General features: G+C 41.9%; 2 protein-coding genes and 1 long non-coding RNA gene across 3 annotated transcripts in view; 1 reads left to right on the top strand and 2 right to left on the bottom strand.

Moving 5' to 3' along the window:
• Positions 1 to 57,227: 57,227 nt before the first annotated feature.
• LOC309793253 lies at positions 57,228 to 65,252 on the top strand. The gene is made up of 3 exons (XR_014291898.1): positions 57,228 to 57,407; positions 61,912 to 62,027; positions 64,191 to 65,252. It is a non-coding gene; the product is annotated as an uncharacterized lncRNA (long non-coding RNA).
• Positions 65,253 to 76,144: 10,892 nt separating this feature from the next.
• LOC309815250 (placenta-specific gene 8 protein) lies at positions 76,145 to 111,018 on the bottom strand. The gene is made up of 5 exons (XM_082641933.1): positions 110,922 to 111,018; positions 96,913 to 97,054; positions 94,585 to 94,709; positions 89,210 to 89,324; positions 76,145 to 76,468 (listed from the first exon to the last, which is right to left on the bottom strand). The coding sequence occupies exons 2-4, from the start codon at positions 97,022 to 97,024 to the stop codon at positions 89,220 to 89,222; spliced, it is 342 nt and encodes a 113-aa protein (XP_082498059.1). The 5' UTR covers positions 97,025 to 97,054; positions 110,922 to 111,018; the 3' UTR covers positions 76,145 to 76,468; positions 89,210 to 89,219.
• A 17,912-nt stretch (positions 111,019 to 128,930) lies between these two features.
• The window catches only part of LOC309793818 (placenta-specific gene 8 protein-like), an 18,970-nt gene continuing 3,721 nt past the window's right edge, over positions 128,931 to 144,179 (bottom strand). Inside the window, exons 2-5 of the mRNA XM_082604600.1 lie at positions 138,492 to 138,620; positions 136,807 to 136,931; positions 131,326 to 131,440; positions 128,931 to 128,998 (exon numbers count right to left, since the gene is read on the bottom strand). Of these exons, the coding sequence (XP_082460726.1) occupies positions 131,336 to 131,440; positions 136,807 to 136,931; positions 138,492 to 138,591 (330 nt within the window). The 5' untranslated portion in view covers positions 138,592 to 138,620 and the 3' untranslated portion in view covers positions 128,931 to 128,998; positions 131,326 to 131,335. The remainder of the gene's footprint in view (positions 128,999 to 131,325; positions 131,441 to 136,806; positions 136,932 to 138,491; positions 138,621 to 144,179) is intronic.

The following is a 144,179-nucleotide window of genomic DNA, read 5'->3' as shown; positions in this document are numbered from 1 at the left end:
CTGTCAGCCTAAGAGGAAAAAAGCGTTGAGTACAATTCACAAAACAGGCGGAGCACAAAGCTGGTAATGATGGTCTGGACTTACTTCTTCCTTAGTCATTTCAAACGGCGCTTCCTCCAGGGTTCCATCGGTCAAGGAGATAATCATAGAGGGAACCTTGTTTTCTGCAGAAGCAGAAGGGAGTGGCCTGGTCAGCAAGGCACCTGGAGTGACCTGCCTCAGGCTGCCAGGCCCACAGCACTGCTCCCACACCTCCTCCTCCTGCAGAGAGGCCACCCTGACCTGAGTACCCACCACCCAGAGCACCTGGAGGGAGAAGGGGTCTCAGCCCAGAACCCACTTGACAGACGAGGAGCCTGAGACCGGATCAGAGCCCTTCTAGTGGACCTTCACTATGGGCAGGTGGCACAGCCTTTGCCCTGAAAGGCAACTGCAGCTACTTCACTGGACGAGGACAAGCCTCTCAGGTGAGCACAGGGAGGAGCAGCTGACTGACTGCACAAGACATCCCCCTGGGTCTGGGGGAAAGTGGGCTCTGTCTTGGGCGGCGCCGGCAGGCACTCCTGCTGGCTCTGTGGGTCCTGCTATTCAGAACTCGAGGTCAAGGTGCTTGGACAGCAGCCCCCGCCCAGCTCCCCGCCTTTCCCCAGCAGCCCATGCATCCTTCCTGACAAGGGCTGCAACCCTACAGTCTCGATGCAGCTGGTCTGGGCCAAGTACAGCCATTTCCACAGTCGGAGGCACAGTCAAAGGATGAGAGTCAACCAGAGGAAAGAGGCTCAAGGGAAAGGAGGAAGAGCCAGAGCTGTGGTGGACAAAGTGTGGGCAGCCAGGGGGACACCAACGTCTCTGTTCCCTAAACTGAACCCCGTCTGCTCGCCATCCCTGGAAGTTCTCTTTTCTTTTTCATGCAGCCCAACCATAGGACAAGCACTTGATATCTAGTAAGAACCAGGAATATAATGCATGATCCCATGTGGTTCTCGGAAGCATCCCTGGGGGTGGTTTTCCTCCTCACTGTGCAGAGGAGGAACCTGCAGCCCAGAGAGGACAAGGGACTCGCTCCAAGGTCAGCGCTAGGAATTGGCCGAGGGGGGTCTGCACCAGCCCTCGCTGAGGCCCGCGCCCGGCTCTGTCCCACCTGAGCACAGTGACATTAGCAGGCAGCTTACCTCCTGAGTTAGCTTGTTGAATCTGCTCATTTGCCTGCAAGAAAATGAAGGAAATTGGTGGAGGGCAGTGAGATGACCCAAAAATACTCTAAGAACTTGATAAAGCAGAAGAAAGTCTCAGAGCTGTAGGATCCGTACCTTTTTAAATCCTTCCTGCATGTGTTTGGTTCCTGTAGGTACTATATTCTGAAGTCTGCTGAGACCATCACGAATTTCATTTCTGAAAAAAAACAGTAAAGGGGGTTGAGGAGGAATGAGGGTTGACCGTTACAAAACAGACCACTTGACCTGGTGCCATTCTGCCCTGTGGAGACCTGCCTGGACCAGAGAGGACACAAGTGGCCCTGTGGTGACCTCTCTGCCTGTGTCTTTGACACTGACAGGCCTTGGTCAACGCTTCTCTGTCCCCCATTCAGCGGGTGTGGAGGATGCTGCTTTGCTGGTCCCATGGGTAGGGCCTGGCTTTCAATGTGCTCATCCCTGTCTCAGGCATGCAGACCTCAGGGGACTCAGCAAGGGCCCTGCCTTGACCATCCATGGTGAGGGAGGAGCACCCATGGATACACACGTGTGAAATCAGCACCCCCAGTGTGACTGGCGGTACTGCTGGCACCTAAAGGGTCCCTGGTGAGAGCACATCACCTTCCAACAGGCAAGGCTGAGTGTGGAAAGGTCACTGTGCTGATACCCCTGCCCTGTCTCCTCCTCCCCTACCACAGACCCCTGAGGTGGACTTGGACCCTCCAAGCCACTTCCCCCTCTGGATCCGTACTAAAGCAAGTAGTCAAGCTGCTGCATTAGAGTGTAGGGCTCCTGGGCTTCATGTGCTCCTGAAGAAAGAGATCATAAGCTGGAAAAGAGGCCTGAGGTATGTCCACGCAGGCGGAAGAGCAGTGACCCCAGGCTGCCATGGGGATGGGCCGTCGGCCTCTGTTAAAGCAGATAGCAGGGGATGGGACTGGGACCCATCAGGGGTGGGGCTTAGGTTCAGCCTAATGCAGTGTGATGGGCTGAGCTGTCACAGCAAGTCTAAGGAGAACGTGGTTCTGAAGGCTGGCTCTTGCCTTGCGCAGAAGGGATTCTGCTGTGAGGTGCAATCTGAGAGCCCCAGGTCCTGCCCTGCCTGACCCAGCCAAGGAGCTGAGGAAGTTGTGACCCAGGTCCAGTGGAGGCCACACCAGGCCCTGCCCACCCCAGCACAAACACCCTCCCCTCTTCCTGACACTTTTGGGAAGATTTCTGTTTTGTTGTCAGCACCCCCAAATATGCTGGAGCTCTCACCTCTCCACAGCCTTTGACCTGGGACTGAGCTTGGCCAGGCTTCACTCCTGCCTGAGCGGGCCTTTTTCTTGGGCAGCCCTCCACCCCATCCTTACTCCCAGCTCTGTGCACTAGGCTGCTTATGCCCTCATCAGGCCCTTCGCTTCTTAAGATTCCAGCCCGTTTTTCACTCCCCTGAGCCCACTCCCACTTCTGACACCTTCCCTTGAGGAAGACATCGTCACCTCCACTTTCCAGAGAGGACCCCGGAGACCCTCAAGAGCCTCCCCACAGCTCCCTTGGTTCAGGCTCTGAACCCCTGCTTGGAGGAGGCAGTGGTCCTCCTGTCCCCCACGGGCAGCTCCTCCCCCAGAGGCCCCCGCCCAGCCCCGCCTCTCTTTCTGCCCCCTGTGACAGCCCCCCACTGACTTGCTGTCTTCCACCTCAACCTCACTCAGGTCTCTCTGAAATGCAGAAGACAGGGACACACAGAACCACGCCGAACCACGCCTTCCCCTAGCTCACCTAACAGGAAGCACAGCCCCTGCTTCTCCTGGGAGCCAGGCATGGGGAGTGCTGTGTCCACGCACTGGCACCAACACACTCCCTGGGTTCTGATCATCCGCATCATGAGCATCGGAACCTCCCGGCTACTCAGGAGCTCCATATCTTCCCACCTCCAGGGCTTTGGGCACATCGCTGGGCCCTCCTAACGGCCCACCTAGGATGCTGGTGTGTCATGCTTCCCTCCCGCATCCCAGCCCACACTCATGGGCTCCCTTGTCTCAGACCCACCAAGGGACCAAGCTCCCCTCCACTGAAGCTCCAGCACTTCCGCACTGCCCACCCCTCCCTCCTGGCTCTGACTGTGCCTCCCCTCTTCCCCCACTGGCCCAGAGCAGAGAGTGACACACAGAGCAGGTGCCCAACACAGGCCAGTGTTCACAAAGGGCCCACACGTCTGCTCCACCAGGTCCCGGGCGTCCTTGCACTGAGCCAGTTCTCAGAAAAGGGAAGAGCGCTGAGAGGACACAGGACAGGCAGAGGGCGGGGCTTAGAGGGGGTGGAGATGGTCTAGGAGCACGGGGTCTGCCAGGGTCAGCACAGCCAGGTGTCAGTGGGAGCCATGGAGCCGGGGATGGGGGTCACAGTGGACCCTGAAGGGAGCCCAGGACGGCCCAGCCTGCACCCAGTGGGAACTGTCAGCTCCCTGGGCTCTCAATGGATCCCATCCACTAGGCCTGCCTGGGGGATTAAAGCAGCACTTACCTGTCTGAGGTGAGCTTCATGAGGGTGTGACCCACTGTGGAGTAGGTGATGAAGGACATTCTCAGGTTAGGGCTGGGGAGGAAGCACAGGCTCATGAGAAGGTCTACGTGACACAGGCTCCAAATGAAGCCAATGAGCAGCCAGAAAGAAGGTGCATCCCAATTTCTCTGTTCCTCACCCCAACTCTTCTGCTTTGGGGTCCATTTCCCAAACCCTGGAAGCTCCTATATGTATAGTGAAGGATTTTAGGAATCTTGGTGAAGGAGGCCTGTGGAGATGTGGTGCCTTCTTGGAAGAAAGTGCCAGGATGGCATCCTGCTCCAACCCTATGCTCCCAACACCCCCACCCCCCCCAAGTGTCTTTCTCTCAAACACACACACACACACACACACACACACTCATGCACACACGCACACAGGTGCACATGCACACACCAGGAGATAGACACCTATGCCTCTGGCATGAGGGCCTCCCAACTGGCTTCTCCTCTTCTATAAAATTCTTTGTACCTTCACTCCTCTTCCCTCCTTTATAGCCCTCCCTGCCTTATCTCCTCTCATCTAGAAAAATCATTCTCTCTCTTGGCAGCTATTCATATACATCCCTCCCTTTCCTCTCCCTGGCCACTGCCTTTTGGTCCATTGACCCTCGTTTAGCTAAATTGCTACAAGATGTTCATGGATAAGCTCCCTACTGCTTCTCGTTCTTGTTCCAAAACATTTTACCCACAATATCAGACTTTCCTTCCCGGGACACAACCTTGATCATCTTGACCAAGATCAACCTTGACCAAGAATCATCTATAGCTCCCTATTGTTCACAGCAGGAAACACAAGGCCCTTCGCATGGCATTATAAGCCCTGATGACCTTGGTCCAAATCTGTCCTGTCCAGCCTCATCCCCTAGCCTTCTCCTGAGTTAACCCTACTCTCCTGCTGAACAGACCACTCGCTGCACAAGAAGTCTCCTTGATGCTTCCTGTTACCCTGTCTTTCCCCATTCTTCAAGACCTAGTTCAGAATTCCACATCCTCTGAGAAACGATCCTTGACTTTTTCCTAAGAATTCTTGCTTTTTCCTTTTAATTTGCCTTCTAAGTCCTTCGCCCTTTTCTTTTGGCCCTTGGCACCATTTAACCTGGTGTTTAGTTATCATGTTACTGGTTCTCCTGTTTCCTCATCTATGAGGTCCTCAAGGGCAGACTGTGTCCCCTACAATATGGCCCGACTTCCAGGTAGGAGCTAAGAAAGCTGCTGACACCTGATGGAACCAGCGTGATCTCTTCTGCTTCAGAACACCCCCCTGGGCTCTATGCTCCTGACCCGAGGGGCTCCCATGGCCACTGAGTCTAAACAGCTGTGTACTCTGCCTGGCAGGGGTGAACACCCTGCAACTTGAAGAAGTCGTACTTGCTATACTTCTTGACCAAATCCTCCACAAATGTGTAAATGTCCATCCAGTTATTGTTCACACTGCGTGACCTGAAAATGAAGAAGACCTGAGTCAGACAGACGAGGTGCATCTATTGTGCAGGCAGAATTTCTGTCTCCTCAGCTTCCAGCAGACACTTTAGCATCCCCCCCCACCCCCCACCGCCCACCAATGTAGCTGAAGGCTGCCATGCTCCCTCGGAGACCTCAGTGGGTCACCGTGGTGATGACTTCATCAGTGTGAGAGTGGGAAGGGTGACCAACCAGACCTGTGCGCTTGGGACTCAGGAACTTTTCGGGATGAGGGACTTCTGGTGGCAAACTAGGATGGTTGGGCAGGCTTGGTGGAGCTGTTCCACAGGCAATGATGTAGGATGCATTGCTTGGAAAAGCCTCCAGTGATTCTGATATGACTCTTTTTTTGTCCCTCAATTCCCCTTGGGAATAAACAATTCTTAGCTGTCTACTCCTCTCCTGCCCCTTGAAATAGTGTGGGGGTGGGCAGGGGTCAGGGCTCTTTGGCACACCATTCCCACAGAAGTCTCTTAGTTGGTCCTATCATTCATTCTGTGTTCTCTAGGCTGAATCTAAATCTCTCAACAGGGCTTCCCTGGTGGCGCAGTGGTTGAGAGTCTGCCTGCCGATGCAGGCGACATGGGTTCGTGCCCTGGTCCGGGAAGATCCCACATGCCGCGGAGCGGCTGGGCCCGTGAGCCATGGCCACTGAGCCTGCACGTGCGGAGCCTGTGCTCGGCAACAGGAGAGGCCACAACAGAGAGAGGCCTGCGTACCGCAAAAAAAATAAATAAATAAATCTCTCAACAAATAGTGATGAAACTAAGAATAGATTCTTTTAACATTATCAAGATTATCATTCATTGAGATGTATGTACCAGGCATTTTACATACATGATTTCCAATTCCAGCACAACCCCATGATATCAGCATTATTTTCATTTTCGTTATTTTCATTTTCATAAGAAAGTTGAGGCTCTCAGAAGTCATGGAATTTTCCACGATTTCCATAGGTAACATGGATCTGAATCCAGATCTCGCCTCAAAACCCATGCTCTACCCATTGCACTGGGCAGACGTGTGTGACATGGCTATGTCCAACAATTGGTGGGTAGCAAACACTAGACTCTGACAACTCCCACAATATAAACTTTCTATCAGAAGCTTCCATGCTAAAGTGCAAGACAACTTTTTAAACTAATGGTAACACCTGAAACTAATATAATATTTTAAGTCAACTATACTTCAATTAAAAAATAGAACTATGTATTCAACTCAAAAAAAGAGAACACATCAAAATAATTAGACACCATGTCCTAATGAGATTTATCCTTGGAATGTGAGCATGGTTCAACACATGCAAGTTAAAAAGTGGGATACACTACATTAATAGAACGAAAGATAACAATCCAGAGGATCATCGCAATAGATGCATAAAAAGCATTTGACAAATGACAACACTTCATGCTAAAAACTTCAAACAGATTGGGTACAGAAGGAACATACTGCAACATAATTAAGGCCATATACAACAAACCCACAGTTAACATTACACTCGATGGTGGAAAGTTGAAAGCTCTGCTTCTAAGATCAGGTACAAGACAAAGATTCCCACTCTTCCCACTCTTATTCAACATAGTACTGGAAGTCCTAACTGGAGCTAATGGGCATAACAAAGAAACAAAAAGCATTCAAACTGGAAATGAAGAAGTAAGCTTGTCATTATTTGCAGATGATTTGATTTTGTATGTAGAGAATCCCAAAGACTCAACCAAAGACCTGTTGGAACTAAACAATGAATTCTGTAAAGCGGTAGGATATAAAATCAACATACAGAAATCGGGGGTGTGGGGCATGGAGGAACGGAAGAGAATGCAGCCAGCGCTTTCCCTGTCCACTTAGGCACCAGGGAACCTGTTGGGCCCCATGGCCTAATCCTCTGCCCTCGGAGCCTCCCATCTACCGTGCAGAGCCCAAGCCCTGCCCCTACACCTACCCAGGGTCCTACATCTGTATTTGGAGACCCCCTCTCAGACCCCCTCCAACTCTGCTGGGCCTAAACCCCGCCCACACACCCTCACCCAGGGCCTTACCTCCAAACCCCAGAACTTCACACTCCAGAGGCCCCCCATTTGGACGAACTGCCTCTCCGCTACTGGGCAGGTCTTAAGCAGAAGCCCCGCCCCACGCTTGAAAGTCGCCCTGCCTAGGGCCCGCCCCAAGGCCTCTTACAGCTGCAGTTGCGTGGGTCCTGAGACTAGGCCCCACCCCACACTCAAACATCACCCCCTCCTGCCTACATCCCACCCCACCATAAAACCTGACCCTGCCTATGTTCCACCTTTGCCTAAACTCCGCCCAAACTCCTCTCCCCCACAGCCAAGGCCTTTTTTGTTTTGTTTTTCCTTTTTTTGGCTTTTATTTATTTATTTGAATTTTTAGAATTTTATTTATTTTTTTATACAGCAGGTTCTTACTAGTTATCCATTTTATACATATTAGTGTCTATATGTCAATCCCAATCCCTTTTTTCCAGTTTTAGATTGGGGTTCTGTTTTACCTTCTTGTTGATTCATTGTTGTTGATTCATTTATATTTTTATTTTTTCTAATAAATCTTTTATTTTTCTAATTTTATTTTATTCTTTATACTTTGTTATTGTTTTGCTCCTTTTGGGTTGTTCCCCACACCCCACCCCCCTTATTTTTTTCTGTTGTGGTTTTGTTTTACCTTGTTGCAGTTGTTTCAATTATATTTTTATTTTTCCTAACATATTTTTATCTTTCTAATTTTCTTTTGTTTTTTCTTCTTTGTTATTGTACTGCTGCTTTTTTTCTTTTCTTTTCTTTTTTGTTTTTTTGCCTCACCACGCAGCTTGCAGGATCTTGGTTCCCAGCCCAGAGTTCAGGCCCAAGCTCCTGTGGTGACAGCTCTGAGTCCAAACCACTGGATTAGCAGAGAACCGCAGACCCCAGGGAATATTGATCAGAGTGAGGCCTTCTGGAGGTCCTCATCTCTACACCAAGACCAGGCTCTATCCAGCTGTCTGCAAACTCCAGTGTTGGACGTCTCAAGCCAAACAACCAGTAAGACTCCTGTCCACAGCTCCACCCATCAAAAAAAAAAAAAAAAAGAAACGACAAAAAAATATGTGACAGATGAAGGAGCAAGGTAAAAACCTATAATACCAAATAAATGAAGACAAAATAGGCAACCTACCCAAAAAAGAATTCAAAGTAATGATAGAAAGATGATCTAAAATCTCAGAGAGTGGAGAAAATACAAGAAACATTGAACAAAGATCTAGAAGAACTAAAGAGCAAACAAACAGTGATGAACAACACAGTAAGTGAAATTAAAAATACTCTAGAAGGAATCAATAGCAGAATAACTGAGGAAGAAGAACGGATAAGAGAGCTGGAAGATAAAATGGTGGAAACAAACTGCCAGGGAGCAGAAAAAGAAAAAAGAATGAAAAGAATTAAGGACCGTCTCAGAGACCCCTGGGACAACATTAAATTATGTACCAACAATGTACCAACATTCGAATTATGGGTGTCCCAGAAGAAGGAGAGAAAAAGAAAGGGTCTGAGAAAATTTTTGAAGAGATTATAGTCAAAAATTTGCCTAACATGGGAAAGGAAATAGTCCATCAAGTCCAGGAAGCGCAGAGAGTCCCAGACAGGATAACTCCAAGGAGAAACATGCCAAGACACATGTTAATCCAACTATCAAAAAGTAAATGCAAAGAAAAAATATTAAAAGCAGCAAGGGAAAAGCAATAAATAACATACAAGGGAATCCCCATAAGGTTAACAGCTGACCTTTCAGCAGAAACTCTGCAAGCCAGAAGGGAGTGGCAGGACATATTTAAAATGATGAAAGGGAAAAACCTACAACCAAGATTACTCTACCCGGCAAGGATCCCATACAGATTAGATGGAGAAATCAAAAGCTTTACAGACAAGCCAAAGCTACAAGAATTCAGCACCACCAAACCAGCTTTACAACAAATGCTAAGGGAATTTCTCTAAGTGGGAAATACAAGAGAAGAAAAAGACCCACAAAAACAAACCCAAAACAATTAAGAAAATGGTAATAGGAACATACATATCAATAACCACCTTGAATGTAAATGGATTAAATGCTCCAACCAAAAGACACAGACTGGCTGAATGGATACAAAAACAAGACCCATATATATGCCGTCTACAAGAAGCTCAGTTCAGACCTAGGGACACATACAGACTGAAAGTGAGGGGATGGAAAAAGATATTCCATGCAAATGGAAATCAAAAGAAAGCTGGAGTAGCAATACTCATATCAGATAAAATAGACTTTAAAATAAAGACAGTTACTAGAGTTAAGGAAGGACACTACATAATGATCAAGGGATCAATCCAAGAAGAAAACATAACAATTATAAGTATTTATGCACCCAACATAGGAGCACCTCAATACATAAGGCAAATGCTAACAGCCATAAAAGGAGAAATCGACTGTAACACATTAATAGTGGGGGACTTTAACTCCCCACTTACATTAATAGACAGATTATCCAGACAGAAAGTAAACAAGGAAACACTAGCTTTAAATGACAGAATAGACCAGATAGACTTAATTGATATTTTTAGGACATTCCACCCGAAAGAAGAAGAATACACTTTCTTCTCAAGTGCACACAGAATGCTCTCCACAATAGATCACATCTTGGTTCACAAATCAAGCCTTGGAAAATTTAAGAAAATTGAAATTGTATCAAACATCTTTTCTGACCACAACACTATGAGATTAGAAATCAATTACAGGAAAAAAAACCCCAGCAAAACCCACAAATACTTGGAGACTAAACAGTGCACTGCTAAATAATCAAGAGGTCACTGAAGAAATCAAAGAGCCAATAAAAAAATACCTAGAAACAAATGACAATGAAAACACAATGATCCAAACCTATGGGACGAAGCAAAAGCAGTTCAAAGAGGGACGTTCATAGCAATCCAAGCTCACCTCAAGAAACAAGAAAAATCTCCAATAAGCAATCTAACCTTACATCTAAAGCAACTAGAAAAAGAAGAACAAAGAAAACCCAAAGTTAGTAGAAGGAAAGAAATCATAAAGATCAGGGCAGAAATAAATGAAATAGAAACAAAGAAAATAATAGCAAAGATCAATAAAACTAAAGGCTAGTTCTTTGAGAAGATAAACAAAATTGATAAACCTTTAGCCAGTCTCATCAAGAAAAAAAGGGAGAGGACTCAAATCAATAAAATTAGAAATGAAAGAGGAGAGATTACAACTGACACCGCAGAAATACAAAAGATCATAAGAGACTACTACAAACAAATATATGCCAATAAAATGGACAACCTAAAAGAAATGGACAAATTCCTGGAAAAGTACAACCTTCCAAGACGGAACCAGGAAGAATTAGAAAATACAGACCAATCACAGGTAATGAAGTTGAAACTGTAATTAAAAATCTTCCAACAAACAAAAGTCCAGGACCAGATGGCTTCACAGGTGAATTCTATCAAATGTTGAGAGAAGAGTTAACACCTATCCTCAAACTCTTCCAAAAAACTGCAGAGGGAGGAACACTCCCAAACTCATTCTAGGAGGTCACCATCACCCTGATACCAAAACCAGACAAAGATATCACGAAAAAAGAAAATTATAGACCAATAGCACTGATGAACATAGATGCAAAAATCCTCAACAAAATACTAGCAAACAAAATCCAGCAACACACTTAAAGGATCATAAACCATGATCAAGTAGGATTTATCCCAGGGATGCAAGGATTCTTCAATATACGTAAAACAATCAATGTGATACACCATATTAACAAATTAAGGAATAAAAACCATATGATCATCTCAATAGATGCAGAAAAAGCGTCTGACAAAATTCAACACTCATTTATGACAAAAACCCTCCAGAAAGTGGGCAGAGAGGGAAGCTACTTCAACAGAATAAAAGCCTTATACAACAAACCCACAGCAAACATCACTCTCAATGGTGAAAAACTGAAACCGTTTCCTCTAAGATCAGGAACAAGACAAGGATGTCCACTCTCGCCACTATTATTCAACATAGTATTGAAAGTCCTAGCCACGGCAATCAGAGAATAAAAAGAAATAAAAGGAATACAAACTGGAAAAGAAGAAGTAAAACTGTCACTGCAGACAACATGATACTATGCTTTAGAAAATCCTAAAGATGCCACCACAAAACTCCTAGAACTAATCAATGAATTTGGTAAGGTTGCAGGATACAAAATTAATGCACAGAAATCTCTGGCATTCCTGTACACTAACAACAAAAGATCAGAAAGAGAAATTAAGGAAACAATCTCATTTGCCATCACAGCTCCATATCACAAAAACAACCCAATCCAAAAATGGGCGGAAGACCTAAATAGACATTTCCCCAAAGAAGACATGCAGATGGCTAACAGATACGTGGAAAGATGCTCAACATCACTAATCAATAGGGAAATGCGAATCAAAACCACAATGAGGTATCACCTCACACGGGTCAGAATGGCCACCATCAAAAAATCTACAAACAATAAATGCTGCAGAAGGTGTGGAGAAAAGGGAACCCTCCTGCACTGTTGGTGGGAATGTAAATTGATACAGTAGGGAGGGTCCTTAAAAAACTAAAAATAGAACTACTATATGACCCAGCAATCCCACTACTGGGCACATACCCTGAGAAAACCATAATTCAAAAAGATCCATGTACCACAGTGTTCATTGCAGCACTATTTACAATAGCCAGGACATGGAAGCAACCTAAATGCCCATCAACAGATGAATGGAGAAAGAAGATGTGGCACATGTATACAATGGAATATTACTCAGCCATAAAAAGGAATGAAATTGAGTTATTTGTAGTGAGGCAGATGGACCTAGAGTCTGTCATACAGAGTGAAGTAAGTGAGAAAGAGAAAAACAAATACCGTATGCTAACACATATATATGGGATTTTAAAAAGCAGTACTGATGAACCTAATGGCAGGACAGGAATAAAGATGCACACGTAGAGAACGGACTTGAGGGCACGGGGTGGGAAGGGGAAGTGGAGATGAAGTGAGTGAGAGAGTAGCACTGACATGTATACACTACTAAATGTCAAATGGATGGCTAGTGGGAAGCTTCTGCATAGCACAGGGAGATCACCTCGGTGCTTTGTGACGACCTAGAGGGATGGGGTAGGGAGGGTGGGAGGGAAGCTCAAGAGGGAGGGGATATGGGGATATGTATATACATAGAGCTGATTCACTTTGTTGTACAGTAGAAACAAAACATTGTAAAGCATTTGTACTCCAATAAAGATGTGAAAAGAACAACACCACAATGAGATACATCTCACACCTGTTAGAATGGCTATAATTAAGAAGACAAGAGATAACAAGCATTGGTGAGGACATACAGAAAAAGGAAACTTTTGCACTGTTGATGGGAATGTAAATTGTTTTAGCCACTATGGAAAACAGTCTGGAGGTTCCTGAGAAAATTAAATATAGAATTTCCACATGACCCAGCAATCCCACTTCTGGGTATATATCTAAAGGGAATGAAAACAGGATATTGAAGAGATATATGCACTTCCGTGTTTATTGCAGCATTATTCACAATAGCCAAGATATAGACTCAACCTAAGCGCTCATCAACAGATGAGTAGATAAAGAAGAGGTTGTATGTATATACAATAGAATATAATTCAGCCATAAGAAAGAAGGCCATCCTGCCATTTGTGGCAACACTGATGGACTTTTCGCTAAGTAAGATAAGTCAGACAGAGAAAGACAAATACTCTATGATATCACTTATATGTGAATCTAAAAAACCCAACTCATCAAAACAGAGTAAAATGGTGGTTACCAGGGGCTTGGGGGAATAAGAGGTGTTGTTTAAGGGTACAAACTTGCAAATAGTTGACAAATAAATCTTGGATGTCTAATGCACAGTTTAGTGAACATAGACAACAATATTTTATTTTAATCATCAAATTTTCTAAGAGACTAGATCTTAATTATTCCAACCACAAAAAAAGAAATAATTATGTGATGTGATAGAGGTGCTATCTAAGTTTATTTGATATATGTCAAATATATTTGAATACAGATAATGAGTTTTAAAAAGAAAGAAAAAGAAAATCAGGAAAATTACATATATAGATATAATATATATAGCATATATGAGAATATTAACTTGTAACCATTAATAACCAGGTAACTGTAAAGAAAATATCTAGAATAGATCTTGAAAATAGCTTCACACAAAGGAAGTGAAAAGGGAACCAAAACCTGTCACTACAAAAAAAAAAATCAACTACACTCAAAGGAAGGTAGAAATGGAGAAAATTAGGGAGAAAAAAGCTAGAAGACATGTAGAAAACAAATAGCAAAGTGTCCGATGTAAGTCCTTCCCTATCAGTAATTACTTTAAATGTACATGGATTAAACTCTCCAATCGAAAGGTACAGATTGCCAGAATGGATCCAAAAAGATGCAACCATATGATGTCTACAAGAGATTCAATTTCAATGTTAAGACACCAGGAGGTTGAAAATGAAAGGATGAAAAGAGATATTCCAAGCAAAGAGAAACCTAAGGAGAGCTGGGATGACTATAATTAACAAACTAGACTTTACATATAAAACTGTTATAAAAGACAAAGAAAGACATTATATAATTACAGGAGGGTCATTTCACTGAGAAGACACAACAATTATAAACAGATAAGAACCAAATATCAGAGAAGCAAAATTTAGGAAGCAAACATTGACAGACTTAAGGGAGAAACAGACAGTTCTACAGTAACAGTTAGAAACTTCAAAATCCCACTTTCAGTAATAGAACAATCAGACAGAATATGAGAAAATAGAGAAATAAGGGAATAGAGGATGTGAACATCATCATAAGCCAACTGTACCTAACAGATATGTACACTCTTCTCCCAAACAGTAGAATACACATTTTTCTCAAGTGCATGTGAAATGTTCTCCAGGATAGAGTACATATTAGGCCACAAAGCATTTCTTTAAAATTTTTAAATGATGGAAATCACCCCAAAACTTAAAATCATTTCCAACCCCAATGAAATAAAGCTATAAGTCAATAGCAGAAAATAATCTGGAAATTCACAAATATGTGGAAATTAAACGATACCCTTTGAATCAGCAAATTGGTCAAAGAGGAAATCACAGAGAAATTAGAAAATACCAGGAGACAAATGAAAATGAAAACACAACATACCAAAACATACAGTGAAAGTAGAATTGAGAGGGAAATTTATAGCTGTAGACAAATACATTAAAAAGGAAGAAAAATCTCAAATCTGTACACTAACTTTACAGCTGATGGAACTGGAAAAAGAAATGAAAACTAACCCAAAGTCGCACAAGGGAAGAAATAATAAAGATTATAACAGAGATAAATAAAATATAGAATAGAGAAATACCAGTGAAATAAAAAATTGGTATGTTGAAAAGATCAACAAAATTGACAAACCTTTATATCCATTGATTTAAATAAAAGAGGGATGACTCAAATTAATGAAATCAGAAAATGAAGTGGGACACTACTACTGATTTTATACAAATAAAAAGGATTATAAGAGACCACTGGAATTTGTAAGCCAGCAAGATAGATAACCTAGATGAAATTAGCAAATTCAAGGAAACACACTTACCTGCCCAAACGGAATCATGAAGAAACAAAAGCTGAATAGACCTATAACTAGTAAAGAGATTGAATCCATAATCAATAATCTCCCAACAGAGAAAAGTCCAGGACCAGATGGTTTCACAGATTAATTCTACTAATCATTTAAAGAGGAATTAACACTAATCCTTCTCCAAATCTTCCAAAAAATTGAAGTGGAGGGAACACTTTCAAACTTATTTTATGAGGCCTGCATTACCCTGATACCAAAGCCAGACAAACACTTCAAGAAGAGTACAGACTAATATTTCATATGGATATAAATTCAAAAATCCTCAACAAAAAAATCTAGCACAATCTGAAAAGGTAGGATTTATTTCCACAATACAAAGATGGTTCAACATATAAAACTCAAACAATGTAATTAATAAAATTAACATATCAGAGAAACCAAACTACGTGATCATTTCAACTGCTGTAGAATCACTTGATAAAATCTAAAACCCCTTCTTCATAAAAACACTCATATTGGGAATAGAGAAAAATTCTAGGAAAAACATGATAAAGGCTAATATATGAAAAATCTACAGCTAACATATCAATGGTGAAAGACTAAAAACTTTTCCCCAAAGATCAAGAGTAGTACAAGGATGCCCGCTTTCATCACTTCTGTTCAACATAGCATTGGAAGTTATAGACAGAGCAACTAGGCAAGAAAGAGAAATAAAGGCATCCAAATTGAAAAAAAAGAAAAAAAGATGTAACATCTCTGTTCTTGGACAATATAATCTTACATGTAAAAAACCCCAAAGATTTCACACAAAATGTTTGAGTTAATAAGGAAATTCAGCAAAGTTACAGGATACAAAATCAATGTATAAAAATCAGTTCTATTTCTATATACTAATAATGAACATTCCAAGAAGGAAATTAAGAAAATAATTCCATTTACAATATCATCAAACAGAATAAAATACTTAAGAATTAATGTAATCAGTGAGGCAAAAGACCAGTACATTGAAAACTAGAATACATTGCTGAAAGAAATTTTAAACTATGTAAATCATTGGAAAAACATGATAAGGAAAATCATAAAGATTTCTATGGCAAGAAAATCAGACTAAGTCAGAATTGAAACATGCATGACATGCCCCCATTTGTGATGGACCTCCCCCAAATATTCACTGTGCTTCTGCATTATGCATTAACCAGACCTCCTCAAGGCAGGAGGATATAATCAACCTTTGAGGATAATGGTCCCTTTCTTCTGATGCCAGCATTGTAATTTCTAAGATCAATATTTTTTGTCATCTTGACATTGGATCAAATTGACCTAAAGCCTCACTCTGTATATGCATATCTGGCCAAAACATCTCTGATGAACTTTAGGTATCATGTTAACCTGTCAGTGTGACACATAGTTCTTTGTCTCAAAAACATATAAAACTGCATCTCTAGCTCCTGGCAAGTGTAACAGTTCTCAGAGCTTCTGAGAATGTGTCTCCAAGGTAATAATCCTCAGTTTGGCTCAAATAAAATTCTCTAATTTTTCTTCTTTGCCTGATTGTTAATTGAATTTTCATCAGCAAACATTACATATTTATGGATTAGCAGACTTAATAGTGTTAAATTGGAAATACTAGCTAAGGTTATCTACAGATTCCATGCAATCTTTATCAAGATCTCAACAGCAATTCTTTTTGTAGAAATTGAACGATCCACCCTAAAATTCATATGGAATCTCAGGGGATTCAAATAGCTATAAGCAAAATCTTGAATAAGAACAAAGTTGGCAGATTCATATTTTCTGGTTTCCAAATTTAATACAAAGTTATTGTATTAAGAGCTTGACCAAAACAGTGTGGTACTGGCATAAGGACAGACATATAGAACAATGGAATAAAATAGAGAGTCCAGAAATAAACCCTCATATATGCATTCAATTGGTTTTTGACAAGGGTACCACCAAGGCTATTTCCCAATGTGGGAAATGACAGTATTTTCAACAAATGATTCTAGGAAAACTGGATGTCTACATGCAAATGAATGCAGTTAAATTCTTATCTTACACCTACATAGTATATACAAAAATTAACTCAAAATGGATCAAAGACCTAAATGTAAAAGCTAAAACTAATAAACTTATAAGAAAACACAGGGGAAAAGCTTTATGACATTGGATTTTGTAATGGTTTTTAGATATGACACCAAAAGCACAGATAATAAAGAAAAAAGAGATAAATCAAACTTCATCAAAAGTAAAAACTTTTGTACACAGGATACCATGAAAAAAAAATGAAAAGAGAGGGACTTCCCTGGCGGTGCAATGGTTAAGAATCCGCCTTCCAAAGCAGGGGACATGGGTTTGATCGCTGGTTGGGGAACTAAGATCCCACATGCCGTGGGACAACTAAGAACGTGAGCTGCAACTACTGAGCCCGCAGACTCTAGAGCCCCCATGCCACAACTAGAGAGCCCCTGTGCCGCAACTACTGAGCCTGCGCACTCTGGAGCCCACGAGCCACAACTAGAGAGAAGCCTGCCTGCTGCAACTAGAGAGAAGCCTGCGTGCTGCAACTAGAGAAGCCCGCACACATCAACGAAGAGCCCGCATGCTGCAACTAAGACCCGATGCAGCCAAATAAATAAATAAATAAATATTTTTAAAAATGCAAAGATAACCTACAGAATGAAAGAACAATTGCAAATCATATATCTGCTAAGAAATTGATATCCAGAATACATAAGAACTCCTACAACTCAACAACCAACACCAAACAACCCAATTCAAAAATGGGCAAAGGACTTAAATAGACATTTCTACAAAGAAGATATACAAATGGCCATTAAGCACATAAAAAGATGCTCAACATCCCTAGTCATTAGGGAAATGTAAACCAAAACCACAATGAGATACCACTTCATGATGGTTATTATGAAAAACAAAACAAAACAAAATAAAATAAAACAAAACAAAATTTGGAAAATAATAAGTGCCAGAGAGAATGTGGATAAACTGAAACCCTTGTACACTGCTTGTGTGACTGTAGAATAGTGCAGCCACTGTGGAAAATAGTTATGGCATAGTTAACATAGTTAAACACAGAATTAAAAGCACAGAATGATCGAGCAGTTCCACTCCTAGGCATATGCCCAAAAGGAGTGAAAGCAGGGACTCAACTAGTTAACATGTAGACCAGTGTTCGCAGCAGCACTATTCACAATAGCTCCAGTGAGGAAACAATCCAAGTGCTTATCTACAGATAAAAGGATAAGGGAAATGGTATATACATTAAATGGCATATTATTCGGCCATATAAAGAATGAAAATTTGATACATGCTACAACATGGTTGGACCTGGAAAACGTTTTGTTAAGTGAAATAAGTCAGACACAAAAGGCCAACTAGTGTATGATTCTACTTGTATGAGGTACCTAGAAGAGGCAAATTCACAGATATGGAAAATAGGATAGAGGTTACCACAGGTTGGGGAGAGATGAATGGGAGTTATTGTTTGATAGGTACAGGTTTCAATGTCCTCTGCTGACCAAAGCACATAAGCCATGTCTAGCTCCACAAGGGACTGTGAGGGGTCCTAAGAAGGAGAAAACAAGACATGAGATGACCCACAAACAGGAGAACACAGATCAATGGTCTGGCCTGCATAGCCCTATTCTTCCATTCATCCAAGCTGTGGGAGGAGCTGTGAAGGACCCAGATATGCTGAGTCTGGATATTACTCTGAGGATGTCCCTTCAGCTGTCATCAGCTCTAGGAACCCATCACGTGCAGAGTTTCCTTGCCCAAGGTCCCTCCCTTCCTCAGGTAGCCACCTGCGGTGACTGATGGCCTAATCATTTGGCCCAACTTGGGACCACCTTGAGGGTGCCTTTCAGCTCCAAAGCTCCTCCCAGGTCAGCAGAGCCTGTCAGGCCTGCCCTAAAGCGCCACTCAGTCCTCCTTCTGTCAGTCCCCTCGCACAGGTGTTGATGCCAAGGCCCTTCCTACTGAACATCCTGCCTCGCTCTGTTCCCGGCACTCTGCTTCTCTCCTCTTTGGCCAGCCCCTCTCCTTCCACGCTGCCCCACGTGTGGGTGCTCCTCTGGGTTCTGTCTCCTCCTTCTCCTCTCGGGCACACCCACCCTGGGCTCCTACCTGCCTTTCTCCAGCTGCCTGGGACCTCCTTGGACCCTTCTCTTTTTTACTCCAGCTGCTGCTTCCAGTCTTTCCTTTTCCTACCCATCCTCCCCAAGGCAGCCAAGGGGTCCTTCTGAAAATGCAGATCTGATCCATTTCTCCCCTGATAAAATGTGAAGAACACACCTCCTACGTGGGCCCAGGGCCACATCTTGGCCTGTGCCCCTCCTTTCTCCTTCTCCCCCATGCCCAACTTCTACACACCTGGATCTTCTGGGATCACCTGAGGGCCTCATTCCTCAGGCCTTTGCACAGGCCACTCCCTTAGCCTGCAGCTCCCTGGCCTTCATAGGCCACTGGCCAGTACTGTGGGCACATGGGAGGGTCTGTCATTTTCATCCAATTCAGCATAATGAAGGAACCAATGAATAAGGAATCTAATGAAGCAGCTGGGAGTGAACCACTCAAGACCTTCCTGCAGGTGAGACACTGCTTTTGCTTCTAACCACCCGGAGGGATTCTCAGGGACCCACCCAGTCTTGGAGTCTTTGGAATGGCTTTGGAATCAGATACTCGAGGGTTTTAATTCCAGCTCCATGTTTTCCTATCTGAGGATTTTGGTGGTTATTCCCAGGCCCTGAGCAGCTTCCCTTCCTCATCTGTAAAATAGTGGTAATAACATTTACACATAGTTGTTAAGAAGACGCAGTGATGAGGCTGATTTCCTACTCTACCCTTACCCTGAGTCTAGGGACACACCTGGTCTCCGTCCATCCATTCTGTCTGGAATCCTGTGACCTCTACCTTCAAAAGCGCTCCATCATCGCCACCCGTACCTACTGGTCCACACCACCATCAGCTCCTCCCTGGCTCCCTGCACGAGGCCCCTCATTGGTCTCCTGCCAGGATCTGCCCTTGTGCCCTTTAACGGTGACCCTTTTAGAAACAGTGCAATCACACACCTCCTCTGCTCAAACGACACCTACCCTCTCCCACCTCCTCACCTTCCAGTCTGTCAGCATAGCCTTTCCTGAACACATCTTTAGAACAGCCCCTCCCTCAGCACTTCCCATCCTCCTGTCCTGATTTTCCCCCTGGTGTTTATCCCCATCTAACACAATATTTCCTCTTGGATTTATTTATTTCTTGTCTCCTAATATGAAAGCTCTAAGGGCATGAGGACTTTTTCAAGTTTTGTTTGCTGCCTTATCCCCACTGCCCAAAACAGTGACGGCAGTATAGCAGTTTTCCAGTAATTATTTCAGGGAATGGATGAACAAGGAATGAGAGAATGAATAAGACTGCTCACCAGTGGATGAAAGATCCAGAGAGCCTTGGGAGCGCCACCAGCAGAGGTGTCTGACGCACAACCCACCTCCCCACAAAGGGCACACGCAGAGAGAGTGAGCCACGGAGTCAGGGCTGGATCAGGGGCCCCTGCAGTGCCGGGGAGTTCCCAGGGTGTGTGACTCTGCCTTCCCTGGAAGTTTATTTTATGCTTATCCTCCACAGCTGCATCTGATACATGCTGGGCAAACCATATAAACTCCCCTTCATCCCCATCCCAACCGGGTCAGGTGGGTATGAAGGCCCCATTGTACAGATGGGGACACTGAGGCAGAGAGGTGAGGCGACTTGCCCTAGGCCGCATGACGGATGATGAGTGGAGTCTGCCTGACTGCAGAGCTGGGGCTGCCTCCTCAGTGGTCATTATTCCCCTCTCCAGCAAGAGTAGCAGGGGACATCAGGAGGAAGGCTGTCCTCACATTCTGGGAAAATCTTGTCAAGCCGGTTTTCTTCAACTAGACTAAAAGAGCATAGTTCCCAGGGAGTGCTGTTCCTTCCCTGGGGCTGAGGAGTGTACTGTGCTTTCAGACAAGCCTGGCCTGGCCCACTGTGGCCGAGCTGTAGGCCTACTCCTCCCTGATGGCCTGGGGCTGAGAAATGGGTGTGCAGGGCCTTCTTTGGGACATCCCCAGCTCCCCTTCTCATTTGCAGAATCCAGCAGGATTCAGACCTGGCCAGACTGCAAGGCAAGTGTCTTACTGACAGTAAGGGGCGGGGACTGTGGAGCAGCTTCAGTCCTGGAGCCTGACTGGACTGAGCTTGAGTTGCTCCCCTTTCTCTCCTGCCCTCCCAGCCTTCATGGGAAGACCCACACACTTCACGCTGAACTACAGCTACACCAGCTATGGTCAGAGGGATCAGTGCTGCCTCCCAGCACTTATGAAGACAAAGGAGGCAGGAGGTGGGGGAGGGGGGTGGGGGAGAGGGGTGGGAAGTGCGGACAACCTGGCTCAGGAAGCCATTTCTCTGGTGCCTTTCTAGTCCCCCCACCTCACACCCTTCTTGGAGGAGAGGAAAGGGGAGCATCCTTCCACTATTTAATGTTTTGCAGCAAACTAACTTTGATGGACATTGAGCAAATCATTTAGTACTCCCAGCCTCAGTTTCGTCACCTTAAAGTAGGGGTATAGAACCTACTTCCTCAAGTTCTTGCTTGTTCTTAGTGTTCGGCACATCCCTGAAACATAGGAAGTGACCCACCTGTGCCCAGAGCCCTTCCCCCATCCCTCCTGGGGCTGTGCTGTGCCCACACTGGGCTTGACTGCAGACAGCAGGGGTGTGGGCAGTGGCACTGTAACAGGATGGCAGCTGACAGGACCCTTTGGACTCACTGCCACTCTCTGGAAAGACTGACCCAAAGAGGCTGTCATCTCCCTACAATGCCCATCCATCCCCATCCCCAATGCCCAAGAGGGGAATCACTACCACCCTGGGCAACCAGACAAGATGTGTCCAGGGCATCTCAGAATTCCTGCCACTGGACCGTGAGGAGGGAATTTCTCTTCTAGCAAGCAGGGTGCTCCCACCTCTGCTGCCTCTGCTTAGAAGCTAGTGGGCTGAGGCACACATCCCCCCCACCCCCCAATCATCAGTCTCCACAGAGAATAAGAGGAATCAGAGGTAGTACAAACTGGGATGCTGGAATTAGGGAAACACAGGAAGCCTGGGTTCTGTCACCCCCACCAGCCTCTGGGCTACTTCACCCAAACTCTGGGAGCCTGCTCCCCTTTCCAGGAGATTGCATATGCAAATATTTTCCCTGCTGTATAGCCCAGTATTGTTTTGAGGATGGCAGATGCCCAGTAAAGGGCTTTGGGGACCATAAAGTGCTTCAGTGATATTGGGAGTCAAACCACTGTTATTACTGAATGAGTAAAATTTATCCTCAGTCCCACAGAGGAGTTGAAAATGGAACCAAGGCAATGTCTCCAGTCCGAAGACCAGCCCATCCCTTTCCTTCCTTGAGGGCCAGAAGGTACCTTATGCACAGCCCAGGTTTCCCAAGGCCACATGCAGAAAGACCAAAGTGTTCAGAAAGTGCACACAAACTGTAATGTGGATCTCTAAGCAGTCAAAGAAAGAAGCAAAACATTTAGAACCAGCAAAGCAAAGGACTTTCTAAGCAGTGACACTAGGAGAATGCCTAACAGATGACACGGCAATCTCTCTGGGGCCCAGGAAAACTAGAGGTCATTTGGTTAAAAACAAAACAAAACAAAAAACACAACCCCAAACGCAAAGTGAGCTTCTCCCAAGTGCTGAGAAGATAGCGCCTAGCAATCACCTGCCCCTGCAGCTGTTTAAGGGGCGTGCAGGCCACGGGTCCTCGTCAAGCTGAGAGCCATCCAGAAACCTATGGTGGCCTTTTTTCCTTTCCAAAAGAAAAAGGCCCAGGAAACGAATGCCCGGGTCACTCCCTCTGCCTCAGGACAAGGAGGGAGGCCACAGAGGTCTGACCAAGACGACTCCACCCTCTCCCCTCACGGAAGCTGGCACCTGTTTAAGCCAAGTCTTGCCCACACTGACATCAGAGACAGCACTACGGCTCCCAATGGCGCCATCAGGGGCAGGAGGGCCACTCACATATCCAGGATGAAGTAGAGGTCAAAAGAGCTCTGGCAGGAATTCTCATCTTTTGCCCGGCTCTCCCGGGTCCAGGTGCTGGGGCTGCGGAGGTGCTGGGAGGTTCCCGTGTCCCGGATGAGGTGGCGGTAGAGGTTCCCCGAGTCCAGACTGAGGTCGTGGGGGTCCTTCCAGCCTGGGCCGTCGTGCTGGAAGCTCCGCGCGCTCAGCAGCGTGGGCAGCAGCACCAGCAGCAGGAAGAGCGTGGGCCCTGGCAGGCCAGGCCCGCCGCTGCCCATTGTTTTTGGCTGTCCCTGCGGCCCCACTGGACGCCGGCCTCCGCTGTGTCTGCGTGTTCCAAGGGTCCTCGACCCCTCTAGCCCTTTCCCCAAAGCTGTGAGCCTCCCCCGGTACCTGCACTGAGGGCGGAAGATGCAAAGATCGCTGGCCTTGGGCGATGGCCCACTACCTGCTCGGCCTGCCCCCAGCCCCAAGGAGGCGGAATTCCATTATGATGTCCCTTATGATGGACAGAAAGGTTGGCATGGTGACTTTGTGACCTGCAGCTCTGCTCAGTGTCCTGCCTGTTGACAATCCCAGGGGGAGTCAGGGGCTCTTTGGAGGGGCAGTAAGATGAGGCCTCCGTTTGTTCCTCATCCCAAACCCTCTCAGGTGGCCATTAAGATCCTGGAGAAATCCTGCCTTCTTGTCAGCTGAAAGAGGGCAGCTGAGGTGGCTTAGATGAGGCATCGCTGTGGGGGAGGAGGTCCCGGAACTGGGAGTGGAGCGTGTTGCCGTGGTCATTCGTGTGACCCAGTGGATGGAAGGATCTAGAAGGGGAAGAAGGTCCTGCAAGGATGTCAAAGTCCCTTGTGACTGAAGGGCCTGCCAGTTATCTACTTTTTGTAAAAGCCATCACAAGCTGAGTGACAAAACAAAAACTATTTCGTTATGCTCACAGGGTCTGTGGACCAGAAATTCAGAGAGGGCCGAGTGACGATGGCTTGTCTCTGTTCCATGGAAAAACATGAAACAACTAAATGGGGTGGGGGGGTCGGGGACGGGGCGTGGCTCGCAGCTGTTAACTTGCGACCATTAGCTCGAGACCCTTAGGACGTGACCTTTAGTCATCCTCCCAGCGGCCCTCGGGCAGAGAGTGCGGTGAGGGGTGGATTGCGGCCTTCTCCCCGGGGCCCTCCAGGCCCTCCGGCCTCAGGCTGCCAGGTGAGCTGGGGGTTGGGGGACAGGCTGAGGGCTGTGAAGCCCTGGCCATGGCCGCCCATGGACTGGGCCCAGGCCTTGAAGCAGTGGCCGAACCTCTCCCCAAAACCCGCCTCCGGGACCTAATGGCGGCGGCGGCGGCCTCCATGGGTCACAGTCCGTGGGACCCGGCCCCCATTTAGGCCTCTTGAGGAGCCTGAGGGCTGGTCCTGGGCGCCTGGCTCCCTCAGGCTGGGCAGGGTCTGGAGACCTGGCCCTGAGGGCACCGCCAGCTGAGACCTGCCTCTTCAGCTGGACCTGGGCACTGGCGGGAGGACCCAGACTGGGTGCTGGACGAACGCTCCCGGGCAGGGTGACCGGCCTGCGCAGGGACCCCCTCGCTTAGCCGGCGCCTGGACCTCGGAGGACGAAAGTCCAGCCTTGGGACCTTGAACAAGTAAAATGAGGGGTAATGATGTCGCTTTGCTTATGGGATTGGTTAAGTGTTGAAAGTCGAAAGGAGGCGTGGAGACGATTAAATGCCTCCCCTTCCCTTTCTTGTCAGAACAGAGAATAACATTTGTTATTAACAAATGTGAAGAACATCGTGACCTGACTGTGACCTGACCTCATGAACGAAGGATCTGACACCAAGATGTCTGCAACAACTAACCACGCCCCTCCCTCACCTTTCCTATAAAAGGGTTTTGCTGAAAGCTTTCGGGGAGTTTGGGGTTTTTAAGGCATGAGCCATTGTCTCCTTGCGTGGCCCTGAAATAAACCTTTCTCTGCTCCAAACTCAGACGTTCCGGTATTTGGCCTCACAGTGCGTCGGGCACACGGACTTGCGTTTGGGTAAAAAATCCATTCGCTCTTTCATGTCAATTTTAGAAGTAGCACACTGTTTTCACTCCTCTCCCCCGCCAAACCTTCTAATATTCGACTACAATAACTGTAAGTATTTGGAAGGATTTGAATCTGTGATCTGGACTCCTCCTATCAGTGAGCACGGCCATGTCTTCATTTATTTGAGTTGTTTTCAGTGCCTTGCCTATAAATTTCCCTATGAATATCGTGACTTCTTTTGTCAAGTGCCTTCCCTAGATACTCTGTAGTTTGGATGCTATTGGAAAGGCATTTTTAATAGAGTTTTTAAATGATTGCTATCCTGAAGAAATGTATGTATTTGATACACTCACCCAACTTGCTAAACTCTGTTATTATAAAAATTTATCTGTAGAATTGTTTGCGTTTCTATAAAAAATGAACAAACCCCAAAAACATTATGCTGACTAGTTCTCCAATGAAATGTTGACTCGAAGTTGTGATGGAGGCATTCTTGATTGCGAAGAGAATAATTCTAACACATCACGTTTAAGAATGGTATTTATTGAAGGCTTCTGTTGGATATCTTTTATCCGATTAGGCAGTTTCCTTGTTATTCTCGGTTTGATACAAATCATGAAGGAGTGTTGAATTTTATCTAAATTCCCTTTCTGTATATTCTTTTGATGAATATGTGCATCTCACCAATAATCTGTTAGTGTGATTAATTACATTGGTGCATGGAAAGCTAATTTTAGTATTTTATTACTAAACCCAAATTGATCATGATATTTTTTTAAAACACTGCTGGATTGCGTTTACCATTAGTTTAGAAGTTTTTAACCTATGATCATGAGAGAGGCTGCCCTTTAATTCCTGTTTTTGTGCTATTCTTACCTGGTTTTGATATTAGGTATACTAGCCTCATAAAATGTGCTTGGGAATGTTTTCACCTTCTTTTGGAAAGACTTTGAACATGATCACAATATTCTCCTCCTTGAATATTTGATATGATATAATCTATGCCTGGTGTTTTCCTTGTGGGAACTTTTTAAACTACTGATAAAATTTACTCAGTATTTACTGAATGTTATGGACTGAATTGTTCACCCACCAATTTAGATTTTAAACCCTGACCTTTAATGTGACTGTATTTGGAGATTAGGGCCCTTAGGGAGGTGACTGAGGTTAAATGAGGTTATAAAGAGGAGTCCTAATCCCAGAAGACAGATATCCTCATAAGAAGAGAAAGAGACACCAGAACTCTCTTCCTACACAGGCACAGAGGAAAGGCCATGTGAGGACACAGTGAGAAGGTAGTCATTTGATATCCAGGAAGAGAAACCACATCAGAAACCAACCCTGTTGGCACTTTGATCTTGGACTTCCTGCCTCCAGATGGTGAGAAAATAAATTTCTGTTTTTAAGCCACCCAGCCTGTGGTACTTTGTTAAGGCAGCCTGAGCAGGCTACCACATTGGATTGTTTAGTGCTTCCATTCTTTTATCAGTCATTTCAGATATATTTTTCTAGGAATTTGAACATCTTTTTCCCTATATTTGGTATAAAGTTCAGAATATGTTTGATTTTTATATTTCTGCTCTATCTTGTTTTTAATTCCTATTATTACTTGTGTCTTTTCTTATTTTATGGATTCACAACAAGGAGGGTATTGCCTCCAAGAGGTTGAAAATTAGTTAAGAATCTTTTTAAGTAGGAAGCACAGTCATAAAGAGATATATAGTTTCTCTGTGATGTTACATTAAACAATTTTTTTTGTATCATAAATTTCCTGTAAGCTAGTGGTTAGAGCTAGAAACTTGGTGAGAGTCAAGGTTAATTGTGTTTGTTGTTGTTGTTGATCTTATTCTTCAGGGGATACATGATACTTGGTAGTTGTATTTTTACTGATGATAAGATTGGTAAATGGGATCAAGTTTGTCAGTCTGTTCCCACCATTAAATTTCTCCAGCAATGTTTTGACTCATGGTTAAATCCCCCAGCAACATTCCAACTAATGGCTTAAGCATCTATTAATGATAAATGTCTATATTATTTCATTAAGGGTCGCAAAATGGTGACTTTAAAAAAAATTTTTTTTTTTTTTTTTTTTTTTTGCAGTACGCGGGCCTCTCACTGTTGCGGCCCCTCCCGCTGCGGAGCACAGGCTCCGGACGCCCAGGCTCAGCGACCATGGCTCACGGGACCAGTCGCTCCGCGGCATGTGGGATCTTCCCGGACCGGGGCACGAACCCGCGTCCCCTGCTTCGGCAGGCGGGTTCCCAAACACTGTGCCACCAGGGAAGCCCTAAAAAAAAAAAATTGTTTTTATTGGAGTATAGTTGATTCACAATGTTGTGTTAGTTTCAGGTGTACAGCAAAGTGAATGAGCTATACATATACATATATCCACTCTTTTTTTTTTTTTTTTTATTCTTTTCCCATATAGGCCATTACAGAGTCTTGAGTAGAGTTCCCTGTGCTATACAGCAGGTAAAATGGTGACTTCTAATTTTGTTATTTCTTCTGTATTTATTAGCTGAGTTCCTTTTTTCCCCATTTGATTGAGATATAATTAACATAGCATTGTATGTTTAATGTATGCAGCATAATAATTTGACTTACATATACTGTGAAATGGTCACCACAGTCAAGTTAGTTAACTTATATCATCTCATCTAGATACAAAAAAAGAAAAAGAAAAAAATGTTTTTTCCTATGAAGAGAATTCTTAAGATCTATTGTCTTAACAAATTTCAAATATACCATATAGCAGTGTTAACTGTAGTTATCATGTTGTAAATTACATCCCAAGTACTATTTTATCTTATAACTGAAAGTTTGCACCTTTTGAACAGCTTCATTCAATTCCTCCTCCCCCAACTCCCCACCTCTGGTAACCACAAATATGATCTCTTTTTCTATGAGGTTTTATTTTTTTTTAAGGTTCCACATATAAGTGAGATCACACAGTATTTATCTTTCTCTGACTTATTTCACTTAGCAAAATGCTATCAAGTTCTATCCATGTTGTCACAATGGCAGGATTTCCTTCCTTTTTATGGCCAAATAAAATTCCATTGTGTATATATATATATATATATATATATATAGATAGATAGATAGATAGATATACCACAACTTTTAATTCAAAAAAATTTTAGTGAGATATACTTTATTTACAGTATTATATTAGTTTTAGGTGTACAAAATGTTTAGAGATTATACTCCATTTATTGTTATTATGAAATGTTATATTGCCTGTGCTGCAGAATATTTCCTTGTAGCTTATTTATTTCATACATAGTAGTTTGTACCTCTTAATTCCCTACCCTTATCTTGCCCCTCCCCACTTCCATCTCCTCGCTGGTAACCACTAGTTTGTTCTCTATATCTGTGAATCTGTTTCTTTTTTGTTATATTAACTAGTTTGTTTCATTTTCTAGATTCCACATATAAGTGATAACATACAGTATTTGTCTTTCTCTGACTTATTTTACTGAGCATGGTACTCTCTAGGTCCATCCATGTTGTGGCAAATTACACAATTTCATTTTTTTAGGGCTGAGTAGTATTCCATTGTGTGTGTGTGTGTGTGTGTGTGTGTGTGTGTGTTTGCTGACAATGCGAGCAACAGCTATCGAGGGGGAGGCACTCCTGGCTGGGTCAAAGGCAGATCTTTGGTCTGCAGAGCATTTGTGCATAGTGGGGATACATTAAGGCGAAGTTGACACACCTCCCCTGTAAGGAAGAGAAGAGAGAGGTCACTGAGAAGCCACCAGAATTGGGAGCAGAAGGCTGTGGTTTCCTTGGTTCAAGGGGAGCAGGCTCAGGACCTGTTAGGATCCCCAGGGTGAGCCCTTGTTGATGCCGTTCCTCTCCCTGGGTGCTGGCCTCCAGTCTGTGCTCCTATTTCTAGACTCAGTTCAGACATTGGACATCTGCCCTCCCTTCTCCAGGGAAGCCTGTTGTTCTGACTCTGGCCTGCCTTTGCTCTGGTGTTGAACTTGCCTGCTTCCTTCTGGACTGGGAGCCTATGGAGCAAAGACAAGGGCTGATTGCCACTGTAGCCCCAGCATTGCCCAGGCTCTCTTGATGAGTGTGTGCCAAAGGGCTGAGTCCCCACTACAATCCTCAGGCTGGGCTCTGGGCCCACAGGGCAAGGGCAGGTGGGGGCACCGTCAGATGGGTGATGGGCTATGGAGGCACATGGGCCCTTAGGTTTGGGTAAAGATTGATGCAGATCCTTTGGGACAGTGTAATCCGTCTGTAGCAAAAACTGCCCCTGGCTTTTCCGTCATTTCCTCCTTGTCCCCAGCTCCTGCTCAGCTTAGGACTCCCAGCTGAAGAGCCCAGATTGCCAGACAGGGTGCCCTAAGCACTCTGGAAGCTGGCAACAACTCTGAGCACTCAGCTCCAAGAGATGCAGACAGTGAGTAAGAAAGGGTCTCCATGCTCTGAGGCAGCATAAGGGAGAAGAGGGAGAACACCTTGGTCTTTCCCAGACTCCCAGCTCACTTCCAGTGGGCAGGTCCTCAAGGACCACGGGCTCTCTCTTTACCCCCCAAAATCTCATTGCAAACCAAGGCAGTCAGAACGTAGGAGCACAGTTTGAGCCATGGCCCCTGAGTGTGGAACCTTCTTAACCTGATCTGTGCATCCCCACACCATGTACACTCACACCTTTGTGCCTTTGTGTCCCTCTGTTCTTTACATGAAGCATAGTATGCAAGGTGCCCTATAGAACAGTCCTTGCTCTCAAGGAAGCTTCTAGTTCAGTGGTTTGCTATGGTCGCTTGAATAAAGGCCCCGAATATATCCCAGTCCTAATCCTTGTCACCTGTGGATGTTGTAGGTCATATTGCAAAAGGGCCTTTGCAGGTGTGATTAAAGATCTTGAGATGGGGAGACTATTCTAGGTTACGTGGGGGGGCTCCTACACTTGATCAAAGGGTCCTGTGACAGGGAAGCAGAGGGAGATTTGCCCAAAAAACAAGGCAATGTGACTGTGCAAGCAGAGCAGATTGAGGTGCTGCCCTGCTGCCTTGTAGATGGAGAAGGGCCAGGAGCCAAGGAACACACGGAATATAGCTCTAGAAGCTGAAAAGACAGGAAAAGCATTCTCTCCTGGAACCTCAGGAAGGAGTGTGTTCTGGCAGGGCCAATATTAGAAAAATTCCTCTGGGGATTAGAAGGTGGTGGAGCAGAGAGACACTGTCATTTCACAGAAGGTAACGGTAAACAAGACCGACTGCCATAGTGTGTCGACTGTGATAAGGACACTCCTGGGTACTGTGTCCCCATAGCCTGTCTGGGTATCTCCTGCTGCACATTCAGGGCTGGGGTTGGGGGCCGACTCTGGTCTGCAGAGACTGTAGGTCCCAGCTGACACCCCGTCACTTAGACCAAGATTGACTTTAAGCCTGGGACCAGAGCACTGAGGGTTTCAAGAAAGGAATCAGGACTCCCTCCTGCACCTACTGGAATACTGGGGTATCCACAGAAATCCTGCAACACTAGGTCTCCAGGACGAAGGTTGGGAGGGACAAGGTCAAATGGGATGGGGGCAGAGGAGGGGGAGGGGGTCACGTCCACCAGGCACAGTTACGGGCTCCCAGCCCCTCTCAGGATGAGCAGGGCTGATTTCAGGCAGCTCTGGCTGCTGCCACTTACTCTCTGGGTGGTCCTGGCAAGTCCCCTGATGTGTCAGGCCTCAGTTTTGCCTCCAGCGAGCACACAGGTCACTGTGAGCCACAGACTGCTGGGCGGACTCGAGAGCTGGCATTGCAGGGGCCTGGCAGGGCCCTGGGCAGCTATAAGGCCCCCTAATCCGTCACTCTGCCACTTCCCCAACCTGAGCTTCGAAGAGTGGCCCTGGCAATGGGACCATTTCAGAGAGGCGCTCAGCGCCCCTGCCCTTACCTCGCTGGGCAGGAAGGCCATAGCTGGCACCTTCCCTTGGTCCACCCTCTTGTCTCTCGCCTCCCTCTGCTTCAGCCCTCTGTCTTGCTCTGTCCCTCCTGATCCTGAGTGAGCATCTCTGGGTAGCTGTCTCCACTGTTGAGGGCATAAGGCTGGGGTGGGGCTCTTATGACTAGAAAGGGGCTGGTTCTGGGAGAGGCTCCAGGAGAATCAGGTGGCAAATGGGGCTTCTGTGCAATCACGGCTGGGACTCAGAGCTCGATTCAGACCCAGAACTGGGAGCCCAGCGGCCAAAGGAGCCCTGACACCACTGTCACCAGACAGTGTCTCTGCTGGGTGTGAGCATGCCTCAGGTATGTCACCAGCAGTGTCCAGAGGCTTTCAGGCCTGTCTACAGTTTCCAAATGCCCACCTGCCCAGCCACCAAGAGCCAGTGTTTTCCTGATTCAGTGAATGTGGTCAGTGCAGCCCTCAGTACAAACCCTGAGACCACAACTTCCTCTAAGTCTCTGACCCAGTCTGTACAAAATATCTGAGCATGGGGACACCCAGGAATATGATGCCCAAGCAGATGACTATAAGGGAAATCAGGAGCACCATTCTCTATGGGCTTGGGGCCTGAGTAGGGCCAGCTCTGGTGGCTTCGGGGTAACCATCATGAGACCATGAATGCTGAACCGAATGGGGGACAGAGCGGTGAGAAGGGTGGAGCCAGGCTCAGAACTGAAGTCTAGCTCCGCCCCTCCTGGCCTTTGTGACCTGGGGCAAGTCACTCAGTATTTCTGTGGGTCAGACCCCCCTTGGTAAAGATGGGATAATAAGAGCACCTAAAAATACAGTTACTGGGAGGATTAAAACAGTGAAAACATGTAAAGTTCTTAGTCTAGCAACTGACCCAGAGAAAGGACACAATAAAATTATCTATCATTTTTATTATTAAATAACAAGGATGACAAGTGGAGAAATTGGGCTTCTCCACATTGTCACAGGCACTGACACAAGGGTGGCATCTTTACTACCTGGTAAAACCAGTCAGTGTTGACCAGACAATATTGGGGAGGGGTGTCAACATGTCCTCCGCCACTCCTGCAGCTGAGTGAGCAGCCCAGGAGGGTCTCATGGATGGGGTGCAGCCAGCAGTCCCACAGGGTCGGGTAGGCAGTGGGGAGGGATGATGGATGGGAGTCCAATAGGCCTCTCCAGCCCTTTTCGCTTAAGATTGCAATTGCTGGGCATTGCTCTGGAGAAGAAAGGTCCTGACATCCTTGAGACGAGGAGGCAGGGGAAATGCACGGGCACCATCTTGAGAATCGTCTGGAGGCTCATGAGCTCTAGGTCTCCACGCCTTGGGCGTTCCTCTTGGCCGATGCCCGGAGAGGGCTCTCTGACCCAAAGTCCCAGGGGCAACTGTCAAGGGCAAAAGCAAGACACCAGCCCACGGGGGGCATCCCTGTGCCCTGCTTACCATGTCCCTGGGTGGATACCACATCAGTGGCAGCTGGCTGCAGTGCTGGGCAACGTCACAAAAAGTATCCAGTTTTCCCTGAAAAGCAGATGTGGTTGTGAGGAAGCTACAGGCACAGACGCTGCCTCCAGATGGGTGGTGTCCCCTCTGTCTCCCATGGCTTCCCAGGGCTGTGTCCCCACAAAGTGGCTGAGACAGCACTGCAGCCGTCACCTGGGGCAGGGGGCTTAAAAGCCTTCTGTGATTGTAGGGAGCTCGTCACTGTGGGTCACAGATAGTTTTGTTTTCTGGAACAAATCAGTACTTTTGGTGTAGGAGGAGACGTTGGGGCTACTTTTGAAAAAAGTGTCAAAGTTTGGTGAAGATATGCAGTAGCCAAGGAGAGGTCTTCGAAGAGAAAGGTGAGGGGGGCATGGGGACTGAGCAGCAGCTTGAAGAAGAGGGAAGAGGGACTGCTTTTGGGGGGCTCAGAGGGAGAAGGCAGGGAAGAGACCCAGTCCCTGCTCAGGGGGAAGGGTCCTGAAATGGGGGGGAAAGAGAGAAATGAGGAAACTAAAAAACCGGTGAAAACGTGGACGTGGTGTGGGCGGAAGGTGGGGCCGGGCCTGCGGCAGGAACGAGCCCATGGCAGGTGCTTCCTCCGTCTCTGGAAGGTGAGCTCTGGCTTCTCTGTGCCCTCACACTGACTCTCAGGGGAGATGCGGGGCCCGCCCTCCGGCTGCCATTTGAAGCTCCCAGGAAGACCAATGGATCCCACAGCAACAGAGGCAGGACCAGGGGGAGGAAGGCAAAGCTGAACCCAGAGATGGTGGGGTCTTTCTTCCTCACCTGCCACCTGGGGCCCTCTTCATCCCTTTCATCTCTTAGCCCCCTGCCAGCTGGGGTCTCAGTCACCTGGGGGAGGGAAGTGTCCTCAGGCCCCCTCCTCCATGTGGCCCTTGTCACCCCATCTCAGGGGCCTCAAGGACAATGCAGTGAGCTCTCCCCCTCCCTCACTGAGCAGACAGGAGCCATAGGCACTCCCGGGTAGTTTAATGCTGGTAAGATCTTGTCTCAGAAATATTTGTTACTGACCCGCATGAGGTTATTGGTAATTTGGTTTGTTCTCACTCATCCAGTCACTGGCCAGTGAAATCCAGGCCACTGCTGAAGCTGATGACAACCTCTGTGAGAACTAGGGACTGGCCGGCTGTGAGCCAGCCACCAACATCAAGAATCCTGGGCCCGTTCCAAGGGGGAGACCCTGGTGCTGGGACCCACATGGTCAAAGGCTAGCACCCATAAACTCATCTCCACCCAGCCAGGACTTTGAAGTCCAGGCCTCTGCTGCAGGAGGCCTGCAGGCTTCCTCCCACCCCCCCAGCTGGGAGGGCATTCTGTCTCCCTTCCTAAGGACACTTCTCACCTCCAGCAGCCTTATCCTGTCTTCTTGGCACCCACAGCAAGGGATAATCACTGCGGTATATATCGCTGCACAGGGCATGGCTTCTAGAGAGAAAATTATTGTCTGAGTCCTTGTCTGGAAGCTCCTGGGTGCAGACACATGACATCTGTTGCCTGGGCTCCTGTCAAGTACTGGCCAGTCAGCAAATGTTTGTTGGCGAATCAAGGACAAATGAGCAGCACCCAGCACAGTAAGAGAGTGGCCTCCATGTGAAAACCACACCAACTCCTTTTGGTTTACAAAGATGGCTCTTTTCCAAATATCAACAAACTCTATCCTGTCCCCTTGGTTCCAGGCAGCCACCCTTGTAGGAGAAGCTGGGCGTGAGGCTGTGCCATGTGACGGAGGCTGGCAGGGGTGCGGGCATTAGCAGGTGACAGGGCTGTATTCACCCGACTCTGGCAGATCCAGCCTCCCAAGGCCACACTGCAGCCGGTGTAGACGTCACCCTGGGCAGTGACCCTGTTTCCCACCAGATCTCAGGCCCAGGTCCCCCTGCCTCGGGACACGGCACCCCTCCTCTAACTACTTCTTATGGGCCCTGGCTTGGCCCCTACCCCGGGTCAGCCCCAGCCTCGTCACCTGACCCTTGGTCCCTGTGGTCAACTGCACTATGCCCCAACAGCTCAAATTCAGGTTAGGACTCCCTCCACCCTCCCCAGTGCCCAGTCCTTAAAGACTAACCCTGCCACGACCCTCATCCTGACATGAGCCAGGGATGAAGACCAAGAAAATGGAGTCCAGCATACTTCAGAGCCCGGGGACGGGGACCAGGTCCCTGAAACCTGAGGATCCTTTTCCAAATGCTCACGCGAGTCCTGGGAAGGATCAGTCTACAAAGAGTCTTTTGGGAATTGAGCAAAGGCCCATTTATATCAGGAGGGACCATAGCTGTTTCTGAAATAGGCTACCCCACGTTGCTGATTCAGTGATAAAGGCCCTGGTGCAGGCTGTCTTCGGAGGTGGGGAACCGTGTTGTCTGGGTGACATTTTGTGAGTCTCAGGTCCTCTCTGGGGTCCCTCCCTGCCCTCTGTCACCCTCTCCTTTCTGCCACCTCTCTCTGCCCAGGTAGGTGGGAGCGGGAGGGGTGGGGGACGGCATCTCCCCATACACGTCCGAGGGCCTCTCTGTGCAGGTCAGTGTGGGCATCAAGTATGCTGACAATATCACTACGAAACACACCACTTACTTTTTCTGGTTTCTGGGCTGGTGGTGGCTCCTTGACGATCTAGGATGTTAAAGAGACATAAACACAGGCTAGAAGGGGCATGGAGGGCTCTGGCTCAGCTATGCAGACAGAAGGGGACCCCGCTCGGCAGCAGTAAGGGATCAAAACATGGGCTTTGGGGTGTCAACCTAGGTGCCCAGAGCCTGAGGGTCTGTGGCCAACAGGCTCCACCTCCCTGAGCCTCAGGCTCCTCAGTCATGAAAGGGGAATCGGTATCTCCGTGGAGGGTCAAGGGGGAGACAGGCAGACTAAGGCCCCTGGTCCCTGGTCGAGTTTTCAGCAGCAGCCCTGACATCCTATGAAGACAAGAGAACACTCGCCACACCCCTCCTCCTCCTCTCCCCTTCTCTCCCTCCCCCTGCAGCCCTCCCCGCCTCCCAGCCCTCAGGGATGACAGTCCACCTCCCTCTCCCCGACCCGGCTTTCTCTCCTCACTTCTCGCCCTTTGCAGAAATGTGACCTGCTGGCTTCTATGCTGCTTTGCTTGTCCTTTCTCAGCTCTGCTTGTTCCTCCTCTTCACCCACCTCTGGCCTGTGTCCTTGCAAACCCAGCCGGCCAGCGCCTCTGCCTTCCAACCCACCCGGGGCCAGTCCCTGTCCTTGATCATTATCAGGGCACCTGTCACACCCTCTGAAGTTGACATTTATCCTCAATGCCCCCCAGCTAACAATACCAGACCAGACACCAGATGGTGAGCTCCTGGGGGCAAGGGAGGCGGCTGCTTCATTTCTGCCCCTCTGTGCCCAGCACGGGGCCCTGCACATCCTGGTGACTTAGTGATGACTGATGAAGGAATGACGGAAGGCACCAGAGATGGGCAGGGATCCATGCTGTTTTCAAAGGTGCAGCTGCCCCCGGGGTTAGCATCCTCCCGGCCAGCATCCTTCTCCCTTTGTACCATGAGTGCCCTTGCAGACCCCTCTTTGTCCCCGAAGAGCCGAGAATCCCGGGGCCTTGGTCTACCTGAGTCCTTCAGAAGCCTGACTGCTGTGGGGCAGCCCTGGTCTCAGGAGGCCTGGGATCCTTTTTCCCCAGGGGCTGGGACAGTCCATAGGCCACCTCCCTGTGAAGGTGAAAGCATGAAGCAGGTGGCCCCCTAGAAGCCCAGGCTGTGTCTATGCCCGGGATGGGAGGACAGAGTCTGTGCCTTGTTTGCTGGTGTGAGGACCCCAGAGCTGATGGAACCTGGCCACAGGCAGAATCATGGGGCAGGCATGGGGCTGGTCCCTCAGGGGCCGGTGAGGGCTGGATGCAGGCTGTGCGGGCAGGGGTCACTCAGCCTCCTGCAGCAGCAGATGCAGACAAGCAGCAGTGGTATCACGACCAGGGACGGGATGAGTGTCGGGTACAAGAGATGATTGTTGGGACCTGGGCTCTGGGTGACAATCATGGGCACTGTGGTCTCCTCCTCTGCGACAACGGTAGTCACTGTGGTTGTTGTCATGGTGACAGTGGTAGGCACCGTGGTCTTCGTTGTCATCGTTGGCGTCGTCCTTGCTGTCGTCCTCCTGGTCCTGACGGTCGTAGGCACTGTGGTCACTGTGGTTGTAGTTGGGACAGCTGGGCTCTCCACAGTCTCATGCTGTACAGGGCACACATGCCAAAGTCCTGGGGTTGGCCTGGGTGATCTCTTCCCGTGAACCCAATATCCACTTCCCACACCAGACCTCACAGTTCCCCTTCTCCTCAGGTTGCCTCATCCAGAGGGATCACAGAGGGGCGAGGAGATCATGGCTGGTACCCAGAGAGCCAGTGTGGAGCCCTGGGCCACAGACCCCACCACTGGCCCTGTTCCGAGACTCTCTTCAGGGCCCTGTCAAGGAAGCCCAGTCCTCTAAGGAGTGACAACACAGCCTTCACTGCCTCTCTTGGCTGAGAGCACAGGGGTTTTGTGAGGACCACAAAATGCTACGATACACAGATTGGTGAGGGAGGGGCTTCGGGGCCCCAGAGAGGTGTGGGTGCAAGAGCAGAGGCAGGACACCCTGCTCACCTCCCCATAGCCTCCCTCCCCTACTTCCCCACTCTGCATCCTCGGGCCGAGCTACTCCCTCTCTCGGAGCCTCCATGTGCACATCGGGAGTGAGGAAGAGAGCAGTTACTTGAGAGCATTAGAGAGCGGCCATAGAAAGCCCACGCACAGGCCAGGTCCACGTGGGGGATTAAGGAACGGGCTGTGTTCTCTTGTTTTGTGCATAACCAAGGGCACGTGTGCTGCATCTGTGGACCCGCGCTGCCCAGCCCTTCCCTACATCGAGCTTCTGCTTGTGAGAAGCAGGGGGTGAAGGGGGCAGAGAGAAGCTATGCCCAGGAAACAGGGAGGCCAAAAGGAGAGGCCGAGTGGGGCTGAGGGTGACCCTGTTCTGGGCCCGGAGCCATGGGTGGCTCTCGAGTTCTCAATGTGCCTGTGGACGGGGGCCATCCGGTGGCGGAACTCCTGCTGGGAAACGTGGAGGTGAATCTCAGGTCCGGAGGTGGATGTGCAGGGACCAGCGGAGACAGACACACAAGGGACCGTCACGCTGCAGGAACCCTCACCAGCTGGGACTGGACACAAGGGCGGTGGCATTAGGCACACGCGTCCCTCCTCCCAGGGGAACCTCACTCCAGGCTCACACGCTCTGTCCCCCATGGCGGGCTGCCCCAGGCTAAGGGGCCTGGAGGCTGTGGAGCTGGGAAAAGAGGGCCCCTGGGAGCAGCACTTTGTTCCCAGCTTCCTCTCCCTGAGCTGAGCCCTGCCCTTTCCACCGGCCCTGCCAGCTTCCCAGCAACAGAGGGGAGAGTCCCCGTGCAGAGGTCAGAGGCAGTTAGCAGAGAGGGGTAACTGTGGAGCACGAGAAAGGAGGAGTGGCCTCAGTGAGGTTGATGACATCTGCAAAGTGACAGCCGGTGTTCCCCAAATGGGTGTGGGAGGCCAGGGCTGTGACGGTCATGAGAGGGTCCAGAACCCTGCCCGCTGCTACACCAGCGCAGTGCAAACACACCCTGATTATGCACGGCCACAGCTGCTTCCACCCTCCTGACCTCTGTGCCAGGGACCCCGACTTGGAAGGCCCAGGGTTCCTAGAGGCCCTGGACCCTGTCCCCTAGTACACAGTGCCCCAGCCTCTCCTGCTCACCCTGGCTGGAATCCAGGATGGAACCTTGAGCTCCCCACCACAAGGCTGGGGCCAGGGGAGGTGGCTAGGTGGGTCCAGGGTGGGCAGAGCCTCAGCACTGTTCCTGGACTCTGCTTAGGGCTCGAATTGGTCCCTTTCAAGTGCCTTCAGTGACACCTGGTTCACAGAGAGAGCAGAGATTCTGCAAGACCTGGACAGCTGCCTGCAACCTTGGTGCTCTTGTAGAAAAATTTGCAATGAATTTTACCAATGTGATGAAGGGCTAAGGGCACCTGTCTGTCTGTGAGGTGCTGCCCGAGATGCCTGTCTCATAAGCTACGTGCTGTGCCTTCCGCAGGGACTTTGCTCCCCTCGCCTCATCTCCCCAGGATGTCTCTGCCTCCATCCACTGAGGGAGGCTCAGGCTTACCCTGTCATTCACACAGTCCTTGCTGGCAATTTTCAGGTCTTCGCCTCGAAGGTGACACCATTGTCCAGGCTGTAATCAATGAAGACCTCCCTAAAGCACAGAAAGGCAGAGGGTAAACACCAGATCAAATAGACACAGTTCTTGCGCTTGGCTCAGTCCTTAGCACACAGCTCTCCTCATGGAAATGACTTTGAACGTCAGCCATTCAGGGCTACCAGAGAGTAGACAGTAGGGGTAGGGGGCGTTCATCCCCAAGCACCATGAGATTGACCTCTGCAATGAGGGCTGACCAGGCAGTGAGGAACCCTGCATGGGGTCAGATGCCCTCAAGACCAGGAGCGAAGTGACCAGGGATGGCTTTTTGGTGGCACCATGCCGATTCCTCTGTATGTACACGGTATGTTGGCTTCACTCGGAAAAGCTGCCTGGAGCAAAGGTACCAGCCCTGGGGCACACCATCTCCCACATCCTGCCCTCCTCAGCAGAGCCTGGGCCACCGTGGATCCCTGAGCTCCTCGGGGGATTGTCAACCAGGGCAGGTGCGGAGGATGCCCTGAGCCCTCCCAGAGACAGACATGTGCTGCCCCAGCAGAGGTGGCTTCTGATGTTCTTGGCTCAGATGGCCCCCAAGCCTAATACTTACTGTCCAGCCTTGTCAAATATATGTCCTGGGCAAATTAACTTTTCTTGATTCATAAATGTGGGTGTTTTATCTAGAAGAAAACCACATGAGAGGAATGTCAGTGGACTTGTCCACCCATCCACCCCTCCCCTTCTGCCTGGCTTGGAAGCAGACCTGCCACTTTGGCAGAAGCAGCTTCTCTTCTCTGCCTTCTTCTGACATGTACCATGTGTCAAGTGCTGTGCAGAGCTCTGATATTTTGGTTTTTTAAACTTTATTTATTTAAGTACAGTTGATATACAATATTCCCTAAATTACAAGTGTACAATACTGTGATTCACACTTTTTAAAAGTTGTACTCCATTTATAGTTGTTATAAAAGGCCCTGGTATTTAATGGGAACAAGGCACGCAGAGGCCCTGCTCTCAAGGACCTGACATTTGCAGGACTGGAGAAGGAGACAGACAATAAAGTAAGAAACAATGAACAAAATACGTGCCGGAGTGAAAAGTGCAGTGACATCAATAAGCAAGGGACAAGATAGAGAAGGGAGGGGAAGAGACAGCTGCTTAGGAGCAGGTGACCTGTCCTGTCCATTAGAGACTCAAGTTTTCTTTAAGAGAAAGTGAAATATTTATACAGGACATGATGGGATGTCTGGGATTTGCTTCACAATAATCAATGGTGAGAGTATCAGCACAACCAGATTGGCCAGGATTGGTAATTCCTGAAAGTAGGGGAAGGCTGCTTCAAGGGCATTATACGATTTTTGCTAGTTTTGTGTATTATTGAAAATTCCCACTAAAGATAAGGTCTCTCTGAGGCAGTGTTCCTGGAGCTGAAACCGGATGAGGGGAAAGGTAGGGAAAGGCAGGGAAAGGCAGGGAAAGGTCTGGGGAAGAGGGTCCAAGCTGTGGACACCTGTTCCGGGGCCTGAGGCATAACTCGCTGAGCTTGTTGTGGGAAAGAGGTGAGTGAGGAGAGGGGGCGGGGCCTCGTGGGCCCTGGGCAGGGATTTGGGCTTTATTCTGAGTTCAGTGAGCCTGTCGCGTGGCTCGCCAGGTTCGGGTAAGTTTGGACACAGAGGTAGCAGGGCCTGCAGGTGGAATGGATGTGGGATGAGAGCAAAGAGGAGTCAAGGACGACGTGCCCGTGAGTGAGCAGAGCGCCTGGGCGGGTGGTGGTGACATTTATGGACACAGGGAAGCCTGAGGGGAGCAGGGCTTCTGTGTTCGTGCTTGTTCTGTAATTTTATGGGATCTGGGAGGTGGCACTCCGGAGGCTAGGACAGTCTGTAACTAGTTGCTGTGGAACCTTCTCTCTCCTGAACCCTAAATCTTCTCACACCCTGACAGTGGCCACAGGTCAGGCCTGTTCCGCACAGATGGTCCTCTTCCAGGTGACCAGCTTTCGGCCATAACTGAGTTCTCAGATTAGCTAGGAACTTCTGAACTGTTTTCCCCTCATTGGTGCTGACATAGAAACTAATCACCAGTTAAGTTTAGGGGGAATGATTTGTGTCTGAGGGGTAGGGTGATTGGGATTAGTGTGAAAAAAAAATCACAAGGAAATGTGGCGTAATTTCCATAGTATTCACAGAGCAGAGAGATTGAGGTGATGTAGGCACCTCGTATACTGAGGGCCAAGGAAGGCATGGTTGGCTGCAGAGGAGCTTTCTTTTTTTTCTTTTAATTGAAGTATAGTTTTTTTTTTATAATATTATACTAGTTTCAGGGGTATAGCATAGTGATTTAAAATTTTTAGTAGATTATACTGCATTTAAAGTTATTATAAAATATTGGCTCTATTCCTTGTGCTGTGCAATATAAACTGTAGCTTATTTATTTTATGCATAGCAGTTTTTAACCTCTTAATCCCCTACCCCTGGATCTTGCTCCTCCCTGCTTCCCTCTTCCTGCTGGCAAACACTGGTTTGTTCTCTACATCTATGAGTCTGTTTCTGTTTTGTGATATTCAATCACTTGTTTTATTTTTTAAATTCCATGTGTAAGTGATAACACAACAGTATTTTCTTTCTCTGTCTGACTTATTTCCCTTAGCATAAATACCCTGTAAGTCCATCCTTGTTGTTGCAAATTATGGAATTTCATTCTTTTTTATGGCTGAGTAATATTTCCTGAGCAATATATACCACATCTTTTGTACCTCTTCATCTGTGATGGACACTTATGTTGCTTCCATATCTTGTCTATTATAAATAATGCTGCTGTGAATGTTGGGGTTCATGTATCTTTTCAAATTAGTGGGTTTTTTTCTTCAGATATATATCCAGTAGTGGAATTGCTGGATCATATGGTAATTCTATTTTTACATTTTTGAGGAATCTCCATACTGTTTTCTCTAGTGGCTGCACCAATTTTTGGTGCAATACATTCCCACCAACAGTATACTGGGGTTCCCTTTTCTCCACATCCTGGCCAACATTTGATGAGAGCAATTTGACAAGTGTGAGATGATATCTTATTGTGGTTTTGACTTGCATGATTAGTGATGTTGAGCATTTTTTATATACCTGTTGGCTATCTGTATATCTTCTATGGAAAAATGTCTATTCAGGTCTTCTGCCCTTGTTTTAACCGTTTTTTTTGACACTGAAGTGTTTGAGCTATTTATATATTTTGGATATTGACTCATCAGTCATATCATTTGCAAATATTTTCTCCCATTCAGTAGGTTATCTTTTCATTTTGTCAATAGTTTCTTTTGGTGTTCAAAAGGTTATAAGGTTAATTTGGTCCCATTTGTTTATCTTTGATTTTGTTTCCTTTGCCTTAGGCAACAGGTCCAAAAAGGTATTGCTACAATTTGTGTCAAAGAATATTCTGCCTATGTTTTCTTCTAGGAGTTGTATGGTTTCAGGTCTTATATTTACATCTTCAATGCATTTCTTTAATTGGAGTATAGTTGCTTTACAGTGTTGTGTTAGTTTCTGCTGTATAGCAAGGTGAATCAGCTATCTGTATACATGCATCTGCCCTTTTGTGTATTTCCTTCCCATTTAGGTCACCACAGAGCACTGAGTAAAGTTCCCGGTGCTATACAGTCAGTTCTCATTAGTTATCTATTTTATACAGTGTAGTGTATATATGTCAATCCCAATCTCCCAATCCATCCCACCCTGCCCCTTCACCCCTTGGTACCCATACGTTTGTTCTCTACATCTGTGTCTCTATTTCTGCTTTGCAAATAAGTTCATCTATACCATTATTCTAGATTCCACATATATGTGTTAATATACAATATTTGGTTTTGTCTTTCTGACTTACCTCACTCTGTATGACAGTCTCTATGTCCATCCACGTCTCTGCAAATGGCACAATTCTGTTCCCTTTTATGGCTGAGTAATATTCCATTGTTTATATGTACCACATCTTCTTTATCCATTCCTCTGTTGATGGACATTTAGGTTGCTTCCTTCTCCTGTCTATTGTAAATAGTGCTGCAATGAACATTGGGGTGCATGTTGTTGTTGTTTTTTTTTTTTTTGGCGGTACGCAGGCCTCTCACTGTTGTGGCCTCTCCCGTTGTGGAGCACAGGCTCTGGATGCGCAGGCCCAGCGGCCATGGCTCACGGGCCCAGCTGCTCCACGGCATGTGGGATCCTCCCAGACCAGGGCACGAACCCGTGTCCCCTGCATTGGCAGGTGGACTCTCAACCACTGCGCCACCAGGGAAGCCCATGCAGGTATTTTCTGACTTATGGTTTTCTCCAGGTATATGCCCAGGAGTGGAATTGCTAGGTCATATGGTAGTTCTATTTTTAGTTTTTTAAGGAACCTCCATACTGTTCTCTATAGTGGCTGTATCAGTTTACATTCCCACCAACAGTGTAAGAGGGTTCTCTTTTCTCTACACCCTCTCCAGTATCTATTGTTTTAATGCAATTTTAGATTTTTTGGTATATGGTGTGAGGAAATGTTCTAATCTCATTCTTTTATGTGCAGGGTGTCCAATTTTCCCAGCACCACATATTGAAGAGACTGACTTTTCTCTATTGTATATTTTTGCCTTCTTTGTCATAGATTAATTGACCATATGTGCATGAGTTTATTTCTGGGATCTCTCTACTCTTCCATTGATGCTATATGTCAATTTTTGTGTCATTACTCTGCTGTTTTGATTACTGTAGCTTTGTGGTATTGTCTGAACACAAGGAACACAATACCTCTAGCTTTGTTCTTTTTTCTCAAGATTACATTGACTATTAGAGTTTTTTTGTAGTTACATACAAATTTTAGGATTACTTCTTCTATTTCTGTGAAAAATGTCAGGGATTTTTTTCCTAGGAATTGCATTAAATTTGTAGATTGCTTTCAGTAGTATGGACATTTTAACAATATCAATTCTTCCAATCCATGAACAAGACCTTTCTTTCCATTTATTTGTAGTTTCTTCACTTTGCTTCATCAATGTTTTATAGTTTTCAAGTATAGGTCTTTCACCTTCTAGGTTAAGTTTATTCTTAGGTATTTTATTCTTTCTGATGCAATTGTAAATGGGATTGTTTTATTAAATTCCCTTTCTGACATTTTATTATTAGTGTACAGAAATGCAATTAAATCATTCAACTTATAAAGCAGGAAAGGGCATTGAGAGGAAATGCTGATAATTCTAAGCCATGGCTTTTCTAAATCATTTTAGAATGTCTTTTTTTTTTTTTTTTTTTGCCATGCGCGAGCCTCTCACTCTTGTGGCTTCTCCCATTGCGGAGCACAGGCTCCGGATGCGCTGGCCTAGCGGACCTACGGGCCCAGCCGCTCCGCGGCATGTGGGATCCTCCCGGCCCAGTGCACGAACCTGTGTCCCCTGAATCGGCAGGCGGACTCCCAACCACTGCGCCACCATGGAAGCCCTAGAATGTCTATTTGGAACTGTGTTTAGTTGAGAGCCTAATGACATGTTCAGACTACACATTTCATTCTCTTTGAAGCAGTCATCTTATTTATTTTATTTTTGTTACTGAAAAGGCAGTACCTAAAATGGACTGCTTTGTACTCTGAAGAACTATTACTGATTCTTTTATTTCCTTCAATATAAAAGTGTATATCCTCTATTTTATACACAAATGATAGCATGATAAATACACTTTTGCAACTTTCTTTTTTTAATGTGGATATTCATCACAGTGGTCTTTATATGTCATTACATAAAGCTCATTCTTTTTGATTTTCTATTGTTTGTCTTTATCATAATTAGTCAATTATAAACAATGCTGTAGTGATTATACACATATATGAATATATGTATAGGTTAAATTCTTGAATCAAGGGTACATACATTTAAAATTTTGATAGAAATTATAAGTTGCTCTTTAATGTTAGACCTTCTAAACAACAATATCTTTGTGAACCTGATTACTCACACACACATTACCAAATTTTTTTATCCTTGCTAACCTGGTAGAAGAAAAATAGTATTTCATTCTAGTTTTAATTTGCATTTCATTTATCATGAATACTCTTGGACATCTTTTCATGTGTTTAAAAAAATCATTGAAAAATACATTTTTTAGAGTGAATTATCTGTTTATGCCCATTAGCCATTTTTTTGTGTTTTTATCTTTTTTTTTAATAAAAGCTCTTCATGTATATAAGAAATTAACAATTTTTTACCTCCCAATTTATTGTCCCCTTTTCGGCTTTGGTTATGAAATTTTTGCGATGCAGAAACTTTAAATTTTTATATAGTTAAATATTTTAGTTTTTTATGGCTTCTGGGTTTTGTTGACTTGCTTAGAAAGGTCTTCTCTATTGTGAAATTACATATTTTAAATTCCTTCATGTTTTCTTCCAGTACTTTAAGTTTTCAAATTCTCTGGTCTCCGGATCTCCTTAGACTCTGAATAATTGAGAACCCTAGAGAGCTTTTGTTTATGTAGGGTATATCTGTTGATTATTGAATTAGAAATTGAAGTGAGAAATTTTAAAATATTTATTAATTCATTTAAAAGTAACAATAATAGATCTATTAGGTATAAACGTAAATGACATTTTAATTTAATTTTATTTGTTTTTTGATTGCACCACACGGCTTGTAGGGTCTTAGTTCTCCGACCGGGGATCGAACCCAGGCCCTGGGCAGTGGGAGCGCACAGCTCTAACCACTGGACTGCCAGGGAATTCCTGACATTTTTATAAAATAGCTGTTTTTTCTAAAACAAAAAAAGTTAGAGAATTGGAATTGTTTTACTTTTAACTTTACAAGCCTTTTCATTGTCTAGCTTAATAGACAGAAATTGAATTCTTAAATGTACTTCTGTGCTTAGCCTGTTTTGATATGTTTTGGTAGGAGTATATGAATAAAACCCAGCCTCACACAGATACGTAGTTGGAAAAAGGAGGCATGTTTAGTGACTTTTTCAGATAATCGTGGGTATTCATCTTTGATACTATAACTTGACAAGTAGTGTAGTTTCTTATGGGTTAATTGGAATGTGGCATCTGAAACCGTATCAGTGAACATTTTGCACTCTATAATGTTAAAATCTTGGTCTGTCTTCAACGTTGATGGATCTTTTACCCATGTAAGATTTTGTACCATCATGTATTGGTTGTTTGGAAAATGTTGGTTTGCTGATTTATGCAGAGCTTCCAAATATTGATGTACTTTATTATCCAATATCCAATATCCAATGTATTACCACTGATCTCATCAGAAAAACCTTTAAGTATTGGGAGGTTGTCAGCCTCATAGTGGCAGATACAAGTTTTCAGAAATTTTAATTTTTTTCTTTAAAACTCAAATTTTATCAAGGGCAGCAAATGCTGTTGATTGGTGGTAACAGGCTCACTTTGCTCATTTTTAAGAAAATGTCTGCCAAATACCTAAGTCTGGAAACCATAATTTGTCAGTTGTTATTTTAAGTGAATGTGTTCCATGAAAAAGAGACTAGTTCAGCTTGCACTGATTCCTTGGGACAACCCTTATACTTTGGTTTATAGCAAAAGTGCTGTAAGTACATTTCCCATTTCGTCACACAAAATATAAAAAAGGTATGTTCTCAAGTGTCAAGATTTAATGAAAATAATGTTTTACTGCTGCTAGGACCTTCTTAAGTGAAACTATCTCTTTTGACTGTTGAGTGTGTGGCATGATATAGTTTGTTGCCAGCGCCACTGCCTTGATTTGTGCTCTGGTGCCAGTAGTCTTTGCCACCATTGCTTTTGCACCAGCCGTGCAAATGTCAACTCAGTGAACAAGGCACAGGATGTCTTTGTTATTCTAAATTGAGTGTCAACCGCTGATCCCTTGAAAAGGTCATGGGGACCGCCTTTGAGAATCGCTGCTTTAGGGTTTCATTTTTTACCTTCATGCTTCCTCCTAGTCACGATCTCTAACCCCTGCCCCCCAAGAGTAATCACTAGTATAGATGAGTTTCGCCTACTTAAATTTACCTATAAATCCTAATCCAGTTGGATTTATTTTAGTGTAAGAAATGAGATAGGAAATTAACGCTTATTTGTTTGTTTTTCTAAATGGCTAGTTATTTGACCTGGCATTCTTTATTGAATAATCCATCTTTTTTTTCCCTATTGATTTGAAGCACACTGTAGTAGATTTCTGGACATAGTATTCTGTTCTGTTAATTAGCCTGTCTATTTATGAATATACTTGTACTATGCTCTTCAAATTATTATAGCTTTATAGTGTTTTATTATCTTGCAGATCTACTTACCCTTCATTACTCTTTTTCTAAATTTTCCTGGCTTTTTGTCATATTTGCTTTCTCTCTCACTCTGTCTCTTACGCACACACACATATTTTTGGATGTGTCATTTTAAAGTAAGTTGTAGGCCATCATGACACTCCTTCTTTATATATCATCATGTATCTCCGTAGAACAGGAACATTTTTCTGCGTAACTGCAATACCATCATCATCCCTAAAAAAATTAACAGTGATTCCACTGTAGAATTTAGCAGCTGGTCCATATTATCACTGCCCCAGTTAGCTCAAGAATATCTTTTATACCTGCCTTTTTCCCCTTGAACAAGGAGCAACTTCATGTGTGGCATTTGGTGATTATGGCTCTTTAGTCTTTAGATTCTTTTAGTCTCGAGTAGTTTCCTTATTTTTCCTGCCAACTTTATTGTGATATAGTTGACATACAACACTGTATAGTTGCCTCACTTAAAAAAAGAAAAAATACTGGCTTTGAAGTTGTTAGGTAAAATGTCCTTCATCCTAGATTTTTTGATATATATATATATTGTGTTTTTATTCCTTAATCCCCTATATTTCCTGTAAAATGGAAGTTAGCCAGAGGTGAGATTAGATTCAGGTTATTTTTTTTCTAGCAAGAATACCTTATAATGATGCTATGTACTTGCTGTTGAATCACGTCAGAGAGCACACACTGTCAGGTTGGTCCCACTGTTAGTGATGCTGAGTTTGTTCATTTGATGAAGGTAGAAATTCCATTGTAAAGGTACATTGTCCTCTTTGTATTTTGTAAATAATTCATGGGGTGCTGCTTTGACACTACAAAAATCCTGTTCTCCAAATTCCTTTCACATATTCCTTTCCATAATTTAATATCTATTAATAATCCTTGCCTGGATCACTCATTATATGCATAATATAAAATGAAAATGAAAAATGTTGATTTACTACTTCTTTTCTTCTGTATTTATTAGATAGTGTTCTTTAGGAGCTTTCCTTTTTTCTCCTTTTTTTTTTTTCCCCAAATATCACTGTGGATTTTTTCTTAGCTTATTTCTCTGCATGTATAATATACACACAGAAAACTGTACATATCAGAAGTGTACAATTTGATGAATTGTCACAAATGAACACCATCACGTAATCAACGTCCAGAACAAGAAACAAAATATTACCAGCACCCTGAAATATTCTCTCCTGCTTTCTCCTAACCCCTGGCCCCAGCCCCTATCCCCCAAGAGCAATTGTTAATATATATTAGCTTTGCCTGCTTCTTATATTTATATAACTGAAATCATATACTCTTGTCTTGCCTCTTTTGCTCAACTTTATGAAATTTATCCACATTGTTACATTCAGTTTCTTCATTTTCATTGTTATGTGGTATCCCATTATGTGAATATACCACAATTTGTTTATCCTATTGTCTTCTTATTGCTATTAGTAATAGTACTGCTGTGAACGTTCTTGTATATTTGACTCTGTTTTTTATTTATTCAGTGTGTCACAATAAATTATAGTTGTTATTCTTTTTGATGCTCAACTCGTCCCAAATATGACCAAATTATGTCTTTTTGACACAGCCCCATTAGTCTTTGAGTACTTGCCTGAAATGTATCAATAGCATAAAAAGATGCTTCAGGCCCCTTTTGTATTTTCCCTGTTCCAGACATGAAATCTGCTATTTTTTGAGGATCTCTAGTTCCTTTTAATGAGGATAGTGAGATCAGGTTACTAGATATGCTCATTGATGCTGGGTGTCATTCTTATTAGGCTCTTTCAGTATACAGAGCTAAAAATAAATTTAAATAGAAAAGGTTTGTTCATAATATTATTTCCATTAGTTCAGTTTTTTTAAACCCAATATTTTATTTATTTTAGTGATTTTTTTATTAGTTTCTGCTTTATAACAAAGTGAATCAGTCATACATATACATCTGTTCCCATAGCCCTTCCCTCTTGCGTCTCCCTCCCTCCCACACTCCCTATCCCACCCCTCCAGGCGGTCACAAAACACGGAGCTGATCACCCTTTGCTATGCGGCTGCTTCCCACTATCTATCTACCTTACGGTTGGTAGTGTATATATGTCCATGCCTCTCTCTCACTTTGTCACAGCTTACCCTTCCCCCTCCCCATATCCACAAGTCCATTCTCAAGAAGGTCTGTGTCTTTATTCCTGTTTTACCCCTAGGTTCTTCATGACATTTTTTTTCTTAAATTCCATATATATGTGTTAGCATACGGTATTTGTCTTTCTCTTTCTGACTTCACTCTGTATGACAGACGCTAGGTCTATCCACCTCATTACAAATAGCTCAATTTCGTTTCTTTTTATGGCTGAGTAATATTCCATTGTATATATGTGCCACATCTTCTGTATCCATTCATCCGATGATGGACACTTAGGTTGTTTCCATCTCCGGGCTATTGTGAATAGAGCTGCAATGAACATTTTGGTACATGTCTCTTTTTGAATTATGGTTTTCTCAGGGTATATGCCTAGTAGTGGGATTGCTGGATCATATGGTAGTTCTATTTGTAGTTTTTTAAGGAACCTCCATACTGTTCTCCATAGAGGCTGTACCAATTCACATGCCCACCAGCAGTGCAAGAGTTTTCCCTTTTCTGCACACCCTCTCCAGCATTTATTGTTTCTAGATTTTTTGATGATGGCCATTCTGAGTGGTGTGAGATGATATCTCATTGTAGTTTTGATTTGCATTTCTCTAATGATTAATGATGTTGAGCATTCTTTCATGTGTTTGTTGGCAGTTTGTATATCTTCCTTGGAGAAATGTCTATTTCGGTCTGCTGCCCATTTTTGGATTGGGTTTTTTGTTGTTGAGCTGCATGAGCTGCTTATAAAGTTTGGAGATTAATCCTTTGTCAGTTGCTTCATTTGCAAATATTTTCTCCCATTGTGAGGGTTGTCTTTTGGTCTTGTTTATGGTTTCCTTTGCTGTGCAAAAGCTTTGAAGTTTCATTAGGTCCCATTTGTTTAGTTTTGTTTTTATTTCCATTTCCCTAGGAGGTGGGTCCAAATGGATCTTGCTGTGATTTATGTCATAGAGTGTTCTGCCTATGTTTTCCTCTCACAGTTTGATAGTTTCTGGCCTTACATTTAGGTCTTTAATCCATTTTGAGCTTATTTTCGTGTATGGTGTTAGGGAATGATCTAATCTCATACTTTTACATGTCCCTGTCCACTTATCCCAGCACCACTTACTGAAGAGGCTGTCCTTTCTCCACTGTACATTCCTGCCTCCTTTATCAAAGATAAGGTGACCATATGTGCGTGGGTATATCTCTGGGCTTTCTATCCTGTTCCATTGATCTATCTTTCTGTTTTTGTGCCAGTACCACACTGTCTTGATTACTGTGGCTTTGTAGTATAGTCTGAAGTCAGGGAGCCTGATTCCTCCAGCTGCGTTTTTCATTCTCAAGATTGCTTTGGCTATTCGGGGTCTTTTGTTTTTCCAAACAATTTTAAAATTTTTTGTTCTAGTTCTGTGAAAAATGCCAGTGGTAGTTTGATAGGGATTGCATTGAATTTGTACATTGCTTTGGGTAGTAGAGTCATTTTCACAATATTGATTCTTCCAATCCATGAACATGGTATATCTCTCCATCTAGTTGTATCATCTTTAATTTCTTTCATCAGTGTCTTATAATTTTCTGCATACAGGTCTTTTGTCTCCTTAGGTAGTTTTATTCCTAGATATTTTATTCTTTTTGTTGAAGTGGTAAATGGGAGTGTTTTCTTGATTTCACTTTCAGATTTTTCATCATTAGTATACAGGAATGCCAGAGATTTCTGTGCATTAATTTTGTATCCTGCTACTTTACCAAATTCATTGATTAGCTCTTGTAGTTTTCTGGTAGCATCTTTAGGATTCTCTATGTATAGTATCATGTCATCTGCAAGCAGTGACAGCTTTACTTCCTCTTTTCCAGTGTGGATTCCTTTTATTTCCTTTTCTTCTCTGATTGCTGTGGCTAAAACTTCCAAAACTATGTTGAATAAGAGTGGTGAGTGTGGGCAGCCTTGTCTTGTTCCTGATCTTAGTGGAAATGATTTCAGTTTTTCACCATTGAGGACAATGTTGGCTGTGGGTGTGTCATATATGGCCTTTATTATGTTGAGGAAAGTTCCCTCTATGCCTACTTTCTGCAGGGTTTTTTATCATAAATGGGTGTTGAATTTTGTTGAAAGCTTTCTCTGCATCTATTGAGATGATCATATGGTTTTTCTTCTTCAGTTTGTTAATATGGTGTATCACGTTGATTGATTTGCATATACTGAAGAATCCTTGCATTCCTGGAATAAACCCCAGTTGATCATGGTGTATGATCCTTTTAATGTGCTGTTGGATTCTGTTTGCTAGTATTTTGTTGAGGATTTTTGCATCTATGTTCATCAGTGATATTGGCCTGTAGTTTTCTTTTGTTGCGACATCCTTGCCTAGTTTTGGTATTAAGGTGATGGTGGCCTCGTAGAATGAGTTTGGGAGTGTTCCTCCCTCTGCTATATTTTGGAAGAGTTTGAGAAGATAGGTGTTAGCTCTTCTCTAAATATTTTATAGCATTCACCAGTGAAGCCATCTGGTCCTGGGCTTTTGCTTGTTGGAAGATTTTTAATCACAGTTTCAATTTCAGTGCTTGTGATTGGTCTATTCATATTTTCTATTTCTTCCTGATTCAGTCTTGGCAGGTTGTGCATTTCTAAGAATTTGTCCATTTCTTCCAGGTTGTCCATTTTATTGGCATAGAGTTGCTTGTAGTAATCTCTCATGATCTTTTGTATTTCTGCAGTGTCCGTTGTTACTTCTCCTTTTTCAGTTCTAATTCTATTGATTTGAGTCTTCTCCCTTTTTTCTTGATGAGTCTGGCTAATGGTTTATCAATTTTGTTTATCTTCTCAAAGAACCAGCTTTTAGTTTTATTGATCTTTGCTATCGTTTCCTTTATTTCTTTTTCATTTATTTCTGATCTGATTTTTATGATTTCTTTCCTTCTGCTAACTTTGGGGGATTTTTGTTCTTCTTTCTCTAATTGCTTTAGGTGCAGGGTCAGGTTGTTTACTCGAGATGTTTCCTGTTTCTTAAGGTGGGATTGTATTGCTATAAACCTCCCCCTTGGAACTGATTTTGCTGCATCCCATAGGTTTTGGTTTGTCGTGTCTCCATTGTCATTTGTTTCTAGATATTTTTTGATTTCCTCTTTGATTTCTTCAGTGATCACTTCGTTATTAAGTAGTGTATTGTTTAGGCTCCATGTGTTTGTATTTTTTACAGATCTTTGCCTGTAATTGATGTCTAGTCTCATAGCATTGTGGTCAGAAAAGATACTTGATACAATTTCAATTTTCTTAAATGTACCAAGGGTTGATTTGTGACCCAAGATATGATCTATCCTGGAGAATGTTCCATGAGCAGTTGAGAACAATGTGTATTCTGTTGTTTTTGGATGGAATGTCCTATAAATATCAATTAAGTCCATCTTGTTTAATGTATCATTTAAAGCTTGTGTTTCCTTATTTATTTTCATTTTGGATGATCTGTCCATTGGTGAAAGTGGGGTGTTAAAGTCCCCTACTATGAGTGTGTTACTGTCGATTTCCCCTTTTATGGCTGTTAGTATTTGCCTTATGTATTGAGGTGCTCCTATGTTGGGTGCATAAATATTTACAATTGTTATATCTTCTTCTTGGATCGATCCCTTGATCATTATGTAGTGTCCTTCTTTGTCTCTTCTAATAGTCTTTATTTTAAAGTCTATTTTTTCTGATATAAGAATTGCTACTCCAGCTTTCTTTTGATTTCCATTTGCATGGAATATCTTTTTCCATCCCCTTACTTTCAATCTGTACGTGTCTCTAGGTCTGAAGTGGATCTCTTGTAGACAGCATATATATGGGTCTTGTTTTTGTATCCATTCAGCTAATCTGTGTCTTTTGGTGGGGGCACTTAGTCCATTTACATTTAAGGTAATTATTGATATGTATGTTCCTATTCCCATTTCCTTAATTGCTTTGGGTTCGTTATTGTAGGTATATTCCTTCTGTTGTGTTTCTTGCCTAGAGAAGTTCCTTTAGCATTTGTTGTAAAGCTGGTTTGGTGGTGCTGAACTCTCTCAGCTTTTGCTTGTCTGTAAAGGTTTTAATTTCTCCATCAAATCTGAATTAGATCCGTGCTGGGTAGAGTAATCTTGGTTTCAGGTTTCTCTCCTTCATCACTTTAATTATGTCCTGCCACTCCCTTCTGGCTTGTAGAGTTTCTGCTGAGAGATCAGCTGTTAACCTGATGGGGATTCCCTTGTGTGTTATTTGTTGTTTTTCCCTTGCTGCTTTTAATATGATTTCTTTGTGTTTAATTTTTGACAGTTTGATTAATATGTGTCTTGGCATATTTCTCCTTGGATTTATTCTGTATGGGACTCTCTGTGCCTCCTGGACTTGATTAACTATTTCCTTTCCCATATTAGGGAAGTTTTCAACTATAATCTCTTCAAATACTTTCTCAGTCCCTTTCTTTTTTTCTTCTTCTGGAACCCCTATAATTCGAATGTTGGTGCGTTTAATATTGTCCCAGAGGTCTCTGAGACTGTCCTCAGTTCTTTTCATTCTTTTTTCTTTATTCTGCTCTGCATCAGTTATTTCCACTATTTTATCTTCCACGTCACTTATCCGTTCTTCTGCCTCAGTTATTCCGCTACTGTTCCCATCCAGAGTATTTTTCATTTCATTTATTGTGTTTTTAATTGATGCTTGATTCATCTTTAGTTCTTCTAGGTCCTTGTTAACTGTTTCTTGCATTTTGTCTATTCTATTTCCAAGATTTTGGATCATCTTTACTGTCATTATTCTGAATTCTTTTTCAGGTAGACTATTTCCTCTTCATTTGTTAAGTCTGGTGGGTTTTTATCTTGCTCCTTCACCTGCTATGTGTTTTCCTGTCTTCTCATTTTGCTTATCTTACTGTGTTTGGGGTCTCCCTTTTGCAGGCTGCAGGTTCACAGTTCCCATTGTTTTTGGTGTCTGTCCCCAGTGGCTAAGGTTGGATCAGTGGGTTGTGTAGGCTTCCTGGTGGAGGGGACTAGTGCCTGTGTTCTGGTGGATGAGGCTCGATCTTGTCTTTCTGGTGGACGTCTGGTGGTGTGTTTTGGGTTGTCTGTGGCCTTATTATGTTTTTAGGCAGCCTCTCTGCTAATGGGTGGGGTTGTGTTACTGTCTTGCTAGTTGCTTTGCATAGGGTGGCCAGCACTGTAGCTTGCTGGTCATTGAGTGAAGCTGGGTGCTGGCATTGAGATGGAGATCTCTGGGAGATTTTCGCCATTTGATATTATGTGGAGCTGGGAGGTCTCTTGTGGATCCGTGTCCTGAAGTTGGCTCTCCCACCTCAGAGGCACAGCACTGACTCCTGGCTGCAGCACCAAGAGCCTTTCATCCACCCTGCTCAGAATAAAAGGGAGAAAAAGTAGAAAGAAAGAACTAGTAGAAGAAAGAAAGAAAGAAAGAAACAAAGAAAGGAAGAAAGAAGGGAGGGAAGAAAGGAGGGAGGGAGGGAGGGAGGAAAGAAAAGAAAGAAAGGAGGGAGGGTGGAGGGAGGGAGGGAGGAAGGAGGGAAGGTAGGAAAAAGAGAAGATAAAGTAAAATAGATAAAGTATGATAAAATATAATAGTGTTATTAAAATTAAAAATTAATTATTTAAAAAATTAAAAATTAAAAAAACAAAACAAACAAATAAACCAACAAAGAAGAAAGAAAAAAATGGACGGATAGAACCCTGGGACAAATGGTGGAAGCAAATCTATATAGACAAAATCTCACACAGAACCATACACATACACTGTCACAAAAAGAGAACAAGGGGAAAAAAATCATAAATGTTGCTCTCAAAGTCCACCTCCTCAATTTGGGATGTTTCGTTGTCTATTCATGTATTCCACAGATGCAGGGTACATCAAGTTGATTGTGGAGCTTTAATCCGCTGCTTCTGAGGCTGCTGGGAGAGATTTCCCGTTCTCTTCTTTATTCTCACAGCTCCTGGGTCTCAGCTTGGGATTTGGCCCCGCCTCTGCGTGTAGGTCACTGGGGGGCGTCTGTTCTTCACTCAGACAGGATGGGGTTAAAGGAGCAGCTGCTTTGGGGACTCTGGCTCACTCAGGCCGCGGGGGGAGGGAGGGGTATAGAGTGCGGGGCGAGCCTGCGGCGGCAGAGGCCTGAGTGACGCTGCACCAGCCCAAGGCGCGCCGAGCGCTCTCCCGGGGAAGCCGTCCCTGGACCACGGGACCCCGGCAGTGGCGGGCTACACAGGCTCTCCGGAAAGGGGGCGTGGACAGTGACCTGCGCTCGCACACAGGCCTCTTGGCGGCCGCAGCAGCAGCCCCAGCGTCCCACGCCTGTCTCTGGGGTCCGCGCTTTTAGCCGCGGCTCACACCCGTCTCTGGAGCTCCTTTAAGCAGCGCTCTTAATCCCCTCTCCTCGCGCACCAGGAAACAAAGAGCGAAGAAAAAGTCTGTTGCCTCTTCGGCAGCTCCAGACTTTTTCCCGCACTCCCTCCCGGCTAGCCGTGGTGCACTGACCCCTTCAGGCTCTCTTCCCGCCGCCAACTCCAGTCCTCCCCGCGCTCCGACTGAAACCCGAAACCCAAGCCTCAGCTCCCAGCTCCGCCCATCCCGGCGGCCGAGCAGACAAGCCTGTCAGGCTGGTGAGTGCTGGTCGACACCGATCCTCTTTGCGGGAATCTCTCCGCTTTGCCCTCCGCACCCCTGTTGCTGCGCTCTCCTCCGCGACTCCGAAGCTTTCCCCCTCCACCACCCGCAGTCTCCGCCCGCGAAGGGGCTTCCTAGTATGTGGAAACCTTTCCTCCGTGGCTCCCTCCCACTGGTGCAGGTCCCATCCCTGTCCTTTTGTCTCTGTTTATTCTTGTTTCTTTTGCCCTACCCAGGTACGTGGGGAGTTTCTTGCCCTTTGGGAGGTCTGAGGCCTTCTGTCAGCGTTCAGTAGGTGTTCTGTAGGAGTTGTTCCACATGTAGACGAATTTCTGATGTATCTGTGGGGAGGAAGGTGATCTCCGCGTCTTACTCTTCCGCCATCTTCCCCCAGCACCCTCTAGTTCAGTTTTTAATGTCATCAGTTGTCATGTATTTTTTCACCATTTAAAGGTCCTTGAACGTATAAATGGAAACTATGAAAATCAAGTTTCCCATCTGAGAAATGTTTGTTCATCTTTTATAAATTTTTTATTATTAGGGGAAGAATGCATGTTCATTGTAGAAGTACAGATAAGCAAGAAGAAGAAAATAACAACTATAACTGGAATCACGTGTAACATTTTGGCCTATAGTTGGCTCTCCATATCCAGGGGCTCCTCATCCGCAGATTCAACCAACTGTGGATTGAAAATATTTGGGGAAAAAAAATTCTAGGAAGTCCCAAAAGGAAAACTTGAATTTGCCATGTGCCAGCAATGATTTACATAGCGTTTACATAGATAGATCATCTCTAGGTATTATACATAATCTAGAGATGATCTAAAGTATAGGGGAGGATGTATGAAGGTAATGCAAATACAACATCACTTTACATAAGTGACTTTTGCACCTGCAGATTTTGGTATTTATTGGGGGGGTGGTCTTGGAACCAATCCCCATTGGATACTGAGGGAATGATTGTATATCATAGTCTTCACAAATGAATATACAGTTGATCCTCATTATTCACAGATTCCACATTAGTGACTTTGCCTACTTCCTAAAATTTGTCACCCCCAAATCCGTACTCCAAGTACGATGCTTTCACAGTCATTTGCAGACATGTGCAGAGCAGCAAAAAATTTGAGTCCCCCTGTTTATGTTTCTAGCTGGGATCGAACAAGGCAATGCTCTACCTTGTTTCAGCTCTCATACTATAAACAAGCGTCGTTTTTGTGGTCTATTTAATACCACATTCTCCACATTTTCATGCATTTTCTTGTTGGTTTTGCTGTCTAAAATGGCCCCTAGCATAGTGCTGAAGTACTATGTTGTGTACTTAAGTGTGAGAGGTCTGTGATGTGCCTTTTGGAGAAACTACGTGTGTTAATTTAGGTAAACTTAATTCAGGCATGAGTTATAGTGTAAGCCATGAATTCAATGTTACTGAATCAACAATATGTATTGAATGTGATGCCTTTAAACAGAAATACACAAAACAAGGTTACATATTGACCAGCTGACAAAAATGTTGTGACCAGAGGCTCATGGAACCTAACCCCATATATCCCCTAGGAGCAGGAGTTGAGTATTCACTAATACGCTGTTGGCAGCAAATGTATAGAACATAACTACCAGAAATAACGAGAATCAACCAGCATATTTTAGTAGGCAAAAATGGGGTCATAAAAAAGATTGCTTTTCATTGAAAAAACAGATTGTGAGAATATGTGATGCTCATTTGTTCCCCTTAGGACAGCAGCGTTCTTGGATGCTTGCTACTCTTTTTAAGGATGAAAGGTGCCAGCAACTTGCTGCTTATGGAATCCTCGAGAAAATGTACCTAGATAGGATCATCAGAGGAAATCAACTTCAAGAATTTGCTGCCATGCTGATGCCTCACCAGAAAGCAACTACAGCTGATGGTAATGATTACTTCTTATAAGTATGTTGTAGTAAATATTGAGGTCACACTAGTAGAACATATGTTAAATTTGGAGCATCTTGATATCTTTCTAATATTTTTATGTAACACTTGGTAAAAGAAGGAGTATTGACTGAAGATGAATATTATACACAGATACGAGTCTGAAGTATAAGAGTAGCTCTATTGGAAAGCATTTCGTGGAATAAAGCATTTTTTGGAAACTGTAAGAGCAGAAGAATTATAGGCTAGGCTTATAGCGCCTGGTTTTTTAAAGACTCAAACCATTTGATAAGTACCTTAATTAATCTTAAACATCAATTTGTAACAGAGCATAATTATCCAGTCCTATTTTAGACAGAGCAAAATTTGGCACAATAGCTTGCCCAAGGTTACTGAGGGGAAAGTGTTTCTAATAAGAATAGAACTTGGTGTCATGTTTCCTAGTATTTGCTTAAGTCAGACTGCCTTTGCTGGGAAAGAATTTTGTAATAGATGCTTGTTCATAACATCAATTATTTTATGTATGTTTATCTACAGAGGTTTTAAAGTAGCTTATAACAGTAACACACATGATTATAAAAATATAGATGTAGGCCACCAGAAACATGGAAAAGGTCAAGACAAACATGCAGATCTGTCAGACTCATCGCCTTGGATTCACTGTCATCCCATATTGAAGAGAATCTAACTGTAAAGAATTATTTATGTAAGATTTGGCTGAAAGGTATATACCTCACCAGTCTTACTGCCCTGAGTTAAACCAGATCATTGAAGCAATTATATTGACCTATAGAATTTCTTTTTTTAATTGTACTTTAAGAAACAAATCAATTGATTATTATCTTTCTGTCTAAAGGAGATATTTATTCTATAGGATATTCTTTATGTAGATCCTCAGAAAAATTCCTTTTCAGCCTTAGGATTAGTTGTGATTCTCCAGAGCAATTGATTTTTATCTTATTTAAACACTGTGAGTTGATAAACTGGTTGGTTTTCTTAATTTTTTTAAAAAAATATTTATTTATTTTTATTTTCTGCTGCTTTGTGTCTTTGTTGCTGCGTGCAGGCTTTCTCTAGTTGCAGTGAGCGGAGGCTACTCTTCGTTGCGGTGCGGGTGCGTGGGCTTCTCATTGTGGTGGCTTCTCTTGTTGCGGAGCATGGGCTCTAGGCACACGGGCTTCAGTAGTTGTGGCAAGTGGGCTCAGTAGTTGTGGCTTGTGGGCTCTAGAGCGCAGGCTCAGTAGTTGTGGCTCACAGGCTCTAGAGCACAGGCTCACTAGTTGTGGCGCACTGGCTTAGTTGCTCCGCGGCATGTGGGATCTTTCTGGACCAGGGCTCGAACACGTGTCCCCTGAATTGGCGGGCGGATTCTTAGCCACTGCGCCACCAGAGAAGTCCTGGCTTTCTTAATTTGATGGGCTGCTAGAAAGTTTAAAAAATTAAACTTGTAGCCCACCTGTAGTGTGTGTGTTTTGACTGTTGTTATTCTTTTTCTTTTTAACTTTTAAATTTTCTTGTCTTCTGTGTATTCTGAGCAGCTTTAAATAAATTCTTTTGCAAGAAGATGTCTGACAAACAAAAGCTAGATAAATATGAAAGAGTTTCCAGAATTGATGTAGTTGAGCTTCACATTTGACTTTGAGCTTTCTGGCCGTGAAAAAGGAAAAGATAACATCAGATAATTCTTTTCTCAAATGAGGGCTACTCACTAGGATCTCGGAGAATGCAAATGATTTTCAAATTTCTCATAGGAGACTATGTATCAGTATATAGAACAGGCATTTTGTCTTCTTCCTCTTTCATTTTAGACTTTATTGCCTTCCTTATTTATCTTTCTTGGACATCTTTGTTTATTGTCATTACAACCCTAGGCTAGCAATCGTGAGACATAGCTTTGTTGTTTTTATTACAATTCAGTGGTTTCAGTATACTCTGAGTTTTACAATGTAACAACTAGTCTACTTTCTGCTCTATAGATTTGCCTGTTCTGGACATTTCATATAAATGGAATCATACAATATATGATCTTTTGTGACTGACTTCTTTCACTTAACATGATATTTTCAAGGTTCATCCGTGTTGTAGTGTGCATCAGTACTTCATTCACTTTTATTGCCAAATAACATTCTGTTAACCACATTTTATTTCTTCATCAGTTAGTGGACATTTAGGTTATTTTCACTATTTGGCTATTAATAATACTGCTGTGAACATTCATGTGAAAGTTTTTGTGTGGACATAAGCTTTTAATTGTCTTGGATGTATATCTAGGAGTGGAAGTACCGGGTCATGTGGTAACTCTATGTTTAGTCTTTCGAGGAGCTGCCAGACTGTTTTCCAAAGTGGCTGCACCATTTTACATTCCTGCCAGCTGTGTGTGAGGGTTCCATTTTCTCCATATTTTCTCCCACACTTGTTATATTATCTGTCTCTTTGATTTAGTCATCCTAGTGGGTATGAAGTGTGGTATCTTATTGTGGTTTTGATTTGTATTTCCTTGGGGGCTAATGGTGTTAAGCACCTTTTCATATGCTTATTGGCCACTTTTAAATTGGGTTATTTGTGCTTTTATTATTGAATTGTAAGAATTCTTTATATATTCTAGATCTTATTATCAGATAAATGATTGGCAAATATTTTCTCCCATTCTGTGTGTTGTTTCTTCACTTTGTTGATGGTATCTTTTGAAACACAAAAGTTATTAATTTTGATGAAGTCCAGTTTATGTTTTTTCTTTTGTGGCTTGTGCTTACAGTGTTGTATCTCAGAAACCATTGCCTAATCCAAGGTTATGAAAAGCTGTTCTATTTTCTTCTGTAAGTTTTATAATTGTAGCTCTTACATTTAGGTCTTTGATTCATTTTGAGTTAATCTTTGTATATGGTGTAAAGTAGGGGTCCAACTTAATTATTTTGCATGTGAATATTCAGTTGTCCCAGCACCATTTGTTGGAAAGACTCTTATTTCCCCACTGAATTGCCTTGGCATCTTTGTTGACAATCAGTTGACTGTAAATGTGAGTTTATTTCTGGACTCTAAATTCTATTCCATTATTCTGTATGCCTGTCCTCGTGCCAGTACCACACTGTCTTGGTTGCTCTATCTTTGTAGTAAGTTTTTTTTTTTTTTAATTTTTAAGTTTTGGCTGTGTTGGGTCTTCGTTGCTGCACGCGGACTTTCTCTTGTTGCCGTGAGCGGGGGCTACTCTTCATTGTGGCATGAGGGCTTCTCACTGCGGTGGCTTCTCATTGCAGAGCACAGGCTCTAGGTGCACAGGCTTCAGTAGTTGCAGCACGCGCGCTTCAGTAGTTGTGGCATGTGGGCTCAGTAGTTTTGGCTTGCAGGCTGTAGAGCGCAGGCTCAGTAGCTGTGGCACACGGACTTAGTTGCTCTGTGGCATGTGGGATCTTCCTGGCCCAGGGATCGAACCCACGTCCTCTGCATTGGCAGGCAGATTCTTAGCCACTGTGCCACCAGAGAAGTCCCTTGTAGTAAGTTTTGAAATCAGAAAATTTGAGTCTTCCAACTTTGTTCTTTTTCAAAGTTGTTTTGGCTTCTATGGGTCCTTTGAATTTCCATAAAGATTTTAAGATCAGCTTGTCAATTTCTGCAAAGAAGCCAGCTGGGATTGCACTGAATTTGTAGATCAATTTGGGGAGTACTGCCATCTTAGCAATATTAAGTCTTACATATTTCCCTGTTTATTTAGGTCTTTATATTGGAAAGTTGCTAAAAAAGTAGATCTTAAAAGTTGTCACAAGAAAAAAAACTGTAACTGTGTGAGGTGATGATGTTAATTAACTAAACTTCTAGTGGTAATCATTCCACAATATATACATATATCAACTCATTATGTTGTATACCTTAAATGAATACAGTGTTATATGTCAATTATATCTCAATAAAACTGGAAAGGAAAAAAAAAGAAGTGGGTGAGCCACATCTTCAGGATGGGGCCTGAGGTCCATAACTTTGTCAGGCCCTGTATTATCTTACTTAGGGGAGGATCCTATGCCTGATATCTCATGAAGGGATCCTGCCTTCCAAACATTTCTCATGTTTGCCTCAGAGTAAAGTGCTTGTGAAGTGCCCAGGGGAATAGAGATCTTTCCACTGAGCAGTATTTTTTGACTTATCAAGCTTACAAACAGCAGGATTGTTTGCATGATTGTTTTGCTGCTGCTTGCTAATAAAAGTATGCGCTTATAGCAAGAAAAGTTAGTGAAGTTGATAGCTAGTCCAAGGAAGCAAAACCCCAAACCCAGAGGATTAAATCTGTCCAGGTAGTTAATAAATACTTGCCAATCATTTTCTAAATGTTATTTGTATTTAACTGCATGTTATTCAAAATGTATCAAGGGATTTTGGTTACTTTGAAAATTTTGATAGGAATAAAGGCAATGATTATGAGTTAGTACATGCCTAGAAAATTTTTAACAAGATGCATGTTTTAAGAGTGTAAAACTAGTTTCAAAATTATAACATTCTTATTTATATTTAAGGTTCTAGCATCTTGGACAGAGCTGTTATTGAACACAGTTTATTGCCTGCAAGCAAATTATATAATAATATTACCTTTGAGGAACTTGGAGCCCTTTTAGAGATTCCTGCAGCTAAGGTATTTTCTTATTTCCAATACATAAAAGGAAGTTAAGAGACTAAATTATTGACATAAAGAGAAAATAAAATATATACAGTTGGACCTCCATATCTGCGGATACAAAACTTGTGGATATTTTGGAGGAATATTTTGGAGGGCCAACTGTATTCATTGTACTACTACATTTTATATAAGGGCCTTGAGCATCCGTGGATTTGGGTATTCATGGGGGCTACTGGAACCAATCCCCCATGGATACTGAGAGATGACTGTAATTGATAAATATTGGCAGTTGCAACAAAAATATACATTAAAAGCCTAAGGTAAATGGAAATAAATTATTTGAATGTCAAAATAGTACTGTAATGGAATTGTCTTTTTTTTAAGTTGTATTTTATGGTAAAGTGACCTAGAATGGAAATCTTAAAGGGGTTCCAGGTTATGATACCCATTTTGTAAGAATATCTTTGTTTAGTATCTGTTTAAATCCACTTCATAGTGGTTTCTGATTTTTAACTAACATTTGATCTATGCCTTAATTCTTTTTTCTGCCCTAGATTGACTCATAGTTTAAAAAGTTCATCTCTTTGAGAGAATGACTATGGTAATACTCTAGGCTATTGTATTGTAACTTCTGTGCTTGATTTAACTTAAGAAGTTGACTGAGTTATTAGGGAGTTAATTTTATTCTTAGTCATGATAGCGTTTGGTTGGCTATGTATAAATTCCAAAAAAGTACCAGTCGTATTTAGAGAGTATTTCAGGTAACATCTATAAAACATTCTCTTAATTTTGAATAAGAGTAAAAGCAAGCAATCAACCTTACTTTTACCTAACTTGTAGAACTTTTTTTTTGAACATCTTTATTGGAGTATAATTGCTTTATATTGTTGTGTTAGATTCTGCTGTAAAACAAAGTGAATCAGCTATATGTATACATATATCCCCATATCCCCTCCCTATTTCACCCTATAAGTGGTCACAAAGCACCGAGCTGATCTACCTAAGCTGATCTCCCTGTGCTATGTGGCTGCTTCCCACTAGCTATCTATTTTACATTTGGTAGTGTGTATATGTCAGTGCCACTCTCTCACTTCATCCCAGCTTACCCTTCCCCCTCCCTGTGTCCTCAAGTCCATTCTCCACGTCTGTGTCATTATTCCTGTCCTGCCCCTAGGTTCTTCAGAAAAAAATTTTTTTTTAGATTTCATATACACGTGTTAGCATACGGTATTTGTTTTTCTTTTTGTGACTTACTTCACTCTGTATGACAGACTCTAGGTCCATCCATCTCACTACAACACTTGTAGAGCTTAGAGTCACGTAGTTATGGTCACATCCCCTTTTATCTGTTAGTGAAAGTTTAATTTAGTATTTTCTAATACAATTCCTTTACGTATACACATTCAACACACAGTAAAGGAAGTGGAACAATTTCGGAACCAAGGCTTCAGTTACCATTAAAAGATGCTTCCTTCTTAGGCTTTGAGGTATGATCCCTTGCTGAGACTAAGGGAAGTGAATATATTTTTAACAATAAATGCTAGTCACTGTCTGTTCAAGAGTGATTTAGGGTTGATTGTGAAGATGGTCAGAGTTACTAAAACGACTGTCACAACCCAGTTTGCTAGATAGACAGTAAACATGGAGTATTTCTTTAGGAATTAGGTAGAGAACCTTTTGCTCCCCTTTAATGGTCTTTTAAATCCTTTCGTTTCCCTTTTAAATTTGAACGTTATTCCTCCTTTCAATATTTTCTTCAAAAATATTACTGTCTTAGAGAGTTTTGGGGGTGATAAATACTGTGAAAACTGAAATGAAATAAAATAGAAAAGCTAGGGATTTTTTTGAGATGTGGATCCCAGTGAGAGGAAAAATTGTTAGTTTGATTTTGAGCAGAGAGAAAATTTGGTTAGAAGGCTAGATTCTTGCTTAAAATCTTACAACAAGAAAAACAGATCCCAATTAACTTAAAATAATGGATTGTACCCAGAAAGAATTGGGGGGATATAACAGGCAGATTTACAAGATTTACTCTTGTAATGAATGGCAGATGAACACATACGTAAAGCTTAGTGATGGTGAGCTAAACCAAGAGCTTTCAGTTCTCTTGGTGAGAATATGTGAATAACTAGAAATGATAATTAAAGTGTCTAAGAATTTATTGTTTTTTTTAAACAGGCAGAAAAGATAGCATCGCAAATGATAACAGAAGGACGTATGAATGGATTTATTGATCAGATTGATGGAATAGTTCATTTTGAAAGTAAGAAGTTTTGCTTGTTTGTATCATAATGAAATGGCAGTGAAGTGTTGTACATTTGTGATTAAAACATGTTGAGCGATTTCCTTTGACCCAGAATCTTCCTATGGAATGAGCTTATTTCCCAAAGAAATAATTTAAAATAATTTTTATGAACTTTTATTCATGAATCTAATTAATGCAGCATTTTCTATGCTGTGGAAAAATTTGAAACTGGAATTGTTATATTAGTTCACTCATGAATTACTCACCAAACATTTATTGACCACATACCGTGTATTGGGCATGTAGAAAAGACAGTTGCATATCCTGTTCAGCAGCTCACTAAACTGATGAAGGCAGACAGGTAAGTAGATCTCTTGTCTTTCTCATTGTCTAATACCTCCTCAGCCCTCTTCCCACCTCATTTATGCCCTGGACCTTACCGAGAACCATTCCACTTGTACAGTTTTAATTTGAAGTATCCCACTCTGACCATGACCTTTTCCCAGCCTTTCTAGTGGTCTTTCTCAGGTACTTCAACCTCACCTCTTCCTTGACTGCATTGGAGCCTCTGGTCTATTGACTTTCACTTTCTTTCAGTCAGCTCAGCCCTTTTTTTTTTTTTTTTTGTGGTACGTGGGCCTCTAAATGTTGTGGCCTCTCCCGCTGCGGAGCACAGGCTCTGGATGCACAGGCTCAGCGGCCATGGCTCACGGGCCCAGCCGCTCCGCGGCATGTGGGATCTTCCCGGACCGAGGCATGAACCCATATCCCCTGCATCGGCAGGCGGACTCTCAACCACTGCACCACCAGGGAAGCCCAGCTCAGCCCTTTTTTAACCTTTACTGTTCTTCCTATCCAGCTTAGATTTCATGATTCATCGTGAATCATGAAATCAGGATTTCAATCATTTTCATGATTCAGTTACTTCTTTTACAGATGCCCCAGAACACTTGCCTGCGAACTTTTTGTTCCTGCTGTCCAACAAAACTTCACCTCGAATGAACCCATTCTCCATCTTTCCCATGCCTGTACTTGAGTAACTAACTAACGTTGCTGGAGAAGAGACAGAGCACCAGACAGATTGATACCACTGCAAAATTCAAGGTCCTGAATTCTCGACGCTGCCCGGGATTCTTGATACATTTCTCTAGTCCACTTTTTCCGTACTCTGCAATGACGATTTCAAATTTCATTTTCCTAAACCTCTGACTTTTCTCCTCCTTCACTCTCTGTTCAATATAGATCTCATTCTGTCCTTTTCTTCTTTCGTGTTATATGGGAGATGGTTTCCATCTCTCTCTCCAGTTCTTCCTCTTGCACTTTGGATCCCTTCTCTGAACTCTGCCACTCCCTGCTCCAAAAATGAAATATTTTTTAGGAACCTGAGCTTAGCAATTATTTTGTCTATTTTCATCCTTTTTTTCTCTGTTGGCTTCTTTTTATCGATATTTAAACATGGTCAGGTCTCTTCCGTTTTAACAAAAATCCTTTTATCTTTCAGGCTTCATCCTGACTTTTCCGAATATTGAATAAGGTTGATCACTCACTCCGTTTTGAGTGCCCCCGCCCCTTCTTGACTTCTGTCATCTCCTTCACCCTATTCTCCTGTTTTCCCTCCTATTTCTCCAGGTATTCTTCCCAGTTGTCTTTGTAGATTCTATAGTGCTTTAAATTTAAATATTGGGGTTGCTTGGGACATACTCCTCGGCCTTTTTCTCCTCACTCTACTGTTACCCTAGGTAATCTCACCTATTCCCATTGATTCAGTTACCATCTCTATGCAGACAGCGCTTAGACTTCTAGTGTAAATCTCCCTTCTGAGTCCCAGGTTCAGCGGCTCTAATTGACTTATAGGTGTTTCCCACCTGATTGCTTCGTGGGCTTCTCAGAATGAATATACCCAAAACTGAATTCACTATCTCCTCCACTGCCTGCCTCCCAAAACAGCCAGCCAGCCAGCCAGGAAATACACTGTTCACTTTCTCCAGCATTCCTTATCCTTGACCCCTTCTCTTCTTCACTGCCCAGAATCCTTCGAATTTTACCTCATAGTGTATCTGGAATCCATGTACTTTTCTTCATTTCTTACCTTCACCAGCCTGTTCTGAACCCCCAAAACCCCTTCTGGGCTTAAGAAATAGCCTTTTAGCTTTTCTTCTCACATCTACAATAGCTCCTTTCTAGTCCAGTTGCCCTAGTAGAGCCAGAGGGATTGTGATCTTTTAAAAATGCGAACAAACAGAAAAAAGAAATAAAAAACAAATTATTAAATGTTACTCTCTTCCTTGACATGCTGATGAATGGCTTCCCCACTGCTTGTAGAGTAAGATTCTACAAAGTCTCCAAAAGGTCCTACGTGATCCTTTATGGTTTTCTCTTTCCAATCCAGCTCACAGGACTTTTTGTTTTTTCCAGCCTTGTAAATTCTTTCCCACTTTAAACATTCCAAAATAGTCATCCCTCTCCACAAGCAGCCTCTCCAGCCATCTTCTATTTGTCCCCATGTCTTAGTTTGAACAATGTTAATCAATAATGATTTTCCTGACTTCCCAGGTTAGGTATGGCTTTAAGTTATACATTCTTGTCACCCTGAATTTCTGAATTTGTCTAAATGTCTGTTTCTGTTAACCAAGCTCAGCTTCCTAGTGATAGATATTAAGTGTCTCTTGTTCTCCATGGTATATCCAACATCTTTTCCAGTGCCCTGCACGTTGTAAGTGGGAAATAAATAATTATTGAATGAGCAAACACAATGTATGATGAAGAGTATAGCAGAGGCGTCACCAAGTAAACACAGTTTAGGGCCTCCCTGGTGGCGCAGTGGTTGAGAGTCCGCCTGCCGATGCAGGGGATACGGGTTCGTGCCCCGGTCTGGGAGGATCCCATATGCCGCGGAGCGGCTGGGCCCGTGAGCCATGGCCGCTGGGCCTGCGCATCCGGAGCCTGTGCTCCGCAACGGGGGAGGCCACAACAGTGAGAGGCCCGCATACCGCAAAAAGAAAAAAAAAAAAAAAAAAAAAACACAGTTTAAATTAACATATGCCAACTTGATAGAATATGGGATATTTTACTTTCTAATTTTCTTAGATTTAAAAACTACAATGGTAAATCTGCTCATAATGAGAAGTAAAACATTATAAGGATGAATAAAGGAAGAGTCCGTAATGTCTTTCCACTTTCACCTGCATTCCTCTGATCCCAGCTGCCTGGCATAACTAATGTCAGTCTAAAGTCTCCTGTGCCTTTCTACATGTTTATATAGATAAGTAAAAACATGTAGGGATTTTTTAAAGTGGCATTATACTTTAATGTACATAGTGTTCTATGAAGTGTTTTTTTGTTTGTTTTTGTTTGTTTGTTTGGGGGTTTTTTTGGCCACACTGCTTGACACGTGGAACTTCCCTGACCAGGGATCTAGCCCATGCCCCCTGCAGTGGAAGCTCAGAGTCTTAGCCACTGGACCACCAGGAAAGTCCCAAAGTGGTTTTGTTTCTTTTTAAGTTAATGTACCGTGAATATATTTGCGAGTCACTAGATATAAATCTAATTTATTTGTTTTAATAGCTGCATAATATTTCGTGGAGTTCAACTATTCACCTGTTGATGGACATTCAGGCGGTTTCCTTGTGCGTATCTTTATATACTGGGACACTTAGTTCTATAGAACAGAGTCTCAGAAGTTGCATACTTTGCATCAGAGGATATACATGTTTTGATTCTTAATAGCTACTGCCAGTTTGCTTTCCAGAAAGGTGTAGCCATTTACACTTCCACCAATATGAGAGAATGAATCTTTAAGAGTTGGATATTCTTCTTCTTTTTATCTTTTGCCAATTGTTGGGGGCAAAATACTATGTTATTGTTTTATTGTGCATTTCCTTGGCACTAGTGAAGTTTAATATCTTTCCATATATTGGCCATTAGTATTTCCTTTTCTGTGAATTCATGTTAGTTTTTCTTGTCTATTTCCTTCCTTCCCCCTCCACACCTTTCCTATCTGTGTTACAGATATTTTTCTCTTTCTGTCGGTTGTGTTTCTGTAACACAATGCATACCATAAACACATTTAAAAGCTCTTTTGCAGCCAAATATGTCCATTTTTAATTTTATGGCTTTTGTGTTTTCTGTATTGATTAAGAAAGTCTCCCTCCCACCTAGAGGAGTGGGATAGGAAGGGTGGGAGGGAGACGCAAGAGGGAGGTGATATGGGGATATATGTATATGTATACCTGATTCACTTTGTTATAACGCAGAAACTAACACACCATTGTAAAGTAATTATACTCCAATAAAGATGTTACAAAAAAAGAAAGTCTCCCTCACTTTGGGATAAAATTAATATTTTCCTAAAATGTCTTCTAATATTTTATTTATTGTTTTATATTTAGAAATTCAATCTGTCTGCAGTTCATTTTTGTGAATAATTTTAAGGCATGGTCTAGTTTTTTTTTTAAAGATTGATTGCCAATTATGCAAATATTTTTATTAAATAAAACATCCTTTCTGATCTTTGGCGTATATTAGGTTCCATATATATGTTCGGATCTATTTCTGTACTCTATTTGGTTCCATTGATCTGTAACAATATTAGGTAATAAATTTATAGTAAATTTTACTGTTAGTAAAGCAATACCTATTCCTCCACTACTATTTTTTAATTGAGTTGAAATTCACATAACATGAAATTAATCATTTAAAAGTGAAAAATTCATTAACATTTAGTATGTTTACAGTGTTATGCAACCACCATCTCTACCTAGTTCCAGAACATTTTCATCTTCCCAAAAGGAAATCCCATGCCCCTTAAGCAATTACTCCTCATACCTCTCCCCCCAACCCCTGGCAACCAATTTCTATTCTGTCTCTATGGATTTACCTGTTCTGGATATTTGATATGAATGGAACCATACAATATGTGACCTTTTAGCTTCTTTCACTCAACGTAGTGTTTTCAAGTTTCACTTTCTCCAGTGGGTGGCAGTGTCTTACGAAGCAGTAGACATTGGTGAGGGAACAGGTGGCCTCAGTGAAGTTGTCTGTCTGACTGCTGCAGTTGAGGTGGTTTGGTTTTATTTTGTGTTTTTTGTTTTGTTTTGTTTTGTTTTGTTTATACTTTGTGCCAGTGATTGGGGTACTTTTCTTAACTATTTCTTAATTAGCTTAATTTCATTAACTAAGATTTTTGGAGTAAACTTTTAAAAATCAATGTTACTGTATTTATCTTCTAACTCAACTTTCACTGTGGTTGCAAAGGAGTAATTTCAACTTTGTACATTATTCCTTTTTTCTTTAGCACCAGAAGCCCTGCCAACATGGGACAAACAGATCCAATCGCTTTGTTTCCAAGTGAATAACCTTTTGGAGAAAATCAGTCAGACAGCACCAGAATGGACAGCACAAGCCATGGAAGCCCAGATGGCTCAGTGAATCCTTGCAGACCTTCTGTGCACATTACATCTTTTTCCATGTTGTACAGATTAATTTCACTATCTCTCAAAAGCGTTTGCATCATGACCTTACATATTTCCATCCCTTTTATGCTGGATTCAATTTAAAGAAGACATTATTAGAACAGGAAGTACAAGCATTTAAAAATACGTAGTTCCCATTTATTCAGGGTCTCTGTATCAGGCTAACTCAGATGTCTTTTTGAAAGCTTTTTCTTTAAACAGAGTAGGTGAAGTATCTGTGGCTAAAAAGTTTGGGATTTGTGATAACTTTGTAGTTATGTAAAACTTAAGTGCTTGGTGCCTCTCCACATGTGGTTATCTAATAAATGGAGACGTGAGCCAAATAAAAGTAGTACTTTGTTTTTAATTAGTGACCAGTGTTTTGTTCCTTTTTCCTTTCAATTAAGCAGACAATTATTTATACCATATGCAAGAAATGCAAAGATAAGCCAAAAAGCCTGTTCTCCAGGCATTCACAGAGTCACAGAGCTAAGAGTCAATATATGAAATACTTGTAGTTGTACCAAGTACTAGAGTACACAGGCAGGAGCTTTTCATTTAGCAGAGAGAGATCAGGGAAGACTCCTCAGGATTATTTCAGCCTTGCTTTATAGTGAAAATGGGGAAGAACTTTTAAAAAACAGTTTGGGGGCTTCCTTGGTGGCGCAGTGGTTGAGAGACTGTCTGCCGATGCAGGGGATGTGGGTTCATGCCCCTGTTTGGGAGGATCCCACATGCCGTGGAGCGGCTGGGCCCGTGAGCCATGGCCGCTGAGCCTGTGCGTCCGGAGCCTGTGCTCCACAATGGGAGAGGCCACAACAGTGAGAGGCCCGTGTACCACAAAAAAATAAATAAATAAAAATAAAAAAGAGTTTGTAGGCAATTACCAGTTTCAACTCCAGCATATAAGGCGCTGAAGTCATCACTCCATCCTCACAGCAAGACACATGCCACAACATGCAAGGACAGATGGACAATGTAAGCAGACAGATTGACATTTCAGAACTATAAAATTTAAAAAAATATAGTTGATATGCTAAGAGAGGATGGAGAAAATGGAATCATAAGAAAAAGGCTGAACATGCGGAAAAATCAATGCCTTTTCTTAGATCCGAAGTAGAATTGAGGTCATAGGGCAAACCACCACTCCCAAACTGGAGAGACAGCCAGATAGAATCACATTAGAGATCAGCTCACCAGGAGCAGAGCTGCTTGGGCCAGTAACTGATATGAACAGTGAAATGGTAACTTTGACAAGTTACTGGATGCTAACTGGCTTGACAGTTAAAAACCCCACACTTGGGCTTTCCTGGTGGCGCAGTGGTTGAGAGCCCGCCTGCCGATGCAGAGGACACGGGTTCATGCCCCGGTCTGGGAGGATCCCACATGCCGTGGAGCAGCTAGGCCCGTGAGCCATGGCCGCTGAGCCTGCACGTCCGGAGCCTGTGCTCCGCAACAGGAGAGGCTGCAACAGTGAGAGGCCCGCGTACCACAAAACAAAGAGAACAAAACAAAAACCCTACTCTTAGGAGAACCTCCACACTTTATAGGATTTATCCTCAGGAACCCCACCAAGTTCTCATGATTAAGATCAGGGATCCCCTTGTGTTTCAGGGGAGGAGAAGGTAACTATTTTGAAATACACCCATATCATTTTCCATGACAAAGGCCTGCCCTCTGAAGGAAATTACTCTACCAGAGCCTTATCTCACCTGGGGAAAAGCAAGTTAGACAATTTCATCCCCCTTTAGCCTTCTTATATCATGGGAGAAGAGAAAAAAATGTCTAAGAAATACTTCTGAAGGTCACAGCCCAGGGACCCAGGCCAAATAAAAGACAGAGATATAAGATTATTGAATGCTTCCCAAATACCCTTCCACCTTGATAACAGAGTTCCAGTGTAGTATCTGTGGAGTATGACTTAGAGCTCCAAGACAGACTCTTCAACAAAGAATTCTTAGGGAAAAAACACAACAGGGAAGAAGACAAAACAACAAGGAAAATAGAGGAAACAAGCCTCTGCCACTTAGAGCTACAGAAAATGTTAAGTACTGCCTAGCTCCTATCCAGATTCACATAAAACCTTATACTAAAAGCCTAATTGCCTCAGTTCCTATTTCCTGATACGTCATGTCTGGCCTCCAACCAAAAAATTACAAAGGATGATAAATGGCAAGAAAAAGCACAATTTGAAGAGACAAATCAAGCATGAGAACCAGACTCAGATATGTCAGAGATGTTGAAATTCTCCGAACAGAACAGAAATTTGAAACAGCTATGTTTAATTTGCTAACGGCTCTCATGGAAAAAGTAGACAACGTGCAAGGACAGATGGGTAATGTAAGCAGACAGATTGAAGTTTCGGAACTGTAAAATTTTAAAAAATATAGTTGATAGCTAAGAGGATGGAGAAAACGTAATCATAAACTGCTCAGTTAAAATCAGAGCGTCAACAATAGAGTGTCAAAATGCATGTGGCAAAAACTGATAGAACTGCAAGGAGAAGTAGACGAGTCCACTACTATATTTGGAGACTTCAATACCCTCTATCAGCAATGGACAGATTCTGCAAACAGAAAAGTTGTAAGGACATAGTTGAACTCAACAGCACCATCAATCAATTGGATCTAATTGTTATTTCTAAACCACTTCATCCAACAACAGCAGAGTACACTCAAGCTCACATAGAACATTCACCAAGGTAGACCACATCCTGGGCCATAAAACACACCTTAACAAGTTAAAAAGAATAGATATCCTAAAATGCATGCTTTCAGACCACAATGAAATGAAACTGAAAATCAATAACAGAAAGATACCTGGAAATTCCCTCAAAACTTGGACATTAAACAACATACTTCGGGACTTCCCTGGTGGTCCAGTGGTAAAGAATCTGCCTTCCAATGCAGGGGACGTGGGTTTGATCCCTGGTCAGGGAACTAAGATCCCACATGCTGTGGGGCAGCTAAGCCCATGTGCCTCAACTAGAGAGTCCGCATGCCACAAACTACAGAGCCCACAAACCCTGGAGCCTGTGCGCCACAACTTGAGAGATGCCTGTAAGCCACAGTGAAGAGCCCTCGTGCCGCAACGAAAGATCCTCCATACTGCAACGAAGATCCCACATGCTGCAACTAAGACCTGAGGCAGCCAATAAATAAATAAATAAATAAATAATAAACAGCATATTTCTAAATAACACATGGATTAAAGAAGAAATCTCGGGCTTCCCTGGTGGCACAGTGGTTGAGAGTCCGCCTGCCGATGCAGGGGACCTGGGTTCGTGCCCCAGTCCGGGAAGATCCCACGTGCTGCGGAGCGGCTGGGCCCATGAGCCATGGCTGCTGAGCCTGTGCGTCTGGAGCCTGTTCTCCGCAACGGGAGAGGCCACAACAGTGAGAGGCCCGCATACCACAAAAAAAAAAGAAAAAAAGAAAAAGAAATCTCAGGAGAAATTTTAAAATATTTTGAACTAAATGAAAATGAAAATACAACTTATCAAAATTTGTGGGTTGCAATGAAAGCAGTGCATATCTTAGGAAAGCATAAAGATCTAAGATCAATAATTTAAGCTTCCACATTAGGAAACTAGAAAAAAAGCAAATTAAATCCAAAGTAAGCAGAAGGGAAGAAATAATAAAAATTATAGTAGAGTGTAAATCAGTGAAACTTGAAAACAGGAAGTTGATAAAGAATATCAATGAAACCAAAGTCTGGTTCTTTGACAAGATCAATAGAATTGGTAACTCTAGCCAGAGTAAGATAAAAAGAGAAGGCAAATTACTAATATCAGGAATGAAGGGGGCCATCACTACAGATCCTATGAAGAATAGAAGGATAATTAAGGAATAATATGAACAACTCTGTGCTGACAGATTTGATAACCTAGATGAAATGGACCAATTTCTTTGAGAGACATAATTACCAAAAGCCTCACAAGAAGAAATAATCTAAGTAGGCCTATATCTATTAAAAAAATTTAATCAATAATTAATAACCTTCCATGACAGAAAGCACCAGGCCCAGATGGGTTTACTGGTGAATTCTATGAAACATATAAGGAAGAAATCACACCAACTCTCTATAATCTCTTTCAGAAAATAGGAGCAGAGAACACTTCTTAATCCATTCTATGAGGCAAGCATCACCCTTCCAGCAAAAGCAGATAAAGACATTACAAGAAACGAAAACTGCAGTCCAATATCTATCATGAAAATAGATGCAAAAATTCTTAACAAAATATTAGCGAATCAAATCCAGCAGTACAGAAAAAGAATTATACAACATGACCAAGTGGGATTTATTCCAGGTGTGTAAATTGGCTCAACATTCAAAAATCAGTTAATGTAATCCATCACATCTACAAGCTAAAGAAGAAAAATCATTTGATCACATCAATAGGTACAGAAAAAGCATTTTATAAAATCCAACACCTACTCATGATAAAAACTTTCAGCAAACTAGGAGTACAGGGGAAACTTCCTCAATTTAATAAGGAACATGTATAAAAAACCTATAGCTAACATCATAATGGTGAGAAACTAGATTGCTAGATTCTTTCCCCCTAAGATCAGGAACACAGTGAAGTTGTTTGCTCTCACCACACTTTTTTTTTTGGCCGTACCTCATGGCTTTTCGGATCTTAATTCCCCGACCCACACCCTTGGCAGTGAAAGTGCGGAGTCCTAACCACTGGGAATTCCCTCACCACTCCTATTAAACTTTGTACTGGAAGTCCTAGGTAATGCAATAACTCCAGAAAAGGCAATTAAACTTAAATACAGACTGGGAAGGAAGAAATAAAACTATATTCAAAGTTGACATGATTATGTAGAAAATCCCAAGGAATCAAAAAAAAAAATTCCAGCAACTAATAAGGACTTATAGCAAAGTTGCTGGATACAAGGTTAATATACAAAAGTCAGTTTCTTTCCTATATATATAACAATGAAGAGCTGGAATTTGAAATTTGAAAAAAGTATGTGTGTTGAAAGTAGGGAAAATAGGGCATTTGTAGAGTGAAAAAATAGTGGGAGAATAGGCTAACAAGGTAGATTGAGGTTATATTGTGAAGCACCAGGCAAATTTTTTTAGGATGTTTACAGTTTACTCATGGCAAGCTGTGTATAGGATGGATTGGAGAGAGGCAATGGGAGCTGGAGTTACTAGAGGCAGAGAAACTAGTTCAGGAGCTATGAATATGAGTCTCCAAACACATAATTAGGACTTGGACTCCATCCATGGCAGTGCAGACAAAGAAGAGAGGACAGATGAATTCATTCAATAAATGATTTCAGTATGTATCTACTAGGTGTCAGGCATTCTTCTAGGCACCACAGATACAGCAACAAACAAAACAGATCATCCACTGGGGGTATTAAGTGGCGTTTAAGTGACAGAAGTTGGTGTCGGATTAGATGTGAGGAGAAGGGAGAATGGTATGCTGAGACAGTTCAGGTTTCACTGATATCTAGATTTCTCACCTTAAACAACTGAGTGGTAATATCTTTTGACCTGTTGTGTAGAGTAGGGGTAGGGCACATCCAGATGGACTTGTTTAGTACGCAGCTGAAGAGACATTCTGAAGATCAGCAGTAAGGGAGAAACTAGGAACACAGTCCTCCTTGGTGTATAGGAAGTGTTTGAAGACACGGGAATAGAGGACTCTAAGAAGAACGTGAGTTGTAACAGGAGTGGACCCAGGAGGGAACCTTGCAAAGCACCTACATCTATAAGGCAAGTAAAGAAGGGCAAAACACTCTAATTTGTGGAATGCCTCTTAAGTTCCAGGTGCTTTTACATTTTATCTCACTGACATTTCACAATATACTTATAGTGAAATATCTCCTTATAGTAGATAGTTTGGCCTCCCTCAACCCCCCACCCCAACAAATGAAATGGACTCAGAAGTGTAGGAGGAGAACGAAAGGAAATTAGGCAGTGAGATTTTCATCAGGGTACAATGTTGCAGGGATCAAACAGTTTGAGAAATGTGAAAAAAATAGTTTCTTCACACATGTATCCATCAATATTTAACCAAAATTGAATCATATTGAATTGATAATTGAATTTTTATTACTTGCTCTGATACTTCATATCCAAAAGAGAAAGAAAATCAATAACACAACAATGAAACCATCAGGTATGCAGTTGGGAAGCAGAGCATAGTGCATTGTTGCTCTGTCAGCATTGATAATGCTTATAGATAACATGAAAAGGAGCAAAAGTGTTGGCTAAAGGCACCATAAGTGTCTTAGCATAGTTGTCTGTAGCCGTTTTCTCTATCTCTTAAACTTCTTAGAGGAAAGAGAGCTGAGTAGCTGTGGACCCAAATCTCCTGTTAGGAAACTACCAGAACCAAATTATGAGATTGACCCCCCCCCCGAAATTGACTAATGATGTAAGGACATTTTATTGAGAGCAAAGAAGCATAAAGATTCATGTTAGTAAAATCTTTTATTTGGTTCATATTTTAAATGTAATACAAAATTTATAAGCCAGAAAATTTAAAAACAAGGAGAAACTAAGCTGGACCATTTAGCAAAACTAAGGGACAACATTCCTTTAAAATAAATCAAAGTTCAATTTTTTTTACCCCATTGATTGTGATTAAACATACCAATCATATTTCAGTTGCAAAAAGTGGAGAAGCACTCAAGCTGAAGAGGTGTGAAGCTGGTTTTAGTTGCTTCAGTAAGAGCTCTTCACGAGGTCAGGAGAGAGACCACAGAAGAAAGGAAAGAAAAAAAAGAGCTCTTCACCTATAAGGGACAAACAAAAAATAGGGTTAAATTTTCTCAATCTACTTTTTTAATTTTAATAAAGGCCTAATTTTAGAATCATTTTAGATTTACAGAAAAGTTGCAAAGATAGTACAGAGAGTTCCCAGATACCTTGCACCAGTTCCCTTATTGGTTAACATCTTACTGTGGTAGGTTTGTGACCACGAACCAACGTTGATAGATTATTAATCAAAGCCTATCCTTTGGGCTTCCCTGGTGGTGCAGTGGTTGAGAGTCCACCTGATGATGCAGGGGACACGGGTTCTGTGCCCCGGTCTGGGAAGATCCCACATGTCGCGGAGCGGTTGGGCCCATGAGCCATGGCCGCTGCGCCTGCGTGTCCGGAGCCTGTGCTCCGCAGCGGGAGAGGCCATGACAGTGAGAGGCTTGCGTACTGCACAAAGCCTATACTTTATTTAGATTCCTCAGTTTTTACCTAATGTTCCTTTGCTGTTCCAGGAACCCATCTAGATGGTGTATTACCTTTAGTCGTCATGTTTCCTTAGGCTCCTCTAAACTGCAATAGTTTCTCAAACATTCCTTGTTTTTGATCATCTTGACAGTTTTGAGGAGAATCTGCCTCAATTTTTGTATTTTGTACAATGGGTCTCAAGTTTTGTTTGTCTAATGTTTTTCTCATGGTTGGACTGGAGTTGTGGGGTTTTGAGAGGAAAACCCTAGAGGTAAGGTGCCAATCTCATCACATCATTTTAGGGGTACATGCTATCAACAGGACACCACTGATGATGTTAATGTTGATATTAACTGGCTGAGGTAGTTTTGTTAGGTTCTTCCACTGTGAAGTTAGTTTCTTCCCTCCTTTTCATACTATACATTTTGAAAGAAAGTTGCTATGCAAACCCACAATTAAGGGGTGGGGAATTATGCTCTATCTTCTTGGGGGAGGTGTACCTACATACATTATTTAAAATTCTGTATTTCTGGGAGATTTGTCTATTCTCCCTTCCTTGTTTGTTTTTAACATTTTTATTGGAATATAATTGCTTTACAATATTGTGTTAGTTTCTGCTGTTTAACAAAGTAAATCAGCCATATGTATACATATATCCTCATAGCCCGTCCCTCTTGAGCCTCCCTCCCACCCTCCCTATCCCACCCCTCTAGGTGGTCACTGAGCTGATCTCCCTGTGCTATGCGGCTGCTTTCCACTAGCTATCTGTTTTACATTTGGTAGTGTATATATGTCAGTGCTACTCTCTCATTTCATCCCAGCTTACCCTTCCGCCTCCCCGTGTCCTCAAGTCCTTTCTCTACCTCTGCATCTTTATTCCTGTCCTGTACCTAGGTTCATCAGAACCTTTTCTTTTCTTTCAGATATCATATATATGTGTTAGCATATGGTATTTGTTTTTCTCTTTCTGACTTACTTCACTCTGTGTGACAGACCCTAGGTCCATCCACCTCACTACAAATAACTCAAGTTCGTTTCTTTTTATGGCCAAGTAATATTCCATTGTATACATGTGCCATATCTTCTTTATCCATTCATCTCTTGATGGACATTTAGGTTGCTTCCAAGTCCTGGCTATTATAAATAGTGTTGCAGTGAACACTGTGGTACATGACTCTTTTTATTTATTTATTTATTTGTTTGTTTGTTTGTCTGTTTATTTATTTATAGGTTGTGTTGGGTCTTTGCTGCTGTGCGTGGGCTCTCACTAGGTGCGGTGAGCGGGGGCTACTCTGTTGCAGTGTGCACACTTCTCACTGCGGTGGCTCCTCTTGTTGTGGAGCATGGGCTCTAGGCACACAGGCTTCAGTCATTGTGGCTCACGGGCTCTAGAGCGCAGGCTCAGTAGTTGTGGCGTGTCGGCTTTGCTGCTCTGAGACATGTGGGATCTTCCCGGACCAAGGCTCAAACCTGTGTCTCCTGCATTGGCAGGCGGATTCTTAACCACGGCACCACCAGGGAAGCCCCATACCTCTTTTTGAATTATGGTTTTCTCAGGGTATGTGCCCAGTAGTGGGATTGCTGTGTTGTAGGGTAGTTCTATTTTTAGTTTTTTGAGGAACCTCCGTACTGTTCTCCATAGTGGCTGTATCAATTTACATTCCCACCAACAGTGCAAGAGGGTTCCCATTTCTCCACACCCTTGCCAACATTTATTGTTTGTAGATTTTTTGATGATGGCCATTCTGACCAGTGTGAGGTGATACCTCATTGTGGTTTTGATTTGCATTTCTCTAATGATTAGTGATATTGAGCATTCTTTCATGTGTTTGTTGGCAATCTGTATATCTTCTTTGGAGAAATGTCTATTTAAGTCTTCTGCCCATTTTTGGATTGGGTTGTTTGTTTTTTTGCTATTGAGCTGCATGAGTTGCTTGTATATTTTGCAGATTAATCCTTTGTCAGTTGCTTCGTTTGCAAATATTTTCTCCCATTCTAAATGCTGTCTTTTCGTCTTGTTTATGGTTCCCTTTGCTGTGCAAAAGCTTTGAAGTTTCATTAGGTCCCATTCGTTTATATTTCCATTTCTCTAGGAGGCGGGTCAAAAAGGATCTTGCTGTGATTTATGTCATAGAGTGTTCTGCCTATGTTTTCCTCTAAGAGTTTGATAGTGTCTGGCCTTACATTTAGGTCTTTAATCCATTTTGAGCTTATTTTTGTGTATGGTGTCAGGGAGTGTTCTAATTTCATTCTTTTACATGTAGCTATCCAGTTTTCCCAGCACCACTTATTGAAGAGGCTGTCTTTTCTCCATTGTATATTCTTACCTCCTTTGTCTAAGATAAGGTGACCATATGTGTGTGGGTTTATCTGTGCGCTTTCTATTCCATTCCATTGATCTATATTTCTGGTTTTGTGACAGTACCATACTGTCTGATTACTGTAGCTTTGTAGTATAGTCTGAAGTCTGGGAGCCTGATTCCTCCAGCTCCGTATTTCTTTCTCAAGATTGTTTTGGCTGTTCAGGGTCTTTTGTGTTTCCAAGCAAACTGTAAAAAATTTTGTTCTAGTTCTATGAAAAATGCCATTGGTAGCTTGATAGGGATTGTACTGAATCTGTAGATTGCTTTGGATAGTATAGTCATTTTCACAATATTTGTTCTTCCACTCCAAGTACATGGTATATCTCTCCATCTGTTTGTATCAACTTTAATTTCTTTCATCAGTGTCTTATAGTTTTCTGCATATGGGTCTTTTGTGTCCTTAGGAAGGTTTATTCCTAGGTATTTTATTCTTTTTGTTGCAGTGATAAGTGGGATTGTTTCCTTAATTTCTCCTTCAGTTTTTTCATCATTAATGTATAGGAATGCAAGAGATTTCTGTACATTAATTGTGTAACCTGCTACTTTACCAAATTCATTGTTTAGTTCTAGTAGTTTTCTGGTAGCATCTTTAGGATCCTCTATGTATAGTATCATGTCATCTGCAAACAGTGACACTTTTACTTCTTCTTTTCTGATTTGTATTTCTTTTATTTCTTTTTTCTTCTCTGATTGCTGTGGCTAAAACTTCCAAGACTATGTTGAATAACAGCGGTGAGTGTGGACAACCTTGTCTTGTTCCTGATCTTAGAGGAAATGGTTTCAGTTTTTCACCATTGACAATGATGTTGGCTGTGGGTTTGTCATATATGGCCTTTATTATGTTGAGGTAGGTTCCCTCTATGCCCACTTACTGGAGAGTTTTTATCATAAGTGGGTGTTGAATTTTATCAAAAGGTTTTTCTGCATCTGTTGAGATTATCATATGGTTTTTATCCTTCAATTTGTTAATATGGTGTATCACATTGATTGAGTTGCATATATTGAATAATCCTTGCATTCCTTGGATAAACCCCACTTGATCATGGTGTATGATCCTTTTAACGTGCTGTTGGATTCTGTTTGCTAGTATTTTGTTGAGGATTTTTGCATCTATGTTCATCAGTGATATTGGTCTGTAGTTTTCTTTTATTGCATTACATCTTTGTCTGGTTTTGGTATCAGAGTGATGGTGGCCTTGTAGAACGCAATTGGGTGTGTTCCTTCCTCTGCTATATTTTGGAAGAATTTGAGAAGGACAGGTGTCAGCTCTCCTCTAAATGTTTGATAGAATTCGCCTGTGAAGCCATCTGGTCCTGGGCTTTTGTTTGTTGGAAGATTTTTGATCACAATTTCAATTTCACTTCTTGTGATTGTTCTGTTCATATTCTCTATTTCTTCCTGGTTCGTCTTGGAAGATTGTATTTTTCTAAGAATTTGCCCACTTCTTCCAGGTTGTCCATTTTATTGGCATATAGTTGCTTGTCATAGTCTCTCATGGTCCTTTCAATTTATGCAGTGTCAGTTGTTACTTCTCCTTTTTAATTTCTAACTCTATTGATTTGAGTCTTCTCCCTTTTTTTCTTGATGAGACTGGCTAATGGTTTATCAATTTTGTTTATCTTCTCAAAGAACCAGCTTTTAGTTTTATTGATCTTGGCTATCTTTTCCTTCATTTATTTTTCAATTATTTCTGATCTGATGTTTATGATTTCTTTCCTTTTGCTCACTTTGGGGGTTTTTTGTTCTTCTTTCTCTAATTGCTTTAGGTGTAAGGTTAGGTTGTTTATTTGAGATTTTTCTTGTTTCTTGTGGTAGGATTGTATTGCTATAAACTTCCCTCTTAGAACTGCTTTGGCTGCATCCCATAAGTTTTGCGTTGTCGTGTTTTCATTCTCATTTGTTTCTAGGTAGTTTTTGATTTCCTCTTTGATTTCTTCAGTGATCTGTTGGTTATTTAGTAGTGTACTGTTGAGCCTCCATGTGTTTGTAGTTTTTACAGATTTTTTCCTCTAATTGATATCTAGTCTCATACCGTTGTGGTCATAAAAGATACTTGATATGGTTTCAATTTTCTTAAATTTACCAAGGCTTTATCTGTGACCCAAGTTATGATCAATCCTGGAAAATGTTCCATGAACACTTGAGAAGAAAGTGTATTCTGTTGTTTTTTCATGGAATGTCCTATAAATATCAATTAAGTATATTTGGTCTAATGTGTCTTTTAAAGCTTGTGTTTATTTATTTTCATTTTGGATGATCTGTCCATTGGTGAAAGTGGGGTGTTAATGTCCCCTACTATGAATGTGTTACTGTCGATTTCCCCTTTTATGGCTGTTAGCATTTGTCTTATGTATTGAGGTGCTCCTATGTTGGGTGTATAAATATTTACAATTGTTATATCTTCTTCTTGGATTGATCCCTTGATCATTATGTAGTGTCCTTCTTTGTCTCTTGTAATAGTCTTTATTTTAAACTCTATTTTGTCTGATATGAGTATTGCTACTCCAGCTTTCCTTTGATTTCCATTTGCATGGAATATCATTTTCCATCCCCTCACTTTCAGTCTGTATGTGTCCCTAGGTCTGAAGTGGTCTCTTGTAGACAGCTTATATATGGGTCTTGTTTTTGTGTCCATTCAGCCAGTCTGTGTCTTTTGGTTGGAGCATTGAATCCATTTACATTTAAGGTAATTATCGATACGTATGTTGCTATTCCCATTTTCTTAATTGTTTTGGGTTTGTTATTGTAGGTCTTTTCCTTCTCTTGTATTTCCCGCCTAGAGAAGTTCCTTTAGCGTTTGTTGTACAGCTGGTTTTTTGGTGCTGAATTCTCTTAACTTTTGCGTTTCTGTAAAGGTTTTGATTTCTCCATTGAATCTGAATGAGATCCTTGCTGGGTAGAGTAATCTTGGTTGTAGGTTTTTCTCTTTCATCACTTTAAATATGTCCTGCCACTCCCTTCTGGCTTGCAGAGTTTCTGTTGAAAGATCAGCTGTTAACCTTATGGGGTTTCCCTTGTATGTTATTTGTTGTTTTTCCCTTGCTGCTTTTAATATTTTTCCTTTGTATTTAACTTTTGATAGTTTGATTAATATGTGTCTTGGTGTGTTTCTCCTTGAATTTATCCTGTATGGGACTCTCTGTGCTTCCTGGACTTGATTGACTGTTTCCTTTCCCATGTTAGGGAAGATTTCAACTATAATCTCTTCAAATATTTTCTCAGACCCTTTCTTTTTCTCTTCTTCTTCTGGAACCGGTATAATTTGAATGTTGGTGCATTTAATGTTGTCCCAGAGGTCTCTGAGACTGTCCTCAATTCTTTTCATTCTTTTTTCTTTATTTTGCTCTGTGGCAGTTATTTCCACTATTTTATCTTCCAGGTCACTTTTCCGTTCTTCTGCCTCAGTTATTCTGCTACTGATTCCTTCTAGTGTATTTTTCATTTCATTTATTGTGTTGTTCATCATTGTTTGTTTGCTCTTTAGTTCTTCTAGGTCCTTGTTAAACATTTCTTTGATTTTTTCCATTCTATTTCCAAGATTTTGGATCAACTTTACTATCATTACTGTGAATTATTTTTCAGGTAGACTGCCTATTTCCTCTTCATTTGTTTGTTCTGGTGGGTTTTTACCTTGTTCCTTCATCTGCTGCATATTTCTCTGTTTCCTATTTGTTTAATCTACTGTGTTTTGGGTCTCCTTTTCACAGGCTGCAGGTTCGTACTTCCCATTGTTTTTGTTGTCTGCCCCCAGTGGGTGAGGATTGTTCAGTAGCTTGTTTAGGCTTCCTGGTGGAGGGGACTGGTATCTGTGTTCCAGCAGGTGGGGCTATATCTTGCCGTTTTGGCAGGCAGGGCCACGTCTGGTGGTGTGCTTTAGAGTGTCTGTGAAATTAGTATGACTTTAGGCAGCCTCTCTCTACTTTTTTTTTTTTTTACATCTTTATTGGACTATAATTGCTTTATAATGGTGTGTTAGTTTCTGCTTTATAACAAAGTGAATTAGTTATACATATACATATGTAACCATATCTCTTCCCTCTTGCGTCTCCCTCACTCCCACCCTCCCTATCCCACCCCTCTAAGTGGTCGCAAAGCATCGAGCTGATCTCCCTGTGCTATGCGGCTGCTTCCCACTAGCTATCTACCTTACGTTTGGTACTATATATATGTCCATGCCTCTCTCTTGCTTTGTCACAGCTTACCCTTCCCCCTCCCCATATCCTCAAGTCCATTCTCTAGGAGGTCTGTATCTTTATTCCTGTCTTACCCCTAGGTTCTCCATGACTCTTTTTTTCTTAAATTCCATATATATGTGTTAGCATGTGGTATTTGTCTTTCTCTTTCTGACTTATTTCACTCTGTATGACAGACTCTAGGTCTATCCACCTCATTGCAAATAGCTCAATTTCGTTTCTTTTTATGGCTGAGTAATATTCCACTGTATATATGTGCCACATCTTCTTTATCCATTCATCCGATGATGGACACTTAGGTTGTTTCCATCTCCTGCCTATTGTAAATAGAGCTGCAATGAACATTTTGGTACATGACTCTTTTTGAATCATGGTTTTCTCAGGGTATATGCCCAGTAGTGGGATTGCTGGGTCATATGGTAACTCTATTTTTAGTTTTTTAAGGAACCTCCATACTGTTCTCCATTGTGGCTGTACCAATTCACATTCCCAACAGCAGTGCAAGAGTGTTCCCTTTTCTCCACACCCTCTCCAGCATTTATTGTTTCTAGAGTTTTTGATAATGGCCATTCTGACTGGTGTGAGATGATATCTCATTGTAGTTTTGATTTGCATTTCTCTAATGATTAATGATGTTGAGCATTCTTTCATGTGTTTGTTGGTAGTCTGTATATCTTCTTTGGAGAAATGTCTATTTAGGTCTTCTGCCCATTTTTGGATTGGGTTTTTTGTTTTTTTGTTATTGAGCTGCATGAGCTGCTTATAAATTTTGGAGATTAATCCTTGGTCAGTTGCTTCATTTTCAAATATTTTCTCCCATTCTGAGGGTTGTCTTTTGGTCTTATTTACTGTTTCCTTTGCTGTGCAAAAGCTTTTAAGTTTCATTAGGTCCCATTTCTTTATTTTTGTTTTTATTTCCATTTCTCTAGGAGGTGGGTCCAAAAGGATCTTGCTGTGATTTATGTCATAGAGTGTTCTTCCTATGTTTTCCCCTAAGAGTTTGATAGTTTCTGGCCTTACATTTAGGTCTTTAATCCATTTTGAGCTTATTTTTGTGTATGGTGTTAGGGAGTGATCTAATCTCATACTTTTACATGTCCCTGTCCAGCTTTCCCAGCACCACTTATTGAAGAGTAGGCAGCCTCTCTGTTGATTGGTAGGGTTGTGTTCCCATCTTGCTAGTTGTTTGGCATGGTCTGTTCAGCACTAAAGCTTGCTGGTGATAGGGTGGAGCTGTGTCTTAGTGTTGAGATGAAGATGTCTGGGAGAGCTCTAACCAGTTGATATTATGTGGGGCCGGGAGGTCTCTGGTGGTCCAATGTCCTGGACTCGGCCCTCCCACCTCGGAGGCTCAGGCCTGAGACCTGGATGTAGCACCAAGACCCTACCAGCCATACAGCTCAGAAGAATAGGAAGAGAGAAAAAAACAAAAACAAAAAACAAACAGACAGAGCCCCAGGACAAATAGTAAAAGCAAACCTATACAGACAAAATCTCACAAAGAGGCATACAAATACACACTCACAGAAAAGAGAAAAGGGGAAATATATATATATATATATATATATATATATATATATATATATATATATATATGGAAGAGAGCAACCAAACCTCAGTAAACAAATCCACCAATGATAATAAGCACTAAATACTAAACTAAGATAAACATAAAACCAGAAAAAAAATAGATGCAGAAAGCAAATCCCAAGTGTACAGTTGCTCCCAAAGTCCACCGCCTCAATTTTGGGAACATTCATTATCCATTTAGGTATTCTTCAGATGCAGGGTTTATCAGGTTGATTGTGGGGATTTAATCTGCTTCTCCTGAGGCTGCACGGAGAAATTTCCCTTTCTCTTATTCTTTCACACAGCTTCTGGGGTTCAGCTTTGGTTTTGGCCCCAACTCTGTGAGTAAGCCACCCTTAGGAGTCTCTTCCCTGCCCAGAGAGCTGGGGGTTAAAGCAGCAGCTGATTAGGGCTCTCTTGCTCTCTAAGGTCAGGGGGAGGGAGGGGTACGGTAGTCATAATTGGGATGTGGGGCGAGCCTGAGGCAGCAGAGGCCAGTGTTATGTTGCCCCAGCCTGAGGCACGCTGTGTATTCTCCCGGGGAAGTTGTCCCTGGATCACAGGACCCTGGCAGTGGTGGGCTGCACAAGCTCCCCAGGAGGGTGTGGATAGTGACCTGTGCTGGCACACAGGATTCTTGATGGCAGCGGCAGCAGTGTTAGAAGTTCAGGCCCGTTCTGTGGTCTGAGCTGATAGCCGTGACTCATGCCCATCTCTGGAGCTCGCTTAGGCAGTGTTCTGCCTTCTGTGGGCACACTGGGTAGGAATCCCTGCTCCACGCACACCCCACAACAAAGGTCCCTTGCCTCTCTGGCAGATCCAGACTTTTTCCTGGACTCCCTCTCCCTGGGATCTGACCTCCGAAGCCCGAGCCTCAGCTCCCAGCCCTCACCCACCCTGGCAGGTGAGTAGACAAGCCTCTCAGGCTAGTGAGTGCTGGTCGGCACCAATCCTCTGTGCAGGAATCTCTCCACTTTGCCTTCTGCACCCCTGTTGCTGCGCTCTCCTCTGTGGCTCTGAAGCTTCCCCTCAACTACCCCCCCACCCCGTCTCCACCAGTGAAGGGGCTTCCTAGTGTGTGGAAACCTTTCCTCCTTCATGGCTCCCTCCCATTGGTGCAGGTCCCGTCCCTATTCTTTTGTCTCTGTTTTTTCTTTTTTTCTTTTGCCCTACCCAGGTACGTGGGGAGTTTCTTGCCTTTTGGGAGGTCTGAGGTCTTCTGCCAGTGTTCAGTGGGTGTTCTGTAGGAGCTGTTCCACGTGTAGATGTATTTCTGATGTATTTGTGGGGAGAAAGGTGATCTCCACATCTTACTCCTCCTCTCCATCTTGAAGGTCTCCCGCACTGATCTGTTTGTTTGTTTAGCGCTGCATGGCATGTGGGATCTTAGTTCCCCAACCTGTGATCGAACCTGCGCCCCCTGCACTGGAAGCGCAGAGTCCTAATCACCAAACCACCAGGGAAGTCCCTGCATTAGTGTATTTTTGAAGAAAACTTATTCTTACATATAGGTTGGTCACAGTAATGAATAATATTGCCATTACATACATATCAGTATGGACTGATACTCAGATATTTATTTTATACTTTGGGTTATAATCCAATACTACCTTATTTTGTTGCTCAAATTGTTCCAGTTTTGGCTACTGGGAACTTTTTCAGTTCATTCTTGTATCCCTTTGTCTCAATCAGTTTTTAATGTAAACCACATTATTCTTTTATCTTTATCCCTTTATTCTCCCATTTCAGATATTTGTATATCTAAAGTGTTATTGTCAATGAATAATGTAGGGTCCAAGCTTATGAACAGGAGTTGGGACCACCAAGATATTTTATGTCAAACCAGCTCAAAATTTCAGTGAGATAATTTCCTTGAGGTTAAAAAAAAAGCTCAAATGCCAGGATTTATTATTGTATATGTGTGGGTAGATATTTTACCCAAACTGTCTCATGTGCTTCTTTAGATAAACAGTGTTGAAATGGTATAAGGCCAAATCTTTGCTTCTGACCTCATCCTGTCCGGTCTGTGCCACATGCCATTACCAGGTTAATTTTTCTAAAGTATAAGTCTACATATATTACTCCTTTATAGCCTGCAATAACTCCCTAGTGCTTACCAAATAAAAGGCCAAATCATTAGCCCAGTATTCACTACATTGCATGCCAAGGCCCTAAATCAGTTTTTAAAATCTTTCATTTCTCATTATTTTCCTACTTATACCATATGTCCCTGCCAAGTCGAATCTAAGCTCATAAAGATGTTTTTTTCCTTTTTTTGCCTCTATAGTTTCACTAATGTTGATGATGAGAAGCAACATCCATTTCTATTCATCTTGCATCAGAAATCTTCCGTTTTCCCCATCCAATCCATTTCTACCATTGTCTGTCCTGCCCTGTGGTCTGGGAGGCTGAGCTGTGGTCCCCAGCAATACTGTCCTTCTCTCTGCCTTCCCTGTGTGTTCAACCAATGGGAAGCCCAGAAGGACATCAGAAAATGAGGTCAGGGTAGTTTTTCCCTTGTTTCCTTCCTGAGGGCTTACCCCAGGCTGCTCAGGTCCTCTCAGGGCAGCCGTCACACAGCTTTCTCCTTTGGGATGCAGGTAACTGCTCCCTCCCCTCCTCCCAAGGCCTAGGGATGGTAATGGTTCAGCTGTTGTTGCACAATCTCCTGTCATTTCCCTGTACCTCCCACCCACACCTTTATAAATGGTCTTCATTAAATCCTTGTATTATCACAGTTTGAGTGCCATCTATTTCCTCTTGTGACCCTAATGCTCACTTCCCCTTTAGAATTAAAATCACTTCTTTCAAGAAACTTTCACTTACACTTCTCACAGGATATCATCTTTCTTTTCTCTGGGCATAAAATAGCACTTCATCTAAAGGCATTAGTCAAAGTTTGCATTTTATTTGAGGGCTTTTCTAATGCCTTCTTTTTGAGTATAAAGTCCCTAAAGGGAAGAGGACCAGCTTATTTCCCTTCATTCCCCATAGTCCCTAACATTGTCCTGCATGGTACTAGGTTCTTGAGACATTATTTGCTAAATGCATGAATATTTGAAAACATATCTTCCAAGAGTTATGTTTGTTAACTTATACAGAGTTCTCATTCACTTGAGAAAGGAAGTGGGATTTTTGCAAAGAATGGGAAAATTAATGTTTTCTTCCCATGCTCAAGATACATTCTATAGAAGACTGACAAAATCTTGTTGATTTCTACTTTACTATATCCTCAATAGCTAATTCTGAGAATCTTGGAAAAATGAGTTGGAAATGACTTGATTGAATTTCAGATGATGACATTCTACAGAACATTTCCAAATATTCTGTATTCTATTCCACCTCTTTCAAAGTTCACCTTCTCTTTCCTGTTTAACCTCACCTCATTATTGATAGATGCATTATGCCACAATTAATCCAAATATTACATAACGTAATTTTCATTTGCTCTACTACTTTATAATTATTTACCAGTTTCTTTCATCAATATATGTTTGTATTAGCAGGGAAAGTGCTTTCCACTTCTTTTGTATCTCACCACACTCTTGTATTTTGCAAGTGGTGCTTCATTAATAGACCATCAGAATTCTGAGAAGTCTAGAGAGGTCACCATCCCTTTATTTGCTAAAATATAGTTTCAAAATATAGAGTTATTTTTGTGAACTGAATGTTTCTGTCCCCCCGGCCACAAAACTCATATGTTGAAACCCTAATCCCCAGTGTGATGGTATTATGAGGTGAAGCCTTTGGGAAGTAATTAGGTTTAGATGAGATCATGAAGGTGAGGGCCCCATGATGGGAATACTGTCCTCATAAGAAGAAAGGCCAAAACTCTCTCTCTCTCTCTCCAATATTTGAGGACACAGCAAAAAGGTGGCCAACTGCAAGCTAGGAAGAGCATCCTCACCAAGGAACTGAACTGGCTCATACTTAATCTTGGACTTCCCAGCATTCAGAACTATGAGAAATAAATTCCTGTTGTTTAACCTGTTTAAGCTATGTTATTTTGTTATGGCAGTCCAAACAAGCTTTCTTCATTTGAAGAAATCAAAGTCAATCTTTATATTAAGATAACATTTGAGAGACTTAAATAATTGTTATTATTGAATTATTATTCAAAATAATGCTTAGTTTACAAAGCCCTTGATTATATTTCTCAACATTCACAGATTCTGGGACTTACCATTGTTTTTTTAGAAAGTACGCATGGCTCTCCTTCTGTTGATGTCTCTCTTGATTTGGCAAAGAGAACACAGAGGACAGCAAAGGGTCACCAAATAGTCATCACAAATGGATCCCTGTTTGAAAATATAAAAGAAACAGAAATATAAAATCCACCTATTTGGGAATTAAGACTTGTGAATTTTCAAGACATTTTGAAGAGAAGCAGAAAGCATTGATCCTTTGAATTTGGAGTTTGGATGGATACATTCAGGAAAATATTAGTTGATTTCTCTATATAGCTCCTGTCTCTTTTTATGACATCAAATGTTTTCCTATACTTTGTGATATTGAAAATAGAAGATATCTAACCAAACTATCAATATGAGGGTAAAATAAGGAGTTTCAGGAAGTAAAATCTCTTTCTTTTCTCTTCTACCTGCTCCCTTTCTCAGGAAGCTACTAGAGGATGCCTCCACCAAAGTGAAAGAGCAAACCAAGAAAGGTATAAGAAACCAGAGACTAACGTGGGGGAGCGGTTAATGGAATCTCCAGTCATGGCAAAGGAGATCTCAGGGCAAAAGCAGAGCACCAGGAGTGAAAAGCATCTAGTTCAAAGGGTAGCGGGTCAGGGAGTGATTTCATCAAGGAGATGAAAATGATAGAATGTCTGATGTATTGAATGTTTGGGGAAGAGATTTAGAAAACTGGGAAGGAGTTTGGGACTGCACTACTCTTAAGTAAATGAAAAACTCCTAATGAAAAAGCCAAGCATTATTAATAGTAGGAAAAACAGAGTTTAGTAGAAAAGGCAATCATAGTTCACTACACGATTCAACTCAACTCTGAAGAGCAAGCAGAGCTATCATAATATAAATACTAAATATGGATTTAACCAAAATTATATATAACTATATTGGAAGGAGTGGGGTAGGGGTAGGGTGCATGTTCATGGTGGGGAAGGGGGAGAAAACAGAACTAAATTCTCATCTTCTACAGTAGGAAGTCCAGAGACAATGCCCCAAACTGCAAAGTCAAAGAGTAGCAATACAAGTCTACCATTTGGAGATATGGAGGTAAACACCCAAAGATCAGCCTTGGGAAAGAGGAAGTAGGGGAGAGAAGTTTGGGGACTATTATTTTCCTTAACAAACCTTATAAATTGGATAATTTTAAAAACTATGTGCTTGCAGAGCTTTGTTAACTAAAATGAAAGCTGTACTAGAAAACAGGGCTGGGGGGATTTAGTGAGCCAGAAATCATGAGCAATTTTTGGAAAAAAAAATAAAGCAGATGGGATTACATTGAAGGAGAAAGTAAAACAGAGCTAAGGAACATGAAACCTAACGGTACATCAGAGGCACGGTATTAGATAAACCCCAAACCAAAAACTCTCAGCTCAGAAAGGAGGAAGAACCGGCTGGGGAATGGAAGATGAGTGGTTACCTGATGCCAGCTTGAGCAGCTGGGCCAGCCCAGAGCTGCCAGCTGTGGCCTTGCCTGGAATGCAGCCTGCAGAGCAGTTTAACAGATGACCCTAATGTGGGCTTTGGGGCCCCAGAAGAGAAGAGGGGTGAGATAAGTGGGGCAGATATTCACCTATCGTGTAAGAGGTCAGACTCTCAAAGACTCACCACAAACACACTAAAAGAAATATAAAAGGTAAAGATATTTTAGCACAGCTGAGGAATCTAAATCACTCCCACCCATGAGATAGCCAAATTATTTTACATTTGGTATTCACCAAATGGTATTTTTTCCTTCTTTTCTTTTTTTGGCTGAATAGACCTTTCCTGGTTCCTTTTGTTCCCTTTAGTAGTTTTAGATGTTCCACAACTAGTTTTTATTAGCAACGACCCTTAAATTTTTACCCACAACTTAACATTAAAAAAACATAAAAAATTTTTTTAACATCTTTATTGGAGTATACTTGTTTTACAATGGTGTGTTAGTTTCTGCTTTTTAACAAAGTGAATCAGCTATACATATACATATACCCCCATATCTCCTCCCGCTTGCATCTCCCTCCTACCCTCCCTATCCCACCCCTCTAGGTGGTCTCAAAGCACCCAGCTGATCTCTCTGTGCTCTGCGGCTGCTTCCCACGAGCTATTTTACATTTGGTAGTATATATAAGTCCATGCCACTCTCTCACTTTGTCCCAGCTTACCCTTCCTCCTCCCCGTGTCAAGTCCATTCTCTACATCTCTGTCTTTATTCCTGTCCTGCCCCTAGGTTCTTCAGAACCATTTCTTTTATTTTTTTTAAGATTCCATATATATATGTTAGCATACAGTATTTGTTTTTCTCTTTCTGACTTACTTCACTCTGTATGACAGACTCTAGGTCCAACCATCTCACTACAAATAACTCAATTTTGCTTCTTTTTATGGCTGAGTAATATTTCATTGTATATATGTGCCACATCTTCTTTATCCATTCATCGGTTGATGGACACTTAGGTTGCTTCCATGTCCTGGTTATTAACATTATATTTATCTTGAGATTCATCTATGTTGTTGTGCGTATCAATAGTTCATTCTTTTTTATTGCTGAGTAGTATTCTATTATATGGATAGATCACAATTTGTCTATCCATTCACCTGCTGGGGGACATTTGGGTGGTTCTTAGTATTTGGCTATTACAAGCAAAACTGCTCTGAACATTTATGTACAAGTCTTGATATGGATATATATTTTTGCAGGGTAGATATCTAGGAGCAGAATGGCTGGGCCAAAAAGAAGGTGTATATTTAACTTTTTAAGAAACTGTATTTTACATTCCAATCAGCAGTGCATGAGAGTTTCAGTTCCTCCATATCCATTCACACTTGGTGTGGTTTAGGCTGATTAATTTTAGCTATCCCAATAGGTGTGTAGTGGTAACTCATTGTGGTTTTAATTTTCATTTCTCTAATGACTGATGATGTTGAACATCTTCTTATGTTCTTATTTGCCATTCAAATATTTTCTTTTTTTTTCTAATTTTATTGTTTGGGTTAAAAATGTATACTTAATATGAGATCTACCCTCTTAACACATTTAAGTTTACACAACACAACAATTTGAAGAATCCCAAAATAATTATACTGAGTGAAAGAAGCTACACACTGTATAGGTCTATTATATAAAATGGTAGAAAATGAAAACTAATCTATAGTGACAGAAAGCATATTGGTGGTTACTTGGGGAAGAGGGGAGGGGAAAGAAGAAAAGATTACAAAGGGATGTGAGTAAATTTTGGGGGTGATGAATATGTTCACTATTTTGACTGTGAGGTTTCACAGGTATATACATATGTCTAAACTTATCAAATTGTACATTTTAAATATATGCAGTTTATTGTAAGTCAGTTATACCTCAGTAATGTTCTTTTTATAAAAAAATGTGTATTTATCTATCAATGCCAGACAAAGCCTTTAGAATATCTTTGTTTCTTCCTCTTCCTTCCAATCTTCCAAATTTTGTCAAAACCAACTAAAGTTTTAGTTTCAGACTGTTATTAATTTTTCAAACTCCTAATGAGCATTTTTAAAAATTGACTATGTACTAAGCCTTTAAAAAAGTTGATAACTTTCATGTTAAATAGTCATAGCATAATAAATAAGGAGCTCCTACAAATCAATTAGAAAAGACAAACAACTCAATAAAACAATGAACAAAGTATATGTACAGATAATTTATAGAAGAAATGCAAAAGGACAATAAATTTTCAAAAAGTTGGGCTTTCCTGGTGGCGCAGTGGTTGAGAGTCCACCTGCCGATGCAGGGGACATGGGTGCATGCCCCGGTCCAGGAAGATCCCACATGCTGCGGAGTGGCTGGGCCCATGAGCCATGGCCGCCAAGCCTGCGTGTCCAGAGCCTGTGCTCCGCAACGGGAGAGGCCACAGCAGTGAGAGGCCCGCGTACAGCGAAAAAAATTTTTTTTCAAAAAGTTGCTTGATTTATCTAATAAAAATTTAACTAAAACAACAAGGAAATATCATTTTTGCCTCTCTGACAGGCAACATGAAAAATATTATATTGGCACACATATAATATTAATAAATTATAAATTGATATAATCTTTTTGAAGGGATACTTGACAGTATTTTTCAAATTTTGAATGTGCATATCCTGTGATCTGTCAATCTAATCTAGTACACTATCCTACAAAAATACCAGTGCATGTACAAAATCATATACGTACAACTATTTAAACTGCAATATCACTTAACCTTTCATCAATAAGGAAGTGATTAAGTATGTTATCTCTATGATGGAATACTATGCAGACATTAAAAAGAATCTGTATTACAGACATAAAGGGGGTCTACCATATATTAAGTGGAAAAAACAGGTTACAATATAGTATGAACTCATTAAAAAAAAAAAAGCGATAAAAGAGCCCTGCAAATCCCAAACACCATATGTCTAGATCTATAGCTATAGCTACATCTAATCTATATGTATATGCCTTATAGGCATAGGAAAAAAAAAACCTGAGGAAGAAGACCACCAAGTTACTAATAGAATTTATCACTGAGTAGAGATTTTCACTTTTTATTTTATATACCTCTGTGTTTGAATTTGTCATAAAATTACCTATATATGTATTATTTTGTATAATTTAAAAAGTAAGAAATATTTTCAAATGAAAAAATAAAATAATTTCAATAGAATAAAATAAGTTCCTAAAATATTCTGCCTATTTATTGATATTTGTTTCCTGTGATGGTTAATTTTATGTGTCAACTTGGCCAGGTCATAGTACCCAGATATTAGATCAAACACTATTCTAGATGTTTCTGTGAAGATAATATTTCAGATGAGATTAACATTTAAATCAGTAGACTTAGAGTAACCCTCCATAATGTGGGTGGGCCTCATCTAATTAGTTGAAGGGCTTAATAGAGAAAGAACGACTTCCCCTGAGTAAGAAGGAATTCTGCCTGGTGGGCCTACTTACTTTATGGGGATGGTGTAAGGATTAAATGATGTAACATACATAATATACCTGGGGCATAGTAGGCTCTGAACAATCTTCTTCCACTGTATGACATACATTGCAAATATGAGTTGTTTATGGGGTTTCCCTGGTGGCGCAGTGGTTGAGAGTCCGCCTGCCAATGCAGGGGACATGGATTCGTGCCCCAGTCCGGGAAGACCCCACATGCCGCAGAGCGGCTGGGGCCTGAGTTGTTTATTTCCTAAGGTTTTCACAGAAACATAGAAGGAGGTCCCATAACCAGAGGATCTATTGCTACAGTAATGGAATACAAGGTTGCAGATGCTAGGAAACTCCTACTAATCAAATTCGTATGATGATGGGTACCATCAAATTGTCTCCATGTTTATAACAATTACTTTGAACCTGGGCACATACTTGAATGATACAGTATCGTAAGAGACTCACCGGGATGCCGTATCGAGTCCTGTAGAGGGTCCTCATTGCAACACTTGTTCCACACAGACAGCATTCATTCATATCAGATGCAACTTGACATGCAAGACACATGAAGCAAAATATGCCACAGAGACCTGGACACATGAAATCAGAGGTACAAATTACTCCACTCTGCCCCCACCACAGTTGAAAGTTAGTGTGCTTTCATGAATGGCAGTCCAAATCCTGGGGCCTTTGTCACACATCCTGCTGCCAAGTCCATCTTCACTGCTTTTGCTCAGCAATGCATCAACTTCTCCCTTCTCCCCACCCAATCATTTCTGGAATGACCACACCTTGGAAAGTCTGTATTCTTTTTGTAGTACTGCCTTCATCCATGTATTGAATGATTCACTGAAACCTAGCCATGTTCCAGAGGTTATCCTCAGTACTGGCAATGCCTCTGTCTGAAGTCTAGAAGGGAAGTTAGATAATATGAAAAGTTCTCCAACAGAAACCTACTCAGGATGCCAAGGAGTCACTCACACAAATGGGGCCTCCAGTGCTCTGGGAAGGAAATGTTACTTGATCTGAATATTGAATGATGATTAGGAATTTTATAGGTAGAGGAAAGGGAAAAGAGCCTCTTTAGATAACATGGTATGTCTCGGCAGTGGCTGGTTTTCATTCAACATGGCTGGAGCCAGGGATGGGACGGGGATGAAGCTGGACCCACGGCAGGTTGGAGACTGGATAACGAGGAAGTACGAGTGCTCAGAATGGGTCATGGAAGTCATGAGGAACCTCTGAAATATTTTAAGAAGGGAGAATGATTTGGTCCGATCTACAATTAAGAAATTCTGTATGAAGATATTAAGCTCATATTAGGACTTGTAATTCACTTATTTGAGTAACAATACTAGGGGTTAGGGTATTAGAATGTTCATCTTTAGAAGGTTTTATTATTGTGGTTTCATTATCACAATGATATGCAGATGTTGAACTAATGTCCTGAGAAGTGTAAGTCATCACCCCAGGTCATGCAGTAGGACAATGAAAGCAAATCAATAAACCCAACTTTTCCATTTCCTAGGTAATTCTTTCCCTCTGTGCTTTTTAAAAAAATATTATTTTTAATATCTAATATTACTTTAAATATTATTTTACAATCTACTTTTTTTAAAATTTTTATTTATTTATCTTTATTTTTGGCTGCGTTTGGTCTGCGTTGCTGTGCACAGGCTTTCTCTACTTGCAGAAGGCGGTGGCTACTGTTTGTTGTGGTGCGCAGGCTTCTCATTGCGGTGGCTTCTCTTGTTGCGGAGCACAGGCTCTAGGCGCACAGGCTTCAGCAGTTGTGGCTCGCAGGCTCTAGAGCGCAGCCTCAGTAGTTGTGGCACACGGGCTTAGTTGCTCTGCAGCATGTGGGATCTTCCCAGACCAGGGTTTGAACCCGTGTCCCTTGCATTGGCAGACGGGTCCTTAACCACTGCGTCACCAGGGAAGCCCCCCTTTATGCTTTTCAATGTAATTATTAACTCGATTTCAAATTTCAATTCCACTGATAAGTTAAAGGTTAACAAGATTTCCTTTCCTGTCTCAGAACACCGTGTAGACTTCAAGGAGGCCGGAAAACAAATACAAAAACCTTAGAGCAAAATTTGTTATATAGGCAGGTTTGTTTGTTTCCTGCTTGGTGTTGAGAACTAAGCATTTGACCTCTCTGACACCCCCATCTTCTCTCAAACTTCCTCTCTCCTAAGTTTACTTAGAGAGCTCTCATAAAAGAAACAAAACAAAAAGCAAGGAGAGTCAGAGATATTTTACCCAATGAGAAGTTAATTGCCTTTAGAATTCTTTATTCTTAGGTGTATAACAAAGCTAAATGTACAAATAAAATAATTCTTCTCTGAGCTCATGCTGAAACCATGGATGAAAATTATCCCTTGTTTACTGGGCACAGTGTTAACTATAAAATAATGAGTTTAATTTATGTGTAACAAGAGCAGTCTTTTTTTTTTTAATCAAGTAAAACTTGAAATGTCTCTTTTAATATGATGTATGGCCTATTTATAGTCATTAGGCCAAGTCTGTTCATTGTTAGAGTCATCAGCTTTTTTCCTGTTATCTTAACTCCAGAACTTATTTTAGGAGTAAAACTATTCTTCGAAGGGTGGAGAAGAATTAATTTACAATCCGTACAGGCTTTTTCTGTTAACAAAGCATTGCCTGACACACAGGGTACTTTGGCATCAGTGGGGAACGTTTACTACACAATAAGGGAGGAATGAGGGAAGGATTTGGTCTTTGGTAATTCACCTCCGCATCAGTTACGGGGGCACTTTCCCCAGCACTTACAGACGCCGCAATCGCTGAAGCAGTCACACATGCCCGTCTGCCAGTTAGAGATTTGAGGAACCGGACCACTTCCAGGCTGACTTACAATGACCACCGGAGGTTGAGCTTGCATTTTCGATGCAGGGTCTTACGTGGCTGTGGTCTGAAAGGAAAGACTTGGTGTAAGTAGCCTGGAGGTTGCTCTTGGAAGCCTGTTTTGAGGTACTCTGCTTCACGGGCAAGTGAGGCAATTTAGACCAAGTGACTTGTTGATCTTTGAAGAACAGAATTTCTGCAGAGGCCCCTGGGGGAAGGGATTCACTGAACTGGTAAAACGTACAGATTCTTCTCTTGGCGTTAGGGAACGTAACATGATTGTAAGAACTGTTTTAAACAGGTGCCTGGTCTCCACACAAGACAGGGAAACAAATGAGGAAACCCGTGATAATGACCGTGCCAACTAAAAATTGTTGCGCGCTGTTTGGGTCTACAAGAACGAAGTCACCGGCCACTGCAGTCGCTGACCTCCAACACACCATGAAAGGAGTTCAGCACGGAGATCAGGAATGCGGCACTGTGTGCTCTGGGAAACACTGGCAGAACAGGCCTTCAGAGAGATATTTTTTAGGAGAGGATTTTATGAGCCCCATTTCTTACCTCTTCTCATATCTAGAAAAGCACTAAAATCATTAACGGAGGCGTCTGCTCCGCGTGACCAGCAGCGACTTTCTGCCAAAACGTGTGTTTGACGCACGTGCCCCCTTCACTAAAACCATGTATTACTGACCTCCCCTCCAACCTCTTTGCAGCAGTTCCTCAGAGCTATCTGAGAGGCTGTTCTCCCAGGCTATAGTCCTCATTTGGCTCCAAATAAAACTTAACTCACAATGCTCACGTTGTGCATTTTTTTTCAGTTGACAAAAGGAGTAGCGAATTACGGAAATGGACTTCTGTAAAATTGCACCATCCTAAGCTTTTGTGTACTTGCAACCTTTCCCCTCTTGCCCCTCTTTTATGTTCCCTTTTGTTGTGGACTTGTTTCTGACGAGCAGTTGTAAAGGAAAAACTCCCCTGTTTTCTGTCTACTCACAGAACACTGTCACCTGTGATCACCAAATGTGTGGTAGCTTTTTTCTACACCAAGCAATTCTGCAATACCAGCTGGAGGTCCATTGGGTTGCACCCTGCAGGCCTGCGAGCCCTGTACTTGTCCAGAGACTGAAGAAAGAGCCCAGAGTCAGTGACAGAAACATCAATGGTTTAATGGATAGGGGGATCTTACATTTCTGAAGCAAGGTCCTGGAGTGACAGCCTACCAGTCTTCGCTCCCATGGTAGGGGATGGGGGGAGGGGGAGGTTACCAGTTTTAGGGGGGATTGACATCAGGTTGGCTCACTGGTTACCAGGGAAACCAGCAGAGGAGCACAGCCTCTCACAACCCCTTTGGTAAGCTATCACAGGGGAGATATTCTGATCTAAAGCTTAGAACAATCACTAGCTGGGGCCGGGGGCAAGTACGTAGGTATTTGCTGATTAGGGAAGGTCAGTCATCTGAATAGAATGTAGGTGAAGCAGGGACTGGTCAAGCAGAGAATGTACAGAGAACAAGAGAACAGACCTCTTGGGGAGCCTGCCCATACAGTGTCCTACAATTTAGCTCAATTCTGACACTGTCTACAGGAGACAGTGTCAGATTCCACGTGCTAAGGGCTCAGTCCCACAAGACTGCCCTCCCTCCCCTACTTCACATGCCAATTGTAAGACCAGGTTGTCATCTATGCTTCTGACCAACTAGATCAGAGGTTCCCATGACCCCTTCCTCAGGTTTGATAAATTTGCTGGAGTGGCTCACAGAACTCAGGAAAATAGATTACTTACTAGATTATTGATATATTACAAAGGCTATTAAAGGATACGAATGAACAACCAGATGAAAAGATACATAGAGTGAGGTTCAGAGCCTGTGGAGTTTGGGGTGGGCCACCCTCCCAGCACACCAACCCAAAAGCTCTCTGAACTCTGTCCTTTTGGGTTCTTATGGAGCCTTGATGACATAGGCATGACTGATTAAATCATTGGCCATTGGTGATTGAACTCAGTCTCCAAACCCCTCTCCCCTCCCCTGGAAATCTGAGAGCTGGGGCTAAAAGTTCCAACCCTCTAAACAAAGCACCCTCAAGGGCTCTCCAAAAAGTCACTTCATTAGCATAAACTCCTCTGTAGTTGAGAGGGGCTTGTTATGAATAACAAGACACCTTTATCACTCTTACCATGTAAGAAATTCCAAAGATTTTAGGAGCTCTGTGCCATGAACAGGAATGAAAACCAAATATGTATTTCTTATTAAAAACCACAACGTCACAGTAGTCCTCTCCAATCTTCCTGCATCCAAGTTGGTCCTTCACTTCAAATTTACCTGGAGCCTGTATCCCTCTGACAGTGCAGACTGTCAGTGCTGACAGACCCTTGGTTCGTGTTAGGGGCAAGCCTTGATGGTGTGCCCCAGCAAAGTTTATTATGAAGTACATTTTGTTAGGTTAGTCCTAATTTCTCTCCATCATGAGAGGCAGTGTGGGGTCATGAAACATTGATTTGATTTGAAGTGAGAATATCTTTGCTCACATTCTGGTTTCCTAAACCGTGTGATCTTGGACTAGTCATTGATCAGCCTAGTTATTTAACTAGTCACTTAAATTTCCTCCTACTAATCTGTAAAAATGGAAATGGTTTCTGACCTATCCACCTTCTGTGCTTATTGAGAGTATTTTCTTTTGTCCTGTATTCTGAAGTGGAAATGTATTACATCTCAGTGTTTAGCACACTGTGAGTGAATCAAGCATATAATAAGTACTTAATTCAAGAAGACAATGAAAAGTACCTTCTATGAGTACCTTCTATGAGATAAAGTCTAGGGATGAATTTAATGAACAATAAAAAAAATCAGATTAGTATCAGGGAGAATGGCTAAAATGTACAAAAATGCAGCAAGGAAATTTCTTTTGATGATTTCCACAAATATCTATTGGCAATAACATCAGCTAATATTCATTGAAATTCTACCCTATATCAGGCACTGTGCTAGACTCACACTGTCCACTTAATGTTGCAACAGCCCTGCTAAGTAGGAATTATTATCTTTATTGAGTTGATAAGGAAATGGAGGTTCAGAGAGTTTAAGTAAATTATGAAATTCAAATCCTTCTCTGGCTCACTCCACAGTCCCTGTCCCTCCCTTTGCCCCTTAGCTTTAGAGCCCTGCTCCATCACAGCACTTATTACAGGGTGGCATTTTCATTGGTTTGTTGTGATCTCCTTGAGAACTGGAACTCTCTTTTCATATTTATTCCTTTAGCACCAACTTCAATGTAGTTTAATAGAAGGTACTTTTCCTTGTCTTCTTGAATTAAGTACTTATTATATGCTTGATTCACTCACAGTGTGCTAGATACTGAGATGTAATACATTTCCACTTCAGAATTCAGGACAAAAGAAAAACACTAAAATTGAAAATACAGTGCTTTGAGATACTCAGGCAATGTGATTATACTAATGCTTTCTTGTATTATTTCCCTCATAGGGCAGTGTCAAAAACAAGCAAATTACCTCCATTGTTCCATATTACTTTACACTTTTTCTATTTCTTGAATTAACTGGGTTTCTTTCTAGATTGCATTGCTCAGTAATGCCTGGCTAGTTTGGTATTTCCCATGGACGAAAAGAGAGAGCAGTATATGAAACAAGGCAACATCTTGGATGTTTTTCCACACAACTGAAAGCGTATCAACAATGGTTCAAACATGTCTAAATCTGCCCAGGCTTCATCATAGCTAATTGTAAATTAACCAGGTCTATCATTATAAATGGTCCCCTGAGTCCTAGCAAACAGCCTCATGTGAAGGACACAGTGTTTTTGGATGACTATTAAACGAGTTTATTTTTAATTTTTTTAGAAAGAAGGAAGAAGCTTTAAAACGTTTTTAAAAAGGTTTCTGTCTGTTGAACTTTATCACCATCAGAAAACAGCTCTAGGTATTTCCCTTCCCATTAGTGAGTGTGGTCTGCAAACATATATTTTTCTGAGTTTTAATAAAATGATTATAGGTACACAAAGAGAGGACAAAATCTGACATTAAGTATTAAAAAAAATCTTTAAAATGAGAGAAATTTAAAAGCCCCAAGGTTGACAGATTACAAGGCAGGAACGGATAATTCACAAAAAAGACATGAAAATGACCTTAAGTATATTAAAAAAGATGTTCAAACTCACTCAATATTAAAGAAATGCAAATTAAACACTTGTCAGGTGGCAAAAATTAAAGAGTATGCAACACATTCTTTTGGCAAGGCTGTGGAGGAACAGGTACTCATATATTTCCGGTGAGAATGCAAACCGGTGCAACCATTCTGGAAGGAACTTTGGCAATACTTAACAAAACTACACGTACGCTTACCATTTGCCCAAGTAATCCCATATCTAGAAATTCATCCTGAAGATATACCTCCAAAAATGCAGAAACATATATGCATGAGGTTATTCCTAGCAGCATTGTTTGTTTTTGCAAAATAATTGTAAGCACTATATGGGAGACAGGTTGAATAAACTATGGTACACCCACACAGTGGAGTGTTATGCAGCTATCAAAAAAAGAATGAGGACGAGCTCTATAAACTGACATGAAGTAACTTCCAAGATATATATAAGTGGGAAAAAATGTACAAAAAAATGTTTCTGGTATGATATCCTTCATGTAAGAAATAAAGGGAAATAAGAAAACACACATGTATCTGTTCAGTTGTGCAGTAAGAAATACAGGAAGAATAAACCAGACACAAATGAAACTTGTTATGTTCAGGGTAAATGAGGTGGAAAGAATGAGAGAATGGAAATGGAATAGCAGGGCTGGGGGCAACGCTTCTCTAAGTGTACCTTTTCATATGGCTCTGACTCTTCCAACCATGCTAATATTTCACATATCAAGTCAATGCATAAATGGATAGTCAAACTCAACCAGAATGTGGCAGGATCCCAAAATGCAATATAAATAGCCCTGACTGTATTACAATTAATATTATAACCACACTGAGGAAGAAAAAGGTAACCTAAATAACCTTGGAAAGTATTTTGACTATATAACATAAAGCTATAAAAAATAACTGACATAAATATTATACTCTAGTTACTAAACTTGTTTTTCACAGGGGTATGAATGAGCAATTCTGAAATCTATCTATCTATCATCTATGGCTTGAATAAGATACTGTGGATAATGAGATTGAGATTTTTCCCTGTCAGAGAAAGAAATTACAAATAAGGAAAGGAGGACAGCTAGTATGAGTCCTATTGGATTGGAATCAGTGGTATGAACTCATGGTTATTTACACACACACACAGTTGTAAATGAGGGGGTAAGACTCCTTTGTGGGGTCTTTAAGGGCCACTCTGACACGGTTACGGAAATCCCATTCAGACAAGCATATGAAAATAAAGAATTTATTCTACTCACAGGTCCTGAAGGGGGAGGCATGACATGCCCAGAGGGCCATGCAAAGTCCCTTAAAAGCCTGAAGTTTGGTAACAGCAGGCGTCGAGAGAGCAGAGCCAGGACTCATGAGCGAATGCCTTTATTGAGGGTCATGAGTGGGGTAGCTTGTGGCATGCAGGAAGCATTCTCACTGGATAATTTAAATGTAACTGGGTCAACGTGGAAAGTAGGAAAAGGGTAAGATGGGTAAGTCATTATAAGGCTTATGAACACATGTACTGGGGATGGGTACTTAGAAGTGGTCAATAACTTGGTAAAAGTTCAAAACAAGGACTTAGAAAGCCACTGAGGCAACAAACAACAACTTTACAGTACACACACACACACCCATACACACAGAGAGATATAGAAATGTGTATATATGTATGAATACATAAATATTTCCTAGCCCTCTCCATTGAGAGGACCTAGAAGCAACAACAACCCACTATCAATGAACACACCTTGTGCCCACATCTTGGTTTCTAAATACCATTTTCCAATTAAAAAAAGAGCCTGAGTTCATTAGAGAAATGGATGATTCCAGGGCTGGGAAAGGGAAGTACAAGATAAGCCTGGAACATCTTGTGTACCAAAAAGTAAAAAAGGGTGCAAATATGGATTAGAGATAGGACCTCAGAGCCAACTTGATGGCTCTTCCAATGGCTAAATCTGGGACAATTTGTGTAACCAAACAATGTTAATATCTGATTATAATTCATAGACTAAACTATCCATAACTCTCTACTGATATAAATAAAAGAGTAAATTTTATTTGCTCTGAGGGAGAAGGGGGGAATTCCCTGGTGGTCCCCAGAGGTTAAGGCTCCATGTTTCCACTGCAGGAGGCAAGGTTCGATCCCTGCTCAGGGAACTAAGATCCTGCAGGCGACATGGCACGGCCATAATAATAATAATAATAATAGTAATAATAATAAATAAAATGAGGGAGAATTCCCATTAATTAATATAGAGGGAGTGACAGAAATACAAGATCACCATTTGGCAAACACTACAGTAATAATTGTTATAGGCAAGACTCACAGATGGATGCTAAAATTAGACTTTGAAAGTATGATGAGAAACAACATATTTACACATCTCAAAGTATCTCCCCACAGCCTACTTATTAATTACAAAGAGAAAAACAGCAACTCTCTAGTGGATAAATCTGGCAGACACTATCTGAGTCAAGTGATCAAAGTTGATATTATCAGTAATGGGACATACTGATGTGCTCCAGAAAGTGGAGACAATGCTATGACTGGGTATATTAATAAATCTTATCTGTGGGAATGAAGGTGACTAGAGCAAGCCTAACCCTGCAACAGGTAAAGAAACAGCAATCACTCATATTAGTCAGGAAAGGGAAATGTTTGGTATTTTGTGGCTTGGATAATGTTTAAAGTTCATCTGTGTTCAAATATGATTACGGAGTGTTAGTGTTTTTATTTGATCCGTCATGGTCTTATCTGATGTTGATGCTCTGTGAAATTGTTCATGTGCTAGAGGGGAACATCAAGACCCAGTGGGAAGGACAATATGGATGGACCTTAAAGGCATTACGCTAAGTGAAATAAGTCAGACACAGAAAGACAAATACAATATGATCTCACTTATACGTGGAATCTAAAACAAGCCAACAAACCAAACTCATGGATACGGAGAACAGATTGGTGGCTGTTAGAGGTGAGGGGTAGGGCGTGGGAGAAATGGGTGAAGGTGGTCTAAAGGTACAAAATTGCAGTTGTAAAATAAATAAGTCCTGGGGCTGTAATGTACAGCATGGTGACTATAGTTAATAACACTGTATTGTATATTTAGAAGTTGCTAAGAGAATAAATCTTAAAAGTTCTCATCTCAGGAAAAAATTTTGTAACTGTGTGGTGATGCATGTTAACTAGATTTACTGTGGTGATCATTTCACAGTATATACAAATATCAAATCGTTATGTTGTACACCTGAAACTAATATAATGTTATATGTCAATTATATCTCAAAAAAAAAAAAAAGACCTGGTGTGAGTGCCAGGCCAGCTTGCTGCAACACCAAAGCCTAGCTCACAGCACTGGGCCAGATCCACGATGGCAAGGGCTGCTTTTCTCTTCCTTAGGACAATAGTGGGACAATTGGTAACATTTGGATAAAATCTGTAGATTAACTAGGTGATAGCAGTTTGCCAATATTAATTTCCTGGTTTCAGTATTTGTACTATTGTTATGTAAAACATTAACCAGGAAAGCCAGTGTGGGGTGTATGGGGACTCTGCGTGTTACTTTTTTTTTTTTTTTTTTTTTTTTTTTGTGGTACGCAGGCCTCTCACTGCTGTGGCCTCTCCCGTCGCGGAGCACAGGCTCCGGACGCGCAGGCTCAGCGGCCATGGCTCACGGGCCCAGCCGCTCCACGGCATGTGGGATCTTCCCAGACCGGGGCACGAACCCATGTCCCCTGCATCAGTAGGAGGACTCCCAACCACTGCGCCACCAGGGAAGCCCTGCGTATTACTTTTTTATTTTTGTATTTTTTAGGCTGTGCCGTGTGCATGTGGGATCTTAGTTCCCCGACCAGGGATTGAACCCGCACCCCTTGCAATGGAAACGTGGAGTCCTAACCACTGGACTGCCAGGAAAGCCCCTGTTATTTTAAAAAATATCTTATTGAGAAATATTTTACATACTATAAAATTCAATTGTTTAAAATGGATACAGTTCAGAGATTTTAGTATATTCCTACTTGCATAACCACCACCATAATCTAATTTTGAAATATTTTAGCACACATCCTTTAGCACCCGTATCCATTAACAGTCACTCCCCACTTCCTCTCGACTCCCCTACATCCAAACAACCTCTAATCTCCTTTTTGTTTCTATTGGTTTGCTTATTCTAGTCATTTCATATAAATGGAATCAGAGAATATATGCTTTTTTTGTAACTGACTTCGTTTAGTTAGCATAATGTTTTCAAGGTTCATCCTTACCACAGCATGCATTAGTACTTTCTTTTTTTACTGCTGAATAATATTCCATTGTGTGGATATACCATTTTGTGTTTGTCCATTGATCAGCTGATGGTCATTTAGATTGCTTCTACTTTTTTGTTATTATGAATAATGCTCCTATTACTATCTGCGTACCACACAGGTTTTTGTGCGGACATTTGTTTTCATTCCTCTTGGGTGTCTATCTAGAAGTGGAATTGCTGGGTCAAAATACTAATTTTATGTTTTGCATTTTGGAAGGCAGCTATGTTCACCACTATACCACCAAGGCCATGTTTAGCATTTCTAATTGCTTCGCATTGTTTTCCAAAACTGCTGCATTTTGTTTGCGGGTTCCATCATCGTGGCCAACATTTGTTATTGTTTGTCTTTTTGTGTGTTATTGTTCCAACATTTTTCATAAATCTGAAATTATTTCTAAGAAATAAGAAAACGAAACATAAGAGAATATGGGAAGAGGAGAGCCCCCCATCGGACTTAGAGTGAAAAATACAAAAGCAATCTGTTAAAAAAGCTGTAAAACGTACATTCCCAAATCCAAGTAGTATATAATGTAAACATAGCCATAAGAAGGTTTTTGAACTGTGGTTGCATTTCCCCCTTATAATTCTTAGGAACCATCCTAAAGAATTTCTCTTTTTCGTATAAAACACCATAAAATGCATTCAGAATAGCTGAAGCTTATTTAAAATTTATTAGGTTTGTCCTTTTATATGCATTAAAGTGGTTTTTTATTTTGGTTTTTGCTTTATTTATTTATTTTTTAATGTGCCATAATGGCTTTGTACTGCTCTTTTACAATAAGAGAGGCTAACCTCTGTGGATCTCACAGAAAACACTGCGAAAGAAAGTTTAGTAAGTGAACAAAAATGGGGGGGGAGGAGGGAAGGTGGCGGGGCGCGATCATTCGGGGCCTGCGTTATCTGTGGGTGTCTGTGTAGGCAGGAGTCTATCTTGAAGGGTAGGATCATCAGGTGATGGAACGAAGCGAACTTGCCTCTGGCTGTGCTCTGGCTCCCTTGCAGGGAGAAGGGACAAGGGCAGGACAGTCCGCCGGTGGCCGGGCGCGCCGGTGTCAGGCTGAACCAAGTTATCAAAGCATCCGGGCCCATCAGCAGCCCCCGCTTTTCCCTTTGGGGCGGAGAGCCCACTCGCTCCCCGTTTCCGGCGCACGCGGGAGGTGTGACCTCGGCAGGAGCAGGGCCGGGGGCTTCAGCAGGGCGCGGCGGAGGGTGGGGTGGGCGTCTCACCGCCGTGACCTCTCGCCCCTCAGTATGGTGACTGCGCGCAGCGCTGCGGCGCAGAAGGTGTTCTCCGCCAGGCACCCACGTTCCGCCTCCCAGTACGTGAGTTGTGTACCCGGCCGTCACCTCTGCTGGGACCCGACTTTTTGCCCCCGAATCCCTCCGGGCAGGCAGCGCGGAGCCCGAGAGCAGGGTCGGCCGCAGTCAGGGCGCGGCCAGCTCCAGGCGGCTGCGTCTCGCGGACGCGGGGAGGGTCCGCGAGGCTGGGACCCGGGCTGGTCCCTGTCGCCGTACGCAGCTGGACCTGCCGGACTTGGTGGGAGACGAGATTGGCCAGGCAGGCGCGGGGGAGCCCGGGGTCTGGGACAGGGTCGGGGCGCCGCTGCCCGGCACCCTGCCGCTCCACCAGGCGCGGCCGCTCAGTCTCACCAGGCATTTGTGATACATTTTTTAAAGTTTTCATCAGATGAGTGGGCTGATCAGCTCACTTCTGATCAGGAAGTAAGACAGAAAGAAACCATCATCACCAACCCCCTGCCCCTAGCCCCAGTGATTTTAACACCTCTTAGGTGGTCCCCAGATTCTACTTCTAGTGCACGTGCCTGTTTTTCATTTTAGTAAGAAGGATCCACAGCTTTCTAAACAAACTCGTTCTGTGTATTCATGAAAAAGGAGGTAAAGAAATTGCAATTGTGCCATTTCTGTTGCTCACCCTTTTTACAATAATCACCTTGGTAACGCAAAAGCTTAGCGCAGGGCCTGGCACACAGTAGGTGCCCATTAACACGCGGTCTTAGTGCGTGATGCCCGCTGGAGCCGGTGCACATCAGACACAGGCTAGTGCTCAGCCCTGAAAACCACTTAAGCAGTGGCAGTTCTCCCTAGAACTCCTTTAGACCGCCACACATCCTATATCTCAAACCCCAGTACTCACACGACAGAAACCATGGTTTTGGGTGATAGCTTCCCATATTTGGGGCCTGGGAAGAAGAGGCGTTGCAGGAAATGCTTTTAAAAAAGGAAATTCAGGGCTTCCCTGGTGGCGCAGTGGTTGAGAGTCCGTCTGCCGATGCAGGGGACACGGGTTCGTGCCCCGGTCCGGGAAGATCCCACATGCCGCGGAGCGGCTGGTCCCGTGAGACACGGCCGCTCAGCCTGCGCGTCCGGAGCCTGTGCTCCGCAACGGGAGAGGCCACAACAGTGAGAGGCCCGCGTACCGCCAAAAAAAAAAAAAAAAAAAAAAAAAAAGGAAATTCAAACTTTCTTTTGTATTTCTTTTTAACAATCAAATATCAGAAAAAAACAGGAAAGGCTATACAAAATGTTCGGTGGTTATCACTAGGTGATCGGCTGGTAGATATTTTTAACTTTTATCTTTATAATTTTATGCATTGTCTGAAAATTTTTTTTACAATTAGCATTTATTCCTTTTATAATCAACACAAGAAATACCCATTTTGGAAACAAAAAGCAAATGCCGTGACAAAAAAAGAAAGAAAGAAAGAAAGAAAGAAAAGAGTTGTTCTGATTATCCTATAGCTGTCTGAATTTTTTTCTCCTTAGTCCCTGGCCAGTGCCTGGCACAAGTTGGCATTCAGTAACTACTTGCTGGATGACTGAACTTATACCCTTCCTATGACCTCTCTCAGGAGAAACATGTTCATTTAACTTGCTTATTTTTTTAAGAAGTCTATGTGGTGATTTTGAATAGAATGATCTGAAGATTTCAAAATAAAAACTTGCCTGCAATTATCTAACCATCCTTTCCTTTTCCTAACTGTCCTCACTCTGTACATACTTTATATATCTGTGTATTCAGATTGGCTGCTATTAGCCCTTAAAGCAGAGACTGGAGCATTCTCTGAGTGCCTTTGAAGTTAAGTCAATGGTAATCTGCACATTTTGTAGCCAGCAGCTTCTTGGGAAATATCCATGTGCTGACTGCCAGTTAGTTTGTACCACAGTTTACTTTCTCAGTGTAGTGGCCTCAACAGTCTTTAGCCCCAAAGTCAAAACCTCTTGGTTTCTGTTTCTGTCACTACTTTTGACTTCCTTTTTTGAATACGGAAAACTGGGGCACCCCAGGTGTTTCTGTGGACTTCAGCACCTAGAACTGAGCAGAGATTGGGGGCCCCGGGAGGTTTCAAGTTTCACCTGTAGTGAAGGTTACCTACAGCAGAGGGGAAGGCTACTCTATCCGGCCCAGCCCAGAACAACAGCACTAGGAACCAGCGCCCCAGACTTCTTTTTGACCAATGTGGTTTATTCTGAAAGAGGTCTTGTAACTTCTCACATGAGATTTCTTACTCCAGAAAGAGCTCACTGATAGCTATCAAACGGAAGAGAAAACAAGCACACTTACTCCTGAGGCAGCTCTGTGGTTTAAATATCATTTCACAATTCTAGGGATCCTTTATTTAGGTTGCAATAAAATATAAAATAAAAACGAACTCAAAATATCCTAAACGGTTGCAAATCTCTTTGCTTCAGCCATTAAATACCCAATAGTCTTTCACCTTCAAGGTAAAAGATCGACAGCAGGAGTTAAGGGGAAGATAACAAAAGACAACTTCCCTGAAATCATTTTAGTGCCCAGTAATGTTTCCAAGAATTTCTGGGACCTTGTCTACAAGCTTGTCTCCTCCGTTCAGTGGTCTTCAATGCTTACTGTGTGTAAAAGCCACTTGGAGAGTTTATTTACGATGTAGATTCCTGGGCACTATCCTCCGAGATTGTGATTTAGGTGGGATAGGCTGGGGTCCAGGAATCTGTACCGAGCACCCTCAGGGCTGCTGCCCCTATGGCATAGGGTGCTGTCATGTAGAGAAATGTGGCCCTCTGCAAAGACACAGCTTGGTGAGAATTAGAAAAATACCATCCCCTTCTCCAGGCAGATGTAGCCATACCAGAGCCTCCAGCTTTCCCGAGGAGCACAGGCTGAACTAGCCCCACTCACCCCTGGGCTGCCTGCCCATGCAGAGGCCTGGCATCTCAGGAGATGCCAGCATCAGTGCCCTTACAGAGGACACTTTGTAACCCACGGCCCTGGGCCTTTTTATTTCTCTTCTGTTAAGAATAACTGCAGATCCAACCCACGTTAGCAAACATTACTGGGCACCCAACGTGTGTAGCGCTTGTGTTAGATATGGTAGGGGTTCAGGAGAGTCTGTAGTTTCCTCTCCACAGCCAGTATCTCTATCCATCACTGAGGGACCACAGCTGTTTCGTTTCATGTTGTCTTTGATGACACAGAGCAGACAGGTGATGAAAAAAGTTGGTGGGGGCCACTCCGGAAAAAGGAAAAATGGAGGCAGGAGGAATTGAAATGGGAATCTTGGTGGACAAGCTTTGAAGAGAGACTGAGACCCCTTTCCTTAGAAGACCCCTTTCATGGAATGACCTCAATGCCCAGAAACCTTGCAGGATTTGGCCCACGTTTTAAACACCCTAATTTCATCCATTAGTTTTAGTTACATCTAACCTTATACCTGTCTCCCCTGCCCTGGAAAACCTCACTCTTGAGAAGGACAGCCCCTATCTTATTAATATTAATTAGTATTAATCTGCTACATTAATTACATTAATATTAATCAATATACCGCTTGGATTTCCCTCTTCTTTCTAGTGTTTATCAATGTTAAATTTTAATTTTTTTTTGCTTTGATTGAAACATTTCCATGTTCTAATTTCTCATCTCAGAAGTTAACAAATGTGAGGTGAGAAGGATCTCTTTCTTTATACATATAAATAAAGCACCAGAATTTAAGTTTGAAGCCTTCTAGTCTGTTTTTCTTACTGTCATACCAAAAATTCAAGGATTCTCATGATTCATTAACTAAATCTATAAAATTCCATCTTCTTTTTCTAATGGAAAAAAAAATCAAGCAAAATAGTTTCAAAAGACAAAGAAATTAGACTAGCACAAGTAAACATGCCTATGTATGAAATAAAGAGTGAAATTAATGATCAAGTTATAAACACAATGCCTAATATATGTATCCTGCTGAAAGCAGTAGTGGATGAAGATTCAAGACTACCTTATGAAAAGCATGGCACCTCACGCATGCCTGGCACATGTTGAATTTGACTAACTTAACTAAATTTAAAGCAATTAGATAAGAGAACATTGGTCTTTCGGCTGAACCTCAAAATATTGCATGTTAGAAATAATAACAAGAAAATCAAATACTCTTAAAGAAAACTTTTTTCCCCCCCAGGGCTAAGATAAGCTTTTAAAGAAGTGCTTCATTTCAAAGTACTTACAGTTAAGAAATAGGTTCTGGGCAGGCTGTATCTTGTGGCTTGAGAGAGAATCTCACTAGAAGTGAAAGACACAGGAAAGAGAGACGTGTGTTGCCATCGCAGTATGCAGTACAAAGTACACAATTAGTGGTTTTTCATTGGCCAGTGCAATCTGGGCAGAGGAGTGTTCAAGGTATGTTTCTGTTACTTTGAAAATGAAAGCATTTCTTGCCCCCAAAATTGTGCTCCTTCTCCTACATTGTGTTAAGTACACTCATGTATCTTTTTTTTTGGGGGGGGGAGATTTGATTCATTATATAATTTGACTGGTTTTACATGTCTGGCAGAGCTTACCAATTTTTAAATTTTACTTTTTCCCTTTACTACAATAAATAAGATTTAGTGTGTATTTATTGCCATTTTTAAATTGGGGAGCTTGTAGGTAGGGTTAAGGAGAAAACAAGCTCTCTGGAATTCCATATCTAATCAGACACTTTTCTTTTTTTCTTCTGCCTCTTTGGACTCCTTTGTTCTCCCTGGTATTGGTTAAATAAATGCCTACTGAGTGTTAGGCACTGTACTAAATGCTTTTCATGTATTCATTTATTGAATTCTCCTCACAAGTCTGTGGGGTAGGCATGATTATCATCCCCGTTTAACTGGCAAGGAAACTGAGTCACAGCACTGCTAAGTGGCTAGAAGTTGGCAGCTAGGAACTGGCAGAAAAGGGACTCTAATCTGTGTCTGTGGAGGTCTGTACCACATCCTGCCTCACGTTCTCACCCTACACTCTGACGCTAGCCTCGCTCTAAGTGGGAAACATCTGCTGTCCCTCACAACCTCAGAGGGAGAGAAGGCTGGCCACTTTGACTTCTGAAAGGCTCAAATTACGGAGTCAGAAATCAAAATGTTATGAACAGGTATTTCAAAAGGAAGAAATTCAAATGTAAAAGAAACAGTATAAAGAGATCGGGCATGATGTAGTAAAAAGTGCCATAGTTTGTAGCTGAGCTGACAGGGGATAAAATCCTCGTTGTTCAACCTCTTAGCTGTGTGGACTTGGAAAGTCAACTAAAAAGTCTAAACTTTGGTTTCCTTACCTCTAAAATTAGAAAAACAAGGTCTACCTACCAAAGTCATTGGGTGTCATTGATAAGGCTTAGTCTGTTTTATTTTATTATTATTTTTAAATTAAAAAAAATTTTTTTTGGTCATGCCGCACTGCACGTGGGATCTTATTCCCTGACCAGAGATCGAACCCGAGCCCCCTGCAGTGGAAGCGTGAAGCCTTAGCCACTGGACCGCCAAGGAAGTCAGGCTTAGTCCATTTTAGTGTTCGATGTATGTTAGCTGATATCACTGAAAGACTGAGATACCAACTATAATCTAAAACAATGATCCCCCCGCACACCTCCCACCCTGGTGACATCCAGTATTGACAAGGTTTTGCGAAATGGATGATAGACTCATTGATTTTTGGTGGCATTATAAATTGGTACTCTCTTTTTGGCAGGCAGTATTGGCTATACATACATAGCAGAATCAAAAAATAGACTTATCCTTTGACCCAGCAATTTCACTAAGAGTGAGTGTCTTCTTAAATTCTGTGCCTATAGGCATTTTGTTTACCTCACCCTGGTCCCAGGCCTGAAAGAATACAGGAAAGAACGGGTCAACTCATGTCAAGTCTGTGTTTAGCCTGCTATGCTACCCAGAGTAAGGGATAAAAGAGCTTAACTACACAGTCTGCCCCTTTGAGCTACACTGGGGACAGTGGGAGAAGAACACTCAACGACAGTGAATTCTATGTGACGTAAACCTTTTTTTAAAATTTGAAACAATTTTTGACTTAACAGAAAAGTTGCAAAAATAGAAGAGTTCTCACATGCCCTTCATCAAGCTTCCTTTTTTTTTTTTTTTTTTTTTTTTTGCGGTACGCGGGCCTCTCACTGTTGTGGCCTCTCCCGTTGCGGAGCACAGGCTCCGGACGCGCAGGCTCAGCGGCCATGGCTCACGGGCCCAGCCGCTCCGCGGCACGTGGGATCTTCACGGACCGGGGCACGATCCCGTGTCCCCTAGCATCGGCAGGTGGACTCTCAACCATTGCGCCACCAGGGAAGCCCCTAGCTTCCTTTAAAATTAACATCTCATATAGCCATAGTAAGATGATCAAAAATTGAAAATTAACATTGGTACAAGAACATTAACTCAACCACAGACAAAACTATTTGAATCTTAATAGTTTTTCCATTCTCTGTTCAAGGATCCAATCCAGGATTCCACCCTGCATTTAGTTGTCATCTCTCTCTTTAGTCTCCTCCGAGCTGGAGAAGTGCCCCAGGTTTTTCTTGCTTTTCATGATTTTAACATGTTTGAAGAGTACCTATGTGGAATTAACCTCTTCTCCAAGAAGCCCTGGGTCTTTTCATTGAAGAACGGCATTTAGAAAAGATCTGGGTGCTAGGCGGGCTCATTGCTGTTGGATTCTCATTGCTTTTAGGCCCCTTCAGTAAAGAGAGGTGATATATGTATATTTACTTATACACATGAATGAATGTGTATACATGTACATATATGGATATGCGTACATAATGCCCATCATTATCAATCAAAACTGTGACTTCACACTGATACCTCTAATTCTAATCCAATTCCACGAGGTTTAATTCTAGCTATCCTCCTTGCGTTATTTTAAGTTCTTTTTCAGACAGTGAAAAACTTAGCTTTCATTATCTACAATACATTTACTTATTTGTTCAACCCAACCCTTTTATGTACACATGATGCTTTCAGAATTGCTAACCGACACCTCTGTGAGAAACCAATTTACCACCTAAACTACAGTGTTGTGTACAGTTCTTTTTGCTTTTTTAGCTTTACAGGATCAAGTCAAAACACTGTTTTCCAAAGTTACTTAGGTTACTTCTTTTCTTTCCTGTCCCCTTTGGTGTGGTAATGTAAGATCTATTCGGAAAAAGGTCACTCCCTCTTCATCTCTGCTGTCCTGTTACCATCCCCTCACCCCCCTTTCCTATCCATCCCCTGTCTCTTTAGTTTCTGGTTTATCTTCCTTTATCTATTTTGTACTTATGTGGAGAGGAAGTGAGACCCAACCCACAGCCCCAGCTTTGCACAACTTTGTGAATATACCAAAACCCACTGAACTGTGCTTTAAAAGGGTGAACTTTAGGGTATGTGAATCATTTGTCAAATTTTAAAAAGCCGTGAGTTAGAAATCCTTTATATTCTTAAAAAGGAAACAGCTGGAGCTAAGCTCTGTGTTCAATGCCATTCTCTAATCAGCATCTGGAATAACTCGAGCTGTCATTCATATTGAATAGAGGGCCAGTTTCTTGTGAAATTATAATTAATATTCTTCTAGCCAGAAAACTGGCCATGATATAAAAATTTTCATAGAAAACTTGAGCATTTCCAGATGCACATGAGGGCAAAACATTTCTATTTCTCAGGCTTTTATCAGGTCACGTGTAAATGAATCTTGATTTCCTTTGCTTGTCCTCTGGGCCCATTGTTATAAATGTTGTTAGAAATCTTGGCAGCTCTGCAGAAGAAGTCATATCCTGTCCAAAAAAGGACGGATGCCAAAGATCATTTTGGCTTATGAGCTCTTGTTTTTTAGTTAATGTATACAAGTCATTAACCTTCCTGTGGAGAGAAGACTAAGAGTCTGTTACCTCTAAATGGGGAGGCGCTGGCTCATGCAGTAAGTGCAGCACAGAGAAGGGGTCCAGCTCACGTAGTTATTTCTCTAACCAAACATCCTCTCCTGGGGAAGAAAAATGAACCAATAAAGACCAGATGATTTACAACACTTGGGAGAAGCACGCTGAAGAGGAGGGCACAATTGACCCAGTGTGTCCCTTGGTCCCTGTGTGATGGCTCAGTAGGAACCCAGGAACTGAGCTGTGTGTCTCTGGTTTCACTGGCATCCCACTTCACTCAGATGACCTCTCTGTTTTTACTTTTGTGTTTTTGAAATTGATAAATCTCACATCCTGTTCTGTACCCATAATTAAGAAACGTGTACATTGCCCAATCGTTGAATCTAATTAGTTTTTTAAAAAATCAATATGAATATTATTGTGACTCTGTGACTATTTTTTTAAATTTATTTTATTGAAGTATAGTTGATTTACAATGTTGTATTAATTTCTGCTGTACAGCAAAGTGATTCAAATATATATATATATTCTTTTTCATATTCTTTTCCATTTTGGTTTATCACAGGATATTGAATAGAGTTCCCTGTGCTATACAATAGAACGTTGTTGTTTATCCATTCTATATATAATAGTTTGCACCTTAATCCCGAACTCCCAGTCTATCCCTTCCTCCCCTCCCCCTGAAGCTTTCTTTTTTTTTTAATTAGTTTCTGCTTTATAACAAAGTGAATCAGTCATACATATACATCTGTTCCCACATCCCTTCCCTCTTGCGTCTCCCTCCCTCCCACCCTCCCTATCCCACCCCTCCAGGCGGTCACAAAGCACCAAGCTGATCTCCCTGTGCTATGCGGCTGCTTCCCACTAGCTATCTACCTTACATTTGGTACTGTATATATGTCCATGCCTCTCTCTTGCTTTGTCACAGCTTACCCTTCCCCCTCCCCATATCCTCAAGTCCATTCTCAAGTAGGTCTGTGTCTTTATTCCTGTTTTACCCCAAGTTCTTCATGACATTTTTTTTTCTTAAATTCCATATATATGTGTTAGCATACGGTATTTGTCTTTCTCTTTCTGACTTACTTCACTCTGTATGACAGACTCTAGGTCTATCCACCTCATTACAAATAGCTCAGTTTCGTTTCTTTTTATGGCTGAGTAATATTCCATTGTATATATGTGCCACATCTTCTTTATCCATTCATCCGATGATGGACACTTAGGTTGTTTCCATCTCCGGGCTATTGTGAATAGAGCTGCAATGAACATTTTGGTACATGTCTCTTTTTGAATTATGGTTTTCTCAGGGTATATGCCTAGTAGTGGGATTGCTGGGTCATATGGTAGTTCTATTTTTAGTTTTTTAAGGAGCCTCCATACTGTTCTCCATAGTGGCTGTACCAATTCACGTTCCCACCAGCAGTGCAAGAGTGTTCCCTTTTCTCCACACCCTCACCAGCATTTATTGTTTCTAGATTTTTTGATGATGGCCATTCTGACTAGTGTGAGATGATATCTCATTGTAGTTTTGATTTGCATTTCTCTAATGATTAATGACGTTGAGCATTCTTCCATGTGTTTGTTGGCAGTCTGTATATCTTCTTTGGAGAAATGCCTATTTAAGTCTTCTGCCCATTTTTGGATTGGGTTGTTTGTTTTTTTGCTATTGAGCTGCATGAGCTGCTTATAAATTTTGAAGATTAATCCTTTGTCAGTTGCTTCATTTGCAAATATTTTCTCCCATTCTGAGGGTTGTCTTTTGGTCTTGTTTATGGTTTCCTTTGCTGTGCGAAGGCTTTGAAGTTTCATTAGGTCCCATTTGTTTATCTTTGTTTTTATTTCCATTTCTCTAGGAGGTGGGTCCAAAAGGATCTTGCTGTGATTTATGTCATAGAGTGTTCTGCCTATGTTTTCCTCTAAGAGTTTGATAGTTTCTGGCCTTACATTTAGGTCTTTAATCCATTTTGAGCTTATTTTTGTGTATGGTGTTAGGGAATGATCTAATCTCATACTTTTACATGTCCCTGTCCAGTTTTCCCAGCACCACTTATTGAAGAGGCTGTCCTTTCTCCACTGTACATTCCTGCCTCCTTTATCAAAGATAAGGTGACCATATGTGTGTGGGTTTATCTCTGGGCTTTCTATCCTGTTCCATTGATCTATCTTTCTGTTTTTGTGCCAGTACCACACTGTCTTGATTACTGTAGCTTTGTAGTATTGTCTGAAGTCAGGGAGCCTGATTCCTCCAGCTCCGTTTTTAGTTTTCAAGATTGCTTTGGCTATTCGGGGTCTTTTGTTTTTCCAAACAAATTTTGAAATTTTTTGTTCTAGTTCCATAAAAAATGCCAGTGGTAGTTTGATAGGGATTACACTGAATCTGTAGATTGCTTTGGGTAGTAGAGTCATTTTCACAATATTGATTCTTCCAATCCAGGAACATGGTATATCTCTCCATCTATTTGTATCATCTTTAATTTCTTTCATCAGTGTCTTATAATTTTCTGCATACAGGTCTTTTGTCTCCTTAGGTAGGTTTATTCCTAGATATTTTATTCTTTTGTTGCAATGGTAAATGGGAGTGTTTCCTTGATTTCATTTTCAGATTTTTCATCATTAGTGTACAGGAATGCCAGAGGTTTCTGTGCATTAATTTTGTATCCTGCTACTTTACCAAATTCATTGATTAGTTTTAGTAGTTTTCTGGTAGCATCTTTAGGATTCTCTATGTATAGTATCATGTCATCTGCAAACAGTGACAGCTTTACTTCTTCTTTTCCAATTTGGATTCCTTTTATTTCCTTTTCTTCTCTGATTGCTGTGGCTAAAACTTCCAAAACTATGTTGAATAAGAGTGGTGAGAGTGGGCAGCCTTGTCTTGTTCCTGATCTTAGTGGAAATGGTTTCAGTTTTTCACCATTGAGGACAATGTTGGCTGTGGGTTTGTCATATATGGCCTTTATTATGTTGAGGAAAGTTCCCTCTATTCCTACTTTCTGCAGGGTTTTTATTATAAATGGGTGTTGAATTTTGTCGAAAGCTTTCTCTGCATCTATTGAGATGATCATATGGTTTTTCTTCTTCAATTTGTTAATATGGTGTATCACATTGATTGATTTGCATATATTGAAGAATCCTTGCATTCCTGGAATAAACCCCACTTGATCATGGTGTATGATCCTTTTAATGTGCTGTTGGATTCTGTTTGCTAGTATTTTGTTGAGGATTTTTGCATCTATGTTCATCAGTGATATTGGCCTGTAATTTTCTTTCTTTGTGACCTCCTTGCCTGGTTTTGGTATCAAGGTGATGGTGGCCTCGTAGAATGAGTTTGGGAGTGCTCCTCCCTCTGCTATATTTTGGAAGAGTTTGAGAAGGATAGGTGTTAGCTCTTCTTTAAATGTTTGATATCTGTGACTATTTTTAAAGGCAGAGCCAAACTTCATTTTTCTTTATCCATTTAATACACCCTTACTAGTTGCTGGGCACTTTTCTAATTACTCTGCTATTATTAACTTAGTCCTCATGACAGCCCTATGAGGAAGGCCTCTTATTAACCTTATTTTATGAGTGATGAAACTGCCAGGCAGAAAAGCAGCAAGCATAAGGTCACAGAGTTAGTTAACTGAAGAGTCAGGATTTTCTTTTTTTCTCTGAAGTTTCTATTCACTTATTACGTGCTTTAATCATCTGCTCGACGCCAGTTTCAAATCTTGTGACTTCTGTTTTCCCTGGATTGCTCCTACCTAAAAACCTCTATCTTCTTGTCCAGTTTGGGCTAGTTGTTCTCTAAACCTGTTGGGTTTCTATCCACCCAAATCTTTTCTTTATTTCTCCCCAGGATTTTTCAGATTCTAAGTCATCCTTTTTCATGGTTCACTCTCTCATTTAGCTCACTTGCATTGAATAGGACTTCCTAAGACAGGAAGTATGGGAAGTGCATTTTTTGAGTCTTTCCACATCTGAAAAAAATTTTTATTCTTCCCTCACACTTCATAGTTCAACTAGACTTATAATTCTATGTTTAAAATAAATTCCCCTGTGGGAAGGAGGAATGAGGTGGAAGGGGAGACTCAAGCCAAAAGAAGGCAAGAAAGAAGAGGGAAAAGAGAGAACAAGAAAAAGAGAAATAGAAAGCAGAAAATAAGATGGCAGATTTTTCCCCCCAGATGTAGTACTCACTTTAAATACCTCAGTTAAAACACAGAGTGCTCAGATCAGATTTTTAAAATAAAGAAATAGATCTAGCCACACATTCTAATCAAGATTTGCAGGAACATAATATACAGAAACTTTAAAAGTCAAGAGATAGATAAAAGTCTACCAGGCAACTAGCCAAAAGCAAGCTAGTGTCGCTGTATTACTATGAGACAAATAATATTATAATGCAGTGAAAGTGCATGAACCTCAGTGGTCTCTCCCCACATGGGTGAGCTCAAGAACGCATGGAAAAAAGCAAGTCAGAGAATACACATGGTAGGAAGATATTTATAGAAATTTCACATAATGAATATAAGTTTTACAATACATATTTCCAAACCAAAATTATATTGGTCATCAAGACATGCATATGTGGTGAAACTATAATGGAAATCAAGGTGGGGAAAGAGCAGGATCAGGGTGCAGACCTCAAGTATATCACAGGTACTGGTGATATTAAGTATCTTCAGTGGAGTGGAGGGTTCATGGGTGTTCATTTATTATTATTTTGAAGCCATTTTTGTATGTTATGTGCACTCTTGTCTACAAATTTCCTTTGGAATTTTGAAGGCATTGCTCCATAGTCTTCTACTATCTGATGTGACTGAGGAGAAGTCAATCTAATTCTTATTCCTTTGTAAGCAATATGTTTTTGGAAGCTTTTAGAATTTTCTTTTTTATGCTTGTGTTTCTGAAATTTTACAATAAGATACCTAGTTGTAGATTGTCCCTTTTCATTTTGCTGGCTCCTTTGTGGGTCCTTTTACTGCAAAAACTCATATCCTTCAGTGCTAAGAAAATCTCATGTTATTTCATTCAGCTCTTGCTTCTGATGCCAGTGCATGTCTTATTCCATCTTCCATTGTTTTCAATATTTCTGAAACAGTCTCCAGGATTTTACAGCAAAGAGCATCTCCCACTACTTTTTAGCCTCCTCTATAAGTATTCTAGAATATAACTTCCTCTAGTTTTTCTTCAACTACCATTTCTCCATCTAGTTTACATCTAGAAATTCACTGAACTCTCTCCTTTCTGCTGATGACTCTCTTCCCAGTCTCTTGGTTTTATTTTTTTAATTAATTAACGAATGCTTCTTTTTTCTTTTTTTTAATATTTATCTATTTGGTTGCACCAGGTCTTAGTTGTGGCAGGTGGGCTTCTTAGTTGCGGCACGTGGGCTCCTTAGTTGTGGCATGTGAACTCTTAGTTGCAGCATGCATGTGGGATCTAGTTCCCTGACCAGGGATTGAAACCGGGCTCCCTGCACTGGGAGCGTGGAGTCTTATCCCCTGCTTCACCGGGGAAGTTCCCAGTCTCTTGGTTTTAACTATGTCTCCAGGGATATTATTTAAATGCTCGTTTGTTGGCTCTTTAGCACAAAGCTTCTCCATCGGTTTTTCTGAGGTGCAGATAGAATACCATTTTGGGAGGATTGAGTAGAGCCAAGGGAATTGGAGCCAGAGCCTGAATGAAACCATACCTGCATACCTGAATGAGCACCCAAAAATACCCTGTACTCACTAACTGTGTAATCTTGGACAGACAAGGGGATTCTCTTATCTGTGCTATAGTTTCTAATGGAGATAATAATACTAGATATACCAGTGAACAAATAGAGGAAATCCCAGGCTCCATGCAATTTATATCAAATGTCTTCCCCCTGATACACAGACTGGCACTAAACCTCCCTACCACGATTTAGCTCTATGGAGGAGGGTTTCTCTTGGAGAGAGGGAGGGTTGAACATCTTGACTTCTAAATCAGGTTAAACTGGTGGCAGTGGGTAGCCATGTGTGTGGGCACTTAGGGTGAATTGAGTCTGTGCTCTCCCCCCCACAGTGCCTTTGCACTTGCTCTTTTCACTCACTGCCTGCACTGCCCTTCCTGTTTCTCTTGGCTAGTTGATTCCTAATCATCTTCTAGATCTCAATTGTCAGTTTCCTTGAGAAGCTTTCCCAGACCTTGATCATGCCAGTCAGGTCTCCATACTGTGTATTCCTTTCTGTTAATACATCCCCCCACTAGACCACCTCCCTCATGTGGTTTCATTGTATGACCTCTGCACAGATTCCTCCCAAATTCCCTGCCCCCAACCCCAGGCCTTCCATCTTGCCTCTCATCTCAAGAAAGTGAAACTGTCCAGTACTTCTTCTGCGTCTTGTTGACCCAGGAAATATTTTCTTGCTGACAAAGCCTTGTTTGTTTGGTTCTACTGATTAAATGAATTCTATTTCTCTTCTACTATTATTTACGGACCGCTTTCATTATTTTTCTTTCTAAATATCGTGTAATTTACTTGGAAAGGATAATATAGGTAAATGGTACAAAATTCAAAACTATAAAAGAGTGCATCATGAAAAGTAGGTCTCCTTTCCTCTCTGGTCCCCCAGTTACACTGTCCCCTTGTGTGAAGATGTTCACTGATGCCAGTTTCTTTTGTATCCTACAGGGATAGTAGATGTACTACAAGGATGTCCATCTAGATATTGTTTTTTTCTTGTATACAATAACTGTACGCTCCTCTTGGCCTTGTTTCTTGTTTTCATTTTATCAATTTATCTTGAAGACTTTTGTTTCCAACAAAATCTAATATACAAAGTAAACCCAAATATGCACAACCTATACTTTTTCTTTCAAAGTATTTTATAAGCTTTGCTTTATAGGTTTTATATACACATTTTAATCATTTCTTTTTTTTCTTCTCGTCCATTGTAATTCCTTGTAGTAGCTACCAATGTTTTACAAAAGCATAATATACCCATAACGCTGTGTCTGTGATGGTAGAAGAGAATAAAAGGATGGAGCAGTATCGAGAACGGCATCCCCTCCACAGGAACTCATCTGTGGGGAGGGACAGGTGTGGAGGTAACCACACCATGGTGAAGAGTCCACAGCAGAAAAAGAGTCGCAGGTGGAATTTTTGCATGCTTTTTTCTTTTTTACAAAAATTTATTTATTTATTTTTGGCTGTGTTGGGTCTTCATTGCTGCACGTGGGCTTTCTCTAGAGCAGTGAGCAGGGGCTACTCCTCATTGCGGTGTGTGGGCTTCTCATTTTGGTGGCTTCTCTTGTTGTGGAGCACGGGCTCTAGGCGCACAGGCTTCAGTAGTTGTGGCACGTGGGCTCAGTAGTTGTGACTCGCGGGCTCTAGAGCGCAGGCTCAGTAGTTGAGGCACACGGGCTTAGTTGCTCCATGGCATGTGGGATCTTCCCAGACCAGGGCTCGAACCCGTGTCCCCTGCATTGGCAGGTGGACTCTCAACTACTGTGCCACCAGGCACAAGCTCTTGAGCCCTGAAAAGATCATGATTTCCCTGTCCTATCATTTCTAGTTCAAAATAAATGTTTACTTTTTGAAATGACGTATCATTTATATGTGCTGAATTTCAAGTGCATTTTTAATTCGAACATTTTAATTTTAATTGACAAAAAATTTAATCTTAGATAAATGATTAGAAGCATCTTGTTCTTTCTCTTGTCTCTCGCTCTGCGTCCCTGTTTCGCGGGGTCCCTGGGCATGTGCTTGATCAGCTTCTTGGGTCCCCCAGCACTGGTGGGGTGATCAGCACAAGGCACATAGCTGGGCATCACAGAGCACTGAGAATCCAGAAGTGAACAAGACACAATCCCTGACTATAGGTCACTCTCTCAGGGGAGACAGACAGCAGGGCAATTTCAGTTCCATGTGGTAAGTGCAAATATGCTCTGTTATCACCCTGGAAGGGTCTTAACCTAGGTGGGATCTAAGTTAGTCTCAGCCATATAGTTCTAAATCACTAATGTCATTAATTATGTGTCAATGTTCAAGGATAAGTTTTTCAACATGTGCTGGGAGTATCTTATCACAAGTTCCTATTACCAATTACATGCAATATAGCAGATTGCGTTTTTCAAAGATGGCCCTCTTCATGCTTATCCCACACTCTTCTTACAGTGTGACCGTGTGACTGATATTCTCATGTGTAGGGGTGTGTGTTCCCTCTCTTTGAATCTGAGTGGAAGCCTGTGACTGCTGACCAATGGAGCAGCAATGGAAGTGATGCCGTGTGGCTTCTTAGCTCAGTCATACAAAGGATCTCCCCACCCTCCATGCTTGTCCTTGGAACCCACCACCATATTTTGATGAAGACCAAGCTATATGGAGAGGCCACGTGTGGGTGCTCTGGCCAACAGTCCCAGCAAGGCCCTCAGCCAATAAGGCAGCATCAACCACCAGACGTGTGAATGAATGGACTTCAGATGGTCCCAAATCCTGGCCTTTGAGACTTTGAACTGAGGATAGGTATGATGGAGCAAAGACAAGCTGTTCCCATTGATTCTGCCTGAATTCCTGACTCATAGAAAACACAAGGTACAATACATGATCATTGTTGTTTTAAGCCACGAAGTATAGGGAAATTTGTTATGTATGAACAGGTAACTAATACAAGGCACAAAGCTATGAGGATTTTTTTTCTTTTTGTAGAAAGATATGAGAGATTGGAATGATAGTGAATATATTCATCTCTATCATTTGCAAAAAAATTAAAGCACAGTACTTTTATTTGGATGTTGATGAATGAAATGTCATTTAAAAATTATCATCTAGTAAGATGCTTTGAAAAGCCAAAAGCAGAGTAGTTGGTATAAACATAACTAACACTCATGTAATTCATACAAGGCTTGAGAGCTCAGAAATTGGGGTAAACCCGAGCTGTTAAAGCCTACAGGTAATATGAGCCTACAGGTAAACAGAGCAGAGTCCAGCTTCCACTAAACCCTGGCAGTGCAGGCAGCTTAGCCAAGGCAGGGATGACCAGGCTGGGCTCCCCTCAGAGCTCTTGAGAGAGGATGTCACGCCCCGGTGTCCATCCTCGTGTCCAGGGCCGGACTGTGCACAGAGCACACTCAGGGGACATTGGCTGAGCCGAGGCCATCACTGTGGGTGCTCCGAGAGCCGGGCACTTCCTCCAATTTCATAGTGTGGCTGGCCCTTGCCAGAGCTCCCCAAGCAAATGCTTCCACTCCAAGGAAATCACTCATGCGAGAGTCTCATAAGAAATTTCTGCTTCTTTGATTTTGTTTTTGTTTTGTTTTTAATTAGTAGAGATCCAGGAGTGAGTAGAGAGATCTAGAGAAAGTACAAAGGGAAACATTCCTTTACAGAAATTGTTGGTAAATGTTATTTATTCATTCTACAATACCTTTTGAATTTAAGCTCCTTGAAATAGTCTTTTTTTTTTTTTTTAACTGCTTTGTCCCCAGAGCTTCACATAATGCTTGGCAAATGGCAAGAATTATAACAAAGGTAATTTATTTTTCTTGGGCACTTACTGTGTGTTAGGTACTCTTCTAAACACTTTGTATATATTATTCATTGTATCTTTACATCAGCCCTGTGAGGTAGGTTCTAATATTATCCCCATTTAATAAGTTCATAAACTGAGGCACAGAGAGGCATATAGTAGGCACTCAGTAAATACTTACTGAATGAACTATTTGTGGAGTGCTTCCTATGTGCAAAGCTATCTGCTAAGCTCTGAGGAGGGTAAAGAAATGAAGAAGACATGATCCTGTCTGGAAAAGGATCTGGGAAAAGGGTTTCCAGTCTTATATGCCAGCCTGTTTGTGAGATTCCTGATCACACTGCCAGGAAGAGTGGACAGAGCCTGCTTCCTCCCATCTCCCACCTCCCATCCTGCCATGAACTGACATTCTTGGCTGAAACTGTGAGAAAGCAATGCAAGTCAGCATGTCTTAAACAAAATGAACCAAGGATGAGATGACAGCCATTTCCTGTAGAATGCCAGAATGATAATTTATTTCTAAAGAAATTCAGATAACTAAGCAGTCAGTTTCCTGCAAGTGATTATTCAATAGAGTGAGCCCTTGGGACTTGACTGTTAGTGAGCCACAGCAATAAAGCTGAGTTCATTTGGGGGCTCAGAGGGACACGAGAGAAGTTTCCTTGCGTCTAGCCCTCTCCTTGTCCCCCCCCCCACTCCCTCCTCTTGCCCCATTTGTTATTCTGGCCTTTATCACCCTCTAAATGTGGAAAGGCACCATCCAACAGTTTAATTTCCCCAAGATAGTTACCCTTTCATAGCCATCCACAGGAGAAATCATTTGCTGTCCTTCCCCACAGCCCTGCAAATGAGAGACCCTCGCCAAAAAATCTCCTATTCCATTTGAGTGGCCCAATTCAAGTGTCTGCATATTATTTGGTCTCTCACTTTTGAAACACTCTCCTATATTCCTTGGTTTAACTCTCCCTTCACACAAACTGCTCCTTCTGAGTTCTGCTAACCTTCCCTTTTTCTAACTAATGTCCAAATCTGAGAGTTCTTCAGCCCTGGCCCTCAACCCTCTTCTTCTCTCTCTGATCATCCTTGCTCGTCTCATGCATTGCCATGGATTCAAGCACCAGTTTAGTGCCATCGAATCTAAAATTTGTGTTTCTACCCTGGGTCTCTCCTTTGACTGAAACTCCTGACATCGCTGTCTTGACTCGTTCCCTTGGATGCCTTATACCCCTTAAACATAACAAGTCCCAAAAGAGCTTTCAATGTTCTCGAAACCTCTTTTCCCATCCCACTCCAGTCTTCCCCATTTTGCTTAGTGGCTCTCTCCTCCACCTGGCTGCTCAAGCTGGAAAACAAATTACCCTGAATTTCTTCCCTTTCTTCATATCCTTCAGTTAAATTCATTGGTGTTTAGCTTTTCTTGATTGTGCCTCTCAAAGTTTAGACCTACGTGCTTTTGAAAGCTGGAAACCTTAAAAAGTTTAGCTGCCAGAAATCTTTTAGCTGCCAGAAATTTGTATCTTTGTTCTCAGTGAAAATTGCAAGTTCGTGGGGAAGATTCTTCTTTTGTTCTGGGAGAAATAATTTTGTTTTCAGTTTTAGGGGGAAAAAAGTAGTTCCTCAGTTTGAACGAATCATCAGATGTTTTAAAAGTATATCTTCAGGGACTTCCCTGGTGGTCCAGTGGTTAAGACTCCACACTCCCAATACAGAGGGTCTGGGTTCAATCCCTGGTCAGGGAACTAGATCCCGCATGCCGCAGCTAAGACCCAGTGCAGCCAAAAAAAAAAAAAAAAAAGAAAAAGAAAAAGTATATCTTCATCAATCAGGTCTAGAGGGATGAGAAGCAGATAACTTCAGCAACTCATCAATCTGCTGCAATCCTCCAAGAGGAGCTTTATTGAGAACAGATGGACTACAGCTCTGACCCCCACAAGACAAAACACAGAGTGCCTCACGGCATCTGTGGCAGATTCTATTTTCCAAAGATGGCTGCAACAATAGCCCTTGTCTCTTATATTCTTCAAGCACCTTGCTACATTCCACTGAGTCAGTGTCTGTGTCCCCTCCCTCTTGAAACTGGGTGGACCTTTGCCACTGCCTCAACCAAGACAGTTCGGAAGAAACGAAGCTATATGACTTCTGAAGCTAGATCATAAAAATGTTACTCACTTCCATATCGTTCTCTTGAGATGCTTGCCCTGGACTCCCAGCAACCATACTGTGAGGCAGTCCAAGCAGCCTGTGGTGTGGCTAATGTAGAGAGGAGCCCAGGCCCTTAGGCTCAAGCCATGGCTGAACCCATGGCCAAGAGGCACCTCCAACTGTCTTCCAGCCCGGGGTGAGCTCTCCCAGTTCACACTGCATGAGCAGAGACAGAGTATCCTGCCCAAATTATAGACTCTTGAGTAGAAAAATTGGCTGTTGTTGTTTAAGCTGCTAAGCAGCAGCAGCAGCTAACTCTGATATAGCATCCATGGCAGGAAGAATGTATGGATAATTATTACATACCCTGGAAAAGTGAGATGAATTCTTTTGTGCTGTCTTTTGCTTTGTCAGTTTGTAAATCTCCTACATGTCTCCTCCCCCAGCCCCAACCTCAACCTCCTCTGAGGTTGCTTCTTGGCTCTAGCAATTTACTTCTAGCATGCAGTAGCATTTAACGAGGTTTTGATTTAATTAAGGGAAGTGGTCTGGTATGAGGGAGCCTTAGGCATTTGGAAGGTACAGGATAAAGCATAATATCAAGAGTGGGAGAATGAGGCTAATGAGAACAGTTCTCATCCTTATCAAAAAAATTTTTAAACCTTTTTATTTATCATAACTTTTAAGTAACTTTAAAGTAAGCTACATGGAAAACACATTATTTTGCTTAAGAGCAGAATTCCACACCCATCCTGCATCTCTGGGGCTATGGTTCCTAGGACCAGAAGGCTGAGATGGAACTAAATTGTTCTGCATAAGAAAGGTATGTGGGCTGCACCCCCCTGTTCATTGTAGCATTATTTACAATTGCCAAGACATGGAAACAACCTAAGTGTCCACTGACAGATGAATGGGTAAAGAAAATGTGATATATATTGGAATATTGTTGGAACATTGTTCAGTCATAAAAAGAAGGAAGTCCTGCCATTTGCAACAACATGGATGGAACTTGAAGGCATTATGCTTTAGTGAAACAAGTCAGACAGAAAGACAAATACTATGTGATCTCACTTATATGTGGAATCTAAAAAAACAAAACAAAACAAAACCAAAAACACCCAAACTCATAGATACAGAGAACAGATTGGTGGTTGCCAGCAGTAGGAGGTGGGCAAAAATGAAGGTGGTCATAAGGTACAAGCTTCTAGTGAATAAGTCATGGGGATATAATGTACAGCATGGTGACTATAGTTAATAGCACTGTACTACATATTTTTTGATATTTATTAATATGGGAAGTCATTCATAATTTGTGGCTAAGCCATAAAACAAAGCAAGCAATTTAGAAAATAGTATGCAGAACATCATCACATATTTTCATAAGGAAAATGACTAGAAAAAATACCTCCAAATAGTTTCATTTTGCACAAATGTCTTACCTGATTACTATTCTTGCCACCTTTTATACCTTTGAAACTAATCTACTGACCTCTTGACCACAATATTTTCCATGTGCTGGGGGAATAAAAAGGAATTTAGAACAAATATGATCTCTCTCTGCTTTCATGATGCTCATCAATTACCATCGATGCAGGTGTTAAACAAACCAAAAAAAATCAAGACTGCTAGGAAGGCAAAAGACAGGATACTCTATAAATTTATAATAGCAATCCTTGGAATCCTAAACCCTAGGGTTAATTTTTATAAGACAATAAATAAATAAAAAACTTCTGTGTACTGTCATGAACAATGAAATAGGACCTGCTTTCTAGACTCAGCACTGCCATTCTGTATACATTGGTGACCTTGTAATGCCATTTAAGTTTTCTGTCTTGCATATTTGAAAGTTGCCGAGAGAGTAAATCTTAAAAGTTCTCATCACAAGAAGAAAAAATCTTGTAACTCTGCGGTGATGAATGTGAACTAGAATTATTGTGGTGGTCATTTTGCAATATATACATATATCAAATCATTATGTTGTACACCTAAAACGAGTGCAATATTATACGTCAATTATATCTCAATTTAAAAAATGAAATAAAATGCCAAGTTAACCTAGAAAAAAAGGACAAATAAAGGTATGTGGAGTCCCTATGGCTGGCTTGCTGCAGGGGATGACTTTGGGGAGGACAGCGATGGGTGACGGGAATGTTAATTAGGTGGTTTGCTACATGGCTTATAACAGAAATCCTCCCTTTGTGTATAAAATCTACAGTAAACTGCATTGCTAGGCAATTAACTCCTGGAGTAGATTTACTTTATGAGGCTGTGAAGACGTGCCAGAAGACATTCAGGCTCCTTGAGGGAGGAAACCACACTTTCCTGGGGTGAAGGGCTGTGCAGGGTAACACCGGGTCTCTCAGTGCAGGGAAAATCCAAAGTAACAGAAGACTTTTACTTGACAACATTTTAAAAACTTCTTATCCTGGACATTTTCAAACTTACGTAAAGGTAGAAAAGTAGAATGAAGAATCTCTACGAATCCATCATTCAACTTTGACATTTTGACAAGCTTGGCTCATTTTTAAAAGAAGCATATTGTAATTTTCCATGAAGAAGTATTTAAAGACACAAGAATCGTTGAGGAAATTAATTTTTTAATGGCATTCATCTTAGAGAACAACAGTGGAAATATATTTCTTTCAAAATAAACCAAAAATTAAAAATGTTTTGAAGCCATTTGAAACCATATGATTAGCTGAATTAGTTTCTTAAGACTTGAGGTGAGATAGCACTGAATAGATGCAGTATTTCATTCCAGCATTTTCTTTCACTGCTCTGTGAATTTGACCTGTAGAAATCAGAAAAAGAAAAGGAAAGAAAGACTAAATCAATGAATTAATTAGGACTTATCAATTCCATCTTTACCTTATCTTGTTCCAAGTATCAAAACTTTTATTCCACTGCTACCCTACTGCCAAATTGCTGTATATTTAAAATCTATATCAAATAATGGCCCTTGGTTCAGTACAACCTATTTGAAAGAGTCACAAGCACTACTTAAGATTCAGATGAGTCATCTAGGTTAGAGCCTCATTATGCTTCTTTGTTTGAAAGTTGCATTTATTTATTCATCCACATTAGTTATTAAGTGCCTACTATGCATCAGGCACCATTGCTAGGTGGTTGGGTAAACCAACATAATGCTCTGTAGATTGCCAGAGCTAACCTCTCTTATCAAATGTCAAAGACTCATCAAACATGCTAAGGTAAGAGATTCCTAAAGGCAGAGACCCCAAAACAATTTTTTTCATTAACTGGATGACTAGACCAGTAAACTGCCACATTCTAAGTAGGGGACTAGGGCTACTTTGGCAAAATTCTGAGCCACATTGGTAACAAAGAGCTTTAAAGAAACATCAATGCTAGGGAAGAGAAACAACAGCCAATTCTCAGGAGGTAGGGTACAAGGAGGAAAAAGAGTAAGAAAACTCACCATCTTGACTCTGCTTGTAAATGAGTAAAGCACATCATTCACTGAAGAAAGCAATCAGACTACAAATACTAGGATACTAAAATGGTATTAGGGGCATCCCTGGTGGCGCAGTGGTTCAGAGTCCGCCTGCCAATTCAGGGGACACGGGTTCAATCCCTGGTCCGGGACGATCCCACATGCCATGGAGCAACTAAGCCTGTGCACCACAACTACTGAGCCTGTGCTCTGGAGCCCGTGAGCCACAACTACTGAGTCTGCGTGCCGCAACTACTGAAGCCCTCATGCCTAGAGCCTGTGCTCCGCAACAAGAGAAGCCACCACAACGAGAAGCCTGTGCACTGCAACGAAGAGTAGCCCCTGCTCGCCGCAACTAGAGAAAAGCCCGCGTGCAGCAGCGAAGACCCAATACGGCCAAAAATAAATAAATAAAATAAATAAATTTATAAAAAATAATAATAACAAAATAAAATGGTACTAAAATGCAACATGAAATGAACTAAGATGTTCATCAAGAGGACATCATTTGGTGCTGCGTGTGGGCAAAATAAGTAAGAGGGAGACAGACTGTGCCAGTGCCAACCAGTCATACTCATGAAGGCACCATCCTGACCAAACACTTTTGAAGACTTTTTGGGAGATAAGACTTTGTAGACAATAGCCATTTCCAGGTGAAATAAAACTTTGATAACAAGTTCAATGGGATTGGCAGTAAGTGATGGAAAGGCAGGACTAAGTAAGCCATTGCCCTCTGGCCTGAGAAAAATAGGAAGAACTGAGAGGATTAAAAATGTGACCAGGGTCTTCCCTGGTGGCGCAGTGGTTGAGAGTCCACCTGCCGATGCAGAGGACACGGGTTCGTGCCCCGGTCCGGGAAGATCCCACATGCCACGGAGCGGCTGGGCCCGTGTGCCATGGCCTCTGAGCCTGTGCGTCCGGAGCCTGTGCTCCGCAACGGGAGAGACCACAGCAGTGAGAGGCCCGTGGACTGCAAAAAAAAAAAAAAAAAAAAAAAGTGGAAAAATGTGACCAGGAGAGCTTAGGAAACTAGGAAAATGAGTAGCTGCCCAACTTTGACCATACTGCCACCAAAAAGTCAGTACTCTTCTTCCTAAACGGGAACTTTGGGCATTTTGGATAACTGGGTGAATTGTCCACACTTAATTTATAGAGACTAAGATAGCTTTCTACCACTTTGGAGAATGAATTATTATTTCAATATTGTGGAGCTGACAAGAACATATAAGTAGATATATTACACAGTCACACTTAGTGTAACATCTCAATGGGTTACTGTTGGAAGCAGTGAACCTGTGATCTAGGCTTAGGGAAATGAATGTTCTGTCGTACACGTGTCTCTACTACCTTAAATCATGAGGTAGTTAAGACAGGTATGGATGAGATCTGGTATGTTTTTTTGGTACATCACACGGCCACTCCACCTGTGGCAGACATCCTAACAAATCACAGAATTCTTTCCCATCCAATCAGGGTTAGCCCTCTCTACCCAGGCTCTGGGAAGCTGACTCCCAACTGATTGGTGTCGGCTGGCCATTGAAAGTCATTTACCCCCCATTTGGTAATGGATAGCTCATGTATCTGTGAGACAGAGTACCAAAGAAATCAAAGATGTCTTTGAGAGTTTGTTTTGATACTCACAAATCAAAGAATTCCCACCGACTTACCAAGCATCTTTTACAAAGCATTCATTGCTTTTCTTTTTTCAATATCTCGCTTGAGTTGACAAAGGATGCAATAAGGGAAACATGCCAGCCATAGGAAATCATTACAAATAGAGCCCTGTTAAAAAACAAACAAACGGATCAACAAGTAGCCTATAAATACAGTCATAAAATTCCTTGCATTTATTTGACTTTTCATACCTCTTTAACACATACATTTTATGTCACTTGTTTATCATGAGAATTCTGTGATGTTATCCTTGTTTTTCTGATGACCAAGTGAAGTTAACTGACTTGCTAAATCACATAAATTGGTGGCAGTGGGGCTTCCCTGGTGGGGCAGTGGTTGAGAGTCCACCTGCTGATTCAGGGGACACGGGTTCGTGCCCCGGTCCAGGAAGATCCCACATGCCGCGGAGCGGCTAGTCCCGTGAGCCATGGCCTCTGAGTCAGCGTGTCCGGAGCCCGTGCTCCACAACGGGAGAGGCCTGCGTACCGCAAAAAAAAAAAAAAAAAAAAAAATTGGTGGCAGTGATTGGTCTTTCTCTTCTCAAGCCAATGCCTTTTTCATAATACCATACCATTTCAAATGATCTGCAGGTTACAATGATAGCCCCAGTTCTCTATCATCTGTTGTCTCTTTTTTTTCCTTTTTAAGAAAACTTTTGGTTTATTTATTATTTTTATTAACGTGGAATGGTTCCCTTTAAAGCCAGTTGTGTAATGCACCAATTTTTCCAATTGGTTGTGAGTATAGTGCCAGATGAGGCCTCACCTTGTATCCCTCTAGCCATTTCTATTGATATCCCTCATGCTATTCTGCAAGGGAGGAAGTCCATAGTGAGGGAGGTATATATAAATTATGGGGAAAAGAAGAAAGAAGAGAATGAATAGTGTCTGGAAAAGCCACTATTCATTCGTAGAATGGGCTGCTTTGCAAAGTTTTTTTAATAAATTTATTTATTTATTATATTTATTTTTGGATGCATTGGGTCTTCATTGCTGTGCACAGGCTTTCTCTAGTTGAGATGAGCAGGGGCTACTCTTCATTGTGGTGCGTGGGCTTCTCATTGCAGTGGCTTCTCTTGTTGTGGAGCATGGGCTCTAGGTGCACAGACTCAGTAGTTGCGGCTCATGGGCTCTAGAGCGCAGGCTCAGTAGTTGTGGCACATGGGCTTAGTTGCTCCGTGACATGTGGGATCTTCCCGGACCAGGGCTCAAACCCATATCCCTTGCATTGGCAGGCAGATTCTTAACCAGTGCGCCACCAGGGAAGCCTTTTGCAAAGTTTTGAGGGCCCTCTCCATGGTAGGTCTAGTTGGGTCTTAATGCCCTTGGGTAGAGATGCCCTTGAAGGGACTCCTGCCCTGTGTAGTCGGCACCGAGTGATCTGAGGGTTCTAGTCTGACAACCAGATTCTATGACTGTGTGTCTTGACTGATTGAAATAATTTTGAACTCCATTTTTGGATAGCACTTATTCTTTAAAATGTTGAATTTAATACAACTCCCAATTTACAGTGTGAGCAGAGACAGAGAGAAAGAGAGAGAGAGAGAGATCTATAGTAGATTTAGTTTATAAGGGTTGGGAGCTCCTAAATGGTGAGATTATAAGTGATTAATTTTTCATAAAAATTTTTTTTCTTTGCTACAGTGATTTTGATTTTCTTCTAACAGAGAAAGCATGTGGGACAAAGAGTGGACAACTAGATAACAATGTTAGGAATCTTCTAATGTTGTGACCTTCATCAGATGGAGGAATGGATATTCAGCTTGAAGACAATTCAGTCTCTTGGCCTTCTCTTTTTCCCTGATAAAGCATTCAAATCCTCTAACCCTTCCTCAAAATACTTGTTTTTTTCATTCTTTAGTTCATTGTTTATTTTTATTCTTTTTATCTTTTAAACCTTCATTAAACCAACACTTATTGAGTACATATTATATGCTACAAGGAAGAAAATATTCAAGAAGGATGTAACCACTTTTCTGTTCCAGCATGTCTGTGCCTGTCTTTTACCTCAGGAAGTTTTTACAGGGGAAAAAGTCTCACTATTATTTGCTGAGAGACCTAGGGAAACCTTTAGAAAACACACCCTAATTCTAAGTCTGTTTCATAATACAGATACAGAGAATATAGAAAAGAAAAAACATTCCTTTTTCAAATGAGAGGAAATGAACTACAGGTTTATACCATGCTGAAGTTAATAAGGGACATAAACGCCTTGACCAGAGCAGCTTCTTGGGAAGTGGGTGCCTGAAGCAAAGATTTTGCACTCATCACTCTGTTTGGGAAAGGGTGCTTCACTTTTTTGGAAGCTGTTAAAAAAAGAAATCTTGTTATGAGCACTATTTAGAGAATCGTTGAGCAAATAAAGGAATGAATTGTGGTACATGGCTGAATACACTTCGATTTGGGAAGACAAGATGGTCAAGTGGGAAAAACCAGACCTGACTCCAAGTCAGAATAAACTTGAGCCCAAGTTTCAGCATTTACATGTTCTGTGACCTTAAGCCTTTCTCATTCCTGGTTTTCATGTCCATAAAATGGAGGTAACAATCCCTGCACCATAAAGAGTTTGTAAGTAGTAAATGAGCACATATATGTTAAGGTAGTATCCCAGCACCTAGGCGTTCAATCAGTGGTTGTTTTTCTTCTTTCTCTTCTGCTGCAGAGGTTGTGGCCCTAGCCAAAGGGATGCTGTCTTGACTGTGTCCATGAAGGGAGGGGCAGGTCAGAGAGGCTGTATTGGAGCAGCCCTATAAAAGTTTGCATAGATGCAAAGGGGAAACAAAGCAAAGAACCTGAATTATATAAATCAGTCCTAGGATTTACTAGCCATTTTTGAAGTCTGTTCTAAGGAAGAAGAAAAGAGATACATTGTCTATAAATACACTTATTTAATGTATACCAAGTAAACTTATTATAGCATAGAATCCCAGACCCTAGAAGTGACCTTAGAAATCATCTTGCACAACTTTCTCACAACAGATGAGAAAATTGATGCTGACAAATGACTTCTCAGAGAGTCCAAAAGTTAGCTATTTGCTGAGCTGTTCCAAGAACCTTTATCTCCAGAATCCAGCTAAGCATCCCTTCCTCTACGCCATTAAGGTCGGGCCACTTTGAGAATCTCACCCTCACACCCATGTACACGACTACATACACCCAACACTTAGTGTACAGTTTTGGGAAGTTTATGGGACAGCCACAAAGTTAAGAACCCCTGTGTTAAGTTATGCTGGCATAAATGAGTGGCATAAATGAGAGCTGCAGGGAGTGCTGAGAGACAGGCAGCTGAGCAAGCCCACAGGAGGAATGCAGCCTGCCCGGAGAAGACAGCTGAGCTAAGAACAAAGATAATAACAGTTACCTGCCAGGCCCTGTGCTAAGTCCTTCCCGTGCATGGTCTCATGTGACTCTTACTATGCCACCTTGGGGGAGGTATTATTCTTACCATTTTATCAGTGAGGGAGCCAAAGCTTAGTAAGATGAGTAACTTGTTCTCAGTCACAATGAGCAGGGCAGAGGCTACGTTTTCAGGAACACAAATCTGTCCTGTCACTTCTTTGTTTAAAAGCATTTTAATGGCTTTCCAGCTCACTTAGAATAAAAGCTAAAGTTCTTATGATGGTCTGCAAGGCCCTAGAAGGTCTAACTCTTGCTAATGCTCTGATGTCATCTTCTTGTATTATCTCTCCACGCTCCTGCCTCCCTCCCCCCCCCCCAAACTATTTCTGCCTCTCTGGCTGCTTGCTGTGTCTGGAACATTCCAGGTAAGCTCTACTTCAGGAGCTTGGCTCTAGCTATTTCCTCTGCCTGGACTTTCCCCAGATGAGTCATCCTCTCATCCTTTTAGGTCTTTACTTTCTTACTGAGGTCTTTCCTGATAACTCTATTCAAAATTAGAACCTTTCAACACTCTATTCCTCTTCCTTGCTTTATTTTTATCTGTTGCACTTATCGCCATCCTATAGATTATACTCTTACTTAGTTATACTGCAGCTATCTTCTTCCATTAGTGTCTGAGCTCTACCATTGATAACCATCATAGTAGTAATTGATGCAGGCAAGAATCTTCAGTGGGTGAGGGTTTGATGAGGAATAGGGTATTTACATCTCTCTACAAAGTCCTTATCCATTATGAAGGGGAAAATAGCAACTTTGTGATGGAGAATCTTGACAGATGCTATCTTAACCAAGGAATCAAAATTAACATCATGCATAATGAGATAAATTGATGTCACGTGCTTCCTGATGTGATGCAAAGCAAACATAGCAGCACTTCTGTGGAGTTTCTGCCAAAAGTGTGTAACTTAAGTCTAATCATAAGGAAACATTTGACAAGCCAAACTGAGGGATAGTCTACAAAATAACTGATCTGTATTCATTAAAAAAAAAAAAGACAAAGACTGAGAAACTCTTCCATATTGTAGAAGACTAAAGAGGCATGACAACTGAATACAGTGTTTGCTTCCAGATTGATTTTCTTTTCACCTACAGAAAATTATTGGGATAATTGGTAAAGCTTAAATAATATCCATAGATTACCTAATAGTATTGTATCAATGTTAAATTCCTGGGTTTGATAATTGCACTGTGGTAATGTAAGAGGATGTCCTTGTTTTTCAGAAATACACACTGAAATAGAGATAACAGGGTATCACGTTTATAACTTGCTCTCAAATGATTCAGAAAAAAATAGAATAGATACATAGATAGAGGAAAGAGAAAAAATAAAGCAAATGTGACAAATTTTTAATATTTGGGGAATCTGGGTGAAGCATATTCAGGAAGTCTTTGTACCATCTTTGCAACTTTAAGTCTGAAATTATGTTAAATAAAAATCTCAAAAAAAAAAAGAAGGTAAGCTCCACGAAGACCACGATTTTGATTTCCTTTATTCACTGATGTGTCTTTAACACCTGTAATAGTACTTTGCCTGTTCTATGTACTCAATAAATCCCTGTTGAATGAGTGAACTTCAGCTTATGACCTAACAACGTTCTAGGTGCTCAATAATCCTTTTTGAATGAATGAACATCGGTATATGAGTTACCAGTGAGGTAACTGTCTCACCAATGTGCCAGGTCTGAGGGGAGCTATCATACACCCTTTTTTTACCCAAGGCTTTCTAAGCAACTGTCACCCACCCTGCAGGGTCCGCTGTCTGACTCTGAGTAAAGCCAGGAGAGATTAAGGATTCTGTGCTGACCTCCATCCCTCACCTGCTCACCGCCAGCATCTTTTTCAGCAACTTTTTTTTTATTGGATCAATAAAAGATTTTATTATGAATATATTCCAAAGGATAGGTAGCCACATGGTCTCTGTAAATCACTTTAAAAATTTAGGATGGTAGTGGAGAAAAGACTAGGGTCAAGTCATGATGGTGAGGAGGGCAATCATGGAGATCCAGTCAGACTGAAGGAAGGCCCTCGGGCTGTCCTGTCTGGGTTACTGTTTCACAGTGGACATGAGTGACTCACCGGGATGCCGTATCGGGTCCGATACATGGTCCTCATGGCGACACTTGCTCCACACAGGCAGCATTCGTTCATGTCAGAGGCAATCTGACACGAAAGGCACAGGGGAAAGAAAGTCCCACAGAGACCTGAGGGCAGGGTGAAATCACACAGAGGAAGCAGTCAGGGTCATCGTGAGTTTGACTTAATCACACCGCTTTCAAAAAGATGCTCACTCAGGAAATGGACATTCAGAGAAAACATTGGGGTCCCCTGGCTCTTTATGTCTTGCTTCTGGACCCTACACTCCTGGAGGTGGGGAAAATTGACTTGTCATATACCAGGTCAGATTTAATTGCAAAATCTCCTGCCTTGCCGATCTGAGCACGTCCAAATTATTTCTTCCCTACCCTTGTTTACATTTGGATCATCCTTGAATAGGAAGTTTGTGGCGTCAGGGGGTCTGAGAAACCCTCTGAAAACTGTGGGAGGGTGTTTAGGGTCAGAAAACATTGAGTGAAGAAATAATTGGAAAAATGAGTAAAGCAGTAGGAAACAGGTTCTAGATGGTTGTTCTGGCAAAGAGTAGAGGCCTATTATTGTTATGAGGATTGAAGCAAGTAAAAGTTAAGGGGTATTGGCATCAAAAGCTTAAAAAGCATACTGAAATTTCACTTTAAAGAGTCTGTATAAGACAAAAAAGGGCCTAAGGAAATAGTAACAAACAGGAAACTGTTCACAAACATGCTGAGTACAAGTCTATTTTGAAAAGTTCTAGGGTAGAGTTTTGATATGACTGTATCCTACATGAGATAAGAAAGCTCTTGTTTTTGGATTGATGGCTTTAAGCAAAAGGCTATCTCCACTGAACTTGGAACTTCCATCATATACAAAACAAAGAGGCTGTTTTTCAAGACAGTGGAAAGACTAGTCACAAAGAGAATGTCTGCAACTCTTTCGGCAATAGACTCTGAAACAAGGAAATTGTCTTACACAAAAGTGTGTTGGGTAGTGTGAAGGAATTAAATGTTAGGAAAGCTAAAAACCTGAAAGCTTCCTGAAATGGAACAGCCACAAGAGTCACAAGAATACTGAAAACCAGAAACACAGACTCACCACTGTAGGGAAAGGAAGAGGTAAAGAGAAGACTGGAGAAACACATCAAGAACACAGGGATACTAAAGAGTTGAAAAATATAAAAAGAGGTGATTGGTCTGTACAAGAATCACGAACTCAAGGACAGGCAAGTAAAAATGAATGAGTAAAATAGTTGGAAAAACCCCACAAACTAGCCAATAGTGGATGGTGGACATAAATATGGCAAACTGTAGAGTGATGGTCCCTTTGAATGGGTTTAGCTAATACTTGGTAGCAACTGACTTCTGCCAGCTGAGAATGAGGAATCCTCTTTTCAGATTTTCCAAATTTTTAAGAGAAGCTGGAAATCTAGATTGGAAAGTTAGATTTTTATGTGGGCTCTGATTTTTATATGGTTCCTACTATTTTAAAATTAATACAGCAAGAGGGGTCATTATATACAGGACAAACAAAACACATCCTGTGGCAAAATCTGCCCAGTGGTCCAACCTTGTGACCTCTGAGTTCTAGAATAAAACATGGATCCCTTGAGAGGATAAGCAAACAATTTTTTTTATGTCAGCAACTGCACAACTGTAGCCCAGGAGAAAGCAACAACCATGTGCACTTACAAATCCCGATGTCATCACAGCAGTCAAACACGCCGGTTTGCCAGTCACTAACCGTCGCACCTCCTGCGCCATATTTTGGCTGCAAAACAACTGGATTCATTTTTAAGACTAAGTTCAAAAAGGTACTGCCTGTGAAAACAAAACCAAAACAGTATTCAACACCTAACTGTATTGGATATAACGTAGATACCAATTCAGAAGACATTTCATTGCACCCCTCCTGCTTAGGGTCAGTCACATTCAGCTAACTTAGCATAACATTTCCAGACTATTGCCAATATTTGAGAATTAAAAACATAAAGGAAAGAAAAACAACAGAAATGAGAGAGGATGAGGATTCCATTCTCAGGTTGTCTGGTTGTGTGTTTTGTTTTGATTTTTTCCTTTTTCTTCTTTCACCAATCTCTCTTTTCATCAGCAATTTTCAAGACAACCATCCTGAACAATGTCTATTTTGCATTTGAAGTGTTTCTATTTAATAGTAATTATAATCAATTTTTACAAAGCTATTCCACAGACATTATCTTAGTTGCTCTGTAAGAGAACTCTGTGAGGTAAAGTTCTTTACTTCTGCATAGAATTATTATTAAAACAGATGCTTCTAGCTAATGTCAGCATTAACTGCTTAATTATTAGTGGTGTCCTGATAGCTAAAGTTTACTTGGAAAAAGATTAATTTCCCTTTGTGAAGGTATCTCTGAAAAAAGAGGCTTCAAGTCCCACAGAAACACCCAGTGGTTGCAAAACCAGTAGGAAATAAGTGTCTCTCAAACAAAGTGGTGCCTATGCTTCTCATATTTCATCCAGCAATCAAGCTCAGTCTTGTGAGCTGCTACCCCTTCAGAACTCTCAAGAGAGAAAATGTCTTCACTAAAATGATTTCACTAGTGACTTCACTAAAATGATTCACTAAAATGATTTCACTAATGACTAATGTTAAAAATTTCTCCTTTCTTATTTCAAATCTAACCATAATGCTGTGCTCTGTAGTCTTGGTCCCTGGTCACTTTCAACACTTTCCTTGACTAGTTACAGGGCATCCCCCCACCCCTATTATCTCTCGGCTTTTGCTCCTTCAATATTCCTCCACTATGTTGTCAGGAAAGGCCCCAGTCAAAGGTTCTACCACAGGCTTCCCAATCCTGAGTGCTTGGTTAAAAATACAGATACTTGATTCTGATTCAGCAGCCTGGGGTGGACCCTGGGTGTGTAAAAATTTTAAGAGGTGATTCTGATACAGCCAGTTCTGGAGGCCACTGTGTGTGTCATATCACTCTTCCTCAGTCCTTCCTAATCAGTCTTCTAGGCTCTTCACCTTGCTCTGCATTTCTTCCTGACTCATTTGTCTACTCTGAGATCCCTGACTGTTATCAGTTGATTCCCACCAACAGCCAACTCTCCTTGTGGAATACAAATGCGAAAGCACTTTGAACTGCCTGAGAAAGGAGCCTCAAATAGTTATTATCAAGAACTTGCTTTATGACACAAAGATAAAACCACCCAGATTGAGAAGGCTATATAATTATGGTCAAATCACACCGAGAATCATGTTTGAAACTGCAAGGTGTAGATAAATATTTAACTAGAATTAGAAGGTCTTTCTCCTTTCTGACAAACTGGAAGGGCAATGATACCTTTGCTGATAATGCAGGAAAATATATTGTCATGTGGTGGGGCAGACAATTAACTGACAAGCTAAAGTAATAAAGGGCTGACTAGGGAGTCTTACAGCAGTGCCTGGCACATAGCAGATATGCAGTAGAATATTGTTGAAGGAATGAATTAGCAGAGAGGTGGTGGTTAACAGTCATCAGAATGGATAGTATTCCCTTGTCTAATAGAGTGAATGTAAATTTGTGCTGGGGTCAGACACAAACTTTTCAGTTTTTGCATAGATGTGTTTTGTATTTCTCATTATAACCGAGTCTTTATGAATTAAACTATTCTACATAGCAGTTATTGTCCACTGGTTTGTTTATAGATATTCTGTCTTAGAAAACCGCTGTCATATTGTTAGCTAACATTTGTGATATAATTTATTTAAATACAATAGAAAACTTGCTTATAACTGACAAATTTTCCTTTTATTGTTTTAAACTTTAGTGTAAGAATCACTTGAGGGGTTTTTTAAGAATGATACATCCCTAGAAATTTGGATTTAATCTAATAGGTCTGGAAAGGGATTGAGGAATCTGTATGTTTAATAAGTACCCAAGTGCTTCTTAAGAGAGAGGGGTTAATAAAAAGTAAGAGTGGTGAAGGGGACCAGCTGTATTATTGCCTAATCTGACTGCTTTAACTCTAAATCATATTTGTTTGACTCCTTTCCCAGACAATGATTCCTCTGAGAACCAAATCAAAAGGGGACAAGAAGAGAAAAGGATAATTCATTCCAAGTTTTTTTATCCAGCAAGCCTGGCTTCATTTTGGTATTGGGTATAGTTACAAAACCAGAGGGGAGTATCAGAACTTTGAATAAGGAGGAGAAACTAAGAAGAGAACTTATGAGGTGGGAATCTCTAGTAGTGAAATTAAAGACCTAAAACTGCAGAGACACCTGCAAAGCACCAGACGGACAAGTACAATTCAAAGAGGAAGTGGTGGTATTTAATTTCAATCAAAACAAGTCTGTTCTGTGAATCTCTTTGACCCCATGGGAGGTGTAAAAGAAGCATCTGACTCAGGGCCCTGAGCTGGAGAAGTCCAAACATGTGATCTGGGAACAAGTTTTGTGTTCTTTGTTTTTTTCCAAAGTAACAGAGTAGAATTATCATTCGTTCTGGTGAAGTTGGAGAAGGCTGATGGGATTCTTGTCTAGGCATAGATAGTAGACATTCTAGGCTGGGGAAATAATGTGAGGAAATGCACAGGGGAAAGAAAGAGGGTGGAATGCATGAAGAACAGTAAAGACATTAGCTTTTGGGAGCAGGAAGCAGAGTCGGAGTGTAGGGATAGAAATGCATGGCTGTACCTCAAGGTCTCCTTCCCACACCTGCAGCAGAGATTTTCCACCCTCTCTGTGTCCTTGGACAAATTAACTTCTCTGAGCCTCAGTTTTAACATCTTTAAAATGAGTATAATGTGACTTTCTTCTTTGAGTTGTTGTATTAATGTGATCAGACTATGTCTATTAAACACCATGTTTCCTGTGTGTCAATGACCTGACATATGCACCACTGTGTCTGTTTTAAACTAAATGTTGCCAAGTAGCAGGGCCTGATTTAATGGTACGGAAAAGCGCCTGAGAGCCCAGCACCCCGAGGCTAACGACACTGTTGTGATAGGAAGATCAATGCGTTCGGAATCAGAAGGCTTGAACTGTAGTCACTGCTAGTATTGGGGAGGCTCAAATAAGATCACGTATGTGAAGACATTTTGAAATCTGCAGATCACCGTATACATGGGGACAGGTGCCAGTGAAAGCTGATGGAAAAAATCTGCACGTGATGTGTTGCCAATACCACAATGGCTTACACTCGTATAAAGTGCTATGCTTTTCATGTTTGATCTCTACTTAACATTGGTCTCTATTTAATATTCACAGCAGGCCAGAGCACTCAGGGAATTAAGGGTGATAAGACCCTTTTTAATGCAGACGAGAAAACTGAGGCAAAGTGGTCAAGTGCCAAGGCCAAGGAAAGATCATGATCGCCAGGCCAACCTCTTTGTAGATGAGAAAATGAGGCTTGTCTCAAAGACTTAGTGTTGGTCCCACATCCTCTTCTTAGTCTCTCCAGGGAAAAGGTATGGCAAGCACCTCGCAGGAGATGTTATAGGAACCAGAAGATGAGAAAGTGGACCGAGCAGCACGGTCGGGTGGTTAGGTCATGGACTCTGGCCCTAGGCTCCAGCTCTCCCAGTGACTATTTACATGGCCTTGGGCGAGTTACTTCACCTCTCTGTGCCTCAGTTTCCTCATCTGTGAAATGGGATATTAACAGTATCCAATTTACAAAGTTGTCACGAGGATTAAATGAGTTAATTTTTGAAAAGTCCTTCGAGTGATTCTTGGCAGAGGGTAAGTACTTCATGAATGTTAGTTAAATAAAAGAGAGTAGTACTTGGCTCTGGAGGGAAACACAATACTCCTCCCACCCCATACCTCCTTTACACCCCTAGGAATTGTAAGATGTGGGTAGTTCTCCCACAAGGCTACAGAAGAAACGGAAAGAAACAGAAAATAGCCACATGTTCAGAGTGACAAAGTGGCAGGGCTGGGATTTGAATTCAGGTCTACGGAGCTCCAAAGCCTTTATTCTTCTTTTCATTGAACTCTACCAATCAGGGACTATAAATCTTGGCCAGCAGAAATGAGCAAGCCTTGTTCAGGAATAAAAGGTAAGCATTCTCCTAGAACGTCCCTTCTCATGCAAATTTTTGGGACTACCAGAAGCTAGACAGTTTGTGACTAGCCTCTTTCTTTTTATGTCCGTCCATACGTATGTATGTGTGTTATGTATTTTTTTTTTTTTTTTTTTTTTGCTGTACGCGGGCCTCTCACTGCTGTGGCCTCTCCCGTTGCGGAGCACAGGCTCCGGACGCACAGGCTCAGCGGCCATGGCTCACGGGCCCAGCCGCTCCGCGGCATATGGGATCCTCCCAGACCGGGGCACGAACCCGTATCCCCTGCATCGGCAGGCGGACTCTCAACCACTGCGCCACCAGGGAGGCCCTGTGTTATGTATTTTTAATATCTTGAAAGCAGTCAATAAAAGCTTGCCCAAGGGTTCACAATTCATGTGTAGAGAACTGGTTCTCAACCAGAGATACTTCAACTCCCAGGGGAGATTTGGCAACTTCTGGAGACAGTTTGGGTTGTTACAACTGGGAGTGAGGACTACCTAGTGGGTAGAGGCCAAGGATACCTCTAAACATCCTGAAAAGCACAGGATTTTTTTTTTTTTTTTTTTTAGAAAAGAATTTTCCATCACCAAATGTGAACTGGGCTGAGGTGAGAAACTGTGATTTAGAGAACATTAACAACATAATGAAACAGGAACATCGGGAGGGATTCTGAAGCCCGTCTAGTGGAGTTTCCTAGCAGATACAGATGTCGTGTCTGCAGTAGGCCCGATGAGCTGTCCTGGTGAGGAATGAAACCTTACACATCGCTTCTGAGTTCAAAAAATGTTCAAAGTGCAAGTGCTGGAACTCAGAGATCAGGACAGGAACCCCGCGCCCCCATAGATTTGTTCACTTCCTGTCTGAAATGCCTCTTCTGTTTTGAAATTAATTAATTAATTATTTTTTGCTGTGTTGCATCTTCGTTTCTGTGTGAGGGCTTTCTCTAGTTGCGGTGAGCGGGGGCCACTCTTCATCGCGGTGCGCGAGCCTCTCACTGTCGCGGCCTCTCTTGTTGCGGAGCACAGGCTCCAGACGCGCAGGCTCAGTAGTCGTGGCTCATGGGCCCAGTTGCTCCGCGGCATGTGGGATCCTCCCAGACCAGGGCTTGAACCCGTGTCCCCTGCATTAGCAGGCAGGTTCTCAACCACTGCGCCACCAGGGAAGCCCCTGAAATGCCTCTTCTGTGTGGCAAGTCCTGCCGGGTACCCCACTGCCCCCCAGACTTGCCTCTTCTCTCTTCCTTCTACTTATTGTTCTTATGTTGACAGTTTAATCTCCCCAGTTCTATTGTTCTTTTCTTCTTTAAATACACTTTTAATTGAAATGCACTATATATACAGTATA

The sequence above is a fragment of the Mesoplodon mirus genome (assembly GCF_964341445.2).
Source record: "Mesoplodon mirus genome assembly, chromosome: 2".
Taxonomy (NCBI): domain Eukaryota; kingdom Metazoa; phylum Chordata; class Mammalia; order Artiodactyla; family Ziphiidae; genus Mesoplodon; species Mesoplodon mirus.
This window is presented reverse-complemented; position numbering and strand designations above follow the sequence as displayed.

What these genes read in the sequence shown, in the direction of transcription:
- LOC309815250 (XM_082641933.1), bottom strand. Translation starts at nt 97,024, where the DNA reads ATGCAAGCTCAACCTCCGGTGGTCATTGTAAGTCAGCCTGGAAGTGGT. An exon ending in CTTCAGCGATTGCGGCGTCT is followed by an intron (nt 94,710 to 96,912) that starts GTAAGTGCTGGG and finishes TCATGTGTCCAG; the next exon opens with GTCTCTGTGGCATATTTTGC. An exon ending in GGACTCGATACGGCATCCCG is followed by an intron (nt 89,325 to 94,584) that starts GTGAGTCTCTTA and finishes ATTTTCAAACAG; the next exon opens with GGATCCATTTGTGATGACTA.